The 139,841-nt window shown below is 37.1% G+C and overlaps 2 protein-coding genes across 2 annotated transcripts in view; one reads left to right on the forward strand and one right to left on the reverse strand.

Annotated features, from left to right (window-relative positions):
• Positions 1-78,041: 78,041 nt before the first annotated feature.
• On the forward strand, positions 78,042-120,968 carry Slc5a12 (solute carrier family 5 member 12). Its single transcript, XM_050125405.1, has 15 exons — positions 78,042-78,380; positions 85,737-85,802; positions 88,133-88,184; positions 89,071-89,138; positions 95,107-95,261; positions 95,375-95,515; positions 98,960-99,089; positions 100,010-100,098; positions 103,413-103,525; positions 108,953-109,020; positions 113,275-113,361; positions 114,631-114,797; positions 115,493-115,596; positions 119,353-119,480; positions 120,822-120,968. The coding sequence occupies exons 1-15, from the start codon at positions 78,042-78,044 to the stop codon at positions 120,966-120,968; spliced, it is 1,854 nt and encodes a 617-aa protein (XP_049981362.1).
• Positions 120,969-130,479: 9,511 nt separating this feature from the next.
• Ano3 (anoctamin 3) overlaps positions 130,480-139,841 on the reverse strand; it is a 292,415-nt gene continuing 283,053 nt past the window's right edge. The window contains exons 24-28 of the mRNA XM_050125418.1: positions 137,854-138,006; positions 137,280-137,427; positions 134,018-134,098; positions 133,753-133,858; positions 130,480-130,857 (exon numbers count right to left, since the gene is read on the reverse strand). Of these exons, the coding sequence (XP_049981375.1) occupies positions 130,675-130,857; positions 133,753-133,858; positions 134,018-134,098; positions 137,280-137,427; positions 137,854-138,006 (671 nt within the window). The 3' untranslated portion in view covers positions 130,480-130,674. The remainder of the gene's footprint in view (positions 130,858-133,752; positions 133,859-134,017; positions 134,099-137,279; positions 137,428-137,853; positions 138,007-139,841) is intronic.

The following is a 139,841-nucleotide window of genomic DNA, read 5'->3' on the forward strand; positions in this document are numbered from 1 at the left end:
CTCCGTACTGCTTTTTCTCCCTGCCTCCCATTTAAATGCTCCCCTTCCCATTTTTTCTTTCTTCAAAAACTTTTCCCCTTTTTGTCTATATTTCCTCCCTCTCTGCATAGACCATTTTATGCCTCAACCAAAGTATTCACCAGAAGTGACATTATGTCTTCCTCAGTCCAGTTGAGCCTGTTCTTTGCTAATATACACCTTCAAAGCATTAAATCAACATGAAAAACAATCTAAATACACTCCTCTCTATATTGGATAAAATACATTAAGAGACCCCATGGAAACAGAAATACTTATGGATATTCAATTAGTTATCAAAGTCTGAAGGAGAGTCGTCTCCCATGAAATTGCAGGCATATTTCCATTTAAAAGAGCCTCATGAAAGACCTCAAGTATGAAGTCCCACATTGGATGGATTTTCTTAGACTTTTGACACATAAAATTATAAGATGATAAATGACTGCTTCAAGTAACTTCATTATAGAGTAATTTGTTGCATGTTCATGCTAACTGGAACAGGGTAGCTGGAAAATAATGTTAGTTTAATTTGACTCAAATGGTCAAACAGATGAGACATCTATTAGAATATTCCATCCCTTAATCAAAATGACCACTGTGATGGTAGGGGAAGGACACTGTCTAGTTTGTGAGCTTTCCGTTAGTTTGTGGAATTGTGGTAATGAAGAGGCTTAAGAGTTTTGTCCCAAAATCTTGTGGCTTTGGAAGAGTAAAATATACTTTCTTCTTAATGGCTTTTCCAGTAATTAAAGTTCTATTTCTGCATCTTTTTCAGTAATGTAAAAAATGCACCCAAGTCATTCTTTCTTCCTAAGTGCCCAAAGGAAGGGGGGAAGAGGATCACACATGTACCTACACAAGTCTAATCACCATTTCTCCTCGTCCCAGGTAATACACCTAATCTGTGGAGGGGATGGAAGGGCGAAGAGCGGCTTTATAGCTGGAGTACAACAGGTGCTACCCTTTGTGGTTTGTCGACTGCAACTGCTCCACCAGTTTTCTTATCATTAATCTTTTAGTTACAATAAAAGAAATAAAAATATTCAAAGCATATTAAATTGAGATTCAGCAATAGATATGTTGGGTAATAGGCTGTTGTAGGAGGCCACTTGTTTGTTTCCCGACTATCCAGACTCCTGAAATAACCCACACAGAAAGTTTATTAATTAAATCACTGCTTGACCCATTAGCTCCAGCTTCTTATTGACCAATTCTTACATCCTAATTTAGCCCATTTCTAGTGATCTGTGTATTGCCATGTGGCTGTGGCCTACTGGGTAAATTTTCATCCAGCTCCAGTGGAGCTATATGGCCTTTCACTGACTCTGCCTCCTTTCTCCCAGCATTCAGTTTAGTTTTCCCTGCTTTGTTCTGTTCTGCCCTATCAGGCCAAGCCAGTTTCTTTATTAATTAACCAATAAAATGAACACATAGAAGGACCTTCCACACCAATTGGCAACTCACACTTGGTAACTTTAAAAAAATTCAGCACTCACTGGTCACTAAGTTGTGGTAAAATATGAAGTCAATCAACATAGGAGTTAAGAAGTAAACAAAATAGTTTTGTTCCTGGCTATGAGTGTTAGGAACAAAAGCAGAGAGCAAAATCTTTTAGTGGAGCTTTCTGCATGTTGTGCTGAAACTCCATGTAATAGCTTTTACGGGTTGTCATCTATGCTAGGTGGAACTTTTGAGGGATGAACCTGCATTTGAAGCATTCCAGAAAATCTCACAATGCATGATTGGCCCCTAATTAGGGACTGAAAGGACTAAAGATGAGTTATGGAGTTATGTGTTTTATGGTGAATGGTAAGACATGAAATTGAAGCTTGCATGTGATATAGAATTGTGTGCCTCTTCATTAGAGTGGTAGTTGCATGCTTCCTGCATTGTATAATGGGAGATGCACTAAGACAAAAATCATTCGAGAGTGGGACATCCTTGGAGGGAATCCCAGAGTGCCTAACTCCCTTTATGTGGTATGAGCTGGGGTCCTTCCTTATGATTATGGGAATTTCCCCAAAATGGAGATAGGCTAGAAAATATCCTGCAGTTAGGGAAGGTAGCACATATAGGACAGGGTCATTAGCCAGATGTGGTAGCAGTTGTGTGACTTTTGCTGTAGGCAGTAAGACATGAAACAGATGCTGTGTCTGCCCAGAAAGAGCTTGCCAATGGGAGGTAGAATTATGGTAGGAAAGAGTCATACAGATGCTTTCTTCTGCATAGGAACCCATGCTGGAACAGGCTTCCAATGGTATGGTTGCCTTTGAATCATCAGTGTTCCTCTAAGTAACCCCAGGAAACTCATTGGTCCAATAAACCAGTATTAGTTGGAATTGTTTCTGCCAGTCCTCATCATTCTGTGTAGATTCAATATTTTCTAATACTTCTGCTTATAGAACTGGCATTTTTTGAGATGTAAGTGTACTGACAATAATCTCTCATCTTTGCTGTGTCTGAAAAATTAGCTTTCTGCTTTTTTCTGTAAGATCGTCATAGGTTATAAACTTTGTACTCCATAAGGTTTTTGTATTTTAAACATTAAATAGGAGAGCCTAATTCTAGTGAAATGAGCAGAGGAAATTATATCTTTTTTCCAAATGTATAATGTATATTTTTACCTGATTAAAGTCAAGATTATTTTTTATCTTCAGGTTTTTGGTAGAAATACCATCATTTTTTTGTGGGCTATTCCTTTACACTATATAAATATATTTCGCTTTGCTTGGTTTAATAAAGGAGCTGATTGGTGGGAGAATCAGACAACGGACACTCTGAAGAAGAAGGGTGGAACTGGAGGAGTCTCGAGCAAAACACACATGAAGCAGGAGATGAACCTGCCACACTGAAAGAAGGAACAGCCACATAACAGAGGGTAGATAAGAAATATGGGTTAATTTTAGTTTTAAGAGCTAGTAATGACAAGCACAAGCTATCTGCCAAAGTTTTATAATTAATGAGAAATCTCTGAATGGTTATTTGGGAGCAGCTGCTGAGACACAGAGAAACTCTGCCTACAAATTTTCATTTTGTGCAAGTGTTTTTCAAACAATTTAATTAGGATATTCTTAAAATATGCAATTAAAATAACAGCTACATCAGTTTATTTATAAACACAAGGAGGATCTTTTTGGTAAATCTTTCCAGTTTTACATTATATACAATTTTTCCAAATAGATTCTCTTCTGCCTATCATGGAAGTCAGTATCCTCGAGGTTGACAGGAAATTGTTTCTGTATTTCGATTGTCCCTATTTAAAGCACTTTCAGTTAGTTTTGTGACATTTCAGGCTCTGCTCATAGATAAATGGAACAATTTCCTGAACCTCCAATGTTTGTTTAAATTGGCACAAAATCCTTAAGAAATGCTATCAAGGCTTCTGGTGGCCGTCATCCAGAAACCAAGCTCAGGTTCACTACTGGCCCATTGACTGAATCCTTGACTGCTAACTGGAGTGGCAGGATTGACAGAAACTCAGGACTCAGTACATGGCTTTATGCAGCCTTGGGCTTTTCTAGTCTTTGCTTTATGTCACCCACCTTCCACTTGAGCTGAAGTATTAAACAGACTAACTATGTTAGACAAAACACCCACATTTAAGCTTTGAGTCAAGGCAAACTTGCGTTGGCTTTTCCTATGCCATTAAGTGCTGGTGTAGCAAGGAGGTCGCTTGTTTGTTCAGGCCACCGAGAACTGAAGTAATCACAAAGGCATTTCGTTTAGCTGTAGTCAAGAATTTTGTTGTGAGATTGTATCTCCTAGTAATATTAGAAGCGGCTCACATAAAGTCTCATCAACTGCCTGATATGAGATGAATTAGCATGACACCAATAGACAATGCCAACGTGGATAGGAAAAGCCATGAAGCCTCAGTCGTACAAAATGAACTGTAGGCATCTGAGGAGTGCTACAAGCAGAAGACGTGGTTTACCTCAGGGACGAGTACACCAATTAGCTGTCTAGTATTTAACAGTCAATCCTGAACATGTACATACAAGTAATACACAAACTGAGTGGATTGTGTTTGAGAACACACACACACAGGTATGTATGTATGCATGAATCCAATAACAATTAGTAAGAAAAGGAGGCGATGGGCTTGAAGGAGAGTGGGGAAAGAGGTATATGACAGTGTTTGGAGTGAGGAAAGGGGAGGGAGAAAAGTAATTATATTATAATATCACAAAATAGAATGATTATAAAACCAAACATACTTTTAACATAAATTATAGTAATCATATTTCTGATATTTAACCAAATTAATTAAAAATATTTGCCCACATGAGCATGCTACTACAGAGAGTTTTTACAATTTTATTTATTATTACCAAAGCTTGGAAGCAAAATGGTATCTTCAGCAGGTGAAGAACAAATGTTAGGTATAAAAGCAATGACGTATTATTCAGAATAATAATGTGAAAAGACAGAAGAAGTTCAAATGCATCTTACTAAATGCACAGAGCAAGTAGAAAAGGGCTAAATCTTGGGGATGGTTAATTTAAGAGATATTTGTGCATGGTGACAGTACAAGGTGATGGATTTCATAATGATAAAACATGTGCTGGCTGGACCATATTCAGCCTCCCAGTTACCTGTTTGTATCTTTCCATGCTCCTTCTAGCAGCTTCTCTTCTTCCCAAATAGTTCCCTTTTCTATTTTCATACCATATCATAAGTTGTGTGTGGTGTGCATGTGTGTGTGTGTATGTGTGTGTGTGTGCGTAATTCAGTTTCTATACGTAAGAGATAAAGTATTAGGTTCTTTTCTTTTGAGTTGTCTTAATTTTATGTGTATATTTGACTGGGATTTCAGATTCCCAGAAACTCAAACTGCCATAGGTGTATTTCATGATGATATTTTTGGGTGAGGTTGGTATCTAACATGGTTAGAATAAAGTAACTTATCCTTCATGATGTAGGCTTTATACAACAAGCTGAATTTCTGAATAGGAAACAGGAGCACTCATTCCCTTAGGAAAGAACTCTTTTTGCTTAACAGCCTTTGGAGACATATTTATATCCTTCCTTTGGCCCTGATCCCAAACTGGCTCTTGTCTGCTTTTCAGTTCATGGACTTGCTATTCTCATCCTGGGTTTTCTAATCTCCACCACTCTACAAGTCAACAACTTAAAATAAATCCTTTACAACTCTATATATTCATACCCTATTTGTTCTATTTCTTTGGAGAACCTTGTTGTGATAGCATATATATTTGAAAATTATGACATTCTGGAAAGTCCAAAACCTAAAGAGGCAGTAAAAGATTTATGTATGCCAGGGGTGAAGGGGCAGAGTGGGATGGCAGGCATTTAAATCACAGAACAGCCCTGTGATGAAGTATGAATATTATGTAATAGTGTCTGAATTCAGGGTCATATGTTCTAAGAATAATACCCATCTCTAATGCAGAATATTGGCAGTTGGGAAGATTGTAGGTACGGTGGGTGGGGCATATCTCAGAACTCTGATTTTCATTCAGTTATGCTGTGAACTTACAACTGTTCTTAAGCAGGGCGGCGGTGGCACACAGCATTAATCCCAGCACTTGGGAGGCAGAGGCAGGCAGATCTCTGTGAATTTGAGGTCAGACTGCTCTATGAGAGTTAGTTACAGTACAGGCTCCAAAACGACAGAGAAATCCTGTCTTGAAAAACTAAAAACCAAAAACTAAACCAAAACAAAAGAAAGAAAAACAAACAAACAAACAAAAAAAAAACCACTGTTTTTAAAAGTGTATTATGATTGGAAGAAATTTTGGAAGGCAAATTATGAAGAAAATTAAATCTGAACAAATATTTACATTATAAATAGGTAGAGGGAAAGACAAAAAGCAAGTACAATGCTCAAGTCTTAGGAGATTCTTTAGGTATTCACAGTGATAAAGCTGAATGACTAGGTGAGGGGGCAAATGGTGGGTTATTACACCTCTGTACTAGAGAGCTCAGTTCAGTGTTTTTGCTCTGGGAGACACAAACATGGACAAATACTACCGCCCACTCAGTAGGTAGGTATTAAGGAAAAATGAACAAATGGAATACATAAAATATGCAGGCAATAACAAAGAGAAAGTGTCAAAGGCAATAGATGTGAGAACTCAGGTCTTTTATAGACTGAAGCCCTTATTTACCCAGCTTCTTCACTCTTTATAGCTCTATAATTCATGTGTGTATTTTATTACTTACAATTGAAATGGACACAGATACCTACAGTTATAGTCAAATTTCCAATTCCAGTTTCATAAAATATGAGCTTACAGTGAATATATCAACAGTGCTTAATAAGATGACTATTTTTTTCTAGTTAACTATTGATGTTTCCAAAATATATCACGCCATTGATGCTTTCAGAAGTTATGCAAGTAGAAAAGCATGTGCACTCCAACATCAAAACTTTAGAAAAATCTAATAGGTCCAGATTCAAGCCTTTGAACACATAAATTATACCACGTGCGAAGAACATACTTGTCCTGCTTCTAAACATTACAGATCACATGGGTGAACTGAGAGAGTACTGGATTTGTAGTAAAGACCTGCATTCATGAAAGGTAAAAACTCAACTGTTTATATCCAACAGTGAGTGAAAGCTATCAGGAAGTGGGCAGTGCCTGCAAGAGCACTGTATAACTAGAGTTGGACTTGGAGCAAATCTTACCTAATAAAATGCCACTCAAACTTCTGCTTCTCCTCCAGTCATCACTGGCTACACTGGCAGTAATGAAAGGGTGACGCAGACAAGTTCTCTCTGACACATGGCCCAAAATCCAGACAGAGGGAAGCTGACAAAATGATGAAATAACCCTCTACTGCGAGTGCACGGTCCCCTGCTCAGTGTGATTAAGTGAGCTTTAATTTTGCTTGCTGTCAGATTTTACAACTTTCAACACCTATAGCTCCCTGGTAGACCGAGGCGGGCCTCGGAGGAACGCTTTTTCCTTTGCCTCAGTTCCTAAATAAAACTTTATTTCACTGCAGATGTGGGAAATCTGTTTGGCTCAACAGGTCTTTGACTTAGGGAGATTAATTTATTCTGTGGTCTGGCAGCTAGGTTGTTTTTCCCTGCTCCACAAATCTCCCCATTCTCTGCATCCCAAGCCTTCCCTCAATGCCACACAATTCCCCAAAGTAAAGCAAAACTTCTGGCCCATATTTTTAAGTTTACTCTTTAACAATTTCGTGCATGTATATAATGTATTATAATTACTCTCTCTATATATTATTTCTTTCGTTAAAAAGGTTTATCCATGAACCATTTTGAGATGTTTAGATATATTATATTCATTTTGTTTCTACTCTTCCCCTCTTCAAATTCTTCCTGTGTCTCCCAAACTCCCACATTCCCCTTTAATATTTATTTTTTCTACTATAGTTATTATAGTTTTAGACATATACAAACATACACACTGACTCTAATTACTGTTCCCATACACATGCATTTAGTTCTAACCATTTAGCCTTGACCTGTCAGGGGCCTCATCCTTGACTTAAACTCTTTCTTTACCTCACTAGCCACAAACTGCCTGTAGCTCTTCAACTAGGGGAGAGACCTGTAAAATTTTCTTCTATCTACGTTAGCATATTTACTTTTGTGATCTTGCACAGTAAGGCATGTTATTGAGTCCATAGATGTAATTTCCTTGTCACACATAGAGGATACTATATCACAACAATCTTTCTGGCCCTGTAATTCTTAAAATCTTTCCACCACCTCTTCCATGGTGTTCCCTGAGTATAGAAAAGCTTGTGTTGTAATGTCCCTATGGAGTTAGCATTCCAAGGTCATTATTCTCTGCACTTTGAACACATGTGGTTCTCTGTAATAGAACCACATGGACTGCAAAATGAAGCTTCTTCGATGAGGAGTAAGAGCTGTACCTATCTATAACTATAAGGAAGACATTTAGAAGGCAGGGGATACTATGTTAATAGCAAAATAGAAGTAGTAGATTCCTTTTTAAGAGCTATGAACTCCTTAATCATGTTGGATAGGTTTAAACATAAGTTTCGGCTTATGGAGTAGGCCCTAAGTCCAATAAGGTAGTCTTTGGTTACTCTCAAGATATTTTTGCCATTATTGCTCAGTTGGGCTTTATCATTGTTGCAACCTGTTGAGCTGGTCATTATTGTACTTTGCCATAGTTATACTTGGTTACTACTACCGATTACTGTTATTCCCCTGGAAAATTTCATAGCATCTTCTGGCACCTTAGGAGCTAGTCTTAGGGAGGCTGCTTCCAGGACAACCAATAATAGCTTGAATTCTGAGTCTTTCAGCTTACTGAAGGCTTAATGGTGCCTTCAGTAAAAATGTCTTAACCCCAAGTTCTAGCAAGCAAACAAGAGCAGTGGTAGTAGCTTATATAATTTGGGGTTTATCTCAGGAATTCTGACAAAGAACTCAACTGAAGGTTGATTCCTTGTCTGACTTGCTCTTCTTTTGATTCCTTGTCTGACTTGCTCTTCTTTATATAGTCTAGGCTCCTAGGGGAGCACTGAATGCTTTCTTTTATCTTCTTCCCAGTCTGTCTTCCTCCCTACAAATCTCTTTCCCGGAGTCACGTCTTTTTGTTTTGTTTTGTGGTCCAGTGAGTTTAAGTAGCTTGTCCATATTTTAATCATGATGAACTCACAGAGATTTGAACATGTGAGTATGACACACTGGCTTTCTGAAGATCCAAGCCCCTTACTTACCTTGCTACTGCATTCCACCACTCCAAGCTCACCTTTTGTGAGTGTCAGAACCTCAGTACTTGAAGAGTTCATAGTTTTGGGCAAAGGTCAAGGAGACTGACCCTTTTATTAAGAAGATATCATAATCATCATCCAAGACTATATTTATTATGCCTTCATGTTACTCGTCATTAACTGAGAACTTACCGTTTTCTATATGTATTGCTTTAAATTCCTAGGATATTATATGAAGTAGGATACATTTTTTTCTAGCTCAATAATGCCCACAACATTGCTCTGCAACTCTGTGCTTTTATCTAGTGGACTGGTTGTGTCTGGAGTACCACTGCTGCACAACATTCTGTGCTAAGCACAATACACCAGTCATTCTCTTTTGTTCTCATGACACTCCCACAGAGCACATAGTGCTATATTATTTAAAAAGATTAAATGCAAATAAGCTACCTTTTTTATTGTCTTCCTTTCATGTTTGTACTTTAATTGTAATTCTGAGAAAAGGTGATCGGACACACGATTCTTAAATAATATATTCATATTCTATTTTATGTTTAATAACAATGGGCAAAATCTAAAAAGTAATAAAGGATTAGCTTTTCACAGGTTTTCTCAAATTTTAGTCACATATGGTGATGTTTTGAGTGCATATCGGAGTTGTTTAACTTCATTTTTTTTTAAGAAGCTTTAAAAGGATTCTTTTCCCCCAGGATTTATGAGAGTGAGAAAGCTGTACCTTCTGTGCTAGTACAGGGTGGAACAAGGATGTCTCAAGAGGAGTCTGTTTAAAAAAAATAGAGAATTTATATAACTATTAAACAAATCTGTGGTATGAATATGTTGTAAAATGAATTAAGGCTAACTTCACCTAAGTACAGCAATATATACCTACAATTAAAATTTGTTTGAGTCAAGTTCATAGTCTTTCTCTGAGTCCTGAATACTGAGCTAAGCTGAAACTCACAATCTTCAGTGTCCCAGATACTTAATTTCCCATGATGCTAAAGACTCATAGCATAATCTGGAACTAACAGGCATTAGTTTGCCTAACTTTCACATCTACTTCCTTCACTTGAGTCTTCCTAGTTTCAGGCAGTGATCATTTTTGTCCTGTCAGGAGGCTTTGCTGTTTCTCAGAAGCCCTTCCTGTCGTGTTTTGCATCAAGGACTGTACTTTTCCTGCCTTCATTGTTCCCAGCATCTGGAATGGAATCAACATCCCTGCTGAATCACATTAAAATGTTTTCATGTGTCAGATCTGGGAAAAGACATTTGAGCATGACATTTTAGTACCAGTAACTGTTTTGAAGAAACAGAACCTATTCTATTGAAATTCTTTATATGAAAACATATTCCACAATTTTACCAATTCATTCCAGGCCTTCTAGTCAGAGGAGTGTTTATGGTTTAGAGACGAGTAAAATATAATCAGGAAAATGTCAGTGTTTCCATTACACTCCTTCTCTTTCACCCTCGAGTAGCATGAGTTTATTAGTATGTCCATAAAAATTAATATTCCACTGAAGTCAAGCCGAGAAACATAGAGTAAATGTTTACACTTTCCCCAGCTATTAATTCAGTTGTTTCTAGTAAATGGGAGACCTGCTAGGCATGAGCATTCGCAACCCATAGCCTTTTGTAGCTAATTTATTTGGATTATTCTTCCAAGGACTAAACTTAGCTAAGAAATAGCACCTGTAACACACAGGAAGCCAGAAAAGGCTGAGAGAGGAGTTTATTAATTACCCAGCAGCTTTCAACATGAGGTCATCCTAAGAAGTATAAACTGTTAAATGAGGAGAGGATGGCCAAAAAGGCCTGGATGTTTGCTCTAAAGTGTGCATCACATCCCTGGTTTATCTCAGCTTCACAGCAGATGTGAATAGGTAGCCTGAGGGCAAACACACTAGAGTCTGCCTCAGGGGAAGCACTCAAGACAGAGGAACAAGTACTGACTGAACTCCAATTAGTATTGGCTAGTTGAGGAGGCCAAGCCATAGGTAGGGCTTCAAAATTTAAGCCAATGGTAGAAAGGCTGACAAAATGACAGTGGAGTCAGGGGAGATAGGTGAGAGAAAAATGTGGTGAGTTCAGGGTTAGAGATAAAAAAGCAGAAAATATCGAAAGGCTAGAGTGTCCTCTTGTTGATCCCCATGCTTGTTCTGGTTACAACAAATCCATATCCTAACAGCTGACTCCCTGCTTTCTTCCATTGGAATTAGAAGACTTATTTGACCTGCCTCTACTTCTCACTATGATGCTGAGCAAAAAAACTTCATTCCGAATATTTATTTCTTTATTCACAAAATAAACATCTATAAAATGTTCTAAGTAAGTTCATAATAGTACTAAGACCCAATTCACTTATGAAGTTAGGGTCAAGTTGACATGAACTGACCCATGAAACTATGTGGTTACAAATAGCAATAATAATGACATTTATTATGTGCAAGACATGGAAAATTTAGTATTAGTGTCTTATATAACCTGTACAACACGTGTTTAATTCATTACTGATCTTTGAATAAGGAATAAGAATAAGAATAAAAAAAATCTGTTGGGCCGTGTTGGCACACGCCTTTAATTCCAGCACTTGGAAGACAGAGGCAGGTGAGTCTCTATGAGTTCAAGGCCAGTATGGTCTACAAGAGCTAGTTTCAGGACAGGTTCTAAAGCTACAGAGAAACCCTGTCTCAACAAAACAAAACAAAAAAAAAAGCAGCAACAAAACAAAACAGAAACAACAAAATCCATCACTGGAGCTGGAGAGATGGCACCATAGAGAAAAGCGTTCTCTTCAAAAGGATTCCATTTCCAACACCTACAGGGTAGCTCACACTCATTATCTACAATAACTCCAGGTCCAGGAAATCTAAGACCAGCTACCGGCCTCATTACCCACAGCTGCATTAATGAGATAATTTTGGTGTGGGAAGTCCTTCTGTATATGTGTTGGTTTTATTGATTAATGAATAAAGAAGCTGTTTTGGCCTGTGATAGGTAGACTAGAGCTAGGCAGGGAAGACTGAACTGAAAGCTGTGAGGAATAAGGCTGAGTCAAAGAGCTGCCATGGAGCTGCCAGAGGAAAAAGACACGAGCTGCCAGTTGAAACTTTGCCAGTAGGCCACGAGTCTTGTGGTAAAATAGAAATGGGTTAAATTAAGTTGTAAGAGCTAGCCAATAAGAATCTAGAGCTAATATAAAGACAGATAATCTTTGACCAAATAATATAAGAAATGCATTATGGAGCTACATAAATAAGTTTCCAGAGTAGTCCAAAGTAATCTACAGCATAGAAGTCAGGTCGGCTTTTGTCTCCATTTGTAGGTAGGAGATGATTACCTGCAAAGAGGGAGAAAGACTTTATGATGAAGATAATTTACCATCCATAAATCCATCCTGGTCATATGAATGTGTCAATTTATTATAATTCATTCGCCAATCTACTAAACTGTGTAGATTATATATACGTTTTATTTCAATAAAAGTAATTTAAGAAATTAATCTAAATGCTCAATTTATAAGGATAATATTCTGAGACTGATATTCTACTTTGTGTTTGTTGGGGTGATATTATTTGCTGACAAGGGGGAAAACTTTCAGCTTATACTGTAGTTTGAGGTAAACAGTAAGAGCAAGAAGTGGGACTGTCAAATGTCCCAGCATTTCTATTGCCTGGTACAACCAAAGAAAAGGAACTGGGCCACAGAGCACACAGCATGAAGTCCTGGTTCTAATTGGTTTTATTTGTCTTGCAGGTCCCATGGCTGTAAAAAAGCATAGTGAATGCTTTGCTTTATAGAAACATTACATCACAGTGAAGGTGCCTGTCAGGGCTGGGGTGGCAAATCTTTTCTAATTTGTGTTTAGGAAATTCCATGTAATGGACTCCAGATTGATTTATCTGACACTTGTCTTAGAGAAGGATATTTTTTTGAAACACTGACATTAAACAAGCCTTTTCTCTGCTCAGAAGGGACATATAATTATATAAGCCTATATTATTAGAAGAAGAATAATCTCTAAGAAAGATATGTAGAACAATTAACTCTCTACCAAGATGTATATATTCTCTTTAAATGTTTATAGAAAAATTAATATATGAGGCACAGGGCTGTTCATAGACCCTGAGTTACTGACACAACTGTTTGGTTTAGTGGAACCTATAAACGCTAATTTTTACACAAATTGTATTCTTTCACTCGGTATCTGTAAACTTTTTATTCTTATTATTTCAGATGCCTTTAGAAAATAATTGCAGTTTAGATGAGGTAATTATTGACTGTGTAGCTGATAATATTGCTCTTGATTCCAAGAGAGTTTCCATTTGATTAAGGTTGGTGCATTTACCTGTAGATTTCATTATATTTGAAGACTTGGCCATCAGCAAGTGTCAGATGAGAGACAGAGAGATTTTCCAAGGAGACCTTCAACTGAACTCTATATTCTTTCCAATCTATTTCAGCCACGGAATAAATTGCATCTTAACTAATTTAAGCATACTTTGGAAAGAATATCAGGTGGATACTGGCAATTTAAGCTTTAATCCCATTTCTTCCATCAGCTTGCTGTGTGAGCTTGGCCAGGCATATAGGTCTTTATGTAGCCTAGAATAAGTATAAAGGAGGCAAGCCAAACACATGGAATATGCTTTGCCAATTTGAAATTGTGTATCTGGTATTGAGTTTCTGGTTGAGATCTGTATTTAATAAGTAGGACAGTATTTTTTCATGCAAGAAATAGACCACTTTACACATGTCTCTCTAAAGAAGACAAGCAAAAAAAAATCAACCAAACCCATAAAGCAAATTAAGTATCAGAGAGAATTAGAATGTTTATTTTAATGTTATATACACTCTGGAATGATTCATTTTTTGTCAAATATATTAGCCTATGACTAAAATGTATTCTAATTTCTTAAATCATAAAATTCTCAGACTGTATCTTTTAAAATACATTTGAAGTTTTATGTTCTTTCATTTTGAAAATACATAGTTTTATCTCAAATTGGAGCCAATCTTTCTTTTTTTCTTTCTATGAGATCATATTAGGTATTATTAGATATTTTTTTGTATTTTTTAATGTTATGATTTATCTTGAATAATATGTGTTAAGATTTCATGATAGATTGATTGAGAAATGTCCCGTGTAGTCTCAGAGATTTGAGTACCTAGTTCCTAAATGATACTGCTATTTGAAAGGCTTAAGAGTGTGGCCTTGTTAGAGGAAGTTTGTCACTGGAGGAGACTTTGGGTGTTTAAGGATACATAGCATTTCCAGCTTGCTTCCTTTGCTTCCTGCTTGCAGTTAAGATGAACCCTCAATTTCTACTGTAGCACCCATGGCTCCACTTTGCCATCGTAGACTTTTATCCCTTCGGAACTGAAACCTCTTTCTTCTATAAGTTGTCTCACTTGTGGTATTTTATCAAAGCAATAGAAAAGTAATGAATACAAAGTTGAACTGTACAACTTCGAATACACATGTTAAATTCCTAAGGCTCAATGCCCTCAAAGGTGGCTTTCTGTGGAAACAGGATTTCAGCTGGTGCACTGTTAGATCATCTTGGGTGGTACTGATGCAAGGGGGCGTCATAATCCAACTGAGTTGGTGGCCTCATGAAAAGGAGAAATTCTGATACAGAGGACTCATACAGAAAAGATTGACTGGAGGGAGTTACGATACTGTAAGCCAAACAGCTACCAGAGGTTGGGAGGTGCTCAGAAGAGGCTTAGGCACATTGAGAAGCGCCATGGCTTTCTGATACATTGATCTCAAATGTCTAAACTCTAGCACTATGATATGATAAATTTAGATAGTTTTAGTTGCTTCGTTTGTGGTGTCATTCACGGTCAGTCCCATCAGTTACGACACTCCAATTGGCTCTAGACAATTTTGGCTTTCTCTGTTTCTCTAGGGCAGTGTCAGAATTAGGCCTATAGAATTTTGACTTGGTAACATGTTCTGTGCTCCTTTCAAATAGCAAGCATTAATGAAAAGTGACTATAGAATACTTAAAATATGGCCACTACACCTCTGACCAATCAACTTTTAATTTTTTATTTTATTAGTATATATTTATGTCAAAATAGCTATGAGAAGCTGCTACCTCTTTGTTGTCTAGGTTCTCTGGGGTTGTGAATTGTAAAGTGGTCCCTAAGAATGACATACATGAATCTACGTAAGAAGGAAAAAGACAAGATCTCCTGAGTATATTGGGAGCATGGGGGACACGAGAGAGGGTAGAAGGAGATAAAGGTGGAAGGGAGGAGAGCAGAGAAAAATGGATAGCTCAATAAAAACAATAAAAAAGCTAGTACCTACTATAAAAGATACTGCAACTCACATGGCTCAAATGCAGTATCTACTTTTTTTTTATCAATTATGTTTTATTGTGCTATACATTTTTCTCTGTTCCCCTCTCTTCCCCTCTTCTCCTCTTCTCCCCTCTTCCATTCTAATTCCTAGTCCTACATAACTTGCCCTTAGCTTTCAAACATTGCAATATGTGCCCTGATAGAGTAAACCATGTCAGAATTTGGTAAACCTTGTTGATCAGAATTCGTATAATGCCCAGAAATTCAACTGAAATAAAGAAGACAATCAGGAAAGGGAGAATTCTGGGTTCTAATTCATTACTTATTTTCTTTCCACTAATCACTGTTTCCGCTGAACCTGCACTCCAACTTCCCCATCATGCTAGTGTAGGTTTAAAATGAATCATGACTATGAATTAAGAACTAGGCCATGAGACTAGCCACAGAAGTTACTTGTTACGTCAGTGACCTTAACATGGAATTTAACCGGGACTCAAAACACACATGAATCAACTGGGCTCTGGGAAGAACTTCACCTTTCACTGACATTTTTCAGGTGCTCATCTCTCATGATTACTGTTGCTTTTGTTTTCTCTATAGTTTCTTTGTTTAAAACAAAGCTATCCCCAAAATTTTAACTAATTGAGCTATTTATTTCTATCCTTTGATAAACTTTCTCAATTGATTTTTGTATTTTGCATTACAATGCTAATTTCATAAACATCTCAGAGATGCCATCTTTCATGGATTACATTACAGTTTCAAACAAAATTGGCATTTTGATCAATGGCTTAAATAATCTACTAAAATCTCTCAAGAAAAGACTTTATTTCCAAAATAATTTCTATAACTTTTAATCCAGTTTTTCTAAATTTTATCTTATGTGTTATAATTTGGTCTTTTTATTTTGTCCTGGGTTTAAGACTAGTCATTATTTGTCTTCAAGTTGCCAAGAAAATTCTAATCTTTCTTAGAAAAGTAATCGAGAACAAATTATACTGTTCTTTGTTCAAGGTAATCCTCTCTGGAATTAATGGGTGCTGAGAGACAGAGCATCATTCTTCTCCAGGGAAGAGCTCCTTAGTAGGTTATCTAGTGTTAAGAGGTCAGGCCTGAACCTGTACAGATTAGCAATACTAATAGAACTCAGTAGATTATACATGTATACACACATGCCATATACATATAAATGTGTGCAACCAACAATTAAAGAAAAAGTTGTCTTGAATTTGAGAGGGAGTGGGGGGGGTCAAAGGAGGAGGTAGAGGTGGGAGAAAAGAGGTGGGGATGATGTAGGTATGATCCTCTCTGGGAATAGAATTGTGCATTAACCTAAGCTCCTGTTGCCTTCATCCTATCCTTGGCATTTTTGGACTCTGGTTTTAGGGTAAGTGATAAATTACCCTGTGTCTAGTTTTGTTATGTCACAATAAAATCTCAGGGATTCTCTCACCACATGGCAATATCGTCGGACCAAGGAAGTGGGTGATGGAGTGGAAGCACTGGGTGAGGACTGAGAAGACATGGGCTAAGATTCTGATCTTCTACCATGATTGATGAACTTGGTGATCTTTTTTGAAATTTGCAAAACTATCTTTTATTTGCATTTTTGCTTTAAAATTCCCTTTCAAAATGTATTCAGTATAGAAACCACAGGAAAAACATTTCTACAGGTTGTATAACTACTGAATTAGTTGCTTATCTTGTTGATGTGACCAAAGCAACTTAAGCCTGCAAAGATTTATTTTGATTTACAATCTCTTATGGTAGGAAGTATCTGGTCACAGTGTCTGCAGAGTGAAAAGATAGGAGGTGGTGAAAACATGTGATCAGCACACTTTCTGCTTTTTATTCCATCTTGTAACCTAACCTAAGGGAAGGACGTCATCCATGTTCCACCTCAGTTAATCTAGTCTCGATGATCCCTCTGAGATTTGATTATGAATCCCATCATGTTACCAATCATAATTAACCATAGCTGCACCACAAGTCAAATACAAAAACCATTTTTAGTTTTTAGAACAGTGAACAGAACTATTTCTTCAGTTTACGGGATTCTTTATTCCAAATAACCACAAGTAATTATGGAAAATGCTGTTCTATGAAACCACAAACAAGAATTTTTACCCATTTTTAAATGTCAACTTAAATTATAAGGCCCCATGTTGACTGATGAGTCTTCATTCAGTTGTTTAAAAGAAAATGAAGTAACAAGGCCATCAAGAGTTTACAAGAATTTAAAAACCACTAACGGCAGGCTTTCATTTTCAATAAGAGATAGAAAACCACTTGGATTTACTTTTCTGAGAATTTAAACTGCAAGAAAGCAATGGCATTTGAATTGATAAACCATCTCTTTTTAACTGAACTCCTATGTTATTTGACAGTTCCCAGTTCCTAAGGTTAAGACTTCAATGGCTCATATTTCTTCATTAAATTATTTTTTTGTTTTTCACTTTCTTACCTTGATATTTTGGAGGAAAGGCTATCAGCGTTCCTTCTTAGACTTCACTTCTACATTGACATAAACAAGAAAATCCCTAGGACTCCGAAGGGCCTCTATTGACAAAGCACATTCAGTCCACATTTGTTTAGCATAATCTAAAGATGATGTCATCTAATTAAGAACAAGGTAGAGTTTGCTTTTACCGTACCTTCATCTCCACCTCTTTTAATATCTTCAAGATGCCCAAAATTTTCCTAAAACTAGGGGAAATAACCAATTACTACGAGTCAGAAAAGGGGTGTCTGAAAGATATGAAGGCTGCTTAGCACAGTATGTGCCAGAGTAACAGCATCTGCCCTCTGCTCAGAATAGATTGAAGGATTCTTTTTTTTTTAAACTTTTTTTATTGTATTTTTCTCTGCCCCCTTCCCTTTCTCTCCCCTTCCCTTCAACCCTCTCCCATGGTCCCCATGATCCCAGTTTACTCAGGAAATCTTGTCTTTTTCTACTTCCCATGTAGATTAGATCCATGGATGTCTCTCTTAGGGTCCTCATTGATGTTCATAGCAATATTGTTTGTCATAGCCAGAATCTGGAAACAACCTAAATGCCTCTCGACTGAAGAATGGATAAGGAGAATGTGGTACATTTATACAATGGAGTATTACATAGCAGGAAAAAATAACGACAGCTTGAAATTTGCAGGCAAAAAGATAGAGCTAGAAAACATCATATTGAGTGAGGTAGCCAAGACCCAGAAAGACAAATATATGCACTCACTCATTAAGCAAAGAAAAACCAGCCTACAATTCACAATCCTAGAGATCCTAGGATTCTTTTTTTTAAAGCAGGTATTAGCAGAGCTAGATCTACAACCTAGAATCTAGGCTGCTAATTTTGTTACTTCTGATCTTTTGAGTTTCTCTCATTACTCTTCTCTTCTTTTCTTTTTCTCACCCTCTCCCTCTCACTCCCCCACCCAAAGGATTTTTCCATACAACAGCGCAGGTTGCTACACCTTGCTTTGTAGACCAGGCAAGAACTTGCTTTGTAGAACAGGCTGGGAATCTCTGGGAATTCAGAGATTCACTTGCCTCTTCTTCCTGAGTTCTGGGATTAAAAAGTGTGAGCCTCCACTGCTCAGCATCATGAACATCGTGAGTTCTTTCAAAGCCTCTCATCCACCACTCTTATCAGTTAGGTTAACAGATATGCATTATGACCAGTTTTGCAAAACACTAGCACTCAATTGTATGTGGCCTTCTTTGAGCTTTGTGTATATGTCTATACATATTGTCAATATGAACCTGAACTGACCTATTCTCTTACTAAGATCCTATACTTGATATTTCATGTCAGTTTTTCTGCATCTTTGGCATCTCTTTATTCCATCTGACAACTAGATGCTGGAATCTCCACATTCAGTACTTTCTTGTTTCTCCCGGTGTACTTTACACGATACTCAAATGGCTTTATTCACTAATGTGGGCTTAAATCTCAACCAGGACTAGCAATTCTACCTTGATAAAAACTCTTCTGAGTTCTGAGGTGGAGGCGAACTTGTTAGTGTGTGCATGTGTAGTTCAGAGGTCAAGGTCAGACATCTTTCTCAGTTTCTTTCCACCTTATTCTTTGAGGCAAGTTCTCTTATTGACCTGGAAACTCATGATTTGTCTAGATTGGGTCTAACCAATGAGCTCAAGGAATCTGCCTTTCTTTTCCTTCCAGAGCCAGGATTACATTCCTGCCACTTCTGACTTTTTTATGAGTCCTGGGAATCTGAACTCAGGTCTCCATTCTTGTGTGGCAAATATTTTACTGAGCTATCTCCTCAATCCCTGGTAATTCTCAACAGATTATGTTTAAGAGATCAGGGATTTTATTTGGTTTTGCCTTCATCTGAAGAGTAAACTGGTGTCCTTCTTGATATTATTTAAAGAAATAAATGAGTAAGTCTATAAAGCTTAATTACATACTAAAATGGAGGCTAACCACTTTGGTAGTTAGATTGAAGGCAACAAACAGTATATCCAAATCAGGTTTTACTTTTTGAGAAACTCAAATAACTAATGCACACAAAGAATAATAATCTGTGTTCTCTTAATTCCCTTTATTTACACAAAGGCTAGATCTATGTATGACACCAGTAAATTTGTATATCACAATTGTAATTGGAGTCGAAGGATATAATGTGTAGATCTGTAAATGTAGGAGAATGAGTTTGTTTGGACCATGGTGACATTGAGGCAAAGTTTGTTGCTATTTTAAAGATAAAAAGCAAGTTTAAGACTATATTCTGCCTTTTTCAAAAATAACTCTAATAAGAAAAATCCCATACACCTTAATCATAAAACAACTGGACTTTGATTTGTGTGTATATGATTGCATCGAGACCCTCAGCTTGAAAGAAACCTGTGTCCAGTATGATACAGACAGTGACACATATCACATCTCTTGTCTCCTGTATATAAAACCACAGGACATTAAGATTATAAAAACTAGAAATTAACCTGCAAAATTATTTACCGACTATCTGTGATTCCAGCCAGGAGAAATCTTTCACAATGTTTTTTATTTATTAGACTCTGCATAGAAGATAGCATGATAAATGGATACCTCTGACGTTCCATGCAAGCAGTCAAACAAGTCAACAGTGCTCAGCAGACAAAACATTTCTCTCGGATCATCAGTGTTTATTCTCTTGACATTTCCATTACTACATATGATATCGTCTGCCTTTCCCAAGTCCTGCTCTCCTTCTGTTATATATCATAAGTGATGGGCTCATAGTTTTATAAAGTGAGCCTTACTTCTTGTTTGAAAATTGGTTCCACATTTCCAAGACCTTTTTGGAACCTCACATGAACTCAAATATTTATGATTGCTGTTAACCTCAAAAATAAACAGGACCTTATCCTTAATGCAGGAGGATGCGTTCTTTTCATGAGCTTCTGGAAACTTACTGGCTCTGCTGCTCAAGAAGCTTGGGATCATTTATCCCAAAATTATCTGGTAGTTGAGAAAACTAGATACTGGGAAACTAAGTCTCCCACAGAAAGAAAGGAACATTAGCAATTAATGGCAGATTTCCTATTCTGTATCCAAACCATTTAACTCAGCTACAAGAGTTCAAATTAAATGCATGACATCTTCCCTCTTGTATCTAGAACCATGACATGGGAACAGGGTTTCAGCAGTGAAACCCTGGAATAAGACATTCGTGGTGAGACTTTATGGACTGTATCAAAATTATCTCATTTTGTTATTGTGTCTTTTCCTCTGAAAAGCTTTTTAGCTAGCAGGATGCAAAGTAAAGAGCATTCACTTTAAATCTAAGTAGACCAGATTTAAACCTCAGTTCTACTTTCTCCCTAGTATTTTGATGATATCATAAACACAATGATGATGGCACTATAACTTCACTAGTATATTGAAAAAAAATTGAACAACGTGATGTCCTATAAATCACGGTTTGGTATATAATAAATGTTCACTAAAGTGTTGCTATCCTTAATAATATCCATGGATCTCACAATGAATATTCCTACACTCAAGACTTAGTGATATGCTCTAGTAAGGAAAATGTTTTATTTATTTATCAAAAGCTATAGAGACTATTTCTTTCTTATTACAGGAAAGAGATGGCATGGCTGGTGTCATTGCTTTATTTCAGCTACTTCCTCACCTCAGTAATACGTTCACAATCAGACAACTAGAAAGTAATAGGGACAGGAACTAAAACCTTCTTAGATATGATTATATGAACTAATGGCTCTGATATAAAACTTCTTTTAACTTTAGAGAATAATTATACCTTTCTATAGATTACATAGACACGACTCCTTATATTACAGATTAGATATTTGTTAGGTAAATTAATATTTCCATAACATATGTATTAAAGCCTGGAAAATTACTGAAACATAAAATATGTTTCACTATGTCTGTCAAAAAGACCATGGAAAAAAAATCCACCGTAGTGAGGGTCATAGGATTTGATTCACAGCCGTTGGTTTTTATTCTCATATCCAGTTAATAATACGGGTGTGCACAGTCGGAAATGGTGATCTTCTTGCTGGTCTTGCCATTCCTGGACCCAAAATGCTCCATGGCTTCCACAATGTTCATGCCTTCTTTCACCTTCCCAAAGACCACATGTTTGCCATCCAGCCACTCAGTCTTGGTGGTGCAGATAAAAAACTGGGAACCGTTTGTGTTTGGTCCAGCATTTGCCATGGACAAGATGCCAGGACCTGTATGCTTCAGGTTGCGGGCTTCTTACCCACCAGACCATTCCTTCTGTAGCTCAGGAGAGCACCCCAGCCCCATCTGCTCGCAGTACCCTGTAATCTCTGCTCTCACTGAAGTTCTTTGGGTTCCATATTTTCCTCATTCCCCTTCAAGTCTAGCTGGATTGCAGAGTTAAGTTTATGATTATGAATAAAAACTAAGTAAGAAAAAAAAATAAAAAAAAAATACGGGTGTGCTGAGAATTTCATGATAGACAACTAGATATGGAATGAGTTACAGCTGATTGCAGGATTCTAGTCTGTGGAATAAAATGATGTAAGTATTAACTGAAGAACAGAAAAACCACTTGAGTATATTTGGGGTAGTTGATAATAAAATCAGTACTGAAAACTAATGTGAGCTTCTCTGAGCCATGTGTCTAAAGACATCTGTATTGTATTTTACAGTATGAAATAGATGCCCTATTAGAAAACAAAGGTTCAAAAGAGAGCACCATTGAGAGCATAAACATTGGAGATGGGCACTTGCATTGTACATATTCTAAATGCATACATATGAAGGTGAACATATATATATATATATATTACATTAGGCAATAGAAATTTTGAAGAGGCATTAGACAACACAAAACACTGATGATGTATGATACATTAATTTTTCCACAGCAATTTTCTTTTTATCTGAATATTAAATTTGATATATACAAAGATTCCACATATTATAGTTCTCAGTGTAGAAAGAAAGCCAAGCTGTTGACTGAGAATTCTGACTGCCACTTACTAGCTTGTCCAAGTGATTAGACTTAATATGGCTCAGTGTGCTCATTCCTAAAATGGGCTTAAATACTGCCAACCTGAAAGGCAGTGGGAGAATTAATTTAAATCCCTTATCTTTATAAATTATTTTAAAGGGCCTGGCATATTTTAAGATCTTAGCAAATGTTAATCATGATTGTACTGGGGATATGGGCAAAACACTTTGAATACTCAAAGGGATCATTTCTTCCTGGGAAGACAGAAAAAGGCTTAAGTTCTCTGCCATGACCATTTTATCTGCCTGCTGCTACCTATTTCTTTATCAAAATCTGCCTGGAGGTTATCACTTTTTGTGAATCCCTCAGATTTAATCTGCCTCCCTTGCTTTAGTCAGGTGGGATCAATCTCCCCTTTGTACTATCTCTGGCTTCCGTATGATTTCACCATCTGGTGAGCTATTTCTACTTGTTGCTTTTCTAAAACTACTGTGAAATTTCATGAACTCAGATTAGTGTGTTTCTAACTGTGCCATCTTTATATCCATGTCAACACTCAGTAGAATAGCTGATCTTTTCTTTCACATCAAACTATTAAAATCGCATTTGGACTAGACTTTAAGAGCTCAAACCCTAGCGACTTTATAATTCTTAGTTACTAAAAGAACGGTGGTTGATTATTACTTGCTGTGATCAGGCATGGTGCTAAGGATTATGTGTGCAACATTAATTCTTTGCCTTGCAAAATATTTTCCCCTTCTGTACTCAACTTTGTTGAAAATACTACTTGCACAGAATATTTGAGATTGTCCTTTGAACATGTTAGGAAATTATTAGAACTTTACAGAGAAGTACAATGGAAAAGTAAAATGCCCTGGGGACTTGCCCTAATGACTCTTAAAGTATATTTTTATTGTAAAACAAACCAGAATGCTTCCAAAGTAGACAGACAAGTCAATAAAAAGAGGATGGAATATCTAAAGAAAGGAGATAGGTTTTCAGTAGAGTTCAGATAACTAGATAATTTTTGGGAGTGAAATAGAGCTGAGCTCACTTATCATCACTTATAGTAAAACCAGTCTACAGTAAAATAAAAATAATGTAATATTTATTTAAAAGGAGGCTGCATAAGAATATGCTATTCTGTGTCTGAGAACTTTTTCTAAACTTGCAGCAAATAAAGTCAGGTCCTATACTTAAAACTGTGATTGGTATGATAATTCAAATATTTGCAATATATCAGAAATATTTAAAAAGTCTTTAAAACTACATTAATGACCTAGGACTCAGAAATATTTAAAGAATCTATAATAAAATATGTTCATTTATGAAACAACTCAGTGAATGATTTCAATGAAATTCAATGAAATGAGAAAAATTCACACAAAGGTAATAAATAATAATGCTAGAGACATCTCAAAATCATAAATATTACTTATTAAAATATTTAATTAAATAAAAGATTAAATATATGAAGTTAATCTATATCCAAATATAAATTTAGAGTGAGATCACAGTGGTCTCTATTTGTAGCAGTGCTGGAGTCAGTGGGACTTTAGAGTGGATTCTAAAGGCATTGCTATGGGTTAGTTATCAGCCTTTAGAAATGGGAGTGGGAAAGCTACAGTATTTGCCTTCTGACCTACCTTATTTCACTTAGCCTAATAAATACTGAGCTTGGGTAAAGGGTAGAGAAAGGGAGGGCAAAAAGGATTTGAGAACCCAAACACTAAGTCATGAAAAGGGATAATAATTCGATTTTATTAGAAAATATAGAATACATGTATGGAAATGTTTCACTATATTCTATGATGATGTATAATTACTATACATTAATCAAAAAAGTTTTTAAAAATAGAAATGTTAACTATTGCAATATGATAATTATACTTTATAAGTATGTATCAAAATATCACACTGTATCCATAAATCAACATGATTATAGTATTCATCAGTAAAAAAAGAATATGTTTATTGACATGAAAATTATAACAATGTATTGTGAAGTACAGATATTATTTTTAAAATATTGTTTGTTAAGATCTGCTATTAGGGAAATATGGATGAATATTAGGAAGAAATGGCAAGTCCATATTATGTTTTATATATAGTATGTATTATATATACATATATATGATAGTTTTTAAAGTGTTTTTTCATGTACTCTTTCTCGAGTTATGCATGCATGACGTGTGTGTTTTGGGTAGAGTACTTTTACTGTTAATCTAAAATTGCAACGTATTAGTAAAAAAGGAAGAATAACAGAGGGTGTTTACGAACAAATGTGCTGCTGTCATTTCCAATGACATTAGCTGGGCACTTGGAAATGGTAGTTTGAGACCTTCCCTTTTGTAATTCGAAACACAGCTGCTGCTTCTCGCACATGGATAATTCCAAACTGCAGATTATGTTTTCCTATTTTTCCTTCTCTTCAAAACTTTCCAGAGCCTAGAGAAAACAAAACACCGTGAATTATTAGCACATGGAAGAATTACCAGGGGGAAAGGCCATTTTAGAACTTCACTTTTAAAAATAAATAATTTGTTTCCTTCTCCCATCGAAATGCTCAAAATACCCGTGATTTACTGAGGAAAGTTCCAGATTTATTTCCCAGGGAATGCCAGACACATTTTCCAGATGTTGTGTTTGCGCGGCTGCGGTATTTATCACAGGTGTCGGGCCTTTTCCTCTCTGTTTAGCTCATTATAGAAACAGAAGAGAGAAGTGACACAGGCAGTTCAGTCTCATCAGAAATGTGCTAGAAGCTTCTCAGGGTTGACATGTAACAGTAACGTGGATGGTATGGGGTGGATCTTGTTAAAATAGCTTTTTATGATTGGAGATGACAAAATTTTGTTTTTCATTTTGTAATTTAGGCAGGGTGTGACAACAGCATAAGAAAATTTGGATAAAAAAATCTAGTTGATATTCAGGTATTAACTTTATATTGCTTAGACTTTTGATCAACTCTATAGTGGATCTATTAACATTTCTTTCGTGTGTCTCTCTTTTCTCTTTCTTTCTTGAATGACAAGTTTCTGTGGCCTACTTTGAATTTTATTTTGGATAATGCGTTGTTGCTATTTCCAATAAGGTGCCAGCATTAACCACAATAAAACTTCCTGAGTTCATAAAATATTTGTTTTATGTGAACTACAGCAACTCCCCGGCACCATTTCCTAACAAAAAAGGAGATTATTTTAAGTAGAGTTCATTCTACAGGGCTAGAAATCAAGCCTGTAATTATGTGATTTCAACTTGATCACCAAATGACACTGTTGTTTCTAACAATAGATCCAGGCGTGGAGAATAGATAGGTCTTAAAGGACACAAACAATGTAAGTGCAAATCACACATTCGTCCCTCCGGCTCTATTCCTCTGGGACCTGCAGCCTTTCTTCACTGTATTCTATAATTTATGTAGACATGCACAGATTAAAAAAAAGCAACACAAAGGTGACAGCTTTATTTAACAAAGTAAAACATCGGCCTAGAAATAAGGCTCCCGTCCTGTGTGCCTTCTCTCTGTGAGTTTAATACTTCAATCCCTAGATCATTTCTCTGTACATTTCTCAAGCCCATTTTTGGCCCTATTGGTGAATATGCTTGATAATTTTTAATCCACTCTCCCCTTGTGTGTGTATGTATGTATGTATGTGTGTGTGTGTGTGTGTGTGTGTGAGAGAGAGAGAGAGAGAGAGAGAGAGAGAGAGAGAGAGAGAGAGAGATTACCAATGCAAGTTACAGCTTTCACCTTCACCTGGGTTTGGGGAATCTAAACTCATGACTTTATGCTTGAGTGATAAATGATTTACTCAAATGATTTATTCACAGTCTTATCTCCTTGGTCTCATAACATGCTTGATTTTGCTTCCACTTTACTGTTTATTAGGGGAAGCCCACTACAAATGAACAAACCAATTAAAAATATAGAATGAACAACATCTTTATTTAGTTAATATATTTTCTAAATATGTTAAAATATATTGCTGTAACTGTTAAATGACTTGGTATCTAAAAATGGTCACAGTGTCAATCGGTGCATTTACTCAATGCTTTTAGAGAGCACTAGATAATTCAGTGTTTCATACAGCTGTTTTTGCTATATGATCAAAATGTTCAAAACACCCAATAATTTATTGAGTAAAATACACCATGAATTGGTTAAGTTTCACTTCATACAATCAAATCCCACAGCTGAAAGGAATCTTTATTTGTGCTCCTTAGGGAACTTTACGGACCCTGAAAATTCCTAGATATTTACACAGAATTTCACACTATAAGTCAATACATATGGTAGGTTTTTTTTTCTTGTGAAAGTAGCTTTAAATGCTCTCTACAAGTAGACTATCAGCTCTACTATTCTTGCTTGTCCTGCATGAAAAATGAAACTGTCATTTCCATGACAAATGAAAAATAGGTTTATGTTGCATTTTTATTCTTGTTGTGGAAATTATGGCATGCTGTCTTGTTTTCTCTTTTCTCCTCTTTTTATTCCTCATTTAACAGATATGAGGAAGCATATATCTATAGAAGGGAACTCTAGGAAATGGAGTAGACATTCATGCATTCACAACAGAACAGTGGAATTCTGAGAAATCATGTTGTGGACTGTAAGAGTTCACTACAACAAAATTTTCTATCTCTTTCTAAAATACTACCTGCATCACACAGACTGTGGGGTACCAACCTTAGGGTGAGCTCATGTCCTATAACATGCTCAGGTGGGTGTGCTACATCCTTCTGATACTGTAAGATATCTTTTCTTATGCTTACTGTGTGTGCACACACTACATATTTATATACACATAACACAAAGTGTCTGTCTTATCACTTATGGGAAAGACCTTCTTTTTCTTTTTTTTCCTTGAAGTTAAGTTCCATATCTGAATTGCCTATTGAAGGAGCCTAGCTTGTAGATACTGTATGTACAGGAGCAAAGAAACTATTGTCGTAGCCAAAGGTCGGGAGAGAGTGAGTCTAGGTCCCACAGCTGCAAAGAGGCCAATTGTGCCAACAATCTAAGAAGCTTAGAAATGTCTCTAAGCGGTGCTGGGACTTCTGAGTCAAAACTGTGAGATAATGAGTATTTTTAAACCTACATTGTGGTGATTTGTTACACAGCCCTGAAAAACCAACTGAAGCCTTGACCGTGAGTTAGCTTCCTACTAATTCATGTTTAGAATTGACCGATGTAAACTCCAGTGGAGACCTTGTAGATAATAGAGGGTTTGCTTAACCAGAGCAATTTTTCCAGTCATTTGAAAATTACAAGGAGTTTCTTGAGTCAAGGAAAGCTTCATCGAGATTTTTAAAGAGACATCTTTTATTATTTAATTTGTGAATACAGTGATGTATTTGCATTCAAATTTTTAGTATAACTAAAAAACAGCAGTTAGGTATTTCACAAAAGTATCTTCAAATTCATATCTTGTAGAAAAGACTGGTTTTGATTGGGAAAAACAAGAATACTTTCCAGTATAAAAACACCATTATTATGGGTTGGAGGGTGAGACAGCTCAGCAGGTTTGGGTGCGTGCCACCACACATAAAGACCTACCTGTGTTCGATTCCTGGACGTCAAACAGTAAAAGGAAATAACTACCTGCTCCCATCATGTTATCCTGTCGTCTCCACATACATACCATAGCGAAAACACGTAAGCACAATACGTTGATGCCATCATTTTACGTGATTTCCATCTATAATTATAAAGAGTTCGTTTTCAACTATTCTAAAAGTATGGAAAATAAAATATTTATGTGATTTTGTGAACTAATTCATACAGGTTGAGGAGTCATAGCTTTTAAATTTACAACAACCAGGTTCTCATTTTGGGTACTGCTGTCTGTGCCGCTTTAACTGTGCAATAGTCCTAGGTTTCTCTCCATGGCTTCTCACACGGTAGATGCCACAGAGACACTGAAATCTGTTTGTGAAGGCAGGAGCGAGGCAGAAAAATGTCCTGATCTGAGTAGAAGCAAAGAAATTAAATTTCAGGGCAGGATTTTAACTGAACAATCTTGCCATTTCCCCACTTGTGTCGGAAGCTTCTCTGCTCCCTAAAATAGTATTCTGTTTATCTGAACCTAAGAAAGCCCCCTTTTCCATCTCCAGCCCACTATTTACTGTTTTCTTCCCTTGATCCTTGACATCTATTTCCCCAACTTCTTCCTCCCCTCCTGAAATGTTCAGGTGACTACAGTCTCCTGAAAGAGTTGTGGCAGCCTTGACCCAGTCTCCTCTCATTGGTCTCCTCTCTTTACTTCTGGCCGAAAGTTCATTATTTCCTGGCCTCTTTACTTTGTAACAGCCTTTGTTATACTTCATAAATAAGTCTAACATAAATCTAATCATTCCTGTTCATGGGGTGCAGTGGTCTGCCTTCCCTTCCATGACAAAGTTTTCTTATTTGTGCTGTGCAGACTCCTCTGTGCTCCACCTGCCTCTGCCTCTCCACAGCTCACTTCCCACTGTTCTGTTTATTCTTCAGTTTGTATTCTAGGCATCTCGGTACTTTTCTTGTATGTATATTACATTGCCTAACAAGTTGTACAGTCATTGAAATTAGCCAATGGGCCTTGTGCCTATTTAAAAGAAATGGATGGCACAGTTTGGAAACAACATTCACCAAAAAAAAAAAATACCAATATGGCCAATCTAGCAAGTATATTTGAATGCTGCTATGTCCCATAGATGTGGTGTATATTTGTAAAATAATCACTACAGAACACTCAGGCAAGCAACAAACACAATTGGTTTATATAACCAGTATGAATAAAGGTCTATTTTGGGGTTCTATTTTTATCACTATTCCTAAACACCAATGTCAACAACCTATTCTTGGAGATATTTTTACATTTTTAACACACACACACACACTTTCGTACCTTAGATCACTGAAGATATAAGAAAAACAAATCTCTTTTATATCCAAGTGTTTTTCTTTGGGTCTTGGTAAATGATCTTTTAATTAGATATGACATGAATTAAGGATGTTTGCACTGAGAGAAAGTCTGTCACAGATCACAAATAAATAGTGCAGGAGGCAGAGCGGCCATGCCTGGAAAGCTAAATAGCAAAACATGAGAAACTCAGAGCATATGTGGACGCCTTAGTCAGTCAAAACAGACGCTTATATGGCAGCTGGTTTTCATTATATGCTGCCATCTCTGAAATTTATTTCTAGTTTTTAGCCCCTCCCTCCCCAGGTTAAAAATCTCTGCTGTACTTATTTAATATATTGAATTTTATCATCTGGAAGGGTTAGATTTGACCCTAAGTACTGTAGCTAGCTCTACAAATTTTAGAACAAGTTGTACTTTCCAAATTTCTCTGAGATTGGATACTTGTTGTTGTTGTGATATGACCTACTTAGAAGATATCACAGAATCATGATAGATATTCTTCATATCATTTGTGATAGTTTCATTGAGGTAACTTACTATAAACATACTAATATTTATTAAAAAGATTCCTATCTTTAGATGTCTGTTTGTCATTAAGAGAATAATATTCAATAAAGAAAACACAGTAAGTGTGTGTGTGTGTATGTGTGTGTGTGTGTGTGTGTGTGTAGATGGTGCTTAAGATCAGTTGTTCAGGAACAAGGCAATTAAGTCCTAAGTCTTCTTCTCCCTTATCTTTGTTTAATCAAGAGTCAGACCAAGATATTATATGTAATAACTTTGAATTTTGCATTTTTTCATCATGAGGAGACTAAAAAGTTACTTATCACGTATTGTGACTCTTATGAGGGCTAAATAAGAACATTCTTCAAATAATACTCTACTTAATAACTGCTCCATATGTGCTCACTGTTTGATTATTATTAAAATCAAAAGGTTGTTTTTTTTGTATTTATTTGTATGCATGTATCTTTGCAATGTATGCCACATGTGAAGGTCAGAAGAGGGCTTTAGATCCCCTGGAGCTGGAGTTACAGTTTGCTGTAAGACACTTGATGTGGGAGCTTGAAGCTAAATCTGGTTCTTCGGGAGAGCAGCAAACCTCTCTTAGCTACTGAACCAACTTTTCAGCCCCCATCTATTAACAGTTAAAAATAAAGAAGGCAAGCATATAACGTTTAAATATTTTTATTTGGGATAGACAGTTGTTTAAAAGAACAAGTTGGCAATGGAACTTGGACTTGAACTTTGTTAGCGTCTTATCCTTATATGTTGCAATGCTGCTTTAAATAGAAAGTTCCCATAACAAAAAAGAAAAAAGAAACCCCTTTGCTACTGGAGATTCAGTTTCAACTTCATTGTCCTTGTTTTCCTTTCCTCTGAGAAGATGGGTGGCAAGAGTTGCATGGGTGCCAATTAGAGAAACGATGTACCACCATTTCCTTGGGTTTTCAAGAAAAGTGAGGCCAGCCTGGTTAGTTAAGGAGCCAGAGAGGGATCTAGAGGCTATCATATTTAGTGATTGGCTTGCCATAGACATCAAACAATCAGAATGGATCCACTGCTTAGCTCCAGATTGAAGTCTATGGGGTAGCTTGTAGGGCAAGCTTCTGTCTTCAGTTAGAAGTGGGACTGTTGGTTGACTTGGGACAGACATTGATCTAAGCCAGTAAAATGTTTTTTATGTTTTAACTATGCTAAAATCTCCACTGCACAATACTTGGTCAGCTCTGAATAGATATGATCTTATCATTATTGTTTATTTGGCTTCTGACCCTGATTTTTTTCTTGTCATTTTATCCAATGGTGAGTTTTAAGGTAAAGAATATTCAGATGAGTCATGTGCAACGATACCTTCAAATACAGAATTAAGTCTGAGTCATAGTTCTAAATGCTTAATTTTATGTGGCACTGTCTCAAAGGAGGGCTAGTAAGCTCCTGCATCTTCTATCCACACTTGAGAAGACTGAGATCTATGTGACTGGTGGTGATAGATCCAGAGCTTGAACTCAGCACTTTTTACATCAGCTTACCTCAAAAATTAAAAAAAAAATTTTTTTTTCAAACAAATGCCCTCACTGAAAACCCTCACAAACTCTGTCCAAAGTTCTGTGACTTTCCTGGGTCTACATAGGCTTGATCCGGGACTGTTTTCTGACACAAAAGAGATTCCTAGTGAATTCAATGTCCCAGGTGTTTTTCATCTTCTTCCTTAAACCACCTAAAGTAGTATTATAATATCACCATTAGTGATAATGTGCAGTAGTAGGGAATGTAGAGCTGTTTTCCTGTATCAAGATTTAATGAGTGTGTTTGCAAAATAATTGGCTTAACCATATATATTGACATGCTTGATGGAACAGTATCCTCGGTGCTCCTTTTTCCCACTTGTGAGAAGGATGGAATAAATACTGACAGGTTCTTCTACTGCTAGAAATGATGTTGAAATCCTTTACAAGTTCAAGATTCCAGAGGACTGTGTATAATTCTATTAGCAAGTCAATTTCAATGTTTCTCTTTTACATAATTTACTGAAGTATGCTATTTATACATGGCTAACATTTGGTTTAATTTCTCTTCTCACTTAGTCTCAAATTGAGTTCATTTTTTTTTAAATCAGGTCATATGTTATAGTGACTGAAATAGCATCCATATTAAACTTATGCTAACTTCTCCATATTGCTGAGGTACATTTTTAGATCAGCATCATCATGAATGTTGAATAACTTAGTGTAAAACTCTTGGTGACCTAGCTAACATTTTTTAATAATTGATGCATATACCATTTAAAAGTAGATTTATGGGCAAGATTTTGAAGACAAGGGAGACTTCTCTCAGGTATTTCCTCAACTAATGGCAGGGAGTTTTGAGGAAATCCCTAAAGATCTATCATTCTAGAAGTCATGTTGCAATACATTCTGGTTGTACAATCAGTGTATTTCAAATTCCAAGGAAAATGTCCCATGCATGCTCAAGGATTTAGTTTCTGTATAAAAGCCACTGTTGACCAGACTTGGTAAACCCTATTTCTTCCTGTGACCTGGGTTTCCCCTCTGCATACTATGAAAACATTATATTACCATTAGATAATAAGGAAGCTTCTTTAGCCTATGGCAGGGCAGAATCGGAATATAACCAGTAGGGAATTCCAAATAGAGATTTATTTATAGAGAGAGTAAGTGTAGTCAAGGAGATGCCATGTAGCTGCTGAAGGACACAGATGCTGGAACCTTACCAGTAGGCCACAGCCTTGTGGTGTTACATAGGTAAATAGAAATTGGTTAATTTAAGATATAAGAGTTATTTAATAAGAAGCCTACATTAATAGATCAAGCAGTGTTGTAATTAGTTTAGTTTCTGTGTGATTATTTGGGTCTAGGTGGCCAGGAAACAAACATTCAGTCTCTGTTTCCATTCCTGATTGAAAACTATGAGCTGCCCCAACATCTCCATTCCATTATCTTGTCTAGAGCTGCATTCTACACTCTGCTTTCCATACTCAGAACACTTGTCTCATATCCAGTTTTTATTACTGTGCTTTCTTCCTCAGTGATATGCTCACTTGGTATTGTACGCTATGCTCCAAGCGCCATTCATACCAGGTTCCACAGCGACAATTTATCCCTTTCCATTTATAATCAGATTTAGGCCTTGGTATCTGGATTTCCCTTCCACCTACAAATGAAATCTACATACTGTCTACAACTCCATGAAAGGAACTGATTAGATCCGTGTTTACAGAAGCAGAGAATGTGGGGAAACCTCCGGGTGCCACTCCCATAATTGCTGTGATTGAGCAGAATTTAGAGGATGAATTCCAATGACATGACATTATGAAGTTTGAAGCACAAAGTAGAAACAACAACATAAGCAGATTTCAAGGAAAAGATGCCAAATTAAAAGAGAGAGAATTGAAATATATTTATAGAGGCTAAAATATAAATACACGTAAAAACTCTTGGAGGGATCTGTATGTTTGAGCATTTTTTCTTAAAGCCACGACTTGGAGTGGAAGGTAAAGAACATATAAAAAGTGGGACCTTGATGGGACAGTTGAGCAAGAGAGCAATGACTCCAGGAAGAGAAATAACTCTGGTTCTTGTACCATCGCTCCAAAAAATAATATTACCTGAGAAACTTTCAAGGAAATTCTGCCAGGATTTGTGTAATTATAAAACTGTTCTTTTAGACTTTCCATTGGCTTCTCCAGAGCACAGTGTCTTATGAACTCGATGTCACCTTTGTGACAATAAACAAACAAATCCAAGCATTTTTCCAAATATAGGAATGTTCATTATTTATAGATAGTGCGGATGTATTTCAGAGAAGCCACTACGTACTGCATGAAATACTTGGCAAAGCCCTGATAACTGTAACTCACTTCTCCCCACTGTTGTATTTTTAAAGGTACATGTTTATTTATGGGCTCAAAACTTCAGATACGTAGCTTATGGAAGAGATTTTAAGTCTTTTCACAAGAAAATGATGTTTCTGGGGGAAAGTGTATGTAAATTCGATCTATGTAGTAATTCTACAGGGCAGAAAAATGCCCAGGTAATACGCTATATAAAACAAATATGTTCAATTTTCTCTCTTTTAAAAATTTCCATATTATTATTACTATTCTGAGTGTATGTATGCAGGTATGGGCATGCAAAGGGACATGGTAGAGGTCAAAGGTCAACTTTCGGCAGTCAAATCTCTTCTTCCACCTTGGGTTCTGAGGACTGAACATAGGTTGTCAGAATTTGAAGCAAGGGCTGAGCCTGCTGAGACCCTCTGACAGTACCAGATAAATACAATTTTTATTTCTGATTCAAAACAAAAACAATTTAGGTGACTCCAAGCTAAATATAACAGTCTGAGGCAATTTGAATGACATAAGTAAAAACACATGTCTGTAGGATAGGCTGGGACCTCCCACATCAATCATCAATCAAGAAACTGCTCGACAGACGTGCCTACTAGTCATGTGATGGTGGCATTATCTCAGACAATGATCTCGTCCCAAGATAATTCTAGCTTGTGTTATGTTGGCAAAAACTGATCAGAACATGATGGTTGTGGAGCAGCGTGTGGATAGTCGGAAGCCAATCCTGGTCCTGAAGGGCAGCCCTTGCTCTCAACTACTCTGCCGTCTCTCCAGAACTTCTGGTTTTGTGGTTTTATAAAGGGCCAAAGATCATTCCAAAGATGCCAGCCTACGGAGAATAAAGATAAGATTTAAAAACTTAAAAATATGGATGTTTCTAAAATACATGGTAGAAAAAGTCCTCTCAGTACATTAGTTAAGTATTTTTTAATCATTTGCCTACCGAAGTTTTTTCTCCAGGACCTTGGGCCAGGTACTTGGACAGAAGCAGTGGTTAAAAGTAATTGATACCCTTACCTTTACTACTGAGGGTTTCACTGCAATGTCTCTAGTTTATAGACCTTCAATGAACAATAAAATGAATTTAAGAAGAAGTAATTATAATACAGTGAGGAAACAAAGGGATGGCTTAAAACTGAGAATGGTAAGATGATCATTGCCTTGACCTGGTGCCCTGCACTGCTTTGGGATTGACCTGGCTGGGGTGACAGGGAATGAAAAATTTCAGGTATAGGAGAACTAGGATGGGATGGGCCATGTGCTCTGATGGAGATGCACCAGCAGCTTGGAAACTCGGTACATTTATTATATAAAGATGAAGGAGGAGGTAGTGGTTAAGTCATCTCAGAAGTGGATCTCTGTAGGGGAGTACTCTGGGGTTGCAATCATCTGGAGGAGGGAGCTGTGATTGATATTTTTGCACACAATATCAATATCCATACTTGAACCAGGAGAAGCTTTTGCTACCCTGGTCAGGTTGTTCTGGGTGGCATAACAAAGAAAGCTGAGCAAGTCATGGGTGCCAAGACAGTAAGCAGCATTCCTCAGTGACATCTGCATCAGTTCCTGCATCCAGGTTTCTGACTTGAAAACATGCCCCGACTTCCATGGTGGATTACAAGCTGTAAGATAAAATAGATCTTTTTCTCCCCAGGTTATTTTTGGTGATGACGTTTATCACAAAAACAGGAAAGTAACTAAGACATATATATAACTCCAGTTCTAGGGAATCTGACACCCTCTTCTGATTTTCACTGCCACAAGCCGTGCACATAGCATGCAAATATACATATACACACATAAAATAAAAATGTCTTAGAAGCAATTTTAGGAAATATAAACATTGTAAACAGTCCCAATAATTCTTTGAAATGCTTGAATAATCCAGTATGAGACATGTTAGTGGTTTAATCCAGTGTATCTCAAATAAGCACAACAAAACAATTTGAGAACAGCGTGGGAGAATTGTGGATTTTAGTTTAAATTTTTTACAGTAGACAATGAATGCTGTTTCATATTAGGAGAAGAAATTGATGGAACTTGAACTGGGTATTCAGAGAGGAAGATTTTTTTTTGGAAAATACAAACTGTGATTAAAACCGTAATGAACGGTTGGGTCCATCTTATATGATTTTGAGACTGTCCTTGTTGAAGAATTACATTTTGTGAGGTAATTTATTGGTGGATGTTTCTTTCCCACCTCAGAGTTTCCAAATAATCAAGACTGAGACTTATATTAATTACCAATGCTCAGGCTTATTATTAACTAGCTCTTACAACTTAATCCATTTTTATTAATCTATGTGCTGCCCCAAGGTTCTATCCCATTTTGTGTGTCTGACTCATTATGTATCTGGCTGATGACTCCTAGACTCCAACTTTCTCCATCCTAGCATATTTCCTTCTTCAGGATGCCTCGCCCAGTCTCTTCTTGTCCAGCTAATAGCCAGTCAGCTTTTATATTAACAACAAGAATAATACCTATTAACAGCATACAAAGATTGTTCCACAGTAATAATGGAAAAGAGCTGCTAAAAAAGTTCACTTTTAATGGCATTCTACAGAATCCCAAGATTCTCATTTATCCTTAGGGAGTTATCCCATAAGGTGATGGGAAATGAGAAAGAGAGAGAGAGAGAGAGAGAGAGAGAGAGAGAGAGAGAGAGAGAAGAGAAGAGAAGAGAAGAGAAGAGAAGAGAAGAGAAGAGAAGAGAAGAGAANAGAGAGAGAGAGAGAGAGAGAGAGAAGAGAAGAGAAGAGAAGAGAAGAGAAGAGAAGAGAAGAGAAGAGAAGAGAAGAGAAGAGAAGAGAAGAGGAGAGGAGCAAGCTGATCTTAATGGAAGTCCCTTGAGTCTATGTTAATCATGACAACACCTCTAATATGATTTGTATTTTAGTTTTTTTTACTTCCTCATTACTTTCTTAGTTTTAAATCCACCCTCTTTAATGCTAGTTTGACTCTTCTGGTTTTAAATAGAAAAAAAAAAGTCAGGTTACTTTAAGGCTTTTCGCCCATCCTCAACTTTTCCAAAAAAAAAAATTAATTGGAAAAATTCCAACTTATCCTACATCACAGAACTGAAACACTGTAAAATCAATTTTTAAGTTAAAGGGTACTGTTGTAAGCGACCGCTAGTTAGTTCCTGGCTGCTCAGCCTTGAAATAATCACACAGAAACCATATTATAATACTATTTGCCCAATAGTTTAAATGTATTTCTGGCTAACTCTTATATCCTAAACTATCCCATTAATCTGTGTATCATCATGTGGCTGTGGCTTACCTGGTAAAATTCCATCCTGAATGTCTGTCTCTGGACATGGCTTCTCTCAACCCCGTCTTCATTCTCCCTGCATTCAGTTTAATTTTCGCTGCCTAGCTCTACTCTGTCCTATCAGGCCAAGCCAGTTTCTTTATTCATTAACCAATAAAAGCAACACATATATAGAAGGATCTCCCACACCTGTGCACTGAGTATCTGTATACTCACAGACAGAATCTACCTTAAGCCTTAAAAAGAGAGAAGGCTCCTTCCAAGGAATTTAAACATCCATGGCTGTACAGGATACTGATGGTAGGGGGAACAGCCATTTATACCACTCCTTTAAAAGACATTTACAGCACAAGGGAGAGGGAAAACTGTGGATGAGAGGCAAAAAATGTGTGTAAGGTTCAGGGTGGGAAGAGGGGCTGTGAAATACCCTCTTCTAAGCTGAGTGTGGATATGGGAACCACAAACTCAACAGCTGTACAATCGAGTCACCAGAAGTTGGGCCTTCCTAACACTCAGATGTGGAGGGGGAAGGGACAGTGGAGGAAATACCACATAGTACCGATCTGTTGGAAATCAATTCTGGAAGAGTAAAGAAGCATAGTATAGAATTGTGCACCTACTGGTGTTCTATCAGACACTGATGGTTAGTCCCAAACTAAGGATCTCCCATGTGACCCTAATTAATCTCTGTAGGACATTAAACAAAATCAGAGCTAAAAAAAATATGGGGAAAAAGATTTGTGGGTGGTGGTGATAGGGACAGAAGGTAGGTGGAGAGTTTTCAAAACATATCTTAAACATGTACGAAAGTGAGAATAACAAAATGCACAAGTAAAAACATTTTGTCCCAGTCTATTCCAGGGAGTTGGAACTCACAAACTTCCCCATAAGAATGTTTCATTGAGGTCACCTCATTTTAAAGAACCTCATTTGGGAACTGCAACTTTTCTGTCCTGAGACTGAGACCCAAGCTCACTTGAGTGCAGGTGAAATTCCCAGATCCTCTTCGAATGCTCTCATTTGAGTCTCTTGGTATGACTGGCTCAGGCTACAACACCACAGTTGCACTAGTTGTTTGTACGTTGTCAGCTTCAGGACTGACACAGCCATGGTATTTTGAGCTCCTACACTGAAAAATAAAAGCCGCTTGATGAAGAAATGGAAATACAGGAGTAAATGTAAACACTGAGTGGGGTGTCACGGAATTGATCCTAGATATGTGGTTTGATTTTGAATATATAGCTATGTGATGAGATATCTAACAGATGTATGAAAGATAACTTCCAAAACAGGCATGAGTAGAACTAAAGATTTGAATCAGGGACATAGAGATAATAATTGGAACTTTGACAATAAATGTCTTTTATTTATTTATTTTATTATTTATTTATTTATTAAAGATTTCTGTCTCCTCCCTGCCACCGCCTCCCATTTCCCTCCCCCTCTCCCAAACAACTCCCCCTCCCTCATCAGCCCGAAGAGCAGTCAGGGTTCCCTGCCCTGTGGGGAGTCTCCAAGGACCACCCACCTCCATCCAGGTCTAGTAAGGTGAGCATCCAAACAGTCTAGGCTCCACAAAGCCAGTATGTGCAGTAGGATCAAAAACCCATTGCCATTGTTCTTGAGTTCTCAGCAGTCCTCATTGTCTGCTATGTTCAGAGAGTCCGGTTTTATCCCATGCTTTTTCAGACCCAGGCCAGCTGGCCTTGGTGAGTTCCCGATAGAACATCCCCATTGTCTCAGTGTGTGGGTGCCCCCCTCGCGGTCCTGAGTTCCTTGCTCGTGCTCTCTCTCCTTCTGCTCCTGATCTGGACCTTGGGGTTTCAGTCCGGTGCTCCAATGTGGGACTCCGTCTCTTAATAAATGTCTTTTTATGAGGAAGAGTAATGTAAGGAAGCCTGAGATAAATTGTCATATCATTTATGTGATGGGAAGTTTCATGGATTGCTACGAACAGCATCCAGCCCCATAAGTCCAGGCTTCTTTGAGTGTAAAGTGTAAATCAGAGAGGTGATTTATGAATCAAATTGCAGGCTGCGGAATTTTCCCTAGTCCCCCAGTTGTTTGGGTCATGCTGATCCTGTGGACAGCTTGGCCTCTGTGGTCTATTTTCCACGTGGAAATCTGTTCTGTGATACTGACTCATACTCTGTGCTCAGAGTTTGTTCGCTTACCCCTTTGCAAGGCTCTCTCTAAAATGGAGATGATATATTACTTTCTGACTTTTGGAAAAATAAGGATTTCCCATTATTGGATGAAATAATGCCGAGTGTTCCCCTTTTCCCTACACATCTGGTGGTGAGTGTTCCATTGTTGGAGCCCCACACAAGCCTCTAGGGGAGTGGGGAATGAGCCCATTTTCCCCGGGAACTACCACTGTCATTACTTGCTCCTAACAGTTATTCAAGAATGCCAACTCAGCAACAGGCACATACTTTAGAGACCACAGTGCAGTATGTAATATTCACAACCACAAAAAATTGGCCTAAATAATTTATTTGAAAAATTCCAGATGGGGGCCAAGGTATAGAAAAATAGCTGCATAATTTATAGGTCCCATTTAAGTCTTCTTCCTGTGAAAGTCAATCTTACCCCTTACCCTACTACTTGAAACAGCAGTTTCCTGGCACAGAAGAGGCTGTTAACTCCTCATGAACCTGCCAACCAGATGAACATACAGCCGTAGGTCAGGAAGAACCAAGACAAACCCCACTCCATTTTCCAGATGGATGGTTCCCAGGGCTGAGCATGACTGACCTAAGAGAAAGCAGTTGTGGTGACTGGGGAGAGTGAAGCATAGCTGTGGAGTGATACAGTTCTATAATCCAGTCCAAACTAGCTGCATTGCTCCAAGACTTCTTCTCTGCTGTACCCTATTTAATAAGTCATTGTTTCCTTAGCCTAGAGCACTACTGATAACTCCTCCTTTAAAAAAAATCATATATCAATTGTTTGAAGCAAAGCATTCAATTATGATATTTCTTTATGTATGTGATTATTTGATAACACTCACCTTGAATTACTCTTTCTATCAGTACTCCTTCCTTTTCCTTTCTCCTTCTACATCCCAAATAATCCCCTTGACATATTTCACATTCTTCTTTTATAACGGGTTCCACATGACTGAAAACATGCAGCCTTCCTCTGTTTGAGTCTGGCCATGTGTGGTGATTTGTAAGGCAATGACCTCCCAAAGGGCCTAGCACTATTAGAAGGGATGATCTTGTTGAAGTAGGTGTGTCCTTGTTGGAGGAAGTATATCATTCTGGGGTGGGTTTTGAGGTCTCTTTTGCTCAAGCTTTGGTCACAGTGATATACAGTCTACTTCCTGTTGTCTGCAAGATGTAGGACTCTTAGCTTCTTCTCCAGCACATGTGTACCAGCACACCACCATGTTCTCCATGATGACAATGAACTGAACCTCTGAACTGTAAGCTGCTATTCCAATGAAAAGTTTTCTTTTGTAAGAGTTGTTATGGTCATATCATGCCATGGTCATAATAGCCTTTGGATTCTTTATTAAAGGCATTTTTCTCTAAGTCTTAGTATTTTGTTTATTTATATGTTTATTTTTAAAACTCTATGTTTCTCCTAAAAGGCAAGGTTTTCTTTTTTTTTTTTAGATATTTACATCTGTTGAGGTTTTCTGTCTTAAAAACAGAAAAATTTCAGGACTATTTTTATTATATTAAGATAACATGATTGACTCACCATATACTAAGTCACAGGATGCTTTATTTTTAAACCTTTTTTCTAAAACATAAAAAAGTCAATTAAAGCAATGAGAGGCATTGTATTTTTTTAAAAATCCTTTAAACATCTAGTTTGGTATCAGAGGTGTATGTTATCACGTAGATTTCTGTGTTATTTTATTCTAATATGTTCTTTTTGTTTAATAACATGAAAAACTAAAATACTGCATATATTTTACCTTAATACTACTCCCAAAATTTTGGCAGGTGATTTTTTTTAAAAAGGATCTACATACACCATATAAATAATGGTATTGTTTATAATAGTCATATTACAGGATCAATCTAGGTATATAACAATAAGCGAACAATAACAAAAATGTGGCTTTATATGGAGATAATGGGCATTTATTCAGCCACAAAGAATGAAATCATGTAATTTACAGGAAAGTGGTTAAAATAGTAGATTCATATTGAATAAAATAATCAAGACTCAGAAATGCAATACTTTTCTTATGTGAAATGCTGACACAAGTAAAAGACAAAAATGAAGAGAAAGGGGAGTGTTTTAGGAGAGGAAGTAGGTCATCATCAGGAAGGCAGGTCAATAGAGAGGTCAAGTAAAAGACAAAAATGAAGAGAAAGGGGAGTGTTTTAGGAGAGGAAGTAGGTCATCAACAGGAAGGCAGGTCAATAGAGAGGTCAAGGAAAGATGAAAATATCAAAGTACATTAAATACATGTTTAAAAATGCAATCTTGACCTTAACTTCATTTTATTATAATTTTGTTCAAATAAAACTATTGCTCCATGAGAAAAGTTGTCATCTTGTCTCTCACATCACATGATAAGTGCCTTTTCTTCAGAAAAATGCCAAACATTATAAATAGAATCAATGTTTTATAAATATTCACTTCATCATACACAGAATACTAAGAAAACACAGACTAAGGAGTTAAGGTTGAGATTTAATATAATCATTTGTTGTAATGTTTGGTTATGTTTTTTTTTCAGTTGGTTTCAGGTCATATGGTATGTGCCACTGAACAAGCCATTTTCCCTCTGCAATTTCATGTCATTGGTACAAATATAATATTAAAAGACATAAAAAATGCTATAGTGTTACTGAGAAAACAACGTTGACCTTGGGGATCTGAGGAACCCAGAACAGTCTACAGATGTCACCCTGGGTACCAATAGACTCCTGATTAGGAACATGGTTCATGCCTCTTGAATGTGTAGGTTCATATATGGGTTCAATTTTCACCATTACATTAAAGAAGGTTGTTGTCATCTATATTTTATTTTATTCATCCCCCAAAACAGGAGGCCAGCAGTGCTGTCTACAACACAGGGGTGTTGTGAATACAAAATGAATATAGGGAAAGGGTTTAGAATGGTGTCTAACATACAGCTTTTAGATTTCTTAAATCAAGTTCAATAAAACACCACTCCATAAAAATTATGGACATGAAACAAAAATGTATAAAAATGTTTTCTAACATGCAAGTATCCTAGAAAATATCTCTATTTACCTATTTTATATCTAATTACGAAGATAGTTGAGAAGTCAGAACTTGACTAAATTTCTGAGTTTAATAATGACAGTTCAAAAAATTCATGACAACTGAATTAATCTGGACTCTTGCAAGTCATCAACCCAACTGAAAGTATACAAGGAAGAACAAAGGAAATGCAGCTGTTACAGATGGATGTCAGATCTTCAAAACATGTTATTTGCATTATGTTTCTATAAACTCCATCATACCCATGGACACAGATAAGTGCCAGTACTCACAGTTCATCTTCCGCCATTTACCTGTCTTCATTTCTCAGTTTTGCTCTCCATGAGTTTGCTCCAGGTTGGCACTCCAAGTGCAGTAAAAGAACTAACTGAGGCTTCAACTTTACAAACCAGAAAGTTCTAGATTGAGTCTGAAAAAAATATCACCTTTCCTGGGCAAACGTCCAATCTGTATTGTTGACCTAATTTGGGTGTCCATGTATTTGTTTCTTCTCAACTCAGAGAATATCTCCTCTAAGAGTTACCAATTAGTAATTGGCATATGTGGATGAAGTACAAACCTCTGGACGTAGGTCAATCCTACTGTACCTTTGTGGTTTCAAAATACAAGATCCGTTCTTTCACAAGGAAACCTCACACTCTGTTATGGAAAATGGGGAAACAATCCCAGCAGGGGACAGTAGCAGCAGGTGTTTTTTGGGCCTGTATTGGTTGAACACTGTGATATTACCATTGTATGTTAAATACATAAAATGTAGACTTCTTTTAATGACATTTTAACTCTATCTTGTCAAAGAAGTAATTCTAGTAGAAAGAATCTTACACACATTTCAGCACAATTTTCTCCTCACTTCTGTCACGAGTTTGTCTTGTCCTCCATTTCCCTTTCTATGAGCTCAGAGATTACTCTCTAGAACTTGTCTGGCGGTAATTTTCCCAAAATTCCTTGGATTTTAATCAGTTTTCTTTAGTTGTTTTTCTGTCGGGTGACAGCGTGCTTTGGTGCTATGATCCCTGGTGTCCACGAGACTGAGTGTGAGCTCTTTCCTCACTATGTCACAACCTCAGAGGAGCTCGATTAAGGAGCTTAATCTCCACAATGGTTTTATTGGATAGAAAAGGGAAAATACACTGGTGATTGTGAGTATTTAATGAATTACTGTGTGAAAAAATACCTCTGATATAAAGGCTGTCCCCTAATCTGTGTTCAGTGATATTTTCCTTCTATTATTCTTGATGTGGGATTCCCCTCTGTATGCTATGAATATCTTTACTGCCATTGGTTAATAGAAGAAGCTGCTTTGGCCTATAGCAGGGCAGAATATTATAGTCAGGTTGGAAGAGATATAGAGAGAGAGTAGGCGGAGTCAAGGAGACACCATGTAGCTGCTGAAGGAGACAGATGCCCTGGAACCTTACCAGTAAACCACAAGTCACGTGGTAAAATACAAAATAATAGGAATGGGTTAATGCAAGATGTAAGAGTTAGTTAATAAGGCCAAGCAGTGCTATAATTAATATAGTTTCTGTGTTATTATTCTAGCCTGAGCGGCCAGGAAACTAACAAGCAGCCTCCGTCTACATATTCTAGTTCTCTGTGTACATTTACTTCTCTCATTGTACTAAATCATATGTTGCTGGTTTTAGTCCTAAGTGTCTTTGATATCTATCCAGAATGTCTTTATTTTTAGTATATTTCAGAAAAAATACCCTAAGAACAGACTTACCTATGTAAGCACACATCGTGACCAACAGAAACAACCAAAAAAGTGAGCATGAAAAGTCTTCTCTCACCGTAAGCTTCAATTCTGTTTGTCAATGGTGAGGAATCTGTTTGGGAAAATGTGTGCTATTGAATTAATGAGCCATAATTATGATCTTGTTTATATACAGAGAATCATCAGCATGATAGTAATTTAAAGCCTGTGGTGACCAATTACAGAAAAACAAATGCTAATCAGTACAATCTAGAAAGCAGAGCAATTTGAAAGGAATAGAAGAATGAGAATAAGGCCAGAGATTAATGGGTGCCCTAGCAATGGCAGGATAGTGGTAGTGGGGGAAGTGGAGATTGATTTCAGTGGGCTAACTGCATAGTCATATATTTCTCCATTCATGTATCCATCTAGCAATCACTAAACACAAAATATGTCTCAGGAACTGTCTTGGATATAAGGGACACTATGGTTGAAAAATGTAGGTAAATTTTGTATTTTCCTGAGGTGCAACTGACATTACATTATTTGAAAATTTTCAGATGTTTGCCTGTATAAAGTCATACAAATGCCTTACAATTACAAAACATGAAAAATATGTTCTTTACAGGCAGAAATATATGTGAGAGATTGCATAAAATCTTGGGGTTCATTTTATAATGTTTGTGTACAGGTTATAGCAGAAACAGCATAGAACAAGAATAGCATAAGAAACTGAAAAATGTGGATCAATAGCTACATTTTTTAATGCATAATTCTGTTGAGATCCAATTCTATATTATTTACCAATTTTAAGATTTATTTACTGGAATACAATCATATTCTTGATGCAACATAATAATTTATTGAAAAAGTATTAGATACTACAAATTATATGAGACAAAATTGCCTATAATGTATGAATAATCCAAGAGTTGCAAGAGATATGAAAAAGCTAAATATAGTTATTTAGATGACAAAAGCTATTTTAATCCGCATGAACAGGTAATTCCAGAATGATTGGGTGATTCTTTTTTGCTCAGTAAATTTTATTTTAAAACTCTAAGTTGTTCAGTAAACAGAATCAATCCTGGGCATGTGTATATACCTAAATAAAAGGATACAAGGGGATATCTTTCCACTCATTTTTGTTTTTAACAGATAGTTGTAGATTTGGGGCATTTATTGTATATAATAAATTATTTTAAAATATGACTGATTCTTGAGGGGCTCTCCACCTTCCACTTTTCTTCAGTTTACCGAGTTCTAAAATGCCCAGATACGCTTAAGTTACAGTCAGAAAGCAAAGGAAGCTTCAAGCTGATAGAATCCCAAGTTAGGTTCAGCATGCTGTCATTTCCATCACTCAAAAGTAAGTCAGTAATGAGCTACGGTGAGGACTGTTGCTGTTCTAGAAGGTGACACATTCCATACGCCATCTGTCAAACTTCCCCTATACTCCCAAATGACACAGGGTGTTTGGCCAAGGCTGGATAGGTATTAAGTCATCACTCTTCCACTAAGCACATAAGTCAACCGTGTTTCCAAACATCTTTAAGTTAGTTTGAGATCAATGCATGTGAGGGAAAGACTAACATATGCCTGTTCAGGCATGACTGTAATAAACATGAATGATTGTTTGTGGCATTTGTTCCCCTTCCGTGACAAACAAGGATATTATGCGTAAAATATGTGAAGTCTCAAGACGAAAGAAGCCTGGATCTCTGGGGTGCTGCATAGGGGAGCTCTCTGGGACAGCTGCCCATCAGCCTTCATTCCTGTCAGCCAGAAAGATTTGGCAAAATTGTTACTGCAGCATAATCCCTGATGTAAACAGATTAATTCCTTTGAGGATTAAAACCTTCCAAGAATATGTTCACATTGCGAGTCACTAATTCCACTGCAGATTTTTACTAGACTGGGTTAATGAAGAAGCATAGAAAAGGTCTTTTTCTTGCTCATGTTCTCCTTCCTTCTGCTCCTCATTTGGATCTTGGGAGCTTAGTCCGGTTCTCCAATGTGGGTCTCTGTCTCTATCTCCATCCATCGCCAGATGAAGATTCTATGGTGATATGCAAGATAATCATCAGTATGGCTATAGGATGGGGCCATTTCAGGCTCCCTCTCTTCAGCTGCCCAAGGAACTAGCTAGGGACATCTCCATGGAAACCTGGGAACCCCTCTAGAGTCAACTCTTTTGCCAACCTTAAAATGGCTGCCTTAATTAAGATATATACTTCCCTGCTCCCATATCTACCCTTCCTCCATCCCAACCATCCCATTCCTCCAAGCTCTCCCCATCCTCCCCTTCTCACTTTTCTCTCCCCATCTCCCCTTACTGGCATCCTACCCTCATTCCCAAGTTTCCAGTTTTTGTCTGGCAATCTTGTCTATTTCCAATATCCAGGATGATAACTATATGTTTTTCTTTGGGTTCACCTTCTTTTTACCTTCTCTAGGATCACGAATTATAGGCTCAATGTCCTTTATTTATGGCTAGAAACCAATTATGAGTGTGTACATCCCATGTTCATCTTTTTGGGTCTGGTTTACCTCACTCAGGATAGTGTTTTCTATTTCCATTCATTTGCATGCAAAATTCAAGATGTCATTGTTTTTTACTACTGAATAGTACTCTATTATTTCCCACAGGGAAGGGAACCCTGACTGCTCTTTGGACTAGAAAGGCAGGGGGAAGGGAGTGGGGGGAGGGGGAGGGAGATGGCAGGGAGGAGGTGGAAATTTTCAATAAAAAATAAATTAAATAAAGAAAAAAGAAAAGGTCTTTTTCCTTCCCTTCTTAAAACTCCAGTACAGTAATCTGGATGTAGGTTACTGTCCTATTAGCTCAATTTTGCAATCTTTGATGTGCTTCCCACCTGTCATACTGCATCTGGGAACACCTTAACCCATCGAAGGAAGTCAATTGAAACCATTTCTCAGAATGGCGATTTTGGAGGTGACTGCTCCTTTCTTTATAGGGAGGGGCTCCTGATTGCTCTCTGAAATTTTTCAGCTCATACTCAGTGAAATGCTCTGTGTAGCAAAGAATACTGAGGGACAGCCTGAGTCTGCAACTGGGAAACTGCCTGAAATCTTTCATAAGGACTAGATACTTGCAAAGGACAACAGAGAATGTTTATAATATTGAAAAATTATGTGTATGAATGTGTGTGTGTTTGTGTGCACACTTTTTTTTACATGCAAACATCTTCTAAAGGAAAAGTAGGCTTCCCAGAAGTTAAACAAAGGAAGTACAGCTCAGCTATACCTCCCAGCCTTAATACCTCCCTCCTACTCCCCTCCTCCACCGCCACCTTTGATTTTTAAATGAATGACAAGGAGAGCAAGAAAGAGAAAGTAGAAGAGCTCAGACACAGCAGAAGAAACCAGGACATGTGATCTGTGAGCTGTATAAAGTGGAACTTCACAGGAAATTTCTCCACAGTGATTTCTGGTGTAGGCCTTCAGATGCTGTTTCAAGTCTAGCTTGGCCAGACCCAAAAAGAGGAACATGGGATGTACTCACTCATATTTGGTTTCTAGCCATAAATAAAGGGCATTGAGCCTATAATTCATGATCTTAGAGAAGCTAAATAAGAAGGAGAACCCAAAGAAAAACATATAGCCATCCTCCTGAATATTAACCTTCATCAGACGATGAACGGAGACAGAGACAGAGACCCACATTGGAGCACCGGACTGAAATCTCAAGGTCCAAATCAGGAGCAGAAAGAGAGAGAGCACGAGCAAGGAACTCAGGACCGCGAGGGGTGCACCCACACACTGAGACAATGGGGATGTTCTATCTGGAACTCACCAAGGCCAGCTGGCCTGGGTCTGAAAAAAGCCCGGGATAAAACCGGTCTCGCTGAACATAGCGGACAAGGAGGACTACTGAGAACTCAAGAACAATGGCAATGGGTTTTTGATCCTCTGCACCTATAGGCTTTGTGGGAGCCTAGGCAGTTTGGTTGCTCACCTTACTAGACCTGGATGGAGGTGGGTGGTCCTTGAACTTCCCACAGGGCAGGGAACCCTGATTGCTCTTTGGGCTGATGAGGGAGGGGGACTTGATAGGGGAAGGGGGAGGGAAATGGGAGGCGGTGGGGCGGAAGAGACAGAAATCTTTAATAAATGAATAATAAAAAAAAGTCTAGCTTGACTTAAATATGCTGCTAAACTTTAGCTGTGTTTGTATGAATGTAAATAATTTTGCAAGACTATATGGTAAAACAGGAAAGTGACTATTTTTGCATAGAAATTCTGCATAGGTAATCCAAAACTATACTTTTGTTGCTATATAGTCTAATTTTTCTTTAATAACCATAAAATATTTAAAAAAGAATTGGGTATAGTTCTGAGTGGTATGATAAATAGGACTGTGAACATGTGGGCTGAAGCTAGATGCAAGTTATAAGAATTTTAGAACAAGGGAATTCTTTTCTAGGGAAAAAGAATTTGAAGGAGCTATGATAGTATCGCTGCAATGCTAGAAAGACCCAGCACAGATAAAAGGCATCTTCCTTGTTTTATGTGAGAAAGTAGAGAAGGAGGAAAATGGAATCACCTACAGGCAGAGCCATTTCAGTTCATCATTAGGAAGTTCTTTGCTAAATTCAAGGAAGTCCAATGTTAGCTGCTGTCACAGGAGGTGTTTTGCAGTGCATTGGGTATATTTTTGCTAGGAAAGTTAAAAAGAGATTAGGTCATATACTCCAGAGATGCATTTATCGCTCACCTAACTCTGACGATGAGTGTGCTTAGCTCATGCAGACTGTATCTGGGTGTGTCTATGCCCTCTGCAGAGCAGCACAATGGTCCACCACTGCCAACCCTTGTTTGTGTCATCTCCAGTGGCAGATCCACATGCAAGGAAGTGATATTCTTTCTCTGCATTAACCACCAAAAAATATGTCTGGTTTTGGAAATGTTTCAGAACCTTTGCATATGGCATAGAAAAGAAGGCATAAATAAATAAATGGGAAGGAAAACTAGGAGTGAACGGACTGACGAGATCTAGCCGCCATTCCATCCAGAGCAAAGGCAAATCACGGGGCAACATATTTTCTCCCCAGAATAGTCAGCTTGGCCTTGTTTCTGCCCATTGTCTGGGATTTTATGGGCCTTTTGCTTCTTGTCTCTGTCTGACCTTTTATTACTATTCACTTCTTCCCCAGCCAGGGTTATTTGAAAGCATTCTAAAGGAAGTGGGTAAGACATCTAGGGGGCATGTGAAAGTATTCTGGAAAATTATCTCAGCAAATTGTAGGATCAAAGACATTCACTTTTTTGGTATAAACACTTCCAGGAAAAATCCTACCAGCAAGATCAGAATTCAAAGGGCAGCCATTTGGCCTTCCATTTATAAAATAAGTCAGAAGACAGAACAACATCTAATATACCTTACAATTTGGGGAAACAAGGAAGGAATTACAGAAGCAGATATTAGGAAAGATGTTTCCCTTGATCTAAAAGGTTGCTTCCAGCTAAATTACACTATGTATTACTGCAATGTACTAGTTTACCTTATTGCGATAACCACATGCCTGATGAGAAGCAACTTATTTGAGAAAGGAATTATTGAGGCTTGTTGTTTGAGGGAACACAGCTCATCATGGCCAAGATGGCATGGCTGTAGGAACATGCGGCAGTTGGGAAGCAGAAGGTAGGCAGGAAGTGGGGAAAGACTATAGAATTTTAATTCTCACAAAGGTGATCTACTTCTTCCACTTAGGCTCCCTCTTAAGGCCTGCTCCCAGCTGAGGACAGAGTGTTCAAGCACAGAAGCTTCTGGGGCACATTTTACAATTAAGCCACACTGACTAAACTAAAAATTAACTCAAAATTAACTTCCCACAGAAAACTTAGGAACCATTCCAGCATTTACCGGTGTAGCGGCAGTGACAGTTAAATCCCCTTTTTTGGCTGTACTGTAGGTACTATAAAAGACAGAGTAGCATTTGAACACAAGAGTTCTGGGCCTTGAGCTTACCAAGTCTTTTCATTCTTTATGTGCAGGGCATTACTGACATCCCCCAAACACAAAAGGCAAGCGTCTATTCAAGTATGTTCTCATAAAGTTCTGGTTGGACTAGAAACAAAATACTTCAGAACTTCCTCACTGGCAGGGCCGAGAACGACACCGGCTCCAGGGAAACCCTCAGTGCCCACCTCTGTGAAGTACAGATGTTTTGTGACCGAATCATATGCTTTTCCCTTCAGCAATGTACAATTTCAGGGTTTCAACATCTGCCACTGGAATTATTCTCAGAATGGGTGGGTTTCTTGGTCTCCAAGTTACCCACTGTTGTAGCCAGGTAAGTCAGCAAGCATTTCCTGCTTAAGATTCCATAGCAGCAGCACCTCATGGGGGTGCGGAGTGGAGAATCTGTAGGTTAGGACTCGGAGCATTTCATTTTTCTAGCTTTGAGATTTCTGCATGTTTTATTCCCATTGAACTCACCCCCATCTCAGCTTTGCCATAATGCCGTGTTACCATCTTTTGTTTTTAGCATAGATGTTTCCTGCTCCCATGCCCTTCCTCACACACTCCTCTGTCAGCTGGCTTCCACTTTCTTTCTATTTGAAATTTTTCATAAATCTGTAAAGACAAGCTCACATTTTTATTAGGTCTTAAGGCCCTTTGATTCTTCTGTCTGTATAACAATAGTTCTTTGCCTTGCACTCTGTGACCCTATGCTATATCATACAAACCTGACTTCCAAATTGCTTGACATGTAGAACAAGCTTTTTTCTTCTTGAGTTTCTCCAATGGTTTAGCAAAGTCTCTAAAATAATTCTGTTTCTTTAACATTAGTGGATTATTGAATTTTTCACTAATCTTCTACAGAAATGTGGTGGTTTTGTGAGAGAAAAGGGGACAATCTTCTTATTTTAGAACTTCAAAAACATCAGAGTCATCCCATTCGTCACTAAGTGCAGTCCTCATGATCACCTTAAAACCTTCCGTTAGCCACTTAGTGCGACCAAATTTCCAAATACGCTTCATTCCCCTTGAACAGACCTGGTCTCTGGTGCGCAGTGTTAGGAAATCTCCTCACCACAGATACTTACAAGAGTTCTCAGTAAAGATTCTGCCTGATTCTAAGAAAGAGTATTCCCATTGGAAGAAATAAAACAGATTTCATATTCATAGCCACTTTAGGCTATACAATAAGCCCTTGCTTCAAAACAAACAAACATATGTGAGGCTTACTATAAAATACTCGACTAAAAAACTATCCAGTAAAAACCGAAATTATCGATTTACCATATACATTGGAATTTTGCTACACAGAAAGAGAAATGAAATCATAACATCAGCAGAAACTGAATGGAGCTGGAAATCATTCTGCCAAGTGAAACAAGCCAAGAACAAAAAGGTACACGTAGTGTTCTCTCGCATGAGTGGAACCTCGGTTTAAGATTAAATAGAGGTGGGCGTGTGTGTGTGTGTGTGTGTGTGTGTGTGTGTAATAAAAGCAGGAGGGGCCACAATAAAAGGAAAGACATCTTAAGTGGAAATTGGAGAGAAAGGGTAACAAAGCGTATAGGATAAGGAAGGCTAAAACGGGCCTTGGTGGAGCAAAGGGGACTAGGAAGACGGGAGAAGGGGGACAGAAGAGATCAGTGGGACGAGGTCAAACTAGTGGAAAGTATGTATGAAAATCCCATAATGAAACTCACTGTGTTTTTTTTTTAATGTTAACTTAAAGTTTAGCTAAGAGAGATAAAGCAACACTTCTCTTTCTTAAGCAGTTTTTAATTGTTTTCTCGATGTTATTAAAGCAAGAGTCTCTCCATCAATTTCATTGGGATCCAGGTAGCCGAGGTGATTGCAGGCAGAGGAATCTTTTGTGTGTAGCTAACTTAAAGTTCACTTCATTATGAAAAATACAGTTGCTATTAAGCCTTTAAGAAATATCCTCAGTGGTTCCCAAACTTTATTATCATCTTTGAAATCTCTGAGGAGCCCGCGTACTGATATTTGAGGGAATATTACAGTGGGTTAGTCGTAACTCACTCCCTTTGATTTCTGGAACAGGTTTAGTTGGAGAATTTAATATTTCTTTAGTTTTGCTTTACCATCCCCTTATGCTACAAAAAAGATGGTTTCATCTTAAAGTCTTCTGTATTTAAAAATTCCCAAAGCCTTTCATTTTTTAATGACTCAAGTCCACTGATCCACTCGATTCCCCCAGGAAGCCTCATGCTGACATCTGCAGTTGTTTGAAGTTAAAGAGGTCTAAATGTGAGCCTCACAAAATGATTTCCCTCGATGGAGCCTTAAAACCCAGAGTATCACAGGGGAGCTACAAGACATCAAATGAAACATAAACTGTAAGACCAGCTGAGGCTGTCGGAGGAAGCGCCAGTGGAAACCAGAGGCATGGCTCCTCTCAACAGTGAGTCACACACTAGGGAAGTCATCTTTACTTTTGTTCAGGACCCATCTGCATTTAGATAGCTGGCATTTTGTCATATTATCTATATATTTTTATTTATTAAAAAACAATAAAACAATATATGGTTTTTAGGTGCAATCCTAGTCTTAGGAGGCTGAGGATGTTGATAAGCTTAATCTGGGCTACATAACAAAAATCACATTTGCCTAATATATGTAAATTATATATTATATAATATATAGATATAGGTATCTTGCTATAACACCCCTGATGTTAAAAATTATCCAGTAGAACCTCAAATTATTCTTTTACCATACTCTTAAACCCCTAATCTTACAACCTGTGCTAATTCAGTGTATAGCTGGATACATTACTGTGTCTGCACATACTAAATACAAAATGCTTGCATCTGTGTGTTATATTTTATAACCTTGCATATGATCACACCTCATAGGCACCATTCTGCATGGTTTCTTCTCAAGACCACAGAGGGAATCATAAATAAAAATATGCCTTTGTTGTCACTTAACTTTTCTTTAGATTCAGTCTTTGGCTTAATCTAAACACTAGGTATACATTCTTCTCTGTAACGGAGACCAGAGAATAATTTCAATATTGTTCTCTGTTCTTTTTACTTTTTTACTGTACCAATGAAGAAAATGTACTAGTCTTTGAGACAAGGAGCAGAGATAAAGTCTGATGCTCCAAGAGTTGTTAATGAGAATGGAATGGAGTCCTCTGCTTGATGGTGAAAACCTCATCCGTCTCCCCTTTCTCCTTTTCTGCCTTTACCCATCACTGTTCACACAGCTCCATCTTTTTCTCTTGGTCTTCCATCCTCTTCTGAACTGCATCCCATCCTTCTCTTTCCACGCCGTCCTTAACTGTTTTATTGCAGAATGTTAACAATCCTACCTGTTGGGATACTTGATTAAAATATCATGGCACAAGTATACACCTGAGTACTGTAAAATTATTCACATTTGTGTCATACATTTTTAATAGAAAATGTATATAATACATTGTTAATATTTTTCATTACAGAAAAATCTATATGGGAAGAAAAATCCCATTTTATACAATAATTCTACGTGTCCCGGGTATTTTATAAAATGCAAAGCTTCTATGAGGGCGATGTGATTGTGGTGCTCTGTCTTCTCTTTGACTTGATATTACTTTAAAATCTGTCCTCTTTCAGTATACATTAAAACTAAGATTCCGTGGGTTTTTTTTTAAAGGAAAAAATCCAACAATATCAGCTGCATTTATCAAATGCAGTTATTTTTGACTTTGCTAAATTTTTAGTAAAATTAATTTAAAGTGTACACCGAGTTCATTGAAAGAGTGTGCTAAATGGGAATATTAAATTAAAATGAGATATAAAACAAGTAAAGCTGAGGTAATATTTCGATAACTTAAAACTGTAATGGTAATAAACACATTGGAGAAGTTCTTTGCTCAAGGGCAGCAGGACTCCAAGTTGAAGTGGCAGCTATGATCAAAAAATGGCTTGTTCCACTTCCCTTCTTGACTGAAATCTTGACTTCCGTGTGGTCTGAGGTTTCCCAGGCTCCATCAGTGGGCCCAGACAGACGTATGGCCTCTGCAAGCCAACTGTGCTTCTTTTGGTTGGAAAAAACAAACAAACAAACTAACTAACCAAAACAAACAAATGAAACAATAGCAGCACACATACACACACAGCACACAGACACACTCATATACATCTCACACACATACATAAAGTGTACACATCACATACACACATACACAAACACTAAAACTGATTTAAAGCAAAAATAAACAAAATTTAAGAGATGTAAATTACTTTTCATACATCTGCAGTCTTCGCATTCCTGCTCTGCTCGGGTATTTTCCGTCCTTAAAAACAAGACTCGGTTTTTAAGGTGACTCGGGGACGCGGCCCCGGAATTAAGCGTGAACAGACTGCCACCTGGTGGTCATTTAGCTCACGCTTCAACTGTCAGTTTACTTTTCCTTAAAAATAACAGCTTGTCATACGACACTCGTGTCCGACCTCAAGAGTTAGGAGTACAAATCCTACTGATGTGTTAGAGCAGACTAGGGTCCTACAGACGGTTTTATGACTTTCTTAAAAGAAAGGATCATTTGCTTAGGGTGTGCGGCTCACGTATGTCAGTTTTGCCGCCAACGCCTTCTGAATGACTTACTGTCTTCAGTTCTTGGAGGCCCTTGGAAGTTCACAAAGCACCTTACTGTATGTGTTTGCTACATTCTGAGAACACTTCCCAAATGAGAGAAAGCCTGGTCACATAAAACTATGTGTTATTCTAATAGAGACGGTATTATAAAGATGTCTTAGGCTTAAGTAGAGAAAATACATCCTCAAACACACGTATTCCTCTATTCCTTTGTTTTTCCAACTTTTGAGAAAAACATGATAGACTCCAGGTGTCTGTGCGGGATTTTCCAGTGGAGAGTGCTTCCTTGGTGAAACAATCAATAGTGTAATCTCTAAAACTTTGCGATTCTGGACAAAGCTTCTGATTTACCCCCAATATAGGTGCCAATGACATAGAAAGCATTGTACTCACCTATTGTCACCAGTACCTTCAAGTTTCATGTTCCAGAGACAACCACAGCATCCACACACCTCGTGAGATGCCAATTGGTCTGAGCTGCTGACACAACCTCTTGACATACCGACTTGAGTGCAAAGATCTGTGCTGGCAACATAACAGACTTTCCAACCGGATGGATCTTCTGTTCTTTTTCAATCATGTTTCTCCTCCTTTTATTTCTGTTCATTCTTTCAGCAGTTTCTCACCATCCACCAAGCATAAATCAGCCAAAAACCTCACATTCCTAAAAATTTAGAAGCAAAGAAAAAGAAAAAAAGAAAGTGACAAAGATATGTCTTGCTCCCTTCTCTATTTCCTTTTTTCTCTTTCTTTCTTTCTTTCTTTCTTTCTTTCTTTCTTTCTTTCTTTCTTTCTTTCTTTCTTTCTTCTCCTCCTCCTCCTTCTTCTTCCTCTTCTTCCCTCTCTCTGTCTGTCTCTCTGTCTCTGTCTCTCTGTCTCTCTCTGTCTCTCTCTCTGTCTCTCTCTCTGTCTCTCTCTCTGTCTCTCTCTCTCTCTCTCTCTCGTTTCTTGAGATAAGGTTTCTCTGTGTAGCCCTGGCTGTCCTCGAACTAGCTCTTGTAGACCAAACTGGCCTCGAACTCACAGAGATCCGCCTGCCTCTGCTTACCCAGTGCTGAGATTAAAGGTGTGTACCACCACTGCCCATCAATTTCTTTTAAACTATCATTCCATAGTAACATCCTTCTTTTCTGCCTCTCTGTAATTTTGATAATGTGACTGAGACTCAAAAATGCAGCAGGCTGAATAGAAAAGTATGCCATCAAAAGTGTGGCATCATTTGATGTTGTCAGAGGGGAAAAGCATTTCAAAGAATACATCTATTTGAAAATAAAAGGAAATTGAGGGTTGGAGATTGAGAAGTGTCTAAACAGTAGGTGGTGGTGGTACACACCTTTAATCCCTGCACTCGGGAGGCAGAGGCAGGTGAATCTCTGTGAGTTTGAAGTCTGCCTGGTCTACAGAGTGTGTTCCAGGACAGCTAGGGCTATACAGAGAAATCCTATCTTGAAAAATGAAAAAAGAAAAAAAAAGCCCAAAATGTGTAAACATACAGACTGTGTAGAGAGATCAATGTCAGCAGAGGGATCTCAGACCGAGCTTTCAACCAGAACCCTGCAAAGTGCTGCTGTTCTTGTTTGCAGTGTCTTCCAGAGAACAGCAGAGCTTAGAAGGCTGAAAATAAGAATGAGACGTAAATGATTGTGAGAGGTGACTAAAGGATGAGAGGACCATGTGAATTTAGTCCTGGAAAACCAGGAACAGTAGCAGAAATGTCAAAGTCACCAACACTAAAGTAACCTCAGATTTTTATGCTTGATAATCTAAAAGGTAAAAGTATTTACTAGTAAGTATGTAGTGAATGTCCACAGCACAGTCAGTCAGGGCTCAGAAATGCGCTGCAAGCAGACCAGATAAATGGGGGGGGGTCATTGTGTGTTCTGTGTATTAATACAGGGGCCTTACAACTGTCTGCTCTGCCTTGGTGCTCTTCTCATGGCAGCTTGTTGTTTCCTTGCTGCCAAAGTAATTTCATTCCCTCCCTCTGAAAATGATCAATAGTTTCTCATAATGAATACCTTAAAAATGTGTATCTTCTTTGCCTGGCATTGCGAGCTGGATGCATAGCAGAGCCTACCTCACCTGTTTCTACTTCACTGAAATTCTTTGCTGCAGTATAATAAAGCTCCGTTGAAAGCCATCTTGTCTCTTACCTCCACACCTCTGAATACTCTTGTGCCTCTGTGTGGCCTTCCTTGTTATTTATTCTTCACTTTTATCCAGTTGGCATGGATTTCTTTGTCCAAGTTGTCACCTGGGCAAGGCTTTTTAGGGCAAGGTGGTTCAAATCTTCCTGGAAGACTTCTAGATCCGATCTTGATAGAACTGACTAGGCAAATCTTATTAAGTATCCTATAAATAGATCTCTTTTATTTGTTTCATATCACAGTTATTTCTTGTTGTCTTTTCATATTTCTAGAATGTCTCTGTAGCAGGGCCATATGCAATATCGTTTTGTCATACATGGCATACAGTAGTCTAGGAGATGGTGAAGGAGGATGCTCATATGTCTTTTGAAATGACTTCTGAAATCAGGCTTCTTTGTCATACTCCTGACTTCCAAAATTTAAAGCCCTGTGACCATGCATTAACTTTTTCAGTCTTATCTTTTGCTAAGTGGAAAGGTAAGTCTTATTCTAAGCTTCTCAGTTGAGTTAACTAAGAGAACAAATACATGAGTCTTGGTGACCTTATTAACTTAATCTTTGTGATAACCCTCATTATCACATTTTATATATTATTGTAAACTGAAGTATAGATAGTTGCCAAAGGTCACACCTACTGAGCAGCTATTAGGTTACTAGAGTAAATAAGTTTGATCAGAGCAAAGGTTAGTGTGATACTGGATTTATATAGAAGACTCTGGAGTTAAAGGATTGCACACTAAAAGCTTTCACAAGTTGAATTGGAGTTGGTCTTATCTAAAGACCAGATTAAAAAAATACTTATTTGGAGTTGTTATTTTTTGTCTTTTTTAAAATTATTTATTTATTTATTAAAGATTTCTGCCTCCTCCCCACCACCACCTCCCATTCCTCCCCTCCCCCAATCAAGTCTCCCTCCCTCATCAGCCCGAAGAGCAATCAGGGTTCCCTATTAGAATGCTGAGCTGCAAGAGAATTTGGGTATAGACGAGCTCAACTAACACAGAAGGATAAAAGCCAGACTGAAGCACACAAGGGCTAGCTCCAAGCCCTGTAGCTCCATGTCCTATATCTACAAATGTGATGGTTTCATATAGACTCCAACATGCTTGAGTAGCTCTTTTTCTCTAACTTTGCTGCGTGTAGTACATGTGGTTGTTCTTTATTGTCTTAGTTAGGGTTTCTATTGCTGTGATAAAGCACCATGAACAAAAGCAACTTGGGGTTAAGAGTTCATTTTACCTTATAGCTTATATTATACCTTATATTAGTCCATCACTGATGAAAGTGAGGATAAGGACACAAGACAAGGACCTGGAGTCTGGAAATGCAGCAGATGGCATTCACGAATGCTACTTAATTGCTTGCTCCTAATGACTTGCTCATCTCTCTTAAGTCATGTGTGGTATAAGGCCAACCACATCAAACATTAATCAAGGAGATATACCACAGGATTATCCATAAAAGCATTATGGTGGGGACACTTTCTCAGTTGAGATTCCAGCTTCCTAATAGACTCCAGACTGTCAAGTTGACATGAAAACTTGTCAGTATATTTGTTTTCATTTTTATAGTAGTATACAAATAAAAACTGCATTGAGTTCCAGTTGAGACTTTGGCATATTTAATAGTATTGGGTCTATTAACTATAGGGATTTTTGAAGATGGACCAAGTATATTTGTATTATGAGATAGGACCATGGATACAAGGCCATTGAATGTGAAATGTCCCCCAAGGTTCATGTGTTCAATTATTTGGTCTTTGGGTGGTAGGACTCTTAATAAGGGAAGTTATGGGAACTTTTAAGAGGTTGATTATTGCTGGAGGAAATTGGCTTCTAGAAAGTGAGCCTTAAGGTTTACCCTTTCTACTTCCTGGTTCACCCAGCTGTAAGCAGCCTCAAACTCTTATGCCCTATCTCTTTACCCGTAGTAATTGACTATGTCCCTTCCAATGGCAAGCCAAAGCAAACATTGCCTTTCTTATTATTATTACCTCTCCGATTATTTCTGATTGGTCACAGCAAGGAGAAAAATAGCTAACACAGCTGTATGAGAGGTGATTTTATTCTTCAGAAAGAAAGCATATAAAGTCAGTTGAGATTACTTTAATGGTGTTTTAGCATTAAGGATTTTAGGAGTAAGCTTCAAATAATCCAGATATTTGAAAGAATGAGTGATTAGTGAAGTTGAAATTTGACACAAAAATTTGACAATATTTTAAAAGAAAAAAACCCTGCCATCCAATTAGTGCTCTGCATTCCACTGATTTGTTGGTAATTATACAATATCACATGTTTACCCCATCAATGGTTTTGGCTAGAGAAATATGAATTTTCTTAAATCTGACTATACTATAATACATATGTTATATTCTGTAACTCTGTCGTCTCATTAGAAGGTCAATGTATAACCCTATCCTGTTTAAAGATTAGATTAAACTCTAATTAAAATATATAGTTTATTTAGAGTTCTTGTACCCTGTGCCATTTCTCAACAAATCAGTGGTAAACCCTAGCTTGAACTGTATTGCTTAAGCTGTTGATGACTTATAACTCTGATAGACTCTATCAGGGATACTTCACTGTTTGAGTCACATTTTATTGCCTACTCATCTCAAGAGAGTACAGGTTAGTTTCCCTTTGATAACCTCCAGGGATGCAATTTAGTTAGGAACATATGAACTCATGGTGGCTCTCACTCACCTTTGTTCCAATGCTTGATGTATAATCTGGCTAGAGGCCCAAAGGTCTGCTATAAAATGAGTTGGTGTAACATTTGTGTAGAAATATGAGCGGCGGGGCTGCGTCCCCAACACCCCGGCCGCTTGGCTAGCTCACGCCCGAAATAACAACACACAAACTGTATTCATTTAAGAACTGCTTGGCCCATGAACTCTAGCCCTTACAGGCTAATTCTCGCACCTGGACTAGCCCATGTCTAATAATGCATGTAAGCACCCCAAGGTCCGCTTACCAGGAAGATTCTAGCTTCCAGTCCATCCTGGGAGAGTGGAGCATGGTGTCTGTGCTCCAGAGAGCAGAGTCTCTCTGGGAGCAGAGCAGAGACTGACCTCACTTACTCTTCCGCCCAGCATCCTATTCTGTTTTCTCCTCCCCCCTTATGTTCTAAGCTATGAGGCCAAGCAGTTGGTTTATTGCTCAGCCAATGAAATCAACAGATTGATATGACACTCCCACATCACTTCCCCTTTTTCTGTTTAAACAAAAAAAGCAAAATTACATATAACAAAACAGTTATCAAGTAAAAATTACAATAATCTATATCATAACTAAGGAAAACTATAACTATAGCTAACTATTCTTAACTCCATCAAAGAGTCCAGAAAGATACAATATTACCTAAGCAAACAAGAAATCCAAAGCTCTAGAAATGACAGAGACATCTCACTGCCTGGACAGTCAACCAAAGTTCCTCTGTACCTTTGGGGCATCCATTTTCGGCCTACAGGCCCATAGTTTCCAGCAGACATTTCCACAAAGCAGGAAATTTCAAAGGCAGTCACTATCTGCTTGTCCTGAAGAATGTCTTGCAGACTCTTTCATGAATCAGGAACCCCGAAAGATCATCTCACCTTTAGGCAAGTTCAGCAGTCCTCTCTCTGCGGGTTCTCTGTGTCCAGTTTATGCAATAGTCCAGGCAAGAGCAGTTTCTTGCCCAAATGGCTATCAAACTCCATAAGGATCCTCTTCGATGCCCATCTTCCTCTTGAAGTAGATTGGTGCTGCCAGGAGCAGAGTGTCTCATTGTCATGAAAAGTCCTAAGTTATTAAAACATTTAAAATGCCATATTCTATAATCTTTGAAAAATATGAAGAATGCCTATCTAAAATATATCTATGCACATCTAGAAAATCTTAACTAACATGACTACAAACTTAACTATTATTAATGATTATTCATTAACAACCTATATACATTACAAAATTAACCTTAAATTTAAATCACTAAAGCAAAATCCATATCAATGTAAATTATTCATACCTATATCATCTCCCCCTTTAAATGTAAAAGAACATTTATAAACAATATTTGGGAATATGGGCGCAGTTTTTTCTCTCCAAACTGCTTCCTGCTGAATGGGGGCGTCGTTAATTAGGTCTTTCATGGTATAACCTGTGTGCTAGTTTCATCTCAGTTGGCAGTTGAGCGAAGCAATTTTCTGAAGGTATTCACAGCAACCGTTCAGGAGGGCGTGGTCCATCATACCATATCGGAATAGAAGAAATGAACAGGGTCTCATCCTCTGTGAAAACAAAATAGGAAACTCCTTTCGAAAGCATCATGTCCTTAGATCCAAATTTCAAAGTCAAGGCATCAAAATCTCTACGATGGATTAGTTCAGCAGCATTTATAAACAAATATCTTTTAGCAGCTGTTGCTCCTTCCTCAGCATTCAAACAATTCAAAGAGAGCATAATAGTATACAGTATCAAGATTCTCTGTGTATTTTCCATCTTTGTACGCTTTATTTTAACCTCTATTTCGTTTATTTTTACTTTTATTTTATATTCTCTGTATCTCTTTGACCTGGAATAACTCTGTAGACCAGGCTCTCCTTGAACTCTCAGAGATCCGCCTGTCTCTGCCTCCCAGGCATTGGGATTAAAGGTGTTTGCTACCACACCTTGAACTCACAGAGATCTGTTTGTCTCTGCCTTCTAGGCACTGGGATTAAAGGCGTGTGCTACCACACCTTGAAGTCACAGAGGTCAATCTCCCTCTGCCTCCCAAGCGTTGGGATTAAAGGCGTGTACTACCACACACAACTTCTCTTTTTCTTACTTTTTTTTTAAAACTTTTAACTTTTAGCTTGCATATATTTTTAACACACTGTAAATCATTTAAACATTTTCTTTATCTTTGAATCTCTTTACTGTATATCTCTCTTTTTCTGACCACACGAGCCTTTAAATTACTGAGCAATATGAGTAGGATTAAAGCCGTGGCTTTGCCAGCTAGATCCAGTCCATTCCTTAGCTTTCCAGCCTCATGGCGGAGATACAGGCTGTAGCCATGTTTATAGCCACAATTCTATGGCGTTTCAAGGTCCCTGCCAGCCAGCGAGCTACAACAGACAACAGTCAAGTCCTCTCTCGGTAGTTGGCCCTCCTGCCTCAGTCAGAGTTTGCCCTGGCAGGACGGCCCAGAAAGCCGGCATTTTTAAACAGCACAGCTTTTTTCCTGCTACGGCTGAAAACCGAAAAGCATGCGTTCAGCTTTTCACCAACACCGTTTAAGTGTTTCGTGGCAGGACCTCTTAATGAGCTGCAGGGTTTTGCAGCTGAAGCTGAGTCAGGAAGCCTCTCTTAGATGAGAGCGCTTGCTTGCCTCTAGCAAGCAGAGTAGACCCAAGAAATTTGTTGCTACCAAGAAAACATGCTTCATTCCATTCTTTCCCCAGCTTTCTCAGGCTTTTTGTGGATTCAGTTAGCCACACGTCTGGGCGCCATCTGTTGAAATAGGAGCGGCGGCGGGGCTGCGTCCCCAACACCCCAGCCGCTTGGCTAGCTCACGCCCGAAATAACAACACACAAACTGTATTCATTTAAGAACTGCTTGGCCCATGAACTCTAGCCCTTACAGGCTAATTCTCGCACCTGGACTAGCCCATGTCTAATAATGCATGTAAGCACCCCAAGGTCCGCTTACCAGGAAGATTCTAGCCTCCGTCCATCCTGGGAGAGTGGAGCATGGTGTCTGTGCTCCAGAGAGCAGAGTCTCTCTGGGAGCAGAGCAGAGACTGACCTCACTTACTCTTCCGCCCAGCATCCTATTCTGTTTTCTCCTCCCCCCTTATGTTCTAAGCTAAGAGGCCAAGCAGTTGGTTTATTGCTCAGCCAATGAAATCAACAGATTGATATGACACTCCCACATCACATTTGGATCCTTCCAATTGTTGAGATTCCACACTTTCTGGAATCCCAAACCCCTTCTCAGATTGGACATTTGGTGTGGACTTTTATTTTAAAAAATTTCTTTGAATACAAAAACTCTCCCTATTCCCCATATGTTTTTCTTAGTTCTAGAATGAATTCTCAGGAAACTTGTCCTATACTATAAATGTCATAAAACAGAGGTGGAGAGAGGAAGAAGGGGGGTACAGAGAACCTGAGAAGAATAAGTAAATATATGAAAGTTAAGTTATTGTAAAGATCACTGAACAAACAGGAAGAGTGCTTATATGGAGATGTTTTATGTATGTTTTGTTTATTTGAGAATTTCATAGCTGTCCACATTTGAAAATATCAACTCATCTCTCCAACTCTTCCCAGATTCTTTCCCAACACCTCCTACTCTAAGCTTATGCTCTTAAAAATAGGACTTTTTTTTTATAACCACTGATCCCAATTAATGCTCTCAAATGCTCATGGATGTAGGACCATGCACTGGACCATGGGAAATCTCTGAGGGGTCATTTCCCTAAAGAAAATCCCTCTCTCAGTAGTCATCTACTACTAGTAGCTCCTCAGGTAGGGATGTGGTCTGTTTGCCCCTCCCAGAAATGCTGGAATGTTGAGTGACTTGTTCTTGTGTAGGTTTTGAGTGGGTTACCACAGCTGTAGTGAGGTCCTAAGTGAAATGGCAGCATCATGCCCAGAAACCAGTGCTTTATGACAATCTTTTCAACCTCTGGCTCTTACAAACTCTTCATCGCCTCTCCCATGGTATTCTCTAAATCTTGGGGTGTGTGTGATGTGATATCAATGTCTGTTTAAGGCTGGGTCCTCCACAGTCATTTATTCTTCGTGTGTGCCTGTATTAACCTCTGCCTGCTGCGGGGGGAAAAGAAGCTTCTCTGAGAAGCGCCAAAAGCTGCATTGATCCGAGGATATAAAGAGAAACATTTAGAATGCACAGTGATACTATGTCCATTTCACAAAACAATCGTAGGACGGTCTTCCCTTCAGCTTACGACCTCCTGGTTGATTTTATTTTCAGTTCAACATTGTCTAGCGTCATCTGAAAAGGAAACCTATCAGGAAGAATTCCTTAGATCAGATTGGCCCATGGACAGGTCTAAAGAGATTATCTTGATTCTTAACTGATAAAAGATGGCTTCATCCCCCATGGACACCACCTTCCTTAGGAAGGTGGTCTTGCTGGTATAGGAATGATAGGTAAACATGAACTGGTGAGTGAGCCACCAAATAGTATTCCTCCATGAGTTCTGCTTTAAGTTCCTGCTTGAGAACTTGATTTCATTCAGGGATGGACACTGACCTAGATATGTAAGTCAAATAAGCCTGTTCCTCCACAAACTGCTTTTGAAAAGAGTATTTCATTACAACATCAGAAAAAAACCAACTCTCCACAGTTGTGACTTTCTGGCTGTGTTTCTAATACCAAGGGTAAATTCCCTCCTGGGATGCAGGACTTAAATCTGATCAGAAAGCAGTCGGTCACCCCTAAAATATTCATACTGCAATTGCAATGCCAGTCAGTATTGCTGTTTGCATAGCTCTTAGCTGGGCTCTTGGTGACTTTTCTCTCCTGGAAACCTGCATCATGTCTTCTGGTACTATGATAGGTAGCTGGCAAGAAGGAAACTTCAAGGTCAGTACCAACTTGATTTCTACATGTCCTTTGCCAAAAGTATCTTACCATAAGCTCTGCTGGAGAAACAAAATCAATGGCAAAAGTTTATATTGTGTTTTTGAGATTCTCTGAGATACCCCAAGGGAAGTATCCTATGGTTGGTGTAGGGGGTTTTGTTTAATAGCCTATGGTTTCTGGGCGCATTATCCCTCTGTGTTGGGTACCTTCACCTAAACCTACTTTTATTATAATATTTAGTAAATCATATATATTTATATCTTTAATAAGTTTTCATATGGATTTCCCAAACACTTTAGTGCTAGTTATCCATCTCCTACTCACTTCTCTTTCTTACTTTTTTCATCTTCCTCCCCATCCAAACTTCACTCTCCAATTATCCTTCATTTGTCCCTCCATTCCACATGTGTTCTACCGTATCATTCAAACTGATGGCCCCATTCTAGTCTCCTGGTTTCCACAGGTGCTCCAAGTTGAGCACAACAATCTAAATGTTCTAAGCTAAGACCCCGTCATGAGAAAGAACATACAGCAATTGTGTTTCTGGGTCTGGATTACCTTACTTAGTCCAATTAAATGTTCCAAATATGTACTTTTACTCAATGACAAATTCAATTAAAGCCTGGTTCCTATAGAGTTCAAGCTTCAGGTAATTAATATTCGTGTTATGGCTACTCTTTGATTCTCAAATGTCAGTATGAGCATGTCTGTCACAGCTTTTGCTTTTGACCAGCAATTCCCTTTAAAATAATGTGTAGGGGATGAGAACATCAAGAGAAACTGGCCCACAGAAGCAACTAAGAAGGTCTTATAGGGACTTACAGAGACTGAAGAAACAAAGACCCTCCATCTGCCTGAACTAGGTCTTTGCATATATCTTATGGTTGTGTAGCTTGGTGTTCTTGAGGAACTCCAATGATGAGAGCAGAGAGTATCTCTGACTCCTTTGCCTGCAATTGGGACCCCTCTCCTCATACTGGGCTGCCACTTTCAGCTGTGATTTGAGGGTATGTGCTCAGTCTTATTGTATATTTTAATGCCATGTTCAATGATATTTTGGGGAGGTCTGCTTTATTTACTTTTTATTTTTTACTGTGTGTGTGTTAAAAACAGAGAAGGAGTTGATATGGGGGAGAGGTGGGGTATGGGAACAGGGAGGAGAGGGAAGGGAAACTGATCAGTATGAAATGTATGAGAAAAGAATAAAAGTTAAAAAAAATAAAATGATGTTTAACTGTATTTCTCACACATTAACTTATTATGAAATTTAAATGTTCTTTAATCTATGAACAGAACCTGATATTCTTTCATCAGTCAATAATGCTAGATGAATAGGCAACTAACAGCTAATGCCTTTTTGTAATGTGAAATCAAGGTTTGGCTCTATTAATTCTTCTTTGCTGACAAAAGTACTCCCAGTCTTCCATAGGCTCCAGCAGAAACACGAACATGTTGTTATGTGAATGTTAATATGCACATTCACCAGGAACAGAGCTAATCATCTTATAAACGAAATAAGGGTTACTGGTTCAGATACACATTTATCTTGCCAACATTTCTCTATAAACATTTATGGTTAAGGAGTTAACTGTAGAAATTTAAATGAGGGAAAACTGTTCCTTGAGCTTCTGGAGTTTCTAAGAGAGAGCTAGAGAAACAAATAACAGATTTTGACAGTTTGCTAGTGAAGATTTCATGAGCATAGTAGTAAGGCAGGGAGAAGGGCAATTGTCTGGTTCACACAAGTCTTGCAGCCATCCAAAATAGCAGAGCCATGAAAAAGTTCTTTGGTTTATTTGAAAACATAGTAAGTATTCCTCTTCATAGTGCAGATTAGAATACAAAATAGCAATACTTTTTAAAAAGACTTTTCAATGTCAATGTACCTACATTTGTATGTGTTCACATCATGTATGTTTAGGTGACATCATCAGAGGCGTTGAAGGTGGAGCTACAGGTGGAGGTGAACAGTCTAGTGTGGGTTCTAAGAACTGAACTTGGGTCCTCAGAGTAAGTGCTCATAGCAACTGAGCCATTTCTCCGGCTCTATAAATACACTTTCGACAACATATGCCTTACTTTTCTAACAATATGTTATGGTTTGGCAAACATTTTCATAAAGTAAGAATAAATACTTTAAGCTTTGCATGCCAAAGCAATTAGAAGCAATCATGAATGTGTGTCATAGCTGTTCTCCAATACAACATTTTATATATGAACAGACAACTCTGATGAGGGTCATGGTTAGCCAATCCCTGATCTAATACCTGAATCTGGAGAAGTTAGATAACAGATTGGAATATTAGAAAGTGTGGGTCAACACTTGAGTGTTTCTATAAATAGTTTCCAGCACTGTGTCAGAAGATAGCAGATGACATCATGCAAGAAACACACATTAAGAGAGCTACATTGAAGAGAGAGAGTGGAAGCTAGAAATCAAAGGCATATCTAGGTTATCTTTATCATTTTTTTAAAGAACACAAAGCAATCCCACTCTCATGAAGGTCCCACAAGAACTGAATTAGTCTCTCTAACTCAAGTATTGATTAAAACCTAATTACCATTCACTAGTTTTCACCTTTAACAACCTTCACCAACAGTAATTGTAAGTACATGAGAACTACATAGATATTTAACATTTGAATGTAATTTGTTTGAATGTAATTGGTCCATAATTTCATAGGGAGTGGCACTATTAGGAGGTATGGCTTGTTGGTGTGAGTATAATCTTGCTGGAGGAAGAATGTCACTGTGGGGGCAAGCTTTGAGGTTTCTTATTACCAGGATACTGGCCAGTATCTTAGCTGATTTTTTTTTTTGACTGCAAGATGTAGAACTTTAGTTCTACTACTTTAGTATCACATCTGCTTGCATACCGCCATGTTGCCAGCCATTGTAGTAATGGACTGAGCCTCTGAAATTGTAAGTGAGCCCCCTTACTTAAATATTTTAATTTACAAGAGTTGCCATGGTCATGGTATCTCTTCACATCAATAGTAACCCTAACTAAGATAGTAGAGATGGCATGCTTATTCAGCACTCATTCACTAAAATCCAAATATAATTTCTTCTTTCAAATATGTTCTCTCATTTAGTTAGCAAGCAAAGTTAGGAGGCATGAATGCAAGTGTCATTATTTAATTACTTTCATTTTGTAAAAGATGTCAAGATACTAGCTAATTTGTGGAGCTTAAACATGGTCTCTCAATCCCACATCTGCTTTTTGCTCTGGATGATCTTGCAAATCCAATAAAATAAATTTTACCTCTTAAATAAGCATATGCCCAAGTTTTACAACGTTGGAAGTGTTCTATAGTATAGTTACCAAGCACACCTAGATTAGAGTAGCAAGTTAATACATTTTCCCTCCCCTCCAGCTTCTTCTCAGCACACCTCCGGTCCACTCTTCCTAAACATAGACTTGCATATCTCAGAGAATAACATTAGTTCCTATACAATAACAGACAAGAGTGAATTTAGCTAAGCTGGTTGCCCATTGAGCATCAGGGATACACCTGCCTTTGTCTCTCCACGGCTAAGATAACAAGTGCACAACACCATACAAGGCTTGTTGACGTGGAATCAAGTGATGGAACTTAGGTCCCAGTGCTTGCAGGTCAGCGTTTTAGTGGTTGAGCTACGCCCACAACTCCTGGTATTCTATAGAGTAGACAAAACAGTTTTGAAAATGAACTAAGGTTAGGATTTACACTTCATGATTTGAAAGCATATCACACACTCACAGTAATTAGAATAGTGTACAAACAATACAAACATACAAATAATTCAATTAGATAGTGTAGAAGCACAGTAATCAAATATCATCGAGACATCTGTCCAGATCACTCAGCAAAGACAGATACCTTAACAGTTTCAGAGAAATGTTTATACAAAATGCAAAAGAGTGAAATGGGATCCCTGCTTTACACCATGCAGAAAAAAGTGACTCAAAGTGGATTAATGGCAATAAGTTGTAAGATCTAAAATGATAAAAAAAACCTAGAATAAAATGATAAGAGAAAACTGAATTATATTGAGGTCAGTAGGTAACAAAGGAAGAAAACGTAAGTGGAAAACCAGACTTAAAAACTTTCATTGTTTGGATGTTCACCTTCCTAGACATGGACTGAGAGGGGAGGACCTTGGACTTTCCACAGGGCAGGGAACCCTGACTGCTCTTTGGATTGGAGAGGGAGGGGGAGAGGAGTGGGGGGAGGGGGGGGGGGGGGGGGAGGGAAATGGGAGGCTGGGAGGAGGCGGAAACTTTTTTTTTCCTATTCTCAATAAAAAAAAGAAAAAAAATTATTTACAAGCAAGATGAAGAGTAGAAAGTTCTCAGATACATAGTGATTAAAGATTGGTAAGTCTCCTAAAAAAAACCTTTCATATGCAAAATTATACAATTAACAGAGCATCAGTGGCAAGATACAGAAAAACAGAAAACTTGCAAAACACATAAATAAAGGGCTAGTATTGAGATTATATTTAAAAAACTCCCTAACTTTACTACAACTAAAAAAAAATCAAGAAGTCTATGATTAAAGGCAATGGGTTGAAGCAGCTATTTTTCCAGAGAGGAAAGAGAAATATCCACGGACATATGAAATATTCAACATTACTGATCAAAGGAGAAGTTAAAGTAAGCCACAATGATGTATCACCTGACATCTATGAGATGATTTGAAAAACAAATAAAAAAGTGTTGGTGAGGACATATTGGAACCCTGGTCAACTGCTATACAAAGCAGCCTCAAGGATTCCCAAAGATTAAAAATCGAATGACCCTGTGATCCAGAAATTTAGTACTGATCATATATCCAAATAAACTCTTGAGTGTCATAGAGATATTTTACACTCTTGTTCTTGGAACTGTTGTTCATAATAACTGAAGGGTAGAAACCACCAACAGCTGGATAGATGGACACAATGTGTTGCACAGACAATGGATTATTTACTTGTGTTAAATTATTTCAAAAGTACATTGGGAATAAAATTTCTTAATGTGGCCCCTCAATGAGTGTTTAGTTCCTTGTGAACACACATTGGGAAATCAACTTCCAGAATATATTCATTCATGATGTTTCATGTCTTAAGTATTTTTGAGAATGTTTTCAATTTCCCCTCTAAAAAGTAAATGACTCAGTATTCTCAATTGAATCATGGAGTGAATTTTATCTTTCCTAAACACACAGAAGAAGCTATTTATATCTCATGCTTTTGTCCGGTGCACTTTGGTACAGATAAGCAATAACATCTATCACCAGATAAAGCAATAATTAACAAAAGCCAAAGTTCAAAATTAAACTTCTAACTGGAAGAAAAATAGGCTTAGTTAGCTATAGATGAATTGCTAAGAAAACATTAAAAGTTTAATTGAGATGAAGTTTTGTTTGAGCGGGGAAACATTTATAAACCTCACATCCTCTGTTTATCTTATGCTGATACCACTTACTCGGTCTTTTCTATGTTCTTACTGTTTATCCTATCCTAGCTATTTAAAAAGCATCTCTTATTTAACATTCACAACTACACTTCATGGTCCTCTATCAATTTTACAGGACACATAAGTTTCTTGCTAGAGGTATAAACATGTCCGAGTAGTACACAGAGTGACTTCCTAAGAGTCATATTGTTCCTTTCCAGATGAAACATTGTCAGCTGATCCTTACAGGCAAACCACGTGGAAAGTTACAACTTAACACCTGAAGAAAAGTAAAAGTAGTAGTTTCTGTTTCTTTCCCTATCTAATCAGCCCTAGTTTCTCCTGGTTTTTATTTCTGTCAATGTTGATATTGCCTTTAACCAAACAGGCACATGGGAGATTTTCATTATTTAGTGAAAGGAAATGAACATACCTTATAGGCTGAAATCCAAACATCAAAGCACAGACCAACAGCAGTGTGGGGTGCTCTTATTTCTGTGTGGGGATGCTACATATAGCAGGATGGGGTGGGGCTTCTGCAGGATCTTAGAGGATGTGCTCATTCTTTCCCAGTTTTTCCCAAATGCAAACTTGTTCAGAGAATAGGTGTTAGAATGTGAGAATGTTCTGTAAACCTCTGTGATTAGAAACAGATGACCTCATCAATGGCCTACAAGGTAGCCCGAGGCAGTGGCAGGACGTCAATCAATTCTGCCCTTCCATTGCCTGACAAGTGACATCACGAACTGTTTGCCGAGGGTAGTCCTGTCTAGTGTGACTTCTTATAGTCAGTACACAAAGTTTGTGTAATGAATAATAAATTCCAAGATGTCTCTGCTTGCAATGGGCCTTCTACATTTCTTCTCCATATTCCCATCCAATTGTGCATATCTTGGAGAATGAACCAGCTTTACACACTTCCTCAGCGCACACATATTGCAGCTGACAACATAAAAGTGAGCAGGAAAAGAGGGACGGGAAGAACTAGAAACTCAGGAAACAATACTGGGGAATTCAGGGAACTCTGAGAGGCTTCTATCTCAGTATCTTTCTAGGTCTCAAAGTTCCCTGCCTTTCCCTGTGTCTAGGAATTTCTCGTCAACTTGTACAGTTCCTGTGCTGATTAGTGAGATTGCTGACCTGAGAATGTGTAAGGCATGAGATCAAAGATGTTGGTTGTCCCGTACAGTAGAGACTTGGTTGTAGTCATCTCACTGACAAACAGAAATATAGCTGGAAACTGAAAGGACGTGGAACAAGACATTTTAAGCAAATGAATCAAAACCAAGCAAGAGTATCTATATTAATATCTGAGAAAGCAAATTTTATACTAAAGTTATTGAGAAATACAAATAAAATTAAACACAGAGAACCCTCTGTCAAGAGAGTAAAATAGTTGTATACATTACAAATATTTGTTTTTATGATTTCATAGAACAAACATTGCCAGACATAAAGATTATGATAGGCTCTTATAATCAAATGTTGTAAAAATAAATGATTTTATACATTTTTATAGCTACATAAGGACTAAAATAAAATAAATGTAAATACCAGCAACAGTAAACTCCTTTCTCTCTTGGGGTTCAATTCAGAAATTCTATTTTCACGTCTATATGCCAAAACCTAACAAAATTTTCCCTTTTTGCTTGATTTAGCAAATTAGATCCACAGTAGGCCATGCTGTTGGCTCCACCTTTCTTTTCAGCTGTTGAGGAATTGCTAAAGATCCTAGGGTTGAGGAGAAAGAGACCTTGTTCCTCATGCCCAATGCCCCTTTCATCTGGATAGTTTTTTTAAGTCCTAATATTAACGATAGGATTCTTCTGTCATTAGTTTGTTGTAATGTTTAATAGTGTTCTTTGTGTCTCTTAATATGGGGACTCTGAAATCTGCCTTCTAATGTGATAAATAAATGTTTATTGTCACAGATGTTTGCATTTAAGACTGCTGGAGCATGGTGAGAAAACGCTGGGTTTTCTTCATGGCAAAGTGGTATATTTCCCATTTTCCCACATGAACTTTTTGACATAAGAATATGCTACCGAATTTAAGAGTTCTTGTATTTCTCCTGAAAAGTTATTAAAACATGATCCTGTGCCTTACAAACTGGATAAATCTTGTGTGAAATGAATTTTAACAGAGAACAGAAAAGAGTGTGAGAATATTAAATGCTACCAAATGTAAAAATCGGTAACAATGTAGAAAAAGAGCAGAATATTAGACTAATAGATTGATGTCGTAGTTATAAGCAATGATACATTAAAAGCAGTATACTCTTTTTGTTGAAGCAATATTCACATCCTGAGTAACCACTTTGCAACCCAAAACAGGATTCACATGGATAATAGTGTTTCTGGATTTAGTTTAATTATCAGTGCCCCATGATTCTTTAGTTACAAGTCTGCAGCACTTAACCTTGAACCTCTTTGATGTAATGGCCATGTTTTGAACCAGAATTCGCTGTCTCTTACAAAGTGTTTACAAGTCTTGTAGATTGAAGATTAACACATACCAATGTTAATATTAAACAAAAAAGTCTGATCTCTGAAAGTCAAACAGGGTTCTGATTTTCTGCTGAGACCACCATAAGGAAGATCTGCAGCAAAGTCAAAATAAAGGCATATCTTGAACATGGTAGGGATGTGGTACCAAACCATTACAAGAAAGCAGTGGCAGCGGCAAAGGCAATTACATGAATTCCACCATGGTTAGGGGGTATCTTATTGTATATATATGGATAAAAATACCTCACTGATTGTCATCGTTAGGGTTACTATTTTATGATGAAAGGCCAAGACCAGAAACAATTTGGGGAGGAGCAGGTTTATTTGGCTTACATATCCTAAACCATAGCCTGTCAAGGGAAAGCAAAGTAGGAACTCAAACCAGGCCAGCACCTGGAAGCAGGAGCTAATGCTGAGGCTATGGTGGTGAGCTGTTTACTGGCTTTTTAAGCTTGCTTTCTTATAGAACTCAGGACCATCAGCCCATGGGTATCCTTGTCCACAGTGTGATGGGCCTTGTCCCATCAATAACTAAATTTAAAAAAAAATGTCCCACAAGTTTGCTGTATACAGTCTAATCTTACAGAAGCATTTTTCTCAATTGAAGTTCCCTTCTCTCAGATGACTTTAGCTCGAATCAAACTGAAACAAACTAGCCAGGACAATTGATAATATGGTAATAGATTATCAAAGCCTTGAGAAAATCATAAGCTTTTACTTGTGAAGCACCATCTTGCCTTAATGTTAATGACTACTAATCAGTGGTGCTTGCTGAAGGTTGGGGTGTCTGTGGCAGCAGTTTAAAAGAACAGTGAATATTGCTAAGTAGACTAATTCCCTTTTCCATGAAAGACTTTTCTTCTGCACACCACAGGGTTTGGTAGTATTTTACTTTTTTCACAGTAGGAATTTAAAAATTGGAGCCAATGTCATCACGCATTAATACAAGTTTGGTAACAAAGGTTATAATATTATAAATCTATTATAAATATTTTTCTTGCATCAATAACATTAACAACACCTTTACTGATAGTAGATTTTACCTAAAATCAAACAGGCAAACAAATAAGCAGCTTATTTCTCCACCAAAGACAGCATCACGAGTTCAGGTTTTACCATGCGATTTCAACAATTGAGTCATAACCCCTTACTTCATTTCTAACTATGGCTTTTATGCCATTTCTACCATATTTGCCATTAATTTATCCATTGAAATCTTAAATAGTCAAAATCATTTGGGATCAACTTTTTCTAAACTTTTGTTAATTTTCATGTTTGACTTTGTCCCAATAATCAATAATATTTTTAGTAGCATTTAAAAGAGTGAATCCTTCAATTTTTCAATTTCTTTTGTTCACATCTGTCAGAGGAATCAGTATGTGTGGAAGCTAGCCTTATCAAAAGTGTTTATTAAATAATATGACTTGAAAATTAAAATTATTCCTTGGTCCATGAGCTGAAGAATGATGGTTATTATCAGCAGACATGAAAAAGCATTGAGCATATTTACCATTGTCAGCATCTTGGGTGGCCAGGTATATTGTGAATGTATGGTAATATTTATATAAGGATCATTTGCTTATCAGTTGGTTTAAAGTCAGTGAATCACGCTATAACATAGATGTGTAGTTATCAAACTATTATTATTTCATTTAGGGCATACTTGGATGCCTAGGGGTATTCAGAATGGTAAATTGGCATTGATTTCCACTTAAAGAAACACTAGTCCTTGACAAGAGACTTAGCTTTTCTTTTTGAAGCCAAGCATCAGTCTTTATTCTCTGGGCATTAATGTTGTGGGTAATTTCTTTTTTTTTCAATTAGAACATTTTATTTTATTTTTCTTTTTTTTTCAAGGTTCCAAACATTTTTAATGATTATATTCAGTAGAGTAACATTTATTTATTTATTTATTTATTTATCTATTTATTTATTTATTTGTTTATTTATTAAAGATTTCTGTCTCTTCCCCACCGCTGCCTCCCCATGGGTAATTTCTTAATGTAATAGTAAGTTACTCATATGCCTGAAAAACCTATTATCTAGTGGAGCCATCTTCCTCCATTAATTTGAATAGATCTTCTGAATAATTTACTGTAACTGCTACATGACCAGTTGCTGGTGTAATCATGAGCTTTTATGTATTGAAATAGCTTTCTTTCTTAAACCCTATAAAATAACCTTAGCTAGATCAAATTTTTCTTCTATAGTGTCTGTAGACCAGACCTCATAGGAGTAAAAAGAGCAGAATGTCTTCTAAGGTTAAGATTAAGGGAATGTTGTGGCTAGTTTGCCTATCCATACCACTACAGCTTTCTCTTCTTGAGCATGAAGGTGGCTTTTATTCCTAATGTTCACCTTCATAGGAATTTTAATTTTCCTTAAGAGTTTCTCCTTGTAGTAGTGATTTAATGAGAAAGCTATGTGACTCTCTTAGTGGAACACTTATGAGTCATTGTAACATATTGATACAGAGAGGCTCAGCCACAGCATGTACAATCACCATGTTCACTGTGCAATTACAGCAATAATGTAAAGCTTCCTGGTCACAGAGCACCACAGTGGGTGTCATGATTAGAAAAGCTTCAAATAGTGAAGTAATTATTTTCAAATGTTTTATGGATAAAAACCAAATTTACAGTGTAAGAAAAAAAAGAGCAGGACTGGAATACTTGAGACGTTGTAAATGTACAATATCTGCAAAGCTGAATAAATTAAAGGAAACAACAAAAAATGCCCGTACTTCATGATACACATAATTAAAAGTGTAGATCAAGGTAAAGATAGTAAAGAGTCAGTGTTTCTGGGGGCAGGCACTGGTGATTGACAGGTTGCAGAAAGGAGGCAGGGAGTAGGTGAAGAAAGATGAGATTGTGAGAATCGTTCAACCTGGTTGACTGACAGTCAGAATGCTTCTTTATTTATATAGAATTCAGTAAGCAGGGATAGATTCATGTCGTTACAAAACACAGATCTAACCTATTTCTTGAACATCTGGGATTAGAAATTTAGTCATCACTGATGAATTGTGACAGAACAGAGTTACCTTATACAATCATTTCCCCTTATTTAGTCATCATTAATAAACAGCATTATATTCTATAATCATTTTTACTCACTAACCTCATAACCCAATTTTTCAGAGTCTAGAGGTATATGATAGCTTGTTCTCAGGCTGGCAGTTCTTGTGGCTTAGACAGAAAGAAAATCTCCAATCTAGCCAAGGCAGATTGCTATGCCCCAAGCAGTGTATTATTAACTCTTAATGGTTAGAGTGCCCAAGTAGAGTCCTCAGGCCAATTGTTGCAGTAGTTGTTTAGCTTCAGGTATAATATAATGTTTTACATTGTATATCTTTATATAATTTTTATATGTATAATCTTGGCACTCTTTTGCTTCTTGTTATATTACAGCACAGTGGCTCTCTATGAGTGAAATTTTCAAAGAAAGGGAGGACTCTTACTTTTCTTGTCTTTCTATGATATTCTTTGCCCACCAATATAAATCTCTATGTAGGACCGAGGTAATTAAAGCTAATCTAACTTTGTTGCTGTATATGCCATGTAATCGCCTGAGTAGTGGGAAAACGTTTGCAATCTGATCTGTGACCAACTTCTCTAGCCCACCGAACAGTGCTGACCTTTTAAAATTTACTTTGTATTGATTATCTTGTTCCTGAGTAAGTGTAGGGGAAGATGCTTTTAAGAATATCTCAGAGCCTCATAAAGAGGTCTCCGGTTTCTTTGTGTATGTCACAACTTCCAAGGCATGAGACTTCCAAGTAGATAAAGACATCTCCTTAAAAGCAGGAGGAGTATGCTCCGGATTTTCCCCGGGGAAGCTTAGAAGCAGTTCTCCCAGGAGAAAGCGTCCATGATCCTTAAGAAATTTTCTATCAGTTCAATATACCCAAGTTGTATAAATATTAAAAACCCTCCTACCACGTATCACGTGGAGATCAAAAACAAAACTTGCATGATGGCTAATATGTGACTCAGTTTTATGGGATCTTTGCCAAGCAGCTGTGCTGGTTTCAGAACTTTTGCTGTTCCCATCAGATATGGCTGTGCCACGGTGTCCCGTTTATAACAATGCCATCAACCATACAAATAGATGGAAAAGTTAAAATAATTGAACCCAAAGAGGCTAATGTGGGTTAAGAGGTCTTCATATTTCTTGTAACTGCTGTCATAATATTCTCATATCTAACAGAGGTTCCGAAAGAGAATTAGGAAATGAGAATACCAGTTCCTACCTGGAACTAATAATCATAATCAATAATAAAGACTTGCTTAGTCATCCAAAAGCAAAATTGAGAGTTTCTTCTGGCCCAATGGTAGTGGTACATGACTTTAATCCCAGATCATGAGAGGAAGAGGCAGGTGGATCTCCAAGTTCGAGTCCAACCTGGTCAACAAAGTAAATTCCAGGACAGTCAGGGCTACTCAGAGAAACTCTGTCTCAAAAAACCAGCTAACAAACCAAGCAAAAAGAGTTTCTTCTGTTTGATAGAAGGTGTCTTTGAACATCATAGATAATTTAAAATTTTACCTTTTGGTCTTTGACTACTTTCTATAATGGCTTGTAGTTAAAGGATTCAATCTCTAGGAAGACAGTCATTTGTAGCATCAGACTTCTTGGCACACACAATCAGACTGGGGTGGGCAGAAATTGCTGAAAATAGATTAGAAAATATCATATCTTCTAATGAACTAAGCAAGAACTAAGGGAGTTCCAGAGAATTGAACCAGAGGGGTCAGGGAGGCTACAAAGCTGAGGAGACAGAATTAGATCTTGTGTATCAGAAAGGCTTTGTAGGGATGGGTGCAGAAAAGACGTGTGACCAAACAGAGAATCTCTCACAAATGTCCTCCTAGAGATGCTTCTAATTGCTCGTGAGACTACACAGAGTAGAGCCAGGAATCTCCTACTCCATCTTTCTTATCCTCTCTTGCTCCTAACTCTAACTTAGCCTTTGGATACAAGTATAGAAAACAAGTGAAAATGGAGGAGTGATGGAGAAAATTATGGGCTAGCAACTTATCAGTTACTGGTAAATTTATTTTTTGACTCTGAGAATCAAGTGAGAAATGTTTTTATCTAATTTATCTAAATAAAATTAAGGGATTATGTTTAGACATTTTCCATTATAAGTGCCAAGGTCAGGAAGTTTGAGATTCAAGGTATCAGGGACCTTGTATTTCCCAGTATTCCAGGGAAAGCCCAGGGAGATGAAATGCTTTGTTAACAGTAACTCAGTTGTGATTGAGCCACGACGTGAGCAAAGGTCTCTGGATTGCTAGTTTTTGCTCTTTACCCTCCACCGCACTGCGCAGGCAGTTAAAGGTATGAACACTCCACACTGCCTTAGTCAGGAGGCAGATGCCATAGGCAGTGGCGTTTGCGTTTTCAGATTCCACTTCAGGAACAAGAAATGCTGAAGTAGTCACATTTTATCACTTCCCTGTTCCCTAATAATATTTAACTTTTATTTGAAAATATCTTGGAGATAAAAAAGCATGCTAGCTCGCAAACCAACTCCCTCTACCCCCAGCTATTAACTTGAGAACACATCTGAAGTCCTTCTTTGGCATATGTTGCTGGAGGGTAGCAGCAGCCAGCTTGTGATCAGTCACCTTTGTAGTTCTCATTTTCCCTCTGGTACCAGTGCCACCACCGATTATTTTTTACAGTCAACTTTCGAGAACTTTGAGGACAATTTGGTATCTGAAAATTTACACAAGTGTCGATGAGCCTTAAACCCTTCAGAGAATCACATTCTTCCCTCTCAAGAGAGCTCTATCTGCTGTTGGAATCATCTCCCTGAAACCTGCTTGCAAGAGACTATCGTCTTCTGCTTCCAGACATGGAGGTGAAGAACTTTGAAGCTTGGGATTATGTTGTGTTTGCAGGCCTCTTTGTCATTTCCTCTGGAATTGGTGTGTTTTTTGCCATAAAGGAGAGAAAAAAAGCAACATCTCGGGAATTCTTGGTCGGCGGGAGGCAAATGAGCTTTGGCCCAGTAGCTTTGTCTCTGACAGCCAGCTTCATGTCAGCTGTCACTGTCCTGGGGACTCCTGCTGAAGTCTACCGCTTTGGGGCATCCTTCCTCCTTTTCGTCATTTCATACGCATTTGTGGTCCTCTTCACATCTGAACTCTTTCTTCCCGTGTTCTACAGATCTGGAATCACAAGCACCTATGAGGTAAGAGACCATTTCATGCCCTTCCAGTACCTTTGGAGATGCCACTTCCACTCGAAGGGTCTTTCTTTTCCTTAACTTTTTGTTGTTTCATTAGTGCATATCATCTTGACATCAAGATATTTTCAAGGCAACTTCACATTACTAAAAAAAAATAATATGTACTATGGGTGAGGGTACTGTTTTGACACTATGTAGAAGACAGCTAATAATGTTACTCTCACTGGTTATTTCCATGATTTAATGAGAACCAATATATAAAATATGTTCTGAAAAAGTGAGAAATACTTATATTTATAATACTTATATTTAGTTAGTGAGAGGTAATAAAGAGACATTATCTTTAGTATCATTAGCTTGATTGTCCTGAAAGGCAAAGAGAACAATGCTATTAGCATTACAATTTGTCAGCTGAGAAAACTGAGATCTAGATGGGTAAGTTAGGTATTTTTTAATACTAGACAAAAGTCTACTGAGAAGCTAATTTTTATATGTTCTTTTTTATGGGCTGTCTATCAAACAGTAGATCTCTAATGGCAATTATTACTGCACTTCAGTTTTAAGAATCAATTAGAAATAATTTTGTAGGAAGGAATTCCTTAATGATAAAAATATGTAAATCATTTTAATGAGTGGGAAATAAGATGATGGAATTTTGGTTTTGAAGCAATGCTCAAAAAAATCAACATATTCAAAACTGAATTTTGAATATATTGAAAATTATATTGAAATAATTAATTGAAAATAACCAGTATTTAAGGTTAATAAAAAAGCAGTTTTGTGTGAAAAAACAACAACCAAAACATAGAATTTCATTGCCAATGAAAACTTTGAAAGTTACAACAGAAGACTTATAAAAAAACTTGTTTAAAAATCAGTGAGATAAATTATCGTAAAGAGTTTCTTTAGCCTTCCAAAGCCATTTAGGCAAATGAATACTTTAAAGAAGGTCTTAAGACATACAGAGAATCCATCATATCCTAATGTTCAACATTAATTATCCTGATGCTGAGAAATTAATAATAGTTGGACAATTCAACAGGCACAGTATGAGTCACAAATTCAAGAGATAATAGTTAAATTTATGATTAGCTCTAAAACTGTGCACACATGCCATTAAATACTAATGTGTATTTGAGAATGAATTTTCCCATCCATATGTGAACATTTGACTAAAGAAGATGTAGCTGGAGTTTTCTAGTTTTGTTCTAGAAATATTTTTGACATTCTCAACTCTTATGTCTGTGTTTCTTCTTGGAATATGTGCTATGATCAGCCATTCATTCCAGAAATACTCATAAAACATTTACTCATCTTGTGTACACCTTTCAAGGTTTGAGGACATGCGTTAAACAAGTTGCCTGCCCTCATGGGGCCAATTTCATGCGAAGGAGACAAACAATAAATACATAAAACATAACACAGGATTGTATGTAGAGTATTTAGTGTGAGCTAAGTACTATTGGAAGTATTTTACCTGTATTAACACATCCAGTCTTTGTTGGCACAAAAATCACAGCACTGACCTCAAGGAATAAGGGATAACTTGTTTTGGAGCCAAATTTGAGTATATGTGGCCATGGAAACACAGAGTTAGATTATCGAGGGTTCTGCGTTTACTTTAAAATGTTTGAACAGTGTGTTCACATGGTGCCACCTGTCTTCAGTCCTTGTAACTTGTCACTAATTTTGGTAAAGTGATGAGATGAGATATTGCAAAAGCAATTAAACAAACTACAAACACAGAACTGAAGAGATTTAAGACTCCTTTCAAATTTCCATGTTAAATTTAGATACAAACCTGTTTTAAAAGTTAGTCTAGGATGCTTTAAAACCCTTGTACAGGAGAACATGAAGATTATTAAAATACCCATGAGGTCATTTTGGGATTGGTCCATGCTTCACAAGAATTGGCGGTATGTCCTAGAGGTAATACCGCGAACTCGAATATAAGCCTACTTGGCTTTGAATGCTGGTTCTGCCACATACTAGCTGCATGACTGGAAAATTTCTTAAGTACTTCATATTGTATTGTAATAACTTCTGTCTTGAAGGATTTCTACAGTGGATGAGATGGATGAGATTTTATGTGGAATTTTTCTTATATATATTTGGACTAGAATGCTATATTAACATTCTTAATTTTTTTCATTGTCCCCTACTTTTAACACTGTGGTATTTGGGATGTCTTTGTTTATATCCCATTATACAGTAAAATATATTACTTTAAGAATTTTTTTCAGGTATGAAAGACTAAAATAAGTGGACACTACATTACACTCCTTGAACATCAGTCTGCTTTGTCATTTGCTTTAACTGAAAGGAAGCTCAGGACACCTAAGACCAAGTTCTCAGCACAAAGGAGATTTATTTGTTTCAGAGGAACATAGGGCAGGGAATAAGAGACAAACACAAGATATAGAAGAAGATGGAGAAAAAAAGGGAGCCAGGGAAAGGACAAGGGGGTATTTGTCACAGAGGACAAACGACTGCCTCTGGAAAGACAGAGATGACACAAAAGAAAATTGTAGTTTATAAAGGTACAAGTGGAAACCCCATGTTTGGATGAGGTGTTTAATTTTAATTGGGCATGTTAATTAGGTGAGCCAAAGGGAGCCTTGCTGTAGAAAGTCCTACAACCAGTAGTTACTCGCTGTGGGATTTCTGATCTCCGCACTAGCAGAGGATTCTGATTTGTGAGTCTACCCCTAAATAAATAACCGTCTATTTCTCTATTCTGAGCTGGTGTGGGATTTCTTTTAAGCATCCTTCTTTAGAGCCTTTCATTGATGAACTTTAACACTTTGTTAGCTGGACCTTGGTAGTTAGACTCAGAAGGAGGAAGTGGCTAAATAAGAGAAAGGACCTTGGGGATTAGCTTAAGAAATGTAATCTAAAAGTTTTTTTTTAAACTTAATTTATTTTAATTAAAACACCCAATATTTTTCCAGTTTACATTTTTTGTAGGTACAATTAAGGTTTTCTTTTTTTTTAAGTATTTTATTTATTTATTTATTTATTTTTTAATTTATTAAAGATTTCTGTCTCTTCCCCACCTCCGCCTCCCCTTTCCCTCCCCCTTCCCCCACCCAGTCCCCCTCCCTCGTCAGCCCAAAGAACAATCAGGGTTCCCTGCCCTGTGGGAAGTCCAAGGACCACCCACCTCCATCCAGGTCTAGTAAGGTGAGCATCCAAACTGCCTAGGCTCCCACAAAGCCAATACGTGCAGTAGGATCAAAAACCCATTGCCATTGTTCTTGAGGTCTCAGTAGTCCTCATTGTCCGCTATGTTCAGTGAGACCTGTTTTAACCCAGGCTTTTTCAGACCCAGGCCAGCTGGCCTTGGTGAGTTCCCGATAGAACATCCCCATTGACTCAGTGTGTGGGTGCACCCCTCGCGGTCCTGAGTTCCTTGCTCGTGCTCTCTCTCCTTCTGCTCCTGATTTGGACCTTGAGATTTCAGTCCGGTGCTCCAATGTGGGTCTCTGTCTCCTTTCATCGCCTGATAAAGGTTAATATTCAGGAGGATGCCTATATGTTTTTCTTTGGGTTCTCCTTCTTATTTAGCTTCTCTAAGAACCCGAATTATAGGCAAATTCGAATTTATCAAGGCAAAGGGAATTGGGGAGAAGAAGAAGGTCTGCCAGAGTCATGCCCACCACTATCAAACTGGCCATAGTCCGTCAGGGATGATTAAAAATTTCAAACAATTAGTGAGTTTGGATTTTAGATCTCATGAAAGTTACATTTTCTGTGTTTTGCTCCTGGGAATACTGCCATGATATTGCTATGCAAGCAAGCAAGCTGAAATTGCTGGGCTAACTCTGTAACATGATTGGACTAAAAAAGAACAGGGGTAAGCTAACTGACTTCCCATGTCCAGATATGTATGTAGTGTAGGCCATCTAATACCTCAAGCCACCGATCTTCCACTTGACTAGAGCTACATGGGAACCTGGAGAAAGAATAGAGGAATAGCCATTATCCTCAGAGTGATGAAGGATAGTTATTTTTGAGTTTTGAACCCATCACTTTTTGGATGGGTATTCTAGTTTGCTTTCAGTTGCTGTAATAAAACACTGGCCAAAAGCAACTTGGGAAGGAAGTGTTCATTTCATCTTGCGTCACAATTCATCATAGAAGGAAACTCAAGCAGGAACTCCAGGCAGGAACCTGAGGTAGGAACTGAAGCAGAGACCATGAAGACATTCTAGTTAAAAGACTTTCGAAGGCTGCTTTCTTATTCAACCCAGGATCACATTTCCAAGGGTTGCACTATCTCTAGGGGTCTAGTTTCTCCCTCATCAATCATTAGTCAACAAAATGCCCCATAGACTGGATTGGGTCTCTTTTTCAATATGGTACAATATAGAAATACATATGTATATTTTAATAGCCAGTGAGTTGGATGCTTTGATACACAGTGGGATTTCAAGATGAAACTCTGCATCTGTAAACTTTATTACCATCTCATGGAAAGCATAGAATTTATTTTTGCTCTTATGTTATAAATTAGAATTAGCTCAATCAATAACATACGTTTTCATTATCTCCAATTTGATGGTTTATAAATAGACTTTTCATGGTATCTTCACTTTAACTTTTTTCTTTTTCTTTTTCTATGCTTAAAATAAGCACAGCCTATTATTTACTCTTAAATTTTTAAAAGTATGTTCCATATTCTATCATTATAGCCAGGTTTTTTATACTAGATGACCCTTAAGCTTCTTACTCCTAAGTTTTCATAAAAAAGTACAGATGTTACAATGTCTTGAACAGTGATATCTCAACACTTATGATAGTTTTTCCTGTGTATTAGAATCTGTAGAATTATTTTGATAGTAGTATATTTAAATATTATGGAATATTACTTTAGCAAAAGTGATATTATAAACTAATTACCTTAAATGGATATTTAATATCCTATACAGTCTAACCATATATTATGAGGATTTTCATCCAACCTATGGAGGAATTAGCTTTTAATCTTTGTAGATAGGTCAATATGCTATTTAAATGAGGAATGGAATGTTTTATGTGGTTTATGTTTAGGGACATATTCTAGATGAATGCCAATAATGATTTTAGGGTTTTGACTTCTGAAGCAATTGGGCAAACTAGGACTCTATCACCAAAATATAAAGGAAAGGTATTTTTAAAACAGTATCAAAAGAGATACAGTGAGTGTCTATATTTGAAAGTGTGGTATAGGTATCAGGTTCCTTTCATGAATTGGGTGTGGGTCATGAGATCTGAAGAGGATGCAAGATTATATTGATATGTCTCTTTCCTTGCTCAGTCCTGATGCATGGAGTTGGTGGGGGACTTGGTCCTTCCTCAACTGAATGTATCAGGCATTGTTGACTCCTCATGGGATTCCTTATCCTTTTGGAGGAGTAGATGGGAGTGAGTTGGAGGGGAGAATGGGGAACTGTGGTTGGTATGTAAAATGAATTTTAAAAGCTTATATATCCAACAAAGACAACCAATAGGTGAGTGAAAAATATATTGAAAGGGAGAGAAAATATGATCAGCTGTAGAATTATATTGCATCAAGCATGAGAAAAGAGTCTTAGGCCATAGAAAGAGACACAAGACTCCAGGGTGATGGAGCGAGAAGCAAAAGATGGCCAACAGACAACAAGAGTTCAGAGAAGCTCAAAGTGGATTTATTGTTAGGCATCTCTGTGGAAATGTGGCACCATAACAGTGATTGGTCCTGGGGGGGATTCATTTTGAATTATTGATCTTCAGAAATAAAAGATTATAAATTCCCACTATTTTAAGCCACTCATACCCATACATAACCAGACAGACTGATGGCCTTAAAAATATTCAGTGTATCTGAGCTACAGAGCTCAGAAGACAGCATATGCATAAAAATAGGGATGCCAATTGGAGTAATCTTCCTGAGAGATAACTAAAAGAGTTGGAAACAAGTTTCAAACTAAATTTGAGCAGAATGTCTCTTTCATTTTTGATTAATATAGGAAAGTAGAAAAAGAAACCAAAGAGCTGTTGGTTACCACCTTTACAAATATCTTGTCATGATGATAATTCTTGTGGTTCATAGGTGTTGCAGTTGAGTAGAAACTGTCTCCTTATTGGATGTTAAGTATCGAATGATCATCTCTGAAAACATATGCACAAACAACAACAAAAGATTCAACAGATTACTTGATGATATTTGTACATACAGAGACATATGCACATACATGCACATATGTTTGTAATAATAATAGTCAAAGAAAAAGAGGCTATCAACTTGATGGGAACATAAAAAGGATTTGAAGGAGAGTAGCTGGAAGGGACTAGAGGATAAAAATTGAAGAAGAAAGTAATATTTAAAATATTAAAAATGTAAAAAAATAATTACCAGTTTAGCAATGAATATAGTTTAATATGGAGAATAAATAATATGAAGGTACAGGTATAACATAAGATAGACAGGTGTGGCCAGGCAGCAGTGCAGACCCAACTAGACCAACATAATTTTGTCACCAATAGAGAATCACTGGATATTTTTAGAGTGGTATGATCAGAACTGTCTTAAGAGATACAATGTGTGTGTGTGTGGGGGGGGCATGAACTAAAAGAATACTACAAGCCTTACTTTTACAGTGACCAATGAGAGTGTAACAGAATTATTCCAGAAAAGAAGAAACAAAGAATAGAGCTAAATTGTAGGCAGAAGGGAAGTAAAGGATAAATTTCCACGAAGGGGGAGGGTATCAAACAGGAAGACCTCTGAATAAAAAATGATACAACCTAAATTTTGATACAAGCATCTCAATTGCCTCTCATGACGATTGTGAAAACTGTATTTTAATATATGTTTGACTTTCAGCAATCTATGCTTTCCCCCTCCTGCTGCTTCCAAGGATACATACCATAAAATGGCAACATAAACCCAAACCTATATTCGGAGGAATACCAAGAAAATAAAAAAAAGAATGTTTGCTGCTTGTGTTTTGAATAAGAATGGCTCCCACAGGCTTATCTGTCTGAATGCCTAGTCATCAGAGACTGCAACTACTTCTGAAGGCTTAAAAGATATGATTTTGGTAGAAGAAGTGTGTAACTGGGTTTGGGTTTCGAGGTTTCAACAACCCAAGCCAGGCTTAGTGGCTCTCTCTTCCTGCTGCCTGAGGATCAGGATCTAGAACTCTCAGCTACCTCTCCAACACCATGTTTGTCTGCATACCACCATGCTCCTTGCCATGATGATAATGGATTAAACCTCTGAAACTGTAAGCGAGCCCCAGTTAAATATTTCCTATGGTCACGGTGTCTCTTCACAGCATGGAAAACTAAGACACATCTCTTGCTTAGAACTGTATGCCTTTCTCTGTTTTTCAGTACTTACAGTTACGATTCAACAAGACAGTTCGCTATGCAGCAACGGTCATCTACATTGTGCAGACGGTAAGAAGGGCTGTGACAGGTTTGGGAACTGAGGGTGACAAGAAATAGTTTAGTTATGTTTATTGGGGGGGTGCTCTCAATTAAATGGCAGCTTTGATACTAAGAGTTTCTCTTATCTTCTAAAGATAGCACTTTTAAGATATATAATTATCTGTAGACGAATCCACTCAGCATAGAGTCCTCTTTCTGGGCTAACAACTAAGAAAATGTTAACTGGGCATGGTAAACCAGGCTTTTTAATCTCAACATGGTGAGGCAGATGCAAGTGGAGTTCCCTGAGTTCATGGACACTCTGGTTTACATAGTGATGTTAACCAGGGCTATGGGAGAGACATTGTCTCAAAAGTAAACACACAAACAAAACATACATATATGCCCATATGCATACTAATTGTGTGTGAGAGACCTTGTCTCAAAGGTAAACACACATACAAAACATACATATATACACATATACATAAAATTGTGTATATATCATAAATGTATATATATGTATATATATAATTAAAACCAAATTGTGTCAGAAACCACAGAGAAAAAATTTCTTCAAATTTATTTCATCCTTTCTACTTTTTAAAGATTTTATTATGGGATAGCCTCATAAGTTATTTTGTCACTATTCTGTTTGGAGACAAGATCTCCCAATATAACCAGGCTGCAAATTCTCCTGCCTCTGTATCTCAAGTACTAGGATCAGTTATGTGTGACTATACTTGGCTTGGGTTTCTAAACTGGTAAACTGAGTCAAAAAGACTAATTGCTCTACAATAATAATTTTCATTCATATACCTACTTCCTTCTTTTGGATTCTTTTCCCACATGGGCTTTAGGATTCTTTAAGCTGCCCAAGCTCATTTGTGCACCCAAACACTGATTCCTGCTACCCTCCAAGTACTCTATGCTACAAGATAACTTCCTGCCCTCTTAAAACCTGACTCTGCCTGAAGGGTGTTTATCTAAAATAGAGGCAAATAATATTTCCTTTCCAGCTGTTAGCAATATTTAATGAAATAGTGAGTGCATCAGAACACACACTATAAGGCTTCTATACTAATCAGTGTTTATTTTTTTTTTAGATTTTAATTTAAATACATTTCTCCCTTCCTTTTCTTCCCTCCAAACAATTCCATATAACCCACCCTACTCTCCTTCAAATTCATGGCCCCCTTTTTTCACTAAATGTTATTGCATGCATATATACACATGTATATACACATGCATTCATAAATACGACCCTTCCAGTCCATACAATGTTCCTTGTATGTGTGTTTTCAGGGTTGACCATTTGACACTGAATAAGCAATTAGTGAAAAAGCGATACTTCTTTAATAGCCCACATTTGCATTTTAAAACCATGGCATTCACATGGGATGCATAGTCACATGGTTTAGATAATGAAATTCAGTTTAAAATAAAATTGAAGTTGGCTAATTTCCACCAGTGAAACAATTGCAATTATGTGAATTAGAGCAAGTTCTGCTAATGGAGGATATCTTCAATATCAGTTTTCCTTATATAGTTACTTCTCAGAAGCTTTCCCATCTCTATTTTAAGCTCAGGTTTTCTATTTGTTTTGGTTTTGTAGCAAATTGCTGAAATGAGCTTTATTCTTTAGTAAAGTTTCTCATGAGGCCAGCAGAGAGCACATTGTTTATGTGCATGAAGGGAGCTAGGAGAGGGAGTTTTGAATCCATTTTTAAAATTGCTTTCAAGCTTTAAACTAAAAGTTATTTTAATTTCCTGTTTTTGTGTGTTTGTATGTGCCCCGTGCATATGTGTGTATGCGCACATTCGCATGTGTACAAGTGCACAGGTGTTTGTGTATAGGACCAAAACTGATGTTAGGTATCTTCCTGGATTGCTTTTTTATGTTATTCTTTAAGGCAGCGTCTATTAATCAATCCCAGACTCACTAACCAATTTGCTCCAACGATCCTTCTACCTTCTGCAGCTGGAATTACAGGGAAGCTGCCAAGCCTAGAATTATTTGTGTGGATTTTGCAGACCCAAACCCAGTCCTCTTGCCTGAGAAAGTCATCCCCTCAGCCCTTCATGGGGTTGCTGTTTATCTTTTGGAAAATGCCAAACATAAATATAACACATTAAAATTAGAAGGAACCTTTAAGGCCCAACCATTTTTTTTATTAATCTTGTAGGTAAATTCCCTCTACAAATAGAGAGTAAGCCACCTTAAAATAGGAGTATGTGAGAATGAAATGTTTGGTGAACAAGCTGAAGGAAGTAAGTTATTCAGACTAAGATCAATAAAGAACTTTCTAGGCAGGCTTATGTCTCATGGCACTTTCTCTCTCTTCCGGCGTCTCCACCAGATTCTCTACACTGGAGTTGTGGTGTATGCCCCTGCTCTGGCTCTCAATCAAGGTGAGTTATTGATATATGTCATCTCAAGATTTATGAGTTCTCAGCTTTGAAGAAATACATATATTTGATACCTTATGGGAGAGAGATCCTCGTAGTTAGTGGGCTTGAAATGATTGTAGCAGTCACATGTGTGAAGCTCTAAAAATGTCCTGAAAATGGAAAATAATAGAAACTATTATTTACTACATTTTGCTTTACAAAATTGCTTGATTATAAACAGACAGTTCAATTGCATGTTGTTTATTTGGGTGTTTTAGCTTTGTATTCCAATCTTCGAAATGATGGTAGTTTTGGTATTGTACATTCATAAGTACTAAGTAGTAAGTAAGGTCATTAGTGTTGAAGACCACTTCATAAAATAGAAAATCGGACCACAAGAGTAAAAGGTGTTTATAATTACATTGAGATGTATAGTTGATCCTTTCAAGATTATAGAATCCTGAAAATAACAATAAATAAAAATAAAAAATAACAAAAACAGAATTTTGTTTTCTCAGTAACATCTCCTATATTGAAAGAACTTGTTAGTCAAATTAATTACGCTGTGTATTTACATTGGGAAGAACTAGTTCCTCAAAAACTTAGCTTCAAGACTATTTTCTGTATTGCCTAGAAGTATATCAGTATACATTTAATATTAAAAATTGGCAGAAAACTTGAAATTCATGCTTTTCCTCCATGCGATATTATGAATATTGCTTTACAGATAAATGACAGAATAAAAGCTTTGAAATCAGTATAGGTGGCTTCTGGCTTTTCAGTAGACATGGTTAAGAAGTAACAGCAAAGCCAAACGAAGGACTGAGCTAAAGAATCAGAGGAGGTCAAGTTTGTTGTTTTACTTTTCACAGAGACAGTTGCTTTAATGTTTTTTCTTCTTTTGTAGTAACTGGGTTTGATCTCTGGGGCTCCGTGTTTGCAACAGGAATTGTTTGCACATTCTACTGCAGTTTGGTATGTACAGGGCCATAAACAATATTATGAACTGCTTCAAATATGGTATAATGGTAAATCTCCAACAAGGGGGCATCTAATTATGGATGAACTATCTATTCCTGAACTAAATGAAAACATGTTGCTTTATTTGACATAATTTCTTGAGGAAGACACTATTACTTTCTTTAAAAATCTTAGCAGTTCCATTTATAAAGAGTATTTGGGATCTGAGATTATTCAGAAGAATAAAGCTTTATTATTTTGGGGTCCCTGTGCTAGCAGCTGAGTGGGCTACTATTTTACTAGGTTGGGTCATTGTAGAGATCTTAACTGATTCCAGTTTTGTAAATCACGTTGATTCATGTAATGTAAAAAAGTGTAAAGCCTGTCCAGGGAAGGAATCCAATTTAGGACTATAAAATAACCCAATGAATATACTAAAATAACAAAGCTTTATTCGGAGGAATAAATCATCAAGAAAACCATGTCTAAAGAGAAATAATTTAGCGAAAAATATGAAGGGATCAGAGGATAAATGACCCTTTGTAATGTCCAAAAAACATAACATTTCTATTTCTCTATATATTCTAAGAAAAAAATGTCAAAATACATGTACATGGATGATCAAGGGAAGTTGGCATAAATAAATCATAGGAACCTGTGGCTATTTTGTCTCTTATATAAAAAACATTTATTATTTTGATTGTATGAACTCTCAATTTTCAAGCAGACTATGTAGTATTTATAGAATATTTATATAGTTCTGACAATTAATTTAGATCATTATATAGTTAATGTGTACTTTCTACCCAAATCATAAAATTGAAATCTTTTGTTCTTCTGAATCATCATATAATTTTCTGATTATACTTTACTAGTTATGAGAAGGTAGGTACATTGTCTATCTGATTATACTTTTCTCATTATTAGCAGGTGTCTGTCTGCCACAGCAAAGAATAATAAACAAATTGACATATAACTGACTTTCCATGTATTTGACATTGTGCTAATATCACACATCCTTTGTGACATATATCATGATAATATATGTATATCATAATAATATACAATTTTATCTCTCCTTTATATATTGCAGAAACTTTATATATTGTAGACACTATTGTTTCTCAATGCTAAAATATTTATCTTTATTTCTCTATGTTTTTGTTCTCATAACTATAATTCTTACACACTTTCTCAGACTTTGCCTAAAAAGAGGCACTTCCTCTGTCTACCCTGATCGTGTCAAACTATATTTTATCCATAATTTTTAGATTTGTGGCTGAGATTTCACAGAGTGTCATAGCTCCCAAAAGCATCTCCCACCGCTCCCACCCACCTATAAATAACAAAACTGTACAATACAGAGATAATTTAAATGTGTGATCATCAGGACATCAGGACTATTATTTGAAAGTTGTAGACACTGTTTGAGCAAGATGGATCAGACTATTTGGCAAGCTCATAAATGTATTCTTATTGTATTAGTGAGCTTTTGACTCTTATGGATATCAGCTGAGTTTGGGACTTTCTCATAAAGTTTGGGTCTTTGGATGGATCTGATGTGACTCAAGTTTAGTAAATCACTTTGTTTCATGCATTGTGAAAAAAGTACAAAATATTCCTGGAGAATGTATCTCTTTTAGGTTGACAATATAACACAATTTTAATTCTAAACTAACAAATCATTTGAAACAGACTGTAACAAGGTACCAGGAGTGAGGAACAGTAAAAACTTCAAACAAGATTTAGCCTCTCAGGAATACCAAATACTGAATTGCAAGATGTTGAATAAAGTGGTATGCATAGCTAGTTCAATAATGTATATCACAAATGAGCATGTTACAACTATTATAGTAAATGGAATACATTTAATGACTGTCTTTTTGTAAGATACAGTAGAGAAAATAACAGCATATTTCAGAAAGATGATGAAATTAAGAGAGAGAGAGAGAAATAATAGATAATGATGACAAAATGAGATTCAATTTATGTTCAATTGGAGACTAGGGGGAGACTTGGTATATTTACCCCAAATGGAGAAAAGACAGTATTTATAAACAGTATGTTTTGAAGTACTTTAGGACTGATAGGAGTAGGAATCTATAAGTTTGGCAAGTACTGTCTTTGGAGATAAAGAAAATTCCATTGCTAGATATGTCAGTGAAACCACTGAACAGTATATATGGAAGATCAATGGAAGAACCAGTGATATGGAGGAGCATTTGCTTGAACTGATCTGGCATATTTCCTGGCAATTTTTATTATTTATTATAGAAGCTGGTAACAATGGAAAAAGAGTATGTTCAATGATTGCAGGAAAACAAATATAAAATTATATACAGTTATATTTCCAACAAAGTTACCTTTGAGGAACTGAGTATCAATTAATCCAAGTACTTATGACAAACAAAGCATTCTTTTGGATTCATTGCTTGGCACAATGGTCTTCTACTCTGTAAAGAATTGTCACTTGAATTGCTTTAATAAGATACTAATTGGCCAGTAGCCAGGCAGGAAGTAAAAGCAGGGCAACCAGAACAGAAGAATTCTAGGAAGAGAAAAGGTTTATTCTACAGTCATCACCCAGATACAGAGGAAGCAAGATGAGAATGCCTCGCTAATAAAAGTTACCAAATCACATGGCTGACACAGATAAGAATTATGGGTTAATGTATTATATAGGAGTTAATAAAAATCCTGAGTTAATAGGCCAACTATTTTATGATTAATGTAGACCTCTGTGTGTTTCTTTGGGACGGAATGGCTATGGGACCATATGGTACAGAAACCTCTGTCAACAAATGGCACCAATGTGGACAACTATATCCACATAGAACCTTAGAGAGCTTGGGAAGTAATTCTAGAAACAAAAGAAACAGAGGTAAGCTCAGCTTCTTGGTAGCAGCATTTTCTCAGATAGGCTCTGTTTGCTAGAGGCAAGCACATATCATTTAATAGAGGCTTCCTGACTCAACATTAGCGTGCTTCTTGGTGGTGGCAGGGACCTTGAAACTCCATAGAGTTGTGGCAATAAACATGGGTTCTGGCCAGTATCTCTGCCACGAAGCTAGACTCTCAGAAAGCTAAAGAATGATGTGGATACTGCAGAAAAAGCAATGGCTTTAATCCTAGCCATATTGCTTAGCAAATTACTCATGTAGTCAAAAAAGAAAGATATACAGTAAAGATAGATTCAGATGAAAAAAAAAACCTATAAATGGTTCAGAGTATGTTTAACCAATTCTACACCTCCATTCTTTCTTGCACAACCTGCATGCCTAAGACTATCATGTATTCATGTTGACTGTCTGATCAAATACTTTTGTCCATTTGTGGGGCAACAAGCTTGTTAGCACGGATTTGAAATTATTTCACTAGGTGTATCTGAGTCTTTCATCTAATCTCACCTCAACACACTTCTTCTGAATCTCTTCTCCATATAGCTAGGCAAGAGGTGACTGACAATGGCTCACCAAAAGGATAAATTATTTTTCCATCAGTTGTAGAAGATGTGTTACATTTTAGGTTGAAGAATATTATTTTAATTATGTTAAAAGGTATTACATTTTTTATCCTGCATTTATATAACAATGTAAAAATGTGTTATATTTGTTCATGCTGCACTTGTTTAACAATGTAAAAATGTGCCGCTTTGCTTGCCTAAGGTACCTGATTGGTCTAATAAAAAAGAAAACAGTCAATAGTTAGGCAATAGAGGGATAGTTGGGACTGATGGGTAGACAGAATGAGTAGAAGCAGTCATCTAACCTTCAGAGATAAGAGAACAAGGAAGAAAGAGAAGGAAATATCCAGGGTGAGTCAGCCAGGTAGCTGCCAAGCAACCAAACTCCAAGTAGGATGTACAGAATGAGAGAGAGATAAAAAGCTCCAAGGCAAAATGTAGATGAAGAGAAACAGGATACATTAGGCTATAAGAGCTAGTGGGACAAACCTAAACTAAGAGCAAGCATTTATAAGAAACCTCTGTGCCATCATTTGGGAACTGGTTCACAGTCCAAGAAAGCCTGACAGATATGGTGTTCCAACATGGGGCACAAATTTCTACATAGGGCCTGAGAAAATTGAAAAGAAAAAGATAAAAATGCATACAGATCCTTTAAGTGGCTTTTCTCTATAGCTACCACTCGAGTAGCCAGCATGCTAAGTAGAAATGGCAATGCTACCTACAGGCACCAGCTTCCTATAGAAACAAAACAAAACTGTTAAAGGGTTAAATGTTTAAGCAGGCTTATGACTTGGATCTCATGTACCTAAGTAGGATGGAGTCTGCTGCCAGTGCAAAGGTGTGTAGCAGTTGAAGGTTTGGCTCACGAGATCAGAAAAGGCTTGAGTCACTCAATAAAGACAGGTCCAGATGGAAAAAAAAATAATCTCTAAATAGGTTAGAGTGTGTTAAAAATATGATAGACTTAAGAAAGAAAATGGGTGTAAGCAGTCATAGAAAAAAGTAAATAGTTTATAAATAAATGATAGGTTACTCCAGTGTCTTCTTTCTGCTCAAGCTAAAGATAAGTGTGTCAACTTTTCATAGAAGTTACTGACACTCTGGAGGAGTAACGATGATAATTCTATTTTTCAGTGTTAAAAATATCACCTCCTTTCATTTTACTGGCACTTATTCACTTGAAAAAGCACATTTTATATGCAACTTCATTTTATCTTTCCCTAATTGCCTTTGTCATGTTCAATCTGATCCCAGGAGAGTCAAGTCATGGATTGCTACAGTGAGCCCTTATTTTTCTCTTTCTTTCTGCACACATGATTCCAACGAGAATTCTGCATTAGAATCATTTGGGAAACTTTGAAAAAACCAGGAATAAAAGAACCCACCTCTAGCCTCAGATGATTCAATAGCCTTGGGGAGGAATATGGGTACTGTTTCTCCCTGCCTCCTTCACTAAAAGAGAGGCAGCTTTGGTATGATTACTACTTTAACCTCTTGCCCAGTATCTATACTAAACTTACCCATTAGATTAGCCTTTCTGAAACTCCGGTGTATTTGTCTGACTGTCTAATCACCGTGTTGCTCTCAAAACACCTTCTTCCACCTATATGTAGAAACTGACATTTATTTCTTCTTAATTGTTCTCTCTCTCTCTCTCTCTCTCTCTCTCTCTCTCTCTCTCTCTCTCTCTCTCCTTTTTTATAACATGCTATCACTAGGTTCATAAAAATCCTAAGGTTTTCCAGATGGACCTGTGTAATTTCCCAATTCTTTCACTGTTTCCTTACCTGTATTTAATGAAACATGCAGCATGAGAATCCTATTCTCTAGAATATGTCTGAAAGCCATGGAGTTATTTCCTTCTCTGCCCTGCTTCAATCAGTGGATCTTGGGCATGGTAAACAAGAATAAACTTAGAAATTTATGCTCTACTGCAGCCTTGCCATTCATAGTAGCTACTGTGAAACAAATGTCATCATATGATTCTCTTTGTTCTTAGGGAATTATTTAAGTGGTTTCATCTAAATCTATCTGCTCCTTTTGGTCTATTTTCACCTTCCATCTGCAGCTCCCAGGATTCTCTCATTTCCTCAGAGACTTCTACTTCTTTTTTGTTCATACTCTCCAAACAGATCTTCAGCTTGTGTGCCGAACCTCATAGATTTTTATCCATTACTCAGAACTTAACTGTCACTTCCTCAGACCAGGTGATAGCATTCCTGTATTTCTCAAAAGTAACTAGTCTTCATTGCTCCTTCCCACACTTTTAAGTAAAGGTTTGTATTATTATTTAATTTCCAACTCTACTATTAAACTTACAAACTCATGGAATTGCAGAGGGGACATTCCACCTTCACTTACCATTTTGCCGCCATGTGTTAACTCACAACTTGTTACTTGAAAGATGTTACTACAGTCAGGATGAGTTTTGTATGAATCAGTAACAGGGAGACTGTCTAGAGTTGGAGGGGTTATAGCCCTCATTTTCAGTAACTCATACCATTCTCCCCCTTTCAGGGAGGTTTAAAAGCAGTGGTGTGGACAGATGCGTTTCAGATGGTTGTCATGATTGTGGGCTTCTTAACAGTTCTCATTCAAGGATCGAATCACGCTGGTGGGTTCCACAATGTGTTAGAGCATTCACGAAATGGATCCCGGCTAAACGTAGTTGAGTATGTTCAACGCTACTTTTTTACCCTTCATAAAATTTAATTACACGACCCCATAAAATAACAGCTGTGCAACAAAGAACCATGCCTCTTATCCCATCTTTCCTGTGTCACAGTTTCGATGTAGACCCCCTCAGACGGCACACTTTTTGGACAATTACAGTAGGAGGAACTTTTACTTGGCTTGGAATCTATGGAGTTAACCAATCGACCATCCAGAGATGCATCTCTTGCAAGACGGAAAAGCATGCTAAGCTGTAAGTTGTTGGTTAAGAACAATTTCTATGTTATCCCTTACCTCAGCGAGTCATTACTTATGTATGGATGCATGAGATAAAGGAAGAGACTTATTTGTCCTGTTCAAAGTCTTTGTGTTTATGTGTGTATATATGTATGCCTGTGAGTGTGGTGTATGTAAAAATATGTGTTTGGGATGTAAGTGCTAACGTGTGGAAGTTAGAGGAGGATGTTGGATGCCCTGCTTTATCAATCTCCATCTCAGTTTAATTATTTATTTGAGATAGGGTTTTTCAACATAGCCCTAACTGTCTTAAAGCTCACTATGTAGACCAGGCGGTCTTGAACTCAGAGATCTGCCTGCTTCTGTCTCCTGAATGCTGTGTTAAAGGTGTGTGCCATCAGGCCCCTCTAGGTGTTAATGCTTTGAGATGTTTCCCTGTAGCTGAAGCTAGCCTAGCAGTCTAGTCTCTCTGTCTTTCACAGCTTTGGGTTATATGTACAGTCCATGTCTAGATTTTTACCAGAGTGCTAGATCTAGACATAAGTCTACATACTTTTATAGTAGGTACTCTTCCACATCCTTCTAGCCCTTTCAACAACTATTTCAGCCAAACATGACTACTTCCATCCCAGCATACCCTGATTGGCTTTTTCCTCAATTAAGGTTCGTCTCCATTGACTGAGCAATAGATTAGATTAGGTGCACGGAGTAGGGATAAGGTGCAAATCACATTTCCTGCTTGTAGTCTCCAGGACGAGATGGCCCTGATCATTTTTCATTCATTGTGTGCTGTCTTCAGTTGTAGTTTAATTTTTATGTGGTAGTAGGTAAATGTGACACGTTTTGATATTTTAAAATGTTTATTTGGGAAAAAATGGCAACAGGTAGGCCAGGCAGCTGCTACTCAAATATGGTCCATGGCACCATTGAAGGAATACAGGGATGGCACTTTTACCGTGTGGACAGATACACTAGTAAAGCACAGAACACACTCTACTGATTACAGCTATATAACCACCATATTTGCTCATCTTTATGAAAAGCCCTAGTTCTTTAAATTGTTTGCAGTCCTCCCATATGTTTCCCTTAAGCTTCAATTTTTCAAAATGTAGACACTTAGAAAAATGGAACAAACCAAGCTTCACTTACACTTGCAAACCCATCACAGTTAAATTTCCTCTACAGCTATCTCTTTGCTTTAGGATTAGTCAGGTCTGATATCCATTTTAATTCAATTTAACAGATACAGGTATCATTAACATTTCTAAGGAGAGATGTAAGAACTCTAAAATATAAGGTTATGTGTCTGTGTTTGCTCCAGTTCTTACAGGGATATGAGAATAAGCACAGTAAGATTGTCTGGGTACAACCAAAAGTTCCAGAACAGACCATTCTCTAGAGAAAAACCTAAGGCATTTCTCCATTATTTTATACAGCTAGCAAAAATCCCCACAAATTTCACACAAAATGGAATTACACCCCCAGGGGTGCTTTTTATGGTTCTTGGATCAAGTCTAGTAACTATGACTATTTCTTCACACAATTGAAAAATACTTCAATGTACAATTTCTTATTTTCATTAAATGAGACATAAAATTGTCTTGAAATAATTCAACCGTTTTGTATGTCGAACCATTAAGTAAGTCGGAAACCATATATTTTTTTTGTAACGCAAAATGAAGAGAGGAGATACATCTTCTAGCAGTCTAGCAAACTACTGGTGATGCATGAAAATACCACTAAAGTAAATGATATTAAATAAATCTTTCACACTTTATTAAGTGATGCCCATAACTTTATCAAATGGCTGAACAACTGAAAATGCATGCGACTTTGATCTTAAAATGCATTTAAAATTCAAGTAAAAATCTGCTTTCAGGTTAACTAGAGTCAAGTACCTATAAAGAGAAGAATCTTTTGGTGAAATAAATAATACCTTTCTGCTTTTTTAAATACACTTATTTAGTTTTGAAATAAGATCTCCACTTATTACAGAACAGTCTTAGCCTTCTAGAGACAAGATCCATTCTCCTCAGACTCCTGAGTTTTTAGTACAATTTGTATTTTCCATGTGCCCAGTTATAACTTTCTCCTGTGGCATTTTGAATTTCTGCCTCCTAAAAGATTAGGAGATGTACATTAGGAACTATACCTTTGTCATCTATTATTTTCCATAAAGCACCAAGAATAAAACATTGTGCTTGTTAAATGTTTATTATTTGTTAAATATTAAAATCCTTAAGAAGAGCCATTCTTTTGTGTATATGCAGAAACATAAAGATACCCACAAATTGGAAGAGTATGAGCATGTGTACACACATACATACACACTCTTTTTCATGTATCTCAAAACATTCATATTGCCATGAAAGAAATGTGTGTTCTTACATTTGAATGTTGAATCATCTTCATTTAAAAAAAATGGCCAGTTTGAAATTCACCACAATGAAATTTTTTTAGCACAATGGAAGGATGTCTACTTTCAAGTCTTCCCTGAGATTAGAAATGTAAGTAAAATCTTGACACTCAAATGCCTGTATGAAAGTAAAGGACCTTGAAAAAAGATCCAACTGTAACTGTGCTAGTTCACTGTAGGATAGTATGAATTTCATCAAATCATGTTTAAGATGACCTTCAGTTTTCAAGATCATCTACTAACTTACATCTACTAATCTTTTAGGAGGCAGAAAATCAACACATGACAAGGGAAAGTAATAATTGAGCACTTGACAAACACCTATTGTACTTAGAATTCAGGAGTCTAAGGAGAATGGATTCTTGTCCCTAGATGTCTAAGACCTTTCTGGAATAAGTGGAGATCTCATTTCAAAGCTAAATAAGTATATTAATAGGAAAGCAGAAAGGTATTATTTATTTCACCAAAACATTCTTCTCTTTATAGATATTTGATTCTAGTTTGTTCCTATTATCTTTAAAATACTCAACTTTAACTTTCATCTGCCTTCATCTCAAAGTGACTGAAACAAATACTTGTCTATTTTTATGTTATCTCATTATTATCTTCCTCGAAGAAGTTATTAAAATGCAAGTTGGCTTTTTGACAGTTTCATTAATTGAGTAGGGGGAAAAGCCACTTAAAGTTATATAATGAGAATAATCAGTATGTGAAATATTATAAAAGAAAATAGGTCATATATCACACATATTACAATTTGGCAAAACCCTCTTTTTTAATTAATTAATTAATTTATATATTAAAAATTTCCACCTCCTCCCATTTACCTCCCCCCCCCAAACCACTTTTTAAAAAGGAAAAAATCTTAACCTATTCAAATTTGTAATTATCCTAAATAGTGTAATGACTCATTTAATGTGATATTATAAAATGTAATGTTTCCTGAAAGCTAGAAAGAGGGAACTCCTTTAGTCTTTAGTCATGAACTTACCCTGAGACAAAGTAGCAGACAGCTTACCAATTGGCCTTTGTCCTCTCTTCTAGTGCCTTGTACTTTAACTTGTTGGGTCTCTGGATGATTGCGGTGTGTGCTGTCTTCTGTGGTTTGATCATGTACTCGAACTTCAAGGACTGTGACCCTTGGACATCTGGTGCTATTTCAGCACCAGACCAGGTATGCACTTCCACTGATTTCACAGCAGAATGTACTGAATATATTGGGGTTATCTTTATTCTGCCTGGGCCTTCATTCACTTGCCAAGCACAAGCCTTTGGCTTCCTATTTGAGCTCCTGGGTGACATCACACAGTGCTTTCTAAATATACAGAAGTCGGCAGAAAAACAACACCTCCCTTTGTTCATGAAGACAAAGTCTGAAGACAGGCTACGGCTAACCAGAAAGTCATCTCTAACCCATGGCTTTGGTTGTTGATGATATTTTATAGTCCTTTTCTTTGTAATCTGAGGTTTATTAATGTTTCTTTAATTGAGTAAAAATGAGGACAGTGTCATGCACTTTATATTATAGCATGTAAATGTGTAGCCGGAAGGATCAGGAATTTAAGATTAACATTGTTTACAAAGGAAATCTGAGAGGATACCATGGTCTATGAGATCATATTTCAAAAAGCATAAAAATTAAAGTAACGTTAAATAAATAGAATTGAACAATTCTTATTCTCATACTGCCTAATATATTTTCTCAGCATAACACAATTGTATCATGAAAGCATAGAACGCTGTGTGGTTGTGAAAACTCAGAGACAGTATGCTCATGAGAAGCATTCACTCACTGCCCTTTTCTCTCAATATATGTTCAGTTGCCCTATTTTGTCTAATATAGTCTTCTTTCCCACAAGCTGGGCATACCTAGATCCCCTGAACGACACATGTTAAGAATTGGATTTTAGAACTTAATTATAAATTCAGAGAAAACAGATAGTAAAATTCACACGTTGAAGATACTGGGAAGTGAGTTTCGCATCTCCTTTCACTGGGATTTATATTTCAACACTTTAAATATTGCAGAGATAACAATACACCTCCTTCTCACTTCTCTCCCATCTCCCTTTATCTCTGCTTTTTTTTTCTCAGTTGATGCCGTATTTTGTCATGAAGATTTTTGACACTATGCCAGGGCTGCCAGGACTTTTTGTGGCTTGTGCCTTTAGTGGAACTCTGAGGTTAGTATTCTGACAAGCTGAAGATATCAATGGTTGTGGTGGCAGTGGTGAGGACTGGAATGATGGCAGTCATGATGAGCTGTCTACTGAGCCCTTGCTGAGTGTCAATTGGCCTACTGCTATGTTTTATTTCTATTTGATCATTGGTATCACACAGCATGCGAAGAAGAATCTTTACTCACACTCTCATCAGTTTGCAGATAAGGAAACATATTTAATAAGCATGAGGGAGACAACTAACCTATGGTAAGTAAACTGTGGAGGCCTGATGCAGGTGTATTCTTAACCTCTACTTTAAAACTTCCTGGTTATTGTTTATACATTCCATCACAAAAGACCTAAGAGTTTTTACTGTTCCAGCAATAAACAAAAGACTAACGTCTCCCCATTACAGCAAAGGTAATCTCAGTAGTGGGTATCTGAAAGAAATCAAGAAGAAAATACCATACTTTGAAATTCTAGTAGTATAAAAAAGGGTGACTGGCCAAAAATGAGATTAGAATTCAGAACTGCATGCATTAAACCCTAATGTTCGATATATTGTATCTGGGGAACATCATAGTAAAAAATGGGCTCCCCAGGGTTTGAGCAGTTCTGACTCTGTGTCCTTGATGTTACAGTTCACATGGTCAATACATTAAGCTGGATTTCCAGCTGCTCCTAGCTCATTCCAATGATCAATGCATGTTGCTGTCTTTTCTTCATTGAGTCTCCATTGGAGCTTCAACTTGATTTTTATGACTTCATTACATTGTCTAATAAAGAGCCGATTACAGCAACATGGGCCTACATTATGCTGCCTCATTATCCAGCAATCCTTAAAATACTGAAATTATAAATCATGTTTGATATTACTTCTTTTGGTTCATAATACATTCAGTAAGGGAATCTATTATATGATTATGAATACTGCTTAGTATATTTATTATACTAATGAAGTTATTGAATCATTTACCCTATATATGTGATATAAAACTTAAGTAGAGCACATGTTATGTTTCCCTTCAAAATTATCAGCCATTTATTTTATTTTATTTTTTTTTAATTTATTAAAGATTTCTGTCTCTTCCCCACCGCCGCCTCCCCTTTCCCTCCCCCTCCCCCCATCCCGTCCCCCTCACTTGTCAGCCCAAAGAGCAATCAGGGTTCTCTGCCCTGTGGGAAGTCCAAGGACCACCCTCCTCCATCCAGGTCTCTTAAGGTGAGCATCCAAACTGCCTAGGCTCCCACAAAGCCAATACGTGCAGTAGGCTCAAAAACCCATTGCCATTGTTCTTGAGGTCTCAGTAGTCCTCATTGTCCGCTATGTTCAGTGAGACCTGTTTTAACCCAGGCTTTTTCAGACCCAGGCCAGCTGGCCTTGGTGAGTTTCCGATAGAACATCCCCATTGTCTCAGTGTGTGGGTAGTGGCGGCAGCCATTTGTTTTATTTTCTAGTAAATACGCCGTCTTTCCTCTCTTGCCTTGAATTACTGCTTTTATTTCATTTTAACTCATCTATAGATTTTAAATATCTTATTAACTCTCCTTTGTATTCTTCTCATGGTCTATATCTGTAATGATGCTGGTGCTTTTCAGGACTATAACATATAACGTTGTGTGTTAGGGCTGAGTCTGGTTATTAGTATTACATAATTTTCTGTACATTGTGTTTTTATCTCAATTATTTCTACTTGATTTTCTGTTATATTTCTATCTTAAATTATTAAGGCTACAGTGTTTATTTTTGAGTTTTCCTTCTTTTCTACTAGTTATATTCATTTGCCTGTCTTTTTATGTAGCTATGTGCTTTGAGCAATGACTAACAACTGAAGCAGAAATCACTACTTTATTCTTTAGAAGGAACCACTCTTGGATGAGAAATTTTCACCTTTTGAAGTTAATTCAGTTATTGGACTAACTAAAAGATTCTTGATCTATGTGAGGAATTTAAATAAGCTTTCACTGTTTTTTACAAAGAGAACACCAGCTTCCTGATGCTCCAATGGTCTATCAAGACAACTCTGTGAAGTTGGAGAGAGAGCAGTGTTGCTACCTGGTTATGCTCTTTGTTTCTTTATGGGATTCTCTCACCTTTCTCCTTTACTAGTTACACTCCAGCCTCTCTGGAAGCTTCAGGCTATAGAAAGCACTGATCATCTTCGCACCTCAATGTGTATGCATGTGATTTTCCCTTTATTATTCAAGGACTTTCACCTACTTTTCTTGAATCCTTCCCCATCTTTCTTTCTTTCTTTTTTTTTTGAAGTTTTATAATTATATTTATGTACAGAAAACTCAGCAGTACCTTTAACCCAGTTTAGTGGCAAGTTCTTTGGCCTTTGCCTTTTCCAGCTTGGCAATTCGAGCCACAGATTTAGGACCCAGGACGTTGCCTCCCCAGTGGCGGCGGATCTCGTCATATCTGTCATTGTAATTGGTCCTAATAGCTTCCACCAGCTTGGCCAGAGCACCCTTGTCTTCCCCATCTTTCTTAACCATTATTTATGAAGAGATCATCTCTTACCAGTTTCACAGCACCTTACTCCTGCCTTTCATAGTAACCCTACAAACTGTAGTAAATTGTAAAATTGGTTGTTGAATGTCTATATTCCAAGGTAGACTGCAAGGACTACGACTTTCTTCTTTTTTTTAATCAATTTTGATTTTTATTGAGCTCTACATTTTTCTTTGCTCCCCTACCTGCCTCTCTCCTCCCCTTTAACCCTCCCTCAAGGTCCCCACACTTCTGATTTACTCAGGAGATCTTGTATTTAACTACTTCCCATGTAGATTAGATCTATGTATGTCTCTCTTAGGGTCCTCATTGTTGTCTATGTTCTCTGGGATTGTGAGTTGTAGGCTGGTTTTCTTTGATTTATGTTTAAGACTATGACTTTCAAATTCATCACTTATGTGTGAATAAATGAATACACAGATAAAGACTTTTTTACTTAATAGAAAATTTTACTTCTGGGTTAGGTTAGTCACTACTTTGCTGCTTCATCTCAAGCTTAGAGGGATACTCCCATCACATACACATGCTCATTTTGTGAAAAATTCTTCCATTATTCAACAATAATGTCAAGGGAAATTAATGGGAATCATAATGTGAAAAATTATCTTCTTTCAGAGAATAGTTGCATAGATAATGATTTGAAGGGTGAGTTAACTGCCATGCATGTCACTCAGTTCTAGAATGTGGACAAATGTTGATATGTGTATTTTACAAGGCTCTGTGTTTTTGCCTCTCCTAAATGATAAAGCTGACATATAACTCATCCTTCCTAATTCAGACTATTTTCTTGTTTGCCTATTTGTTTTTCTTTCTGTAGCACAGTGGCTGCCAGCATCAATGCCTTAGCAACAGTAACCTTTGAAGATTTTGTCAAGAGCTGTTTTCCACATCTCTCCGACAAGAAGAGCACCTGGATCAGTAAAGGCTTATGTAGGTATAGTTGGTAGAACTTATGCTATTTATTGTGAATTTTAAATGGGCCAAATAGCAAAATCTTGCATGTGCTCTTCAGGATGCATGAATAGACATAAATGCATGCAGAGACACAGACATTTATAGTCTCACACTTCTGAAGATCTTACCAGAAGGGTACCAGGAAGGAATGACTAGCTAGTTCACCTTGTACTGGTCTTACTTTTCAGGTATCTCTAATATCTTCACATCAATGTCTATTGATGATACTGAGTTGACTTTATCAGACATTTTACATGAGGAGGTGCACTTTTCAGTATGCCTGGCCATTTTATCTAATAATTTTCTCTTGAAACAAAACTCTGAGTAATGTACTCTAAGGGAATAAATGTTCCCTGTTTAATTAAAAGGGGCATATTATCCACTTAGCTAGAGGAATGGGCTTGTTTGTTCCTTACCCATCATTGCTGGAATGTTCTATTGACTGGCTTGATCTTATGCACCCAACTAGAGTTGTTATGAGCTCATGGGTGCAGAGGTCCTGTCAGGTCCAGATGACACTGTTTTTCTCTAGTTCTCCCTAAACTCTGGTTTTAATAATATTTCTGACCCGTATCAAACTGTTTTCTGAGCTTGGAGTGTGATATAGATGGTTGACAGTTGATAGTTGTTAGGTAAGGGAGATTCAATTTTCTTGAGGAGTGTGGTCCTATGAGAATAGGTTGATTATGCACCAATGAACGTCCCCACATACATGAGTTTATGGGCAGCACTAATTAAACTCAATAGGTTGGTAAAGAATAATAAAGAGCACTTGAAGATGGGAGGGAGGTTTTGAGAGAATCCAGGAGTAGTTGGAGGAAGACATTAGTGAATTAATATGATTGCATATATTATAACATAAACAATATTCTCAGTGATTTTGATTATTAAAAACTACATATTACAGTCACTGAAACTACCACATTGAATTATATTTTTACAAACTTTGCTGCTTTTTTACACTTTTTTTTATTTCTGATTATTGCATATATATGTTTATGTTTGAGTAGGGGTTTGTATACTTGAGTGTAGTGGCTATAGAGATCAGAAGAGGGTGTCAGAGCTCTTGGAACTGTAGCTGCAGGCAGTTGTGAGCTACCTGGGAAATTAACTCAAGTTTTCTGCATGAGTAGTGTGTACTCTTAACCAATAGGCATCTATCTCTCCAGCTCCAAAGCTAGCTGCTTTTAAAGTACAAATAAATTATTTCTCTTATATGCTTAAAATAGAGAGGGCAATTAATTTAGAAAAACAATTTAAATTTAAGTTAAATGATACCTACTTAATTCTGTTTCTGGTTGTTTAACTATAGCAATCTTCAGTGTGCATTTTCTTATGTGTGCTTTGAAAACATAGGAGTTTAATGATTACATAATATATTATCCACTGGCTCACTGTTTATATTCTTGTTACTTTTATAGTGTATAGTCATTGTACACAGTTATGAGCTTCATAAAGACATTTTCTTTAATCTGTCATGTATTTTGAGCAATACACTTCTAGCAAAGGGCACAATTTCATTCTTCTTTCTGACTGGACATAACCCTTGGGTACTTTAGAGTGCCTTAGCTGTTGACTTGGGGGAAACTCTTCCCTGGGCAGGGCAGTTACTTGCAAGCATTGTCACCCCAGGATCTTAACTTTGAAAACATTTGCATTTTCACAAGTTAGAGCCTTTGATGGGTGGATCTTACTCTCAGGGCAACTTTCTATTGGTCCCAGTATGGACCTGAGATTTCTTTTTAAAGAAATTCTCTTTAACAATTATAGGTAATTTCCCTGCACTATCTGGTCTGCAACTTTCAATTTTCTTCTTCAAATCCCTATTCTTTTCTCCATAGACTCCTTCTCTCTGGTGTTTTCCTGTCCTTTTCCTTTTTATTTATATTGTGGATGATATGATTTCCTCATAATATTTTCTTTCATCCAAGTACTTACCAGGCCTGACTTTGCTTAGCTGTCAAGATGAGATTAGATCTTAAATTCAGTGTCCTATGGCCACAAACCACATACTCTGTTGGATAGCAATGTGCTGTATTTTTTGTCCATTTCTATTGTACTAGGACCACACACAGCTATTCGTATTGATTCACAAATTTATTTTTATGGACATGTGACTAGTGTATAAAATAGTAGTTTCATTATCCATTTCTTTATTCATCTCATTTTGGTTGCTTATTTCCCTTATGTTTAAGTTTTCTTTTTCTTTTTGCCATAGTTTTTTCCTCTGCATACTTGAAATGCATGTTTCTCTCAATATTACTTTGAACTCCCCTCAAATAAAAATCTCTTAATAATAGTTATTTTTATTTTTGGTCTTATGTTTTTTTCCTTACATTTTATTATAAAACAATAATGTGGCAATGTATCAACTCCTCACAGAAATATATGTTTCTCCATGAATTTCTTCTAATCTTTTTCCCATATCCATCCAGCTCTTTATTAATCCAAAAATCCATTATACTGTTCAATTCTTAAAAGTAAATTGCAAACACCATTTCATTTTTTATAATTATTTCAGCTTGCATATTATTAGCTAGAATTTAGCATATGTTTCAAGGCTTTTAATACAAGAATTCATGTGATGAAAAATTAAGCTGCTATGTACATACTTATTGAATTTTGACAAATTCATTGTCCTAGCTAGAGTTACTATTGTTATGATGAAACACCATGACAAGTAATAATTTGGGAAGAAAGGCTTTATTTGGTTTATACTTCCAACTCACAGCCCATCATAGAAGAAACTCAGGACAGGAAATCAAACAAAGCAAGAATCTGTAAGCAGAAACTGAAGCAGTCGAAGAATACTGCTTACTGGCATGTTCACTGTGTCTTGCTCAGTCTGCATTCTTATAAATCTAGGGCCTACAGTGGTCATGGCCCTCCCACATCAATCACTAATTAATAAAATACCCTACACGTTATCTACAGTCCACTTTTATCGAGGCATTATCTCAATGGAGGTTCTCTCCTATCTAGTGACTCTATCTTGTGTTTAGTTGACATAAAACTAGCCAACACATCCATCTATCTATGAAACTCAATTGCTTAGCAAGATATATCATCATGGTCATTAACTTAGAAAGTTTTCCCATTACTTTTCTCACCAGTCTCTATTCTCAGCTTCCTCCAGAGAAAAGAAACTGCCAGAATTTCTTTTTCTAATGTAGATTTTTAACTTTTCTAGAATTTCATATAAATGGAGTTTCACAGTGACCCAGATTTTGTAAAGTCTGTATATGTTCAGTACAGGTACAATTTTTATTTTCCCTACACTTCAGTCATGCTTAGGTGAATGTAAGAAAACAAAACTGTGGATTTGGGGTGTCAACTACTGTTCATCAGTGTTTATCCCTAGGCTGCCTCAGTGTGAGATAATTAGTAGTAGTCTTGTAAAATTCTTTTAAGAAATGTACTCATTATTCTTCAGTAGATGTATTTGTCAACTCTCAAGGTTTTAAAATTACTTGAGATGCTTTGGTATTGCATCTAAATTCATTTCATAAAAACTAAGTGGTCCTGGATCTTGTGTGTCTGTGAGTTGTTTTAATTGAATATGATTTTTCTTTATACTCATATTTGTTTGTTTAAATGAGCCTATGTACTCTTGGTAGTAAAGTTTTTAAGTGATATTTTCATGATTATTTGGTAGATTACTATATCCAGAAATATTCATTATATTCATTACACTTTGTGGCCTCATGTAAGCTCAGTCGGATGATTTAATACTTTTTCCTTTTATTTATCCTTGAACAAAATTAGCTAAATATAATCACACTGGCTGACTAGATGAAGTCTGTGGATCTTTTTCACTACATGATTTAGAGATCCAGAGGGTGAATGGGTAGTGTTGCCAGTGCAATCCCCAGATGCTAGCAGATACTCATGGAAAAGTATGAATGAGGAAGACGTTACTTCTGCAACTGTGTAGTCTCATCATTGGATCTGATGAGGCACTGACAAAGTCTACAAGTACCATTCTTGAGGAATCAATTTTGGAGAATGTTTTGATTCATTTAGTGTAGCCCCTTCTGAGAATGTGAACTCTTTGGGCCAAGAATAAAGTTCTCACTTTATAACCCCGGTGACTGGTGACATGTCCAACCTATAGTAAGAATACATTAAAACTGAGCCTGGAGTCACATAAGGAGCTGGGATGGATCGCTTTCGTCTTAGTGTCATCCCCTTTCTGGGATAAACTACATAACAAGCACAACTTAGAAGGGAAAGGCTTCATTTTAGCTCAGTTTACTGTCCTTCATTGCAGGGATGTCAAGGTAGCAGGAGCTGGAAATAGCTAGCTGTTTCTGTAGCCAAGAGCAAAGAGAGTGAATATATACACCAGCTTATTTGTTCATTTCATATAAGTTAGGATTTCCTATTCAGAGATTGGAGCTACCCATAGTGTGTGTGTGTGTGTGTGTGTGTGTGTGTGTGTGTGCGTGCGTGTGTGTGTGTATGTGTGTGGTAGGAAGAGGTTCCCACCTCAATTAATGCAGTTAGCATACTCCTTGACAGACATGCTAGGGGTCAACTTGATCTAGAATATACCTCATTGAAATTCCATTCTACGTGATTCTAGATTTTGTCAAATTGACTATTAAAACCAGTGATCACACGGACTAAGAATGCTAAAATTAAAACTGTCACTGTATCTGCTACTATCTCTGACTCTGTCTCTTTCTCTTTCTTATTTTGTTAATAAGTTATTATAGGAACGTACTCTTAGGACTTTTTTTTAAAAATAGAAATGTGTAAAAACAATAATTATTTTTTAAAAAGAGAATAGCTTCTTTAAAAGTCATTAGAATAATACAATGATTTAAATGTCAACCTTCTGTGATACCAGAAGAGAGTGGTACCTGAAGTTCCTTGTGATGTAAAAACAAATACATCCCTATGTTGCTAAATAAGCAAATCTATTGTTAACTGTAATAATACTATAGCATTACTATGGCTATAAAGATGTTGTGGATAAAACACCAAAAAGAAAACCAGAAAAGATTTCAGGTTTTTGAGCTGTGAACCCGAATGTATTTATGTTGATTCACCAAGTAAAAGGTGACAATCTGTCTGTATCTCAGAGTCCAGTAGCTTCTCCTTCAGCTTATTCCTAGTGAGTGACTGACCTGGAACTAGCACCCACATAATTAGTTTGTATTTGCTTGGACCCTTTCCACATTCATGTTATTTCACTTGACAGACTTCTGGAATGCTAGAGAGAAATCTTTAGATCCTGAACTCCATTTGCCCTGAGGAAGCGTTACTGAAGTACTGAGTAGACACTGTGATTTCTGTGTGCAGATCGTTTTCCTTCTTCAGTCCTTCAATAGGATGTAGTGCTGGGTGCTCAGGGGTGACCTCAAGGAAGTGTATCATTGTATGATTTCTTTCTTTCAGGTCTCTTGTTTGGTATCTTGTGTACCTCCATGGCTGTGGTTGCATCCTTCATGGGGAGTGTTGTGCAGGTAATGGAAGAGGGAAATGACATTTGATTTCATAGCAAACTTTCCCATGTTTTCCTTTCCTATGAATGCCTTGACTATTACTTCAAGGCCCAGTATTAATATTAATGGAAACCAGATCCAAACAAAGCACACCTGAAAATTTCAACCAAAATTGCTTTCAGAAAGTGAAAGCAGTAAGAGGATTACTTGCAATGGGTTTATTTTCTCAGTACATAAATCATGTGTTCATTCTTTCTGTCTTCTGAGCCTTTACTTTCTTTACTTTTTATGTGATCAGTGGTTACAAACAAACAAACAAACAAACAAACCCATCCTATTAAATTTGGAGATACTGTGAATCACTGAACTACTTCTTGAGAGAGAGATTTTTGCATTTCAAGTCACTTATAATTAAGGTGTGACAGACTCCAGAGAGGACCAGAACAACCCCAGTGACCAATGGAAAGAAGCGGTACCTGTAGAGAGTAAGTTAAGATAGTTGGACTCATCCCTCTGTCCTTGTTCAAATGAAAATTCTGGCTCAACTGACTTCATTGGATTGAAGTCTATGCCACATAGTCACACAGTATAGATGCTGGCAGGCTAGAAATGCAACTCCCATTTTATCTTTCAGGTGAGGTGAGTAGCTCTAAGACAGTAGTTCTCAACCTGTGGGTTGTGACCCCTTTGGCAGCTCTCCATCTCTAGAAGTATTTACATTACAATCCATAACCATAGTCAAATACAATTATGAAGCGGCAATGAAAATAATTTTGTGGTTGGGGTCACCACAACATGAACAACTGTATTAAAGCTCACAGCATTAGCAAGGTGGAGAACCACCACTCTATGGTGATCCATTTGCTTCTTTCTTCACATTTGAGTAAATAAAGACAATTGTAATTCTTCTATTATTTTCACTATAAAGTTACTCCTATGTTGAATTTAGTAAATCAATATTCAGATTCTAGTTTTATATATGGAAACAGACAAAAACTTAAGTCTCACAAATATGAATGACAGAACCATAGTTAATTTCCTGTTCACAAAAACCACAATACACTTATGGCATGTATTTGTGGGTGATACCAGTGGCCAAAACTTTCAGTTTTATAAAAGGTAAATAATTTTTTCCTAAATGGTTGTTTTGATTTGTTTTGTTTATTTGTTTGTTTTTGAAGTCATATTGTACTGTTTCATGTAGGAATATAAAAAGTGTCTTAAAATCTTTCAACCTGTAAAATCTATTAAGGGAGACAATTCCCACAGTCAGGTCCCATGTAAAAAATGCTAGGCATATGGTGTTCCCTTCCCTAAGATCAAGCTCAGAGCAGTGTGCTGAAGGCTGTGGGAAGTCCAACGACCAACCTGAAATAGTGTGCTTGAGGATTTGTGGAGGGATCAGATGAGAGTAGGGAAGCTCTTCCTGTGAGGAGGGCTGTGGAGAGCTCCTGGGGGCAATGCTGATTTGTGGCTCTTCCTGTGAGGAGGGCTGTGGAGAGCTCCTGGGGGCAATGCTGATTTGTGGCTCTTTGCTTTTCTGTCTTTGGATCTATTGTTCATTTCTTATGCCCCCCCCCAATTCTGACACTTATATCACATTTCAACTAAGTAAACATGAAAAATTTAGGAATATCCTGGAACTAAGGAAGTAAAGATAAGATTAATTATGACTAAAATTCAGAAGTCTTTAAGATCCCTAAGAATTACAATGGTGCAAGGTGCCTTTCTACACAATATGATGTTGCCCACTGGACTACCTGGAATTCTGCTAAGGGGTGGAACAATTTGAAGACATGTTTTTATCTCAACTCAAGCAGGTCTTCTTGTAGCACTCTGGCATTCAGAAGCCATGCTACAGAAATCAAAGCTCCCTAGAAGGGCACAGCACTGACAAATACAGTGAGAGTAGGGGACAGTTCAGGGCCACTCCTAACACAGGACACAGTACTCAAACACGTCTCTGAATTTCTTTGGGAGCGCACCTTAAGTCTTCACCAGAAAACAGTTCAGGAAGTGTAGGTATGATGAGATGCCCTTCTTATATTTTAAGCAAGCCAAGTACAGTGCAGCTAAATGCCATTCCCAAGTCATCATCAGCTGCAGTGCTAAAGCACAAACACTTGGACTCTGTCCTCTATTTGTAGGAGAAGCTCAGATGGGTTCTGGGCATTGAAGTAGAATCCAAGTTGGACTAGCTTTGAGCTTGCCTCCGATTACAGACAACAAAAAGAAGGTAAAAATGAAAGTCGGTTATTATTGTAGACTACAAAAACATGCACAGAACATGTTAATATATATTATGTAAAAACTGAAACTCTAGGATTGATTTTCTGTTGCTTTTTGCTCTGAGGCCTAAGACGTTGCAAGTTTGTCTTTATTCCACTCCCTGCTGCTTCAAAGGGAGATAAATGTCTTTAGTATTTTATTGACTCTTCTCATGATATCAAGTAATAACCTTCAAAATGCAACTGCCACACCAATGATGAATTAATTCTACCACCAGCAAAGGAATGAAACAAATATTAAATAACTGAAGTCAGGGAAAAAGAAACTTAATTGCACATGACCCTGTCTTATCAATTATGTAGTAGCGGTTGAATTCTTTGAAAATGAACCTGGAAAAGCAATCTGTTTAAGTTAGGATTTTATTGCTGTGAAGCGAAACCAAGACCACAGCAACCCTTATAATAGAAAACATTTAATTGGACTGGCTTATGGTTCAGAGGTTTAGTCCATTATAGACATGGTAGGATGCACGGTAGCATACATCCAACATGGTGTTGGACATGGAGCCTATAGTTCTACATCTGGATCCACAGATATCAGGAAAAGAGAATACCATACTTGGCATAGCTCAAGCTTCTGAAGCTTCAAAGCCCATGCCCTAGTGACACCCCTCCTCCAACAAAGTCACACCTACAACAGCAAGGCCACACCTCCTAATAGTGCCACCTCCCTTGGGTGTATGAGAACCATGTTTATTCAAGCCACCACACAATCATAATGATATATTAGAGCTCATATCTCTGGAAAAGACTTTATATTATGACTGAAGGAAATGAGAAGATTCCTTTGCCTTGTATGGTAAATGAAAATAGACTTGAATGTGTTTCTATTAGCCCCAAGCTTCTTTTCTACAAATTTTGGTTACTGTTCCTGAACGGTGAGTGTGAGGATTAGATGAGCCAGTGTCTGGAGTTCCCAGGTGGATCTTCTTGACCTACTGACACATGGGTGACATCTGGCAGAAAAACCTTTATAAGATCTTGGGAGCATTCTAAAGCTTGGCTCCTGATGTAATATGCCCATGGTGCTTACACAGATATAGAAAGTGCTGCAGGGAAAGTAGTTTTATGTGTGTTGCACATGCATGTGTGCATGTATACACTCTCATTTACAGAATCCAGTGAATTTGTATTCCCAGCTCTTAGAAGGTCTCAGTCTTCACGCTGAAAACACATCTTTTCATTCTTGCCAAATTGCTATCTTTCTCTTATGTTACCCATGCACGTACATGTGCACAGCTATAGAGACGTCAGGAAGCCTGTCTTTACTTATGTTTATACTATAGATATTCCATAAACTCTAAGCCAGTTCATTTGGATCAGTCATTTAAGGGATAAGAGATATTGAAATGCTTTATTAAAAAATTTCTCAGTATCCAAAATAAATGGATCCATAAATGTAAAGAGAAATAAAAAGGAGGAGATATGGGATTCTTGGTGGCCTCTCTAAAGTGTTCCAAACACTGAAAAATTCTTCATTGCCTCAGAAGTGGTATGGGTGGGCTGGCAAGGGTTGGATCCAAATAACTGCAACAATCTAAATGATGGAAAATTTCAAACCAAGTTAAAGAGCTGATGAGCCACTTAGGATATGACAAATAAATTATAGATGCATTGATCCAGTAAATTCCTTAACCAACAAACAAAATAATGTCTGTGGTGCTGGAAATTAGACCCAGTGATTGTGCATGTTAGGCAAGTGAAAAGAAAAAAAGTCCTTTGGTATTTAACAAGTTAAAGTAGCTCCAATAAAGGCAAGTTACCTGGATTGATATTTTCAAAGCATATACATAGAGATATGCACATTTAATTGTGTGTGTGTATACACACATATACATACATAGCTTTTTAAAAAAGGAAAATACATGGTTAATAAATGGAGCTCAAGTTCATTCAAGGTTCGAGGAAGGAACGGGGATGTCAGGGTAAGCTACAGAGGCAGTGGAATTGTTAGGCTTATCTGGTTTGCTTTTTTTTTTTTCTACAGGCTGCCCTGAGCATCCTTGGCATGTGTGGGGGACCGATGCTAGGTTTGTTCACTCTTGGTATCGTGTTCCCTTTTGTGAACTGGAAGGTAAGGATTATGTAGCTTTCTTCATAAGCTTACTTCAAATCAGGTTCTTTTCATTTTCTATCTCTTTTCACCTCTGTTTGGGAAAGCTGTTTGTTTTTGCGAGAAAAAAATCCAAAGAATTCATGTTATCTATATTTCTATTTTACAAACATACTCATATGCATAGGTATGAAATTAAATGGTACCCAGGCCCTCCTATATAAGACTACAGTGAAACCTGTTTAGAAGCAAAAGTCAAATAAAGGAGGAGGCAGCCTTGAATATGCTGAATGATTAATACATAGAATGGACAAATACTATTATTTCTGGTACTTCCTTTGCTATGACTTCAGATACATGTAGGTAGACTCCGTGCTATGTAGACATCAGATAAAAATTTGTTATTGTAAATTTTATGCTACAACTGTTTAGAATATATATATATATATATATATATATATATATATATATATTTCAATCTGTAAAACTTCTTCTGTAGTCTTATAAGGAGAACAGAGTAAAAATCACTTCTGTAGTATTTGGGTTTATGAAAATACTATGTTGTTCAATTATAATTTGTCACTAAAACCAAAAAGTCAAGAGACTGTATCTGTGATCTGTCTATGTAAGTTCTTAGTGGAAAACGTAATATAAGGACAACAGTAATAGACATGCCAAGGAGGACAAGGGAAGGACCACAAGGTCTCAACTAGTAAGAGTGAGAGAAGTTGCCATTCCCAGGAAAAAAACACACCAGTTGGTTGTCAGTCAACAATGAAAGTGTAGACAAGCAAGAATCTCTTTTATCATGGAATAGCAGTCAAACTTTCTGTACACCATTTGTCAATAAAAAATAACTACATTGCTTAAAGAGTTCCATAGCTTCCGAAACTCTTTCATTGGGTATATTGAGGTTTCACCTTAATTTCAAACAAAAAGAAGGAGCAAATCAAAGGCAGAAAAAAATTCACTCGAGGTACAACTTATTTAAAAATCATTTCATAGGACTGGAGGTTATGATTCAGTGACAAAGAACGGGCCTAGCATGAACAAGACCCTAGAATCCATACCTAGCACTTAAAATAAGTGAATGAATAAGTAAGTAAGTAAACAAGTAAGTAAATATATCTGCTTTCTGAGAGTTGAAATGAAGACAGTTTGAGGTGTTTCCAGTGTGCGTGGCCAAGATTTGAGATGAACAATTAGAATTTCTACAGTACATTATACCTTATACCAACATATTTGCAAAAAAAGCTTTGTTTAATTTCTTATGTTCTCTTTTTCTCCAAGGGTGCACTAGGAGGCCTCATTGCTGGAATCACAATGTCATTTTGGGTGGCCATCGGGTCTTTTATTTACCCTGCACCAGTGTCTAAGACATTACCATTACCTCTATCAATAGAACAGTGTGTCCAAACAAATATAACAGCAACAGTAGGTCCACAGCTTTCCAGCAGGTATGTTGACTTTAAAAATTGTACCAAGTCCCAAATTAGGTCAAGGTAGACCTCTGTCAGAGATAATTTGATGAGCTAGTTCTTGATCATCTGGAAGTGCTTGGCAATGAAGGGTAATGTGCAAGGCTAAACAGAGTTCTGCAGATCGCTCTTCCTCTGCATTTTGGTAAACAAGTGTTTAAATACTATCCTGGAGGATTGAAGAACAGATCAGGAGTCATGATCTTAGTGAAAGGTATATAAAGGCTGCATTTTTGTGTCATCTATAAATTTCTGCTGCTATTCCATAAATAGCATTGAAAAGTCCCTTTTGAGATTTTTTTTTGTCAGTTCATACACATAGACAAGTGTCTGTCACCTTCTTTCCAGTGACTCTGGAGTTAATTAACAATTGAATAGTAAATAAATGAAAAGGAATGAAAGACATTGCCCTCATTGAAAAATTTCTCTATCTATCCATCTATCTGTCTGTCTGTCTGTCTTTCTATCTGTCTTTCTATCTTTCTATATATATGTAAATCCGGGATGAAAAGAAAAGCTAGCTCCTAATTTTTTTCATTAAAGAATCAAGTATTAAGTTTGGAGTTTTAAGAGATGCCAGAACCCATTGCAGCGAAGCAATTGTATCTTAAGTCATGAGTTTTTATTTTTGAATGATGAACAGAGTTGATGCCCTGTGCTATTTTTCTCCACAGACCTGCCCTTGCTGACACATGGTACTCACTCTCCTACCTTTACTTTAGTGCTGTGGGCTTTCTGGGATGTATAGCTGCTGGACTAATCATCAGCTTCCTGACAGGTGGGTTATCTGGAGTCCTCTCTTTGGGGGGTTATTTCATCAAGTTGTTGACTACATGGTAGCCTCACAAATTTGCTTCTGAGTCTACCACAAAAAGTCCTCTTCTCTAAGAGATTCATATACTGTCTCAAGTTGCTAAGTTGATCTCTTTCTCTGTCTCTCTCTGTCTGCCCCCCCTCTCTTGTTGTGTGTTTGTCTATCTGTCTGTGTGTCTGTTTAAAAATCAGAAAATAGGTAAGGTATTTTGAAACATACTCTACCATCATACCTGCGTATAAAAGTTCTTTGTAGCATCAGTTATAAAGGAAGATTAACATTAAGTGTTTTTCACCTGACTTCCAACATAATCCTATCTTTGTAGGGTTTTAATGTAGGGCTTTGAAGTTTGTGTACTGTGCATGGTGACTACAATGGGGAAAAGTAGGGAATGAAGTATATATAAATTATGCTTTACACTGTTCTCATAGGGTCAATACCTTGGCACAAAATTGCTTTTCTTTGGAGGAAAGAGAACCAAAGTTGCAATAAAAGTATTGATAGTAGGGGCTGGAGAGACAGATGAAGTGATTATAAGCAAAGGTTGCTGCTCTTCCAGAGGACCCAAGTTCAATTCCCAGCACCCACGCTGCAGCTCACTAATGTCTATAACTTCAGTTCTAGAGTATCTGATATCCTTTTCTGGCCTCTATGGGAATACATAGACATTAATGCAGATAAATATCTATGGGTTCGTTTTGAATTAAATTCTTTGATGCAGAATATAAATTTCCTTATCAACAGTACATGAGTCAAATATACCTATTCAATAGAAGGCACTAATTAACAAATATCAATTTAATTAGAATTCTATTAAGTAAAACACTTTTGACAGATTGATATAATACTGTGGAACATGTTATTTGAACTTCAAAATATTGGACAGGCACAAAATTTTAGTGAGACTTAACATCAGTCTCATAGAAGGAATCTGATCAATGTGTTTAACTCTTACAATAATGCTTCTTCCAGGGACCTCTGGATGGATTGGCTCTCATCCTTACCTGCATTCTGTGGGACAGGATATTTGCACTAGTTTGACTGGACAGAAAATTTGCAAAAGTTTCGGAATGATGGCCTCATTTGCCTTTACATCTTACTAAAGATATTAGTCTGACTTGTTCCTCAGTAGGATTTAAAGAAATGGAACTGGTATTTTTAAAGATCAGAAATGAAATGTGAGGACAGTCTAGATTGGCTGGCAGGACTGTAGAAGATGCTGATGCTGTGATGAAAGAGAAAAAAAAAACAATAAAAATGATGTTTCTAATTTCATAAATACCAGCATAGATGATCCTGTAAATATATAACTTAGATAAAACTGAGGAAGAAAGTATACTTCCTACATATTTACTACTAGAGGAATATTTTCAAATGAATATGTTATTACCATTTAACTTTATAGTCCTGAACTTTCTTTTTTTAAATTTAATTATTTATTAAAAGTTTCCACCTCCTCCCATTTACCTACCATTCCCTCCCTTCCCTCTCCCCGTCACTTTCCAGTCCTAAGAGAAGTCAGGGTGCCCTGCCCTGTGGGAATTTTGTTGGGATTTTGATGGGGATTGCATTGAATCTATAGATTGCTTTTGGTAGAATTGCCATTTTTATTATGTTGATCCTTCCAATCCAAGAGCATGGAAGATTTTTCTATTTTCTGGTATGTTCTTTAATTTCTTTCTTCACAGACTTAAAGTTCTTGTCAAATAGATCTTTCACTTCCTTGGTTAGAGTTACCCCAAGATACTTTATTCTATTTGTGGCTATCATGAAAGGTGATGTTTCTCTGATTTCCCTCTCTGCTTCTTTGTTCTTTATGTATAGGAGGGCTACTGATTTTTTTGGAGTTGATCTTGTAACCTGCCACATTACTAAAGGTGTTTTTCAGCTGTAAGAGTTCTTTGGTAGAGTTTTTGGGGTCGCTTATGTACACTATCATATCATCTGCAAATAATGAAAGTTTAACTTCTTCCTTTCCAATTTGAATCCCCTTGATCTCCTTATGTTGTCTTATTTCTGTTGCTAAAACTTCAAGCGCTATATTGAAGAGGTATGGAGAGAGTGGACAGCTTTGTCTTGTTCCTGATTTTAGTGGAATGGCTTTAAGTTTCTCTCCATTTAATTCGATGTTAGCTGTCGGCTTGTTGTATATTGCTTTTATTATATTTAGGAAAGAACCTTGTATCCCTAGTCTCTCTAAAACCTTTATCAAAAGGCGTGTTGAATTTTATCAAATGCTTTTTCAGCCTCTAATAAAGTGTTCATATGGTTTTTTCTTTCAGTTTATTTATATGATGGATTACATTGATAGATTTTCGTATGTTGAACCAGCCCTGCATCTCTGGGATGAAGCCTATTTGATCATAATAGATATTTTTTTATGTGTTCTTGGATTTGGTTTCCAAGTATTTTATTGACAATTTTTGCATCAACGTTCATGAGTGAGATTGGTCTGTAATTCTCTTTCTTGGTTGAGTCATTGTGTAGTTTTGGTATCAGGGTAACTGTAGCTTCATAAAAGGAGTTTGGCAATGACTCTTCTGTTTCTATTTTGTGAAACACATTAAGGAGTATAGGTATCAGCTCTTCTTGGAAGTTCTGTTAGAATTCTGCATTGAAACCATCTGGTCCTGGGCCTTTTCTTGGTAGGGAGGTTTTTGATGACAGCTTCTAATTCCTCGTGACTTACAGGTCTATTTAAATTGTTCACCTAGTCTTAGTTTAATTTTGGTATATGGTACTTATCTAAAAAAAATGTCAATTTCTTTTACATTTTCCAGTTTTGTGGCATACAAGCTTTTGTAGTAAGATCTAATGATTCTCCAAATTTCCTCTATGTCTGTGGTTTTGTCCCTTTTTTCATTTCCTTTTTTTTTTTTTTTTTTTTTTTTTTTTTTTTTGTTTTTCGAGACAGGGTTTCTCTGTGATTTTGGAGCCTGTTCTGGAACTAGCTCTTGTAGACCTGGCTGGTCTCGAACTCACAGAGATCTGCCTGTCTCTGCCTCCCAAGTGCTGGGATTAAAGGTGTGTGCCACCACCTCCTGGCCCCCTTTTCATTTCTGATCTTGTTAATTTGTGTGTTCTCTCTCTGCCGTTTGATTAGTTTGGATAGGGGTTTGTCAATCTTGTTGATTTTCTCCAAGAACCAGCTTTTTATCTTTGCTGTGACTGACTCTCTGGGTGGATCTCCTCAGTGCATGAATAGGAACTGTTTCTGGGCCAAGGACCTCACAGACAATAGGGCAGTCTTGGGGGTGGCAAGGTTGTGTGGAACAAAGAAGCCCCTGCAGCAGGAGCTTGAGGGGCCCTGTGCTCCATTCCCTGGGATGGCACACACTCACCCATCTGGATGGATCTCCTCAGCACTGGAACAGGGACTCCTGGAAGTCCAAGGACCTTACAAACAAAAGGGCAAACTTGGGTAGGGAGCAGGTGGTGTGGAACAAAGAAGCCCCTGCATCAGGAGCTGGAGGTGCCCTGCACTCCCCTCTGGGGACCTTCTGGCTGGGTGGGCCTGAACTTTCTTGACCTGACAACTTTCGAATTTATAACTTCTAACTTTCAACTCATTCAACAGTCTACCGATTTCTATAGATTCACTTCTGAAGCTTGTTTTTTGGCTTTGTTAAGAAATAACCCATCCTCAAGTTGATATGCTTGTGCTGAAATGGAACGCCTGCAGGGCTGAAGCCATCTAATCCATCTCCCTTTCCTTAATAGGCAAGCAAAGAGGCGAAGATGTTGATCCACTTTTAATAAGACCGGTTTGCAATCTGTTTTGCTTTTGGTCTAAGAAATACAAAACTCTGTGCTGGTGTGGAGTTCAGCATGAGCAGAAAACAGAGCAGGTGAGTCGATGCATGAGCTTCTTAAAACAGGTTTTGGCTTAGAGGGAGGGGGTACTCTTGCTTCACTCCACTACTGGAAGTGCCCTTCAGCTTCTGGGAGTGCACTTCCTCCCCCTTGCAACAACTGAGAGGGAAAGGGCTGTAAGGATGGAAGACAGTAAATGTCAACAGCTAGAAAGGATATAGATTTTGCCTCCAGAGTCCTGGAGCTGATGATCTTCTAAGTGCGTGTATTGATAGGTAAATATGCCTCGTGACTGGAAAGTTACACTACAAGTGATTAGTTTCCAAAGAGTCTTTAATCCTGGAGAGTTGAGTTCCAGGAAAAAAAAATAGAAAAATACAGTTTAGGAAAAGAATGAACAGTCCAATGTGATAGGTGAGAGGATGAGTTTGAGAGTCAGACTGCCTTGGGTCTACCCCTGGTTCAAAGTCTCATTTTTCTTTTGTTTAGCTTTCATGACTTGAGAACCAAAGAAGAAGATAAAATAGAATGACATAGACACAACTTTCTAATTCTCTAGGATATGATATTAGTTATTTTTGCCTGTTATCTCTTACCAAAATTCCTGACAGACTGTCTCAAAGGAGGAGTTTTGGGTTTTTATTGTTTGGTTTGGTTTGGTTTGGGCACACCATTTCAAAGGGTTCATCCGTAATTGCTTTGTTTCATTCATTTGGACAGATGAGGAGGTTAATTGAGATATATGAAGGAGGAGGCTGTTCATCTCACAGTGGTAATGAAACAGAAGGAAAGGGAACATAGGCAGGAGTCTGGGAAACATATTGCCCATAAGGAAAGCCTCGAGTGACTTCCTTTTTTCAGCTGTGCCCCACTTCCTAGAGTCACAATCTTCTCCACAGCACCACCAGCTGAAGTGAACCTGAGAAACACTTCATATTCAAATCATGACATCTATAAATATTGGTGGAAAATGACAGTCAAAGATGTACCAAAATGCAACCAACTTCCTTAGCTTCTTTCTGCCCCCAAAGTACATTAATGCTAGACCAATAGAGACTTCTGAGAGCTGCGTTCTCATCAGTCAGGACCTCTAATGAGCGGCTTGAGATCTAAGTAAACTACACTGACTGACAATGGAGCAAGCAGAAGAACAGAAGAGCTAGGCGATATTGAGCCTCTTAAGGAGGGAGGTAGGATATGCTTTTGGATGTTTTGAACAGTGGAAGGAGTGTGAAAGCTGTTGAAGGAAAGTAGAAATGAATGCAAAGCTATCTTGTTCATCCTTCATAAACGTGCAGCAGTTACACAATATACCTTGAGTTGGTTTTAAACTTGTCAAGACTGCCTTTTAACATGTGTCTTTCCACATTCCTCAGGATTACCTTGACAGTGGCAGTGCCAAGAAACAGGGGGTTGAATCTGCCCTACAGAATGGACTCAAGCAAGAAAGCCTGGCCCAGATTCCAGGCTACAACCCCAAGGACAAAAGCAACAGTGTGAAGGAGAAGACCACTCATTTCTAAGAAAATACGTGCAGCTGATAATACTCTCCCCCCCTCTTTCTCTCTCACACACACCAACCACACAAACACACATACACCACATACAACACACATATTTCATGTCACTTCTTCCTGTTATAGAATTTTGTACAGAATATTTCAGAAATAAAGTTGTCCATTACCTATTTATACTTATAGAAATGATAAGACCGTTTCTCAGGATGTTCTTTGGAAAGCCCCAAATTCAGGTGAGAAAAAATCAGCCAATGCCAGAAGTGCCTGATGCCATAACCAATTTAGAACTGAGTCGTATCATAATGCAAGGAGCCTTTGTCATTTTGCTTCCTGTCAGATTAAATCTCAGGCTTTGTTGTTTGTTTATAAGTTTATGTTTGGTTTTGATGCTGAAAAGTAAGTACAAGACCTTGTTCCTTCAAAATACCTACCTGACTACTGACCCTAGTCCACATTTCAAAGTTTTAACCATCAAAATATTGTGGTGGAGGTAGAGACAAAACATAAAGGGAAATCTGTATATTCAATCTTCTCTATGGCCGATACAACAGGGATGATGTCATCTCCAACCACATGTCTTACATATATGTAGACAGATAAATGTATTTATGCTATCCATGGGGTCACAGCTAGAACACTTAACTTCTGCTAGTATCCTCACACTGCTTTCTTTATGTGTTCTGTTAGTGTTCCTGCTGCTAAAGCTGTTATGATTAAACTTTAAGATAATCGTTTGAAGTATAGGACGAGAAAATCAATCTTCCCAGTGGGTAAAACATACATAAATACACTATGTGATTGTGCTCTTGAGGAATTGTTTCTTAATCATGTATATCACTTTAAAATAATAAATTTGGAGCTAGAAATATGGCTCAGCAGTCAGGGGACATTTCGTCATTTTCCAACACTCAAATTGAGTAGCTTATGGATACCTATAATTCCAGCTTCAGAGAAAATGGTATCTGTGACCTTCATTGGCATTCACATCCGTGTGCACATAGCCACACAGACACACACACACACACACCAACACATAGTAAAGAATTCAAACTTTTTTTTAGTGGAAAAAAAAAAACAAAAACCTCTGTGCTTACCCAGAAGTCGAGAGTCTAATCTCCAAGTTGAATAAAAAAGAAATCACCTTTTATAGGTGTGAGGTAAGCCTGCATATTGTAAAGGAACCTTGCAAAGAGCTCACTATTCAGAGCAGAGATCATTAACCATAGAGTCTCATTCATTATGCACAGAAACAATCCATGTCACATGTGCAAGCTTAAGTCACTGCATCAGATGTAAGCACTATGCAATTTTAATTCTGGAGAATAACTTCAAAATTCTGGAGGAGAGGGGATTACAATGCAAAAGGTTGCTTGGCAAATGAGGATTCAGTGAAACTCTGTTGGAAGAAGAAAATAAATTTTCATAAATGTTTATAGGATATGTTTGCATGCCTATGGGTGTGTTCATAATAACACACATGTGATTGATTTGGAAGCCATTTTAGGGTTGCAAGCTTTCCCATGGAATTTCACAAATGCAAAATATCTCAGATTTTTTCACTTTGCTAAAAGTTATACTCAGGCTACCTCACTAAATAAATGCTTTCCTTATAGCTATATTTAAAATATCTCTGTTATTATTTTCAGTCTATACTTTTTAGAATATTATGAAAAGTACACAATTAAAATTATATGCAATTATTTTATTACAGAAACAGCTTAGTCTCTCTTTGTATAACAAATGATAGGGCACAAGTAGATAAACTATAAAGACCTTTTGAATTCTGAGTAGAGGTTCCCTTTTACTCATTCAAACAAATATGTCTTTAGGTAGAGAGAGGAAAGTAATGGGAAACAGTAAACATATTACACAGGGTGGGAGTTGTAGTAATTGTGTGATGAAGTGGAGGAAAACTACAATGTGCACAGTCAGGAGGCTCAGGCTGTCCCAGCATTCCTTCCTTTCCACCCCTTACTCTAGAAACTACAGCTTGGAATGGTGTTACAGGGCCACAATCAGCGGAGTAGTTTGAACTTGGGGCTCCTGCATGTCCAGAGACGTCTCAATGCATTGTGCTGTGAGTGATGAGTTTCTGGAAGTGAGAAAAGGGGTAAACTAGATGCTGGCCTTTGTGCTTCTTAGGCATAATTGTGGACATTGGTGAGAATGAGGTTGTCCCTTTTACTTCATCTCACTAACCTTATTTAGATGACTGACACACTCCGTGTTAAGATTTGGAGCAAAAAGTGTAAGTAGTTGGCTGACATGAGGTATCCGAATTAAATAACTTAGACTCAAATTATCCTGGTCATTTGGGGAGTCTTAAAAATATTAGTTTACTTGCCAATTAAAATGAATAGAAACTATTTTTATTTAATAGGATTATTATGAGGACTTAACCCAGTGACTGGCGCTTTCAGAGAATTCAGTAATTACATTGTGTAGTGTGACGAAAATGATGCTCATTTTAAGTGGTTGTTTTATTGTTTCTCTTTGAAGATATTCCTTTAGTACATGTGTTACTAGGGTTCAGTGAAAAAATAGAACAAATAAGGCAAGCATAATTGCAAAGCAAAAATAATGTCCTGATTTCCAAGCACTAGTTTTTTTATGTTATTCATAAGACATTGTTAAAAGTCTTACATTCCTAAAAATGTGATCAACCCCATCATAAAGAGCCATAAGTTCTTTACTGAAAACAAAATAAATTGTGGTTTATTAAGCCTTGTATTTGTAATTGTCAGTTTTGAGCAAATATTGCAAGCTAAATTAACTTCACACTGAAGAAAAGGTGGATCTTAAAACAGCAGTAGGAGAATGGGATCTGCTTTTGCTTAATTCAAACAGCATTAGCTGTGCAATTGTACCATTTGTAACTATAAGGGGTAACACACAGTGTTGCAGTAGGGATAGAAAGAGGCTGTGATACTTTTTAAAAGTGACAGTATTTAAAAGTGAGTATTATTGAAATGCTTTGATAGTATTATAATCTTAGAATATAAAAAAAGACATAGCAGAAAAATTGAGTTTTCCTTCACCTGTTGTTTTAGTGATAAATTATCTTAAAAGAGTACACTGAGTTTTACTGTGTCCATTTGTATATTTACAGATCCCATGTGCAATATTTATAATCTAAATATTGTAAAGTATATTTAATGAGAATTTGACCCCCTTTCCCAATATTAAAAACATCATGACACAATCCACTTAAAAAACTGTAATTCTTTGGTTATCACCAAAGATGCCTATTGAAATACTAGAGTCTTCAAAAATCAATTTTAACTTTTGATTGGTAGAAAAATCACTGTTACATTGTTTTATTTGTAGTTCATGGGAAGATTGAATGCTACAATTTAAAACTACTCAACAAGTCAGTGAAAATTTGCAAACATGTGACTGACACTCAAAACTGTACTTCTCAGTTATTTAGAATATTTTTTGGTGTTTGAATTACCAGAAGTCTTCAGAATAGATTTACACTTATTAATATGTGGCTTCTTAGTAGAAACATAACCATTACTTGGAGTTTCAGGTTTCCACAAAAAATATATTACTTACAGAAGAAAGATGTGCAATGATGATAGTACTTATGCTTATCAATGGGAAATTTAATGAGATGCCTTTGTATTTCTAAAATTTAACACAGTGTTTTATTTATAATTTCTGAGACACTTTGAAATTTGATCTCTTATTTCAAACTATTTAATTTTAAAGAAAATCTCTGAGAATGATGTGTATTTAAGATCATTTAAATTATTTCTTTTAAAAATAAATTCAGAATGAAAAGCATTGAAATGGCCTCTGGAATATTTCCTATGAGGGGGTGCAAAGTGGTCTACTACTTTGAAAACCTTTCTGTAAACTTTAGAGACTAAGATGGACCTATCTGCTAAAAGATGTTAACAATAAGTTTCAAGAGACTATCTGCAAGGCCATTCTTTTCAATGGCTTTGATAAAGTATGTAGTGTTTGGTTTATATGGGCCTTAAAATTTGTACACACGCACAAATACAAGTACACAGGATAAAAAATAACCTTATTTGTTTTTAAGTGTTTGAAGATGAACTGAACTTGTTTGCTATTTGGATCAAAAGAAAAAGAAAGATGAATTCACAATGGAAGCTGTCAAGAATCCTTGCTTTTCTACGTAGGTCAGATATTTCCACATTGCCCACACCATCTCCAGAGCATTGCGTCCACTAAAACTTTGCAGTTGGGTTTGTTTTCATTTTTGCTCATCGAATCCCTTGTTTCTCACTTAGAAAAGACACCAAGAAAAATGGCGTCTTGTTTCAAAAAGTAATGAATTTGGCATAAGGTCTTTAACTAGTAGCATTAGGTAGAATAGAGACCGTAAGACTCATTTGTATGGCTGGCTATCCACACCACAATTATAATTCTGAGAAGTTTTCCAAATATATCTCCTACGTTTTTTTTTTCCAACTAGCAATTTAGGAATTTTTTTTCAGAAATAAAGAGATGTAAAGCTACTGTCATTTGTTACATGCAGAGATTTAAACTGGAAAAATGAATAGAAGAAGCCAAGGCCCATAGACTCTAAAATTGTGCCACGCTTTCTTAAAAAAAAAAAAAGTCATAAGGAAAAACTGCATGCTGACTGTCCTCTGTTAAGAAGAGTTGACACTTAGGGTCAGGAAATGCTGAAGCAACTTAATCAGGAACTTGGGCTGATCAATAATTCAAGCTAAAGCTCAATTAATCCTTCCTTTAGACTTTGCAATGTTGGTACACTTCATTTTGAACAGAAGTACTTATGGGATAAAAATTAGCATGATGTTAACTGACTCTCTCTATGAAACCCAGAACACTGTTTGGAAGTCATCATGATCATGTAATTTGGGGAAAATGGAATACACAAGTCTGATGACTTTTTTTTTAACTTGCCCCTAGTTGACCAATTAATCTATGAAGCTGTATCAGCTAAGTTATTCAATAAGCTGCTCTGATTTTCAAGCTGAACTATCAAGTCTAAAACCAAAAATGGGTAAGTTGGTAATTCTTGGCTATGGGTTAAGAATCTCCTACCTTGACTTGCACTGCTTTTGTGCCTAATTTCCTATCCCATCCCGGGGAGATTGTGCTGGTCATTTCCACAATGGATTGTCAGAACAGAGTTCAAATCCTCAATTCCATGGTTCACACCATTAAACAGTTGTATGAGGGTTTTTATTGCTGTGAGGAGACATCATGACCATGGCAACTCTTACAAGGATAACGATTTAAAAGGGGTGGCTCACTTACAGTTCAGAGGGTTAATCCATTATCTTCATTGCAAGGACCGTGGTGTCACAATGGGAGATATGGTGCTGGAGCTGAGAGTGCTACATCTTGCAGGCAACAGGAAGTGAATGGAGACATTGGATGATATCCTGAGCATAGGAAACCTCAAAGCCACCACAGTGACAGGCTTCCTCCAACAAGGACCTACCCACTCTAACAAAGCCACACCTCCTAGTAGTGTCACTCCCTATAATATTATGTAGGTCAATTACATTCAAACTATCCCAATCATCTTGCATGTTCTGGTGGTCTGAATGAGCAATGATTCTCTTAGGTTGATGTGTCTGATCTCTTAGTTCCCTGTTAGTAGTGTTGTTTGTGGAAGTTGTGGAATCCGTAGGAGGTAGAATCTTGTTGAGCAAAGTATGCCACTGGGGATGGGCTTTGAAGGTTTATAGCATCAACCCATTTGCTGTCACGTCACTCTGCTTCCTGGATATGAATGAAAAATGTAACCAGTTAGCATCTTGCTTGCTACTATGCCTTTGCTGCCATGGGGACTCTATCCCCAGGGACCCATAGACTAAAATAAAGGCTTTCTTCCTTAAAAGAGTATTAATTATTGTGTTTTGTATATGCCTGGTTTGTATGCATGTATATTTGCATACCACATGTGTGCCTCATGCCCCCCCAAAATGAATAAGGGCACTGATCTCTTGGAATTGTAGTTATAGATGGTTTACACCACCAAATGAGTGCTGGGAACCAAATTGGAATCTTCTGCAAGCGCATCAAGTGCTCTTATCTTCTGAGCCATTTTTTCAAATACATTTTCTTAAAGATTTACTTGCCCTGGGTAATTTTAATAGTAATTGGGAAAGGCAGCATGTATGTGAAGAAAGAAAGTGATTGGGTGTGACAGAAGCCTATTTACTCTCATATTGCTGGAGGAAATCCTACAGCCAGTAGCCTTTAAGTTACCTACCCACTTGGGCGTGGCCTTTTATGCTGATGAAAAGCAGGCATCCAGCCTCTTTTCTAGCTGTGGAATTCAGTTGCTGTTCTCCATTCCAGCAGAGGATATTGATTTGTGTGCCTACCCCTAAATAAATAACCATCTATTATTCTCCATTCTGACCTAGTGTGGGATATCTTTTAAGCATCCTTCTTCATCATATGACCTAATCAAATCTATTTTCTCTACTGCTTCTAGCATAAACTTATTTCTTTTTGGGAAGAGTGTGTGTATGTCTGTGTGTCTGTGTGTCTTTATGTATATGTTTATGACTGTGTGTGTAGCCCAGAAGTCAATGTCTAGTGTCTTCTATTAATTTCTATGTTGTCTCTTAAGAAAGGGTCTGTCACTAAATCTGAAGCTCACCATATTGGCTGGACTTCTGGGATCATCCTCCTTCTGCCTCCCTAGACCTGGGGTCACAGACATATCTTGCTTGGCTTCTTATGTAACTGTGGATGATTCAGGCTCAGGTCACCAAGCTTGTGCAGCAAACATTTGGCCCACTGAGCCATCTCCTCAGTACTGTGAATGACTTTAAGATGAACATATCAGGAGATAGTCTAAATGTGGTGAGATTCCCTAAGAATAATGAAACTTTTGCTTTGAGAGGCCAAAGAATGTGTAATTTTTCCAGCCCATACCCATTCAACAAATGCCAATTTAATATTTAAAGAACAAGCAGATTAACCTGTAATGTCAGATTATAGTAAAAATGATAATTTATTGAGTGAAAAAATTTCTATTCATTCCATCGTATACTATATTGTGCCAAGAATCATTTAGCATTCAAGTTAAATCTCATCATGCAGCCAGGCAGCAGTGTCTCTTCTAAAAGTGCCTACACAGGCTCAGACAATTGAGAACTATTACAGTTAAGACTTAAAATGACTTGCACAACTTGTCAAGGCAGACCTCATGCACGTATCCATTAATTATTAGCATAAAAAGGTAACAAGTGAGAATATGAAAATATATAAGCAGCATTCACATCATACAGATTCCTGAGAATAGTGTGTGCTATAAATCTTTGAGAATAATTTATATTCATATGAAAAGCACGTATAAAATATTTCTCTCTACTTCAGCAGAGTGATCTAAAGTTAACATACTGTGAGGCGCTGTCTTCGTTTTACTGTCAGTTATGATGGAAACAAGGTTGATTGTCCTGCAACTGTTCACAAAACAAACATTTCAGACAATTTATTTGGTTCTCTGTTTTCTCATATTTGTTTCAAAAATATCAGGGAAGGCAATTTCTAAATTAATATACTACAGCTTTTAGTAAAATATCATTCTCTGTTCATATCCATCAGTATGACTTAAATCCCAATGGACTGTAGAAAACCCTAGAAAAGGAACTTTTAAGGAAATAGCTGTTATTGTTTGTCCTCCTATAAATCATATGTCTGTCTTGTATTCCTAATTTGGAAAAGATGTAAATGTTAGGTAAACAAAATATTATGCTCAGGCATGTGTATATACTTAATTAATAAAGAAAAGGGGGCACAAATGATCTGAAATAGAGGGGCTGAAATCTCTTTTGGAAAGTTTGTAGAATTAACCATTATATTTGCAATGGAAGAGTCCCAGGAGCAAGGATTTCTGTAGGAATTTACAACATATCTCTAATTTATTATTTCTTTCTTTCTTTATAAGTGCTAAGAGTTGAGTCTATGTGTGCCTTGTGCATGCTTAGACATACACTACCACTGAGCTACATTCCCACATATTAGAGTCCCAGAATTATAAGAAAAGTAGAAAAGTGACTATCCTTGCTAGAAATTATAAAACAACGATAATCAAGACAACAAAGCTTTTTTTAAGTGTTAGAATTAGGACAGTACACTTCCAGTAATTGAAACTAATTTCCTTATAGAGATTCAATAATATGTGAAAAGTAGTTTTAGTTTTGAGTGTGCTTAATTCAATATTTTGAATTTTGTTACTATTTCTGTGTGTGGCTCAGTTGAACAAAACCAAACTCAACAAATCATGCTCTCTTTCTGTGTATGTATATATGTGTGTTTTCTGTGTGATTTCCCACACTATTCTCAAGAGATAAAAGCTTGGACCATCTTGTTTTTCAAGGGAAAGTGTATTGATTTTTTTTATCATAAGCCCATCTACTTCACCCCTTACCTTTCCTTCTATTCTACCCCCTTAATTTATACCTCCTCTGAACTTCTTTTAATTGAATACCTCTTCATTTGTACTCCATCAATGTGTAGACAAAACTGACATTCAAATAAGGATTCTACAACAAATTAAATTATGATCTTCACAATTAACTTGACTTTGTTTCTGGAGAGTTTTGAAATTAAATAAAATCAGCTCATCAAAAACAAACTCCAGAAACTTCCATTTCATGATTAGAAAGTGAAACTCAGAAAGGTATTTTATGTAAATAATACACTACATGCATGCATTATTTCTCTAGCTCATAATGGATAGTGCACACTATAGAAAAAGCATAAGTGCTGCAGAACATTGGGCTTTGGAGTTCCTGAATGAACAGATTACAGTAGCATCCTGCGTAACTGATCGTAGAGCTCCGTAAGCTGGAACTTGTGTTACACAATGCAAAGTGCAAGCACTCAAGGGACATCGACATATTTACACAGTTTCAACATGATGTTCTGTGAGATGTGTAATAATTCAGCGAGGGGCACATGAATAGAATGTAAGATAGACTTCTTCAGGAAAGTACAAACTAGTCATGTCTAAATGATAGAAGAATAGGCATTCAGATATTTAAAGTGGATCAATTGGCATTCATTAATAAAAAAAAATGGGCAGCGCACTTGGCTTTGAGTGATAAAGCAAACTTAAACACAGCCAATATAATAGAATTACTCCAATGGTGTTCTTAGGTTTGGGATTTATTTTTGTTTGAGTACTATGGTGATATTCAACTGTTTAAGTGCATAGTCAACACAAAGCAGCACAAATGCCATGTGCATAACCCATTATCTCAAGGCTAGTGCACAGAACCAACTCCACTAGCCTGTGAGCTGAAGGGACATGGAGTTCTGATCTCACTCACTTCTTGTGTGTATATGAATTCAAGTGACCATCCTAGAATCTGATTAGTATGACCAGTTTGTTAACATTTACGTGGAAATCTGCCTCTGGAAATTTTGCCACCACATTTCCTATTTGCTCTGCAGCTGATTGAACTGGGTGGACTGGAAACCCAGAACTCCCCTGAGGGCTTGCTCTGAGCATCAGAGCCTGGCTCCCTGCCATTTCAATTGCATCCCTTTGGAGGTCACAAGTCTTTCTTTCCTTAGAAATCTGAGCATTCCAAATCCCAGAGGCTGCTGTGATGTATTTCCAAGTAGTATTTTATACATGTAGTTTTGCCAAATGTGCCTTCCTCTTGGATCCCATCTACATTTCAAGGGTCTCATTCCCACACTAATGGTACCTCCCCTTTTGGGTTACAGGCACAGTCTAAGGCCATTCATGGTGAATAGGCTGTCCACTTTTTCTCCTCTGTTGCTGCAAATGTTCCAGCTCAGCCTCATACATCATTTCTTGGACTAAGTATTTCTCTCGCCGTATGCGCTCACGAAGGCCCTTTGGTATATCTGGAATCAGGTAGGCAATGAATGACTTAATCCCAAAAACGAGGTGCTGTAAGTTAAGAGTAAAACTATGTTTTCAAAGGTTCCAAAACACTCATTGTAAAACAGAAAAGTCATGAACAAAACAATGCATTTGTCTTAAATTTGAACATCCAAACTTAATGTGCAGCATTTAGAATATTGCTTTCAACAGTTATATGAAGAACACAAACATTACCAACTGCCCCTGTAGAATATTAATTAGACACCAAGAATTGTTTCCTCTTTTTAATGCTGTATAATGATATCACTTCATAAAAAAGCATCTTAAATTTTGTGTTTAAAATTCTTACATGCTATGTAATAGTACTGTAATACATATTAAGGGACACGAATATGAAAGGCTATTCTAGGAAAAAATGTATTCCCAACAGATCAAAATACATGCTACATAAACCTGTGAGCCACTGATTATATTCAACAGCAACAAATTTATTTTTTCAAATAATCCAGTCTATAAGTTCACTATTAGTATAACTACTCTGAAATATTTGATCTGTGTTAAATAATTTTGGTAAAAATTGCATTATTTATGTTTTGAAAATAAACCACCAACTGTGGGGGTTTGTTATTTTTTGTTAGTCTGTTTTGTGAAGTAATTTTGCTCTTTATTTCTTGCTGTCCTGGCCTAGGACTTTCTTTGTAGACCAACTGATAGAAATCCACCTGGCTCTGTCCACATGTGCTAGGACTAATGATGTGTGCCACCACACCAGGCATTAGTGTTAGACTTGAACAAGTAAGATGTAACGCCAAAGGCATTATACCTGTACGTAAAGGCTCAGAATCTGAATGAGACCAATTAAGCCTTTATTCTACTAACACTCAGTAAATGTTGACCCTTGATCAAATCTTCTACATCCTGTGTCTATGATAGTCATGACAGTACTACCTCTTAAATGAATAAAGTAAACACACACTTGAAGAGCTTAAAAGAGTGCTTGGCACAGTGTGAGTCCTGCTCAGATAGCACTTCCTACTGTCATACGTAATCCTATGAGAAGGTCCTTCCATTTCTCAGAAAAGAGAAGGAACAATGTGTTATTTGCAGGGTTAGTATAGCCTGTTAAAAGAATACTTCTATGTAAAGGGCTTTTAGTGGACAATACCTTTTTATGAGAAAAGGAAGAATTCGTTGTACTTTTTTAGCTGTACTTGCTTACGAGTCCCAAGAAACTGCATTCCAAAATAGGTAGTAATAAAGCAATACATATTTTCCCTCACAATTGGGACTTTCTTTCCTGATCATTAAAATATATCATGATTAAAATTTTCAATACTATTCTTCATAATTATTGGAATAAAAATAAAAATATATGCCATGATTTAGTAACGTCTAATATATGACAATAAATATTTCATTGTGCTTTCTGATTACAGGTCAGGTTTAGCAGATGTGTTCTAAACATGAGTCATGCTCATTAAGAATTATTTCTGGATTCAAAGTAAAATAGAGAAAATACAAAAAGCTTTAAGGTACAAAATAATTGAAGTTATTTGAAAAATAGAACATCCAAAATGCTACCACATTTTTAAACATAGACAAGCAACAACACTTAAAAAATTAACAAGTGTTAGGAATTTACAGAGGTTGATTGGGGGTTATGGGATCAGTAATGAGGAATGAAGAAAGGAAAATGAAGAGGGTCTCACAAGGATTATTATTCAGAATAGTCACTCTGAATTGATGTGTCTGATTAACTTTGTTCGCTTGACTTCTGAGGAAAATAGAAAATATGTATCTTTTAAAATGAGATATAAAAGACATCTCATTGAAAGTTTGGATTGCAAATATGAGTTAACTCTTATATTATCTGCAATGAAGTAAAAAGTTTAAATTCAGGAGGATATTTTTATTGATTCCGAGAGTCATTAAATCAGAGAATTTTAATCCTGGCTACGACCTTTAGCAGCAAGCATTTCATTTTCAAATATTTCATTATAAACTTTTAATTTATATTTAGAAACCACTTGGAATGAATAATTGTCTTTTAAAAAGATTTTCAACATTTAGTGGGTAGAATGTTTGTCTAGCATTCACAAAACCCTGGGTTCTACCCCAAGATTCATAGGAATCAGGTGTGGTGGTTCATGCCTGTAATTCTAGTTCTTGGGAGACACAGACAGAAGGATTAGGAGTTTGAGACCAACCCTGGCTAACTAGCAAGTTTGAAACCAGGTTGGAATACATGAGACAGTTTTTCAAAAAGCAAACAAACAATTCAAAACCTTTGTTACAAAAATTTTAGATATGGCTCTCTTTTTTGGTCATAGAAAACATATAAAGTTTTTCATTGACTCAGTGGTACTTCAGAGGAGGTGTTTAATAAACCTCAGTGCTAAATTCTTCACTGTATCATGACTTATGAAACAAGATGATAATATTGTTTTCAGTTTCTTCAAAATTACCTCAGAGGATTACAATTCAGTACTATCATGATAAACTCCAATCACTTTTAATAAAAGTTTTGGGCAAAACATGGAATCAGCCAATGCTTTTTAAACAAATATATGCACTACTAATTATATTTTGAGTTAATTATTCAGAAATATCAAGTGTTCTATCCTTATGGGTAGATTTTGATTCATTTACCACCTCATGAAAGTCACCCCCATCTTTTTAAGCATAGTCAGCTACTAGGGGCTTAAAACCAAAAGCCTCAATTTTTTTTACGAGATAGTATCTTTCTCCTTGATTCTTTTGTATAGATCCATATTAACTTGTGTTTACATTACTCAACCCTTGCTCATTATTCTTCAATCTCTTTATAATTGGTTTACCATATCTGAGCCTTTTCCCAGGCCTACCAAGGTTGTTTTTCAGAAGTCAGTGAAGACTTGACATCAGATTGACATATCCATCAGCAAAGCTGTTATCCCCACAGTCACCTCTCCTGTGACTAACCTCAAACACGATAATGAAGGCCAGTCGAGCAGCTAGGATGTGCCAGTATTGCAGCGTGAACTCATAGGGTTTGGAACTCCAAGGCGGGCCTCTATAGTCTCGGTACCTGCAATCCACAAAAACAGAAAGCATGAATGATAGCAAAACGTTCTTCATTACCTGAACTCCAAAATTATAGTTTAAATGATCTGTTTTACATGTAGAAAGGAAGAGATGCCATGGCAAAAGCAAACAGTAGAGATAAATATATATATAGGAAAGTTACCTGCAGTAACCAGATTTTCCCATACCAAGTTCACTCAGGTCAAAGAAGGATAAGCTATTGTTGACATATCCCTTTAGGCAACTAGGAGAAAACAACAGGGCTATATGAGTCACAGTTAATTCCTTTCTGCAATAATTTCTTCTTTATAAGTGACAGGGTTGAATAAATGCCATTTATTCCTTCTATTTTAAGTCTTCAGTGTTCTAATTTCTGTCTCATATATTCTTGTCCTGTTATTTCTTCTCAATATTTTTCTATTGCTTTCTTTGACTTAGTTTGCTTTTTAAAAGCGGTTTTGTCTATGAATCATCCTGCCACTTGTGCATTTAAACTCTGTCCCTTGCAAACAAACACATGCAACATGACTGGCTGATTATAAGCTAGGCTTATTTATTATCTATTTACTTAATATATTTATTGTGCACCTATACTTTGTTATAAAACTTTTTTAGTGCTCGATTCTCAACTGTGAGCAAAATAGGTATTTATACATAATGAAATTGTTTTTATTCATCTAGAAAGATGATCATTAGCCAGGGGTAGTGCATGCCTTTAATTCTAGCAGTCAGGAGGGAGTGACACTTAGATCTCTGAGTTCAAGGCTAACCTGGACTACAGATCATGTTCCATAATATTCAGGGCTACACGGAAAAACCCCAGTTCAAAAAATAAAAGAGAGGGCTGGAGAGATGGCTCAAAGGTTAAGAGTATTGCCTGCTCTTCCAAAGGTCCTGAGTTCAATTCCCAGCAACCACATGGTGGCTCACAACCATCTGTAATAGGGTCTGGTGCCCTCTTCTGGCCTGCAGGCAGAATATTGTATACAAAATAAATAAATAAATAAATAAATAAATATTTAAAAAATGGAAAAGAAAGAAAGGATCATATTGAGTTAACTGAGTCTGTGCCAGAAAGACAAAGCATGCGTGCTTTTTCTCATGTGTGTTTTCTAGATTTTAGACAGACACATAAAATTATGTATGTAACTGTGACATAAAAACAAAAACCAAATTGTCTAGCTAGAGAGGGGATTATTGAGAGGGGAACTAGTATATGTGGCAATAAGGGAATACACTCTAAGTATGTTGCATATTTCTATTAAGATGTTCTTATATCACCCAACACTATGTTCATTGAATATAGACAATAAAATAATTAAAAGTGTCAGGTGATTTTTTAAAATTTTACATCTTAAAAGGGTAGATGCTAAATTCCAGAGTCTGAAAAAACATAGTTTTGTTATTATTATTTATTGTTGGGACTGACTTTTGTCTTTCAACTCCAAGAATTACAGAGTATTTTTTCTTGGATACATATGCCATTCTTTGGTAAGTAGCAAAGTGTGACACTTTCTACACAGAAGATTAAAAGTTGCAGATTTTGTAAAAATTACCAAATATTAATGTTTGTGAATGACACTTTGCTTTTCTCTTTGTAATTTTTAAGGTTGAGAATATAGCTAGTAACCATGGCATTTGCCGATTATAATCAGAGTTACATAAATCCATGCAAATCTTGTAGCATTGGTCAAATATTTCCTTCTCAATATTGTTTTATCCACTATTGTCTGTCTCTTCATGACTTGCTCTGAAAAGTTCTAATTTGAGTAGATTTTTCTCAATTTCATTGCTAAGTATGCTTAGCAGATTATTAAGTAATCAAGTATCCCTCTTGATATATGATGTTCAAATCAGAGAAAAACTGTGTCATTTTGCCTGAATTTGGTCTACACCTGAAATTGGTCACTGAATGTGGAAATGCCAGGTGCTGTCAAAGGACAGGCAGGTTCTGAAATGAAACTCAGTAGAATCTTCAACCACCACTAGGTGGCAATAGAATTACCAGCAAGTCATTCCAGACAGCAATTCTGTGTCTTCCACACTTGATCTTAACCAAAAGATTGAGGAGTGATTGAATTAGACTTTTCAAATTCTTAAAATCTGCTCCTAGATCATTTTGCATTAACAAAAGGTGGCATTTTTGTTTTTCACTATTGATATTCAAACAACCTTATATCTACATTGAGTGCATTCTCAGACACCATTTGCTAATCATACAGATTATTAGGAATCAACCATGTCATAAAGATGATGTACATACTAGAAATGACAAAGTTAAAATTTAAATTTAAGGTATCTAACATTGAATCCCTTTAAATCTCTTAAGGACTCAAGACCTGTTCAAAAAATCAATAGTACAATGCTTCTATTAGCACTCCTTCACAAAACAAGAGACCCTTGTGTTCAAGGGCTTTCCCAGTGCTCAGCTTGCCAGCAGTCAGTTAAGAGTTAACGCCACCCTAAAGCAATGCTTCATCTGTTGTGGATAATCTCGATCCACACCTATTGTGGCTCTCACTCTTCTGCTTTTTCTTACAGAATTCTGATATTTACGTGCAAAGCTTTTTAAGGTGTCCCAGGTCTCTACAGTCAATTCTCATGTGAATTGTCCCCTAAACATCTTCTGAAAAGGAACATTTGGAAATAATAGATATTGCCTAAAGTGGTTCTATATCCAGCTATTTTTTCCCCCCAGGGGACAGCAGGCAAAGTCTAGAGATGCCTACTGTTAGTAGAATACGTAGATTAAGATAGCTGTCATTGAATCAACTGGTTAGAGACCACATGTTTTGCTAAGCATTGCACAGTGGGCTAAACAGCCTCCCTCCTGGTTTGAATGAAATGTTTGAATTAAAATGTCAATAATCAAACTAAACCAGATAAAAAGGGTAAATACTGTAGAGGTTGCTAGGCTATCCTATTTGAAGCATGTATTTCAGTTTTAAATGAAAAACACGTACTAACCATACAAAGGGAGGCGATTCTGCATCAGCCAGATGCCTGGCTCTATATGCTTCCTGAAAATGTTGTCTAGGCACGAAGATGACAGACTTTGCAGGTTCTGTTTCCTACTTTTGTCTGTCTTTGTTCCCCTTTTGATGGGTTTCACTTTCCTATCTGCATAGCAACAACACTGCTTTGTCTGGTTTGAGTCGGAAGAGTCTATTCAACCTTTCTAGAAGTATTAGAATGTTCTTAGCACTTTGACACGGTTTCAAGTAAAAACAGACTCTAAAATTAGCTGCTCTAGAAAGCACATTTTGTTCTTAGGCCCATTTGCTTTCATCTAATAGACACATTATAAACAAAATAACCAGAAACATTACTTTTTAATGGTCAGAGAACAAAATTTCCCAGTAAGTTCTCCTTTTAATTGCAACTATAAAATAGATTGGGAGAAAATATATAAATTTTGACCTTACTTCTCATTCTGCTTTACGTGATTTGCACAAGGGCCATATTTGTATTCGTAGACAAAACGTGGGATGTAGTCAGATGTAATAGCAATTACGAATGCATTGGTGATCACAGCCAATATGCCAATTCCCTCAAGAATTCCAAGCCAGATACCTGGTAGGAGAAAAAGTAAAGGTCGTGAATAAAAGTGAACAAGATAAAAAAAAATAACTCTGATTTATTTTATTTTTATTTTGGAAAGAATATTCTGTTTCCAGTTTTATATTGAGCCACATTTCTGTACACCAATTATTTTTTTAACATGAAATTGTCATATTGTATTACTGATTGTGTATGTGTGCTCACACACTTGGGTACCTGCAGAGAGCAGAAGAGAGGTTCTGATTGCCCTGTGAGCCACCCAGTGCTCATGATTAGAACTGAACTCTGGTCCTTGGTAACAGCAACAATTGCTCTCTGAACAGATGAGTCATCTCTCCATCCCCTTGTTATATTTTTCTTTAAACTGTAGTCCACACACTTTCCACATATTAGAAATATTGCACACATGATTTCAAATGGGGGAAAATTGAGTCTTACCTATGTCAGTTGCTCGGGCTGGCAGAGGCCTCCTCCACTGGGTCACAAATTTATATGCATCCAATCTGATTTCTATGATATTGTTTAACAAAGCCAAAAGAGGGGCCAGAGGAAAAGCAGCAACAAAGATGGTGGTAAAACCAAATTGCAAAACTGTAAGACAGAAACATGAGGGAGTTATAAATACACACAGTAAAATCTACTGAGTGCCTCACTGTGCCAGTTAGGAGCATTAGATGAATTACCTTTAATAATACCTCTGCCCAGTAAATACTCTTATTTTTATAGTTGAAGAAACTTTTGTTCTTATGTGATAAGTAAACTTGTTAAAGAGTAGATGTCTAGAGAATGTTAAAAACTTGTACTCTATCTATATAAGGCTATATTTAACATCCACTTTCCCCCTCCTGCCCACATATAATATGAGAAGAATGGCAAAGGAATTAAACAGAAAGGGAGTAGGAGAAAGGGGAAGAGTGAGAGGGGAGGAAAAAATATCAAAAATACAGGCAAAGATACATATTTTCCTGAAGGCTCTGGTGGGAACACAAAGGATCAACTACCCTGTCTTCTCTTTTTGTAGATCAGGATATTGAAGATCAGAAAATATGTCAACAACTGGACTGGGAATCCATGTTTTCTTAATATAAATTAACGAAATTCTTTCAGAAATTCAGACTGGGTTCTAGAATGTGGAAAGGATGGATTTGGAAAAGTTTGTGGAGTGAATATGGCAAAAATATATTGTATGAAAATATTAAAGAATTAATAAAAACGTTATTTTATAACTGTGACTTTCTTTGAGAGGATACTATTTTTCTTTATGAAAAGTTGATCTAGCTTTTTTATTTTTCACTAAAATCTTTGCTCAACCGCCTGGTGTGGGGATGAATGCCTATAATCCTATCATTGGGGAAACTAAGACAGGAGGATTCTGAGTTTAAGACCTGCCTGAGCTATTCATCAAGTTCAAGATCATTATTAATTACACAGGGAGACTGTATCTCAAAAAGAATACCGCTTAAAAACTCGAGGCTTGATCACTGGGCCCAGCCTGCTAGGGCTCTAGGACCGAATCCTAATCGGCAGGGCAAACCCGCACCAGGAGAGACATCAGGCTTGCATCCACAACCCACCCAGAGCGGTCCTGAGGAGTTCCATCTGGACGGTAGTCCATGTTTGGATGCTGAGGAGTCCCAGCTCAACGGGACGGTCCCTGCTTCTACACTGAAAAGATACACCCAGAGACTCATTCACAGCAAAGTCTGGACCAAGACACCAGGCCTCTCCTGGCTCCATTTGAAGGAGGAGATGGGAAGGCGCCAATGCAAGACTTCCTCCAACAACCTGAAAGGCAACATGACTTCACCAGAATCAAGGGATCCCGAAATAAGAAGAATTGTACACCCTACTCCAGAAGAATTAGAAGAAATCGACTCAAAAGTGAATTATATGAAAATAATAGAAGACCTTAAGCAGGAGGTGAAAAACTGCCATAAACAATTAGAGATTACAAACAAAAAGGTAGAGGAAATGAATAAATCGCTTAAAGATACCCAAGAAAATCAAGAGAAACATGAAAAAGCAATCAGACAGGTACGGGAAGCAGTTCAAGACTTGAAGAATGAAATGGAAGTAATGAAGAAAACACAAACCGAGGGAAGATTGGAGATGGAAAATCTGGGTAAACGAACAGGAACTACAGAGACAAGTACTACCAACAGAATACAAGAGATAGAAGAAAGAATATCAGATACTGAAGATACCATAGAGAAAATAAACACACTGATCAAAGAAAACAGCAAAACCAACAAATTCTCATCACAAAACATTCAGGAAATATGGGACACAATAAAAAGACCAAACCTAAGAATAATTGGAGTAGAAGAAGGAGAAGAGGTGCAACTCAACGGCCCAGAAAATATATTTAATAAAATTATAGAAGAAAACTTTCCCAACCTAAAGAAAGATGTACCTATGAAGGTTCA

The sequence above is a fragment of the Alexandromys fortis genome, unplaced genomic scaffold (genome assembly GCF_014885135.2).
Source record: "Alexandromys fortis isolate MF-2015 unplaced genomic scaffold, M_Fortis_MF-2015_v1.1 scaffold_229, whole genome shotgun sequence".
NCBI classification, from domain to species: Eukaryota; Metazoa; Chordata; class Mammalia; order Rodentia; family Cricetidae; genus Alexandromys; species Alexandromys fortis.

Coding starts and splice junctions, on each gene's coding strand:
- Slc5a12 (XM_050125405.1), top strand. CDS start 78,042: ATGGAGGTGAAGAACTTTGAAGCTTGGGATTATGTTGTGTTTGCAGGC. Junction 103,526..108,952: donor CTGGATCAGTAAAGGCTTAT/GTAGGTATAGTT, acceptor TCTTTCTTTCAG/GTCTCTTGTTTGGTATCTTG. Junction 119,481..120,821: donor ATGAGCAGAAAACAGAGCAG/GTGAGTCGATGC, acceptor CACATTCCTCAG/GATTACCTTGACAGTGGCAG.